The sequence below is a fragment of the Parasteatoda tepidariorum genome, chromosome 4 (assembly GCF_982258835.1).
Source record: "Parasteatoda tepidariorum strain Cologne lab strain chromosome 4, Ptep-v5.0, whole genome shotgun sequence".
NCBI lineage: Eukaryota > Metazoa > Arthropoda > Arachnida > Araneae > Theridiidae > Parasteatoda > Parasteatoda tepidariorum.
The window spans coordinates 107544909-107669352 of record NC_141758.1 but is presented as its reverse complement, the minus strand read 5'-3'; the positions used below and the strand labels follow the sequence as shown (position 1 = coordinate 107669352).

Genomic DNA, 124444 nt, shown 5'->3' with positions numbered 1-124444 from the left:
AGCTGAAAAACGGATAAATTTAGACTCCGGAGTTACGCACACGAATCACTACGTAATTCCCTTTAATATTAACTTATAAATTTCAAACTCTACCAGAAATTAGAGTTTTATATACCAAACAATCGTAATAAAGGAAATTTTTATACACTAATTAGGGGGCACATAGTGGGCCAAAATAGATTTTGTTAATTAACGCGAAGGAAGTTCTTTAAGCTATATATTCATGAAAGCGACGTGTGAGGCGTGGTGTGGTTGTTAGCGCCATGGGAAAAGAAGTTTGTTGAATCGGTGATCAGGGGTTCGGTCCTGGTCACGGATTAATTTTTAATTTTTTTTTCTACTTACTTTATTTTACTTTTTAAAATTTATTTTTCGATATTTCATCGAGAATAAAGTGTTATATATATAAAAGTAATTATTTTTCTTTGGGAAAGAGGGAATAATAGCTGAAAAACGGATAAATTTCGACTCCGGAGATACGCACACGACTCACTACGTAACACCCTTTAATATTAACTTATAATTTTCAAACTCTGCCAGGAATTCGAGTTTTATATACCAAACAATCGTTATAAAGGAAATTTTTATACACTATTTAGGGCGCACATAAAGAACCAAAATAGATTTTGTTAATTAACCGGAAGGAAGTTTTTTAAGCTATATATTCGTGGAAGCAACGTGTGAATCGTGTAGTGGTTGTTAGCGCCATGGGTAAAGAAGTGTGTAGACTCGGTGGTCAGGGGATCGTTCCTGGTCATGGATTAATTTTTTTTTCTATTTACTTTATTTTACTTTTTAAAATTTATTTTTCGAAATTTCAACGTGAATAAAGTGTTATATATATAAAAGTAATTATTTTTCTTTGGGAAAGTGGGAATAATAGCTGAAAAACGTATAAATTTAGACTCCGGAGTTACGCACATGAATCACTACGTAATTCCCTTTAATATTAACTTATAAATTTTAAACTCTACCAGAAATTAGAGTTTTATATACCAAACAATCGTAATAAAGGAAATTTTTATACACTAATTAGGGGGCACATAGTGGGTAAAAATAGATTTTGTTAATTAACGCGAAGGAAGTTCTTTAAGCTATATATTCGTGGAAGCAACGTGTGAGTCGTGGTGTGGTTGTTAGCGATATGGGAAAAGAAGTTTGTTGAATCGGTGATCAGGGGTTCGGTCCTGGTCACGGATTAATTTTTAATTTTTTTTTCTACTTACTTTATTTTACTTTTTAAAATTTATTTTTCGATATTTCATCGAGAATAAAGTGTTATATATATAAAAGTAATTATTTTTCTTTGAGAAAGAGGGAATAATAGCTGAAAAACGGATAAATTTCGACTCCGGAGATACGCACACGACTCACTACGTAACACCCTTTAATATTAACTTATAATTTTCAAACTCTGCCAGGAATTAGAGTTTTATATACCAAACAATCGATATAAAGGAAATTTTTATACACTATTTAGGGCGCACATAAAGAACCAAAATAGATTTTGTTAATTAACCGGAAGGAAGTTTTTTAAGCTATATATTCGTGGAAGCAACGTGTGAATCGTGGAGTGGTTGTTAGCGCCATGGGTAAAGAAGTGTGTAGACTCGGTGGTCAGGGGTTCGTTCCTGGTCATGGATTAATTTTTTTTTCTATTTACTTTATTTTACTTTTTAAAATTTATTTTTCGAAATTTCAACGTGAATAAAGTGTTATATATATAAAAGTAATTATTTTTCTTTGGGAAAGAGGGAATAATAGCTGAAAAACGGATAAATTTCGACTCCGGAGATACGCACACGACTCACTACGTAACACCCTTTAATATTAACTTATAATTTTCAAACTTTGCCAGAAATTAGAGTTTTATATACCAAACAATCGTAATAAAGGAAATTTTTATACACTAATTAGGGGGCACATAATGGGCCAAAATAGATTTTGTTAATTAACCGGAAGGAAGTTCTTTAAGCTATATATTCGTGGAAGCAACGTGTGAGTCGTGGTGTATTTGTTAGCGCCATGGGTAAAGAAGTTTGTTGAATCGGTGATCAGGGGTTCGATCCTGGTCACGGATTAATTTTTAATTTTTTTTTTCTACTTACTTTATTTTACTTTTTGAAATTTATTTTTCGATATTTCAACGAGAATAAAGTGTTATAGATATAAAAGTAATTATTTTTCTTTGGGAAAGAGGGAATAATAGCTGAAAAACGGATAAATTTCGACTCCGGAGATACGCACACGACTCACTACGTAACTCCCTTTAATATTAACTTATAATTTTCAAACTCTGCCAGAAATTAGAGTTTTATATACCAAACAATCGTTATAAAGGAAATTTTTATACACTAATTAGGGGGCACATAATGGGCCAAAATAGATTTTGTTAATTAACCGGAAGGAAGTTCTTTAAGCTATATATTCGTGGAAGCAACGGGTAAGTCGTGGTGTGGTTGTTAGCGCTATGGGTAAAGAAGTTTGTTGACTCGGAGGTCAGGGGTTCGGTCCTGGTCACGGATTAATTTTTAATTTTTTTTTTCTAATTACTTTATTTTACTTTTTAAATTTTATTTTTCGTTATTTCAACGAGAATAAAGTGTTATATATATAAAAGTAATTATTTTTCTTTGGAAAAGAGGGAATAATAGCTGAAAAACGGATAAATTCCGACTCCGGAGCTGCGCACACGACTCACTACGTAACTCCCTTTAATATTAACTTATAATTTTCAAACTCTGCCAGAAATTAGACTTTTATATACCAAACAATCGTAATAAAGGAAATTTTTATACACTAATTAGGGGGCACATAATGGGCCAAAATAGATTTTGTTAATTAACCGGAAGGAAGTTCTTTAAGCTATATATTCGTGGAAGCAACGTGTGAGTCGTGGTGTGGTTGTTAGCGCCATGGGTAAAGAAGTTTGTTGAATTGGTGATCAGGGGTTCGATCCTGGTCACGGGTTAATTTTTAATTTTTTTTTCTATTTACTTTATTTTGCTTTTTAAAATTTATTTTTCGAAATTTCAACGTGAATAAAGTGTTATATATATAAAAGTAATTATTTTTCTTTGGGAAAGTGGGAATAATAGCTGAAAAACGGATAAATTTAGACTCCGGAGTTACGCACATGAATCACTACGAAATTCCCTTTAATATTAACTTATAAATTTTAAACTCTACCAGAAATTAGAGTTTTATATACCAAACAATCGTAATAAAGGAAATTTTTATACACTAATTAGGGGGCACATAGTGGGCCAAAATAGATTTTGTTAATTAACGCGAAGGAAGTTCTTTAAGCTATATATTCGTGGAAACAACGTGTGAGTCGTGGTGTGGTTGTTAGCGATATGGGAAAAGAAGTTTGTTGAATCGGTGATCAGGGGTTCGGTCCTGGTCACGGATTAATTTTTAATTTTTTTTTCTACTTACTTTATTTTACTTTTTAAAATTTATTTTTCGATATTTCATCGAGAATAAAGTGTTATATATATAAAAGTAATTATTTTTCTTTGAGAAAGAGGGAATAATAGCTGAAAAACGGATAAATTTCGACTCCGGAGATACGCAGACGACTCACTACGTAACACCCTTTAATATTAACTTATAATTTTCAAACTCTGCCAGGAATTAGAGTTTTATATACCAAACAATCGATATAAAGGAAATTTTTATACACTATTTAGGGCGCACATAAAGAACCAAAATAGATTTTGTTAATTAACCGGAAGGAAGTTTTTTAAGCTATATATTCGTGGAAGCAACGTGTGAATCGTGGAGTGGTTGTTAGCGCCATGGGTAAAGAAGTGTGTAGACTCGGTGGTCAGGGGTTCGTTCCTGGTCATGGATTAATTTTTTTTTCTATTTACTTTATTTTACTTTTTAAAATTTATTTTTCGAAATTTCAACGTGAATAAAGTGTTATATATATAAAAGTAATTATTTTTCTTTGGGAAAGAGGGAATAATAGCTGAAAAACGGATAAATTTCGACTCCGGAGATACGCACACGACTCACTACGTAACACCCTTTAATATTAACTTATAATTTTCAAACTTTGCCAGAAATTAGAGTTTTATATACCAAACAATCGTAATAAAGGAAATTTTTATACACTAATTAGGGGGCACATAATGGGCCAAAATAGATTTTGTTAATTAACCGGAAGGAAGTTCTTTAAGCTATATATTCGTGGAAGCAACGTGTGAGTCGTGGTGTGGTTGTTAGCGCCATGGGTAAAGAAGTTTGTTGAATCGGTGATCAGGGGTTCGATCCTGGTCACGGATTAATTTTTAATTTTTTTTTTCTACTTACTTTATTTTACTTTTTGAAATTTATTTTTCGATATTTCAACGAGAATAAAGTGTTATATATATAAAAGTAATTATTTTTCTTTGGGAAAGTGGGAAAAATAGCTGAAAAACGGATAAATTTAGACTCCGGAGTTACGTTCACGAATCACTACGTAACTCTTTTTAATATTAACTTATAATTTTCAAACTCGGAAAGAAATTAGAGTTTTATATACCAAACAATCGTAATAAAGGAAATTTTTATACACTAATTAGGGGGCACTTAGTGGGCCAAAATAGATTTTGTTAATTAACGGGAAGGAAGTTCTTTAAGCTATATATTCGTGGCAGCAACATGTGAGTCGTGGTGTGGTTGTTAGCGCCATGGGTAAAGACTTTTGTTGAATCGGTGATCAGGGGTTCGGTCCGGGTCACGGATTAATTTTTAATTTTTTTTTCTATTTACTTTATTTTACTTTTTAAAATTTATTTTTCGAAATTTCAACGTGAATAAAGTGTTATATATATAAAAGTAATTATTTTTCTTTGGGAAAGTGGGAATAATAGCTGAAAAACGGATAAATTTAGACTCCGGAGTTACGCACACGAATCACTACGTAATTCCCTTTAATATTAACTTATAAATTTCAAACTCTACCAGAAATTAGAGTTTTATATACCAAACAATCGTAATAAAGGAAATTTTTATACACTAATAAGGGGGCACATAGTGGGCCAAAATAGATTTTGTTAATTAACGCGAAGGAAGTTCTTTAAGCTATATATTCGTGGAAGCAACGTGTGAGTCGTGGTGTGGTTGTTAGCGCCATGGGAAAAGAAGTTTGTTGAATCGGTGATCAGGGGTTCGGTCCTGGGCATGGATTAATTTTTAATTTTTTTTTTTCTACTTACTTTATTTTACTTTTTAAAATTTATTTTTCGATATTTCATCGAGAATAAAGTGTTATATATATAAAAGTAATTATTTTTCTTTGGGAAAGAGGGAATAATAGCTGAAAAACGGATAAATTTCGACTCCGGAGATACGCACACGACTCACTACGTAACACCCTTTAATATTAACTTATAATTTTCAAACTCTGCCAGGAATTAGAGTTTTATATACCAAACAAACGTTATAAAGGAAATTTTTATACACTATTTAGGGCACACATAAAGAACCAAAATAGATTTTGTTAATTAACCGGAAGGAAGTTTTTTAAGCTATATATTCGTGGAAGCAACGTGTGAATCGTGGAGTGGTTGTTAGCGCCATGGGTAAAGAAGTGTGTAGACTCGGTGGTCAGGGGTTCGTTCCTGGTCATGGATTAATTTTTTTTTCTATTTACTTTATTTTACTTTTTAAAATTTATTTTTTGATATTTCAACGTGAATAAAGTGTTATATATATATAAAAATAATTATTTTTCTTTGGAAAAGAGAGAATAATAGCTGAAAAACGGATAAATTTAGACTCCGGAGTTACGCACACGAATCACTACGTAATTCCCTTTAATATTAACTTATAAATTTCAAACTCTACCAGAAATTAGAGTTTTATATACCAAACAATCGTAATAAAGGAAATTTTTATACACTAATTAGGGGGCACATAGTGGGCCAAAATAGATTTTGTTAATTAACGCGAAGGAAGTTCTTTAAGCTATATATTCATGAAAGCGACGTGTGAGTCGTGGTGTGGTTGTTAGCGCCATGGGAAAAGAAGTTTGTTGAATCGGTGATCAGGGGTTCGGTCCTGGTCACGGATTAATTTTTAATTTTTTTTTCTACTTACTTTATTTTACTTTTTAAAATTTATTTTTCGATATTTCATCGAGAATAAAGTGTTATATATATAAAAGTAATTATTTTTCTTTGGGAAAGAGGGAATAATAGCTGAAAAACGGATAAATTTCGACTCCGGAGATACGCACACGACTCACTACGTAACACCCTTTAATATTAACTTATAATTTTCAAACTCTGCCAGGAATTCGAGTTTTATATACCAAACAATCGTTATAAAGGAAATTTTTATACACTATTTAGGGCGCACATAAAGAACCAAAATAGATTTTGTTAATTAACCGGAAGGAAGTTTTTTAAGCTATATATTCGTGGAAGCAACGTGTGAATCGTGTAGTGGTTGTTAGCGCCATGGGTAAAGAAGTGTGTAGACTCGGTGGTCAGGGGATCGTTCCTGGTCATGGATTAATTTTTTTTTCTATTTACTTTATTTTACTTTTTAAAATTTATTTTTCGAAATTTCAACGTGAATAAAGTGTTATATATATAAAAGTAATTATTTTTCTTTGGGAAAGTGGGAATAATAGCTGAAAAACGGATAAATTTAGACTCCGGAGTTACGCACACGAATCACTACGTAATTCCCTTTAATATTAACTTATAAATTTCAAACTCTACCAGAAATTAGAGTTTTATATACCAAACAATCGTAATAAAGGAAATTTTTATACACTAATAAGGGGGCACATAGTGGGCCAAAATAGATTTTGTTAATTAACGCGAAGGAAGTTCTTTAAGCTATATATTCGTGGAAGCAACGTGTGAGTCGTGGTGTGGTTGTTAGCGCCATGGGAAAAGAAGTTTGTTGAATCGGTGATCAGGGGTTCGGTCCTGGGCACGGATTAATTTTTAATTTTTTTTTTCTACTTACTTTATTTTACTTTTTAAAATTTATTTTTCGATATTTCATCGAGAATAAAGTGTTATATATATAAAAGTAATTATTTTTCTTTGGGAAAGAGGGAATAATAGCTGAAAAACGGATAAATTTCGACTCCGGAGATACGCACACGACTCACTACGTAACACCCTTTAATATTAACTTATAATTTTCAAACTCTGCCAGGAATTAGAGTTTTATATACCAAACAAACGTTATAAAGGAAATTTTTATACACTATTTAGGGCACACATAAAGAACCAAAATAGATTTTGTTAATTAACCGGAAGGAAGTTTTTTAAGCTATATATTCGTGGAAGCAACGCGTGAATCGTGGAGTGGTTGTTAGCGCCATGGGTAAAGAAGTGTGTAGACTCGGTGGTCAGGGGTTCGTTCCTGGTCATGGATTAATTTTTTTTTCTATTTACTTTATTTTACTTTTTAAAATTTATTTTTTGATATTTCAACGTGAATAAAGTGTTATATATATATAAAAATAATTATTTTTCTTTGGAAAAGAGAGAATAATAGCTGAAAAACGGATAAATTTAGACTCCGGAGTTACGCACACGAATCACTACGTAATTCCCTTTAATATTAACTTATAAATTTCAAACTCTACCAGAAATTAGAGTTTTATATACCAAACAATCGTAATAAAGGAAATTTTTATACACTAATTAGGGGGCACATAGTGGGCCAAAATAGATTTTGTTAATTAACGCGAAGGAAGTTCTTTAAGCTATATATTCATGAAAGCGACGTGTGAGTCGTGGTGTGGTTGTTAGCGCCATGGGAAAAGAAGTTTGTTGAATCGGTGATCAGGGGTTCGGTCCTGGTCACGGATTAATTTTTAATTTTTTTTTCTACTTACTTTATTTTACTTTTTAAAATTTATTTTTCGATATTTCATCGAGAATAAAGTGTTATATATATAAAAGTAATTATTTTTCTTTGGGAAAGAGGGAATAATAGCTGAAAAACGGATAAATTTCGACTCCGGAGATACGCACACGACTCACTACGTAACACCCTTTAATATTAACTTATAATTTTCAAACTCTGCCAGGAATTCGAGTTTTATATACCAAACAATCGTTATAAAGGAAATTTTTATACACTATTTAGGGCGCACATAAAGAACCAAAATAGATTTTGTTAATTAACCGGAAGGAAGTTTTTTAAGCTATATATTCGTGGAAGCAACGTGTGAATCGTGTAGTGGTTGTTAGCGCCATGGGTAAAGAAGTGTGTAGACTCGGTGGTCAGGGGATCGTTCCTGGTCATGGATTAATTTTTTTTTCTATTTACTTTATTTTACTTTTTAAAATTTATTTTTCGAAATTTCAACGTGAATAAAGTGTTATATATATAAAAGTAATTATTTTTCTTTGGGAAAGTGGGAATAATAGCTGAAAAACGGATAAATTTAGACTCCGGAGTTACGCACATGAATCACTACGTAATTCCCTTTAATATTAACTTATAAATTTTAAACTCTACCAGAAATTAGAGTTTTATATACCAAACAATCGTAATAAAGGAAATTTTTATACACTAATTAGGGGGCACATAGTGGGCCAAAATAGATTTTGTTAATTAACGCGAAGGAAGTTCTTTAAGCTATATATTCGTGGAAGCAACGTGTGAGTCGTGGTGTGGTTGTTAGCGATATGGGAAAAGAAGTTTGTTGAATCGGTGATCAGGGGTTCGGTCCTGGTCACGGATTAATTTTTAATTTTTTTTTCTACTTACTTTATTTTACTTTTTAAAATTTATTTTTCGATATTTCATCGAGAATAAAGTGTTATATATATAAAAGTAATTATTTTTCTTTGAGAAAGAGGGAATAATAGCTGAAAAACGGATAAATTTCGACTCCGGAGATACGCACACGACTCACTACGTAACACCCTTTAATATTAACTTATAATTTTCAAACTCTGCCAGGAATTAGAGTTTTATATACCAAACAATCGATATAAAGGAAATTTTTATACACTATTTAGGGCGCACATAAAGAACCAAAATAGATTTTGTTAATTAACCGGAAGGAAGTTTTTTAAGCTATATATTCGTGGAAGCAACGTGTGAATCGTGGAGTGGTTGTTAGCGCCATGGGTAAAGAAGTGTGTAGACTCGGTGGTCAGGGGTTCGTTCCTGGTCATGGATTAATTTTTTTTTCTATTTACTTTATTTTACTTTTTAAAATTTATTTTTCGAAATTTCAACGTGAATAAAGTGTTATATATATAAAAGTAATTATTTTTCTTTGGGAAAGAGGGAATAATAGCTGAAAAACGGATAAATTTCGACTCCGGAGATACGCACACGACTCACTACGTAACACCCTTTAATATTAACTTATAATTTTCAAACTTTGCCAGAAATTAGAGTTTTATATACCAAACAATCGTAATAAAGGAAATTTTTATACACTAATTAGGGGGCACATAATGGGCCAAAATAGATTTTGTTAATTAACCGGAAGGAAGTTCTTTAAGCTATATATTCGTGGAAGCAACGTGTGAGTCGTGGTGTATTTGTTAGCGCCATGGGTAAAGAAGTTTGTTGAATCGGTGATCAGGGGTTCGATCCTGGTCACGGATTAATTTTTAATTTTTTTTTTCTACTTACTTTATTTTACTTTTTGAAATTTATTTTTCGATATTTCAACGAGAATAAAGTGTTATAGATATAAAAGTAATTATTTTTCTTTGGGAAAGAGGGAATAATAGCTGAAAAACGGATAAATTTCGACTCCGGAGATACGCACACGACTCACTACGTAACTCCCTTTAATATTAACTTATAATTTTCAAACTCTGCCAGAAATTAGAGTTTTATATACCAAACAATCGTTATAAAGGAAATTTTTATACACTAATTAGGGGGCACATAATGGGCCAAAATAGATTTTGTTAATTAACCGGAAGGAAGTTCTTTAAGCTATATATTCGTGGAAGCAACGGGTAAGTCGTGGTGTGGTTGTTAGCGCTATGGGTAAAGAAGTTTGTTGACTCGGAGGTCAGGGGTTCGGTCCTGGTCACGGATTAATTTTTAATTTTTTTTTTCTAATTACTTTATTTTACTTTTTAAATTTTATTTTTCGTTATTTCAACGAGAATAAAGTGTTATATATATAAAAGTAATTATTTTTCTTTGGAAAAGAGGGAATAATAGCTGAAAAACGGATAAATTCCGACTCCGGAGCTGCGCACACGACTCACTACGTAACTCCCTTTAATATTAACTTATAATTTTCAAACTCTGCCAGAAATTAGACTTTTATATACCAAACAATCGTAATAAAGGAAATTTTTATACACTAATTAGGGGGCACATAATGGGCCAAAATAGATTTTGTTAATTAACCGGAAGGAAGTTCTTTAAGCTATATATTCGTGGAAGCAACGTGTGAGTCGTGGTGTGGTTGTTAGCGCCATGGGTAAAGAAGTTTGTTGAATTGGTGATCAGGGGTTCGATCCTGGTCACGGGTTAATTTTTAATTTTTTTTTCTATTTACTTTATTTTGCTTTTTAAAATTTATTTTTCGAAATTTCAACGTGAATAAAGTGTTATATATATAAAAGTAATTATTTTTCTTTGGGAAAGTGGGAATAATAGCTGAAAAACGGATAAATTTAGACTCCGGAGTTACGCACATGAATCACTACGAAATTCCCTTTAATATTAACTTATAAATTTTAAACTCTACCAGAAATTAGAGTTTTATATACCAAACAATCGTAATAAAGGAAATTTTTATACACTAATTAGGGGGCACATAGTGGGCCAAAATAGATTTTGTTAATTAACGCGAAGGAAGTTCTTTAAGCTATATATTCGTGGAAACAACGTGTGAGTCGTGGTGTGGTTGTTAGCGATATGGGAAAAGAAGTTTGTTGAATCGGTGATCAGGGGTTCGGTCCTGGTCACGGATTAATTTTTAATTTTTTTTTCTACTTACTTTATTTTACTTTTTAAAATTTATTTTTCGATATTTCATCGAGAATAAAGTGTTATATATATAAAAGTAATTATTTTTCTTTGAGAAAGAGGGAATAATAGCTGAAAAACGGATAAATTTCGACTCCGGAGATACGCAGACGACTCACTACGTAACACCCTTTAATATTAACTTATAATTTTCAAACTCTGCCAGGAATTAGAGTTTTATATACCAAACAATCGATATAAAGGAAATTTTTATACACTATTTAGGGCGCACATAAAGAACCAAAATAGATTTTGTTAATTAACCGGAAGGAAGTTTTTTAAGCTATATATTCGTGGAAGCAACGTGTGAATCGTGGAGTGGTTGTTAGCGCCATGGGTAAAGAAGTGTGTAGACTCGGTGGTCAGGGGTTCGTTCCTGGTCATGGATTAATTTTTTTTTCTATTTACTTTATTTTACTTTTTAAAATTTATTTTTCGAAATTTCAACGTGAATAAAGTGTTATATATATAAAAGTAATTATTTTTCTTTGGGAAAGAGGGAATAATAGCTGAAAAACGGATAAATTTCGACTCCGGAGATACGCACACGACTCACTACGTAACACCCTTTAATATTAACTTATAATTTTCAAACTTTGCCAGAAATTAGAGTTTTATATACCAAACAATCGTAATAAAGGAAATTTTTATACACTAATTAGGGGGCACATAATGGGCCAAAATAGATTTTGTTAATTAACCGGAAGGAAGTTCTTTAAGCTATATATTCGTGGAAGCAACGTGTGAGTCGTGGTGTGGTTGTTAGCGCCATGGGTAAAGAAGTTTGTTGAATCGGTGATCAGGGGTTCGATCCTGGTCACGGATTAATTTTTAATTTTTTTTTTCTACTTACTTTATTTTACTTTTTGAAATTTATTTTTCGATATTTCAACGAGAATAAAGTGTTATAGATATAAAAGTAATTATTTTTCTTTGGGAAAGAGGGAATAATAGCTGAAAAACGGATAAATTTCGACTCCGGAGATACGCACACGACTCACTACGTAACTCCCTTTAATATTAACTTATAATTTTCAAACTCTGCCAGAAATTAGAGTTTTACATACCAAACAATCGTTATAAAGGAAATTTTTATACACTAATTAGGGGGCACATAATGGGCCAAAATAGATTTTGTTAATTAACCGGAAGGAAGTTCTTTAAGCTATATATTCGTGGAAGCAACGGGTAAGTCGTGGTGTGGTTGTTAGCGCTATGGGTAAAGAAGTTTGTTGACTCGGAGGTCAGGGGTTCGGTCCTGGTCACGGATTAATTTTTAATTTTTTTTTTCTAAATACTTTATTTTACTTTTTAAAATTTATTTTTCGTTATTTCAACGAGAATAAAGTGTTATATATATAAAAGTAATTATTTTTCTTTGGAAAAGTGGGAATAATAGCTGAAAAACGGATAAATTCCGACTCCGGAGCTGCGCACACGACTCACTACGTAACTCCCTTTAATATTAACTTATAATTTTCAAACTCAGCCAGAAATTAGAGTTTTATATACCAAACAATCGTAATAAAGGAAATTTTTATACACTAATTAGGGGGCACTTAGTGGGCCAAAATAGATTTTGTTAATTAACGGGAAGGAAGTTCTTTAAGCTATATATTCGTGGCAGCAACATGTGAGTCGTGGTGTGGTTGTTAGCGCCATGGGTAAAGAATTTTGTTGAATCGGTGATCAGGGGTTCGGTCAGGGTCACGGATTAATTTTTAATTTTTTTTTCTATTTACTTTATTTTACTTTTTAAAATTTATTTTTCGAAATTTCAACGTGAATAAAGTGTTATATATATAAAAGTAATTATTTTTCTTTGGGAAAGTGGGAATAATAGCTGAAAAACGGATAAATTTAGACTCCGGAGTTACGCTCACGAATCACTACGTAATTCCCTTTAATTTAACTTATAAATTTCAAACTCTACCAGTAATTAGACTTTTATATACCAAACAATCGTAATAAAGGAAATTTTTATACACTAATTAGGGGGCACATAGTAGGCCAAAATAGATTTTGTTAATTAACGCGAAGGAAGTTCTTTAAGCTATATATTCGTGGAAGAAACGTGTGAGGCGTGGTGTGGTTGTTAGCGCCATGGGAAAAGAAGTTTGTTGAATCGGTGATCAGGGGTTCGGTCCTGGACCCGGATTAATTTTTAATTTTTTTTTCTACTTACTTTATATTACTTTTTAAAATTTATTTTTCGATATTTCATCGAGAATAAAGTGTTATATATATAAAAGTAATTATTTTTCTTTGGGAAAGAGGGAATAATAGCTGAAAAACGGATAAATTTCGACTCCGGAGATACGCACACGACTCACTACGTAACTCCCTTTAATATTAACTTATAATTTTCAAACTCTGCCAGAAATTAGAGTTTTATATACCAAACAATCTTTATAAAGGAAATTTTTATACACTATTTAGGGGGCACATAATGGGCCAAAATAGATTTTGTTAATTAACCGGAAGGAGGTTCTTTAAGCTATATATTCGTGGAAGCAACGTGTGAGTCGTGCTGTGGTTGTTAGCGCCATGGGTAAAGAAGTTTGTTGAATCGGTGATCAGGGGTTCGGTCCTGGTCACGGATTATTTTGTAATTTTTTTTCTATTTACTTTATTTTACTTTTTAAAATTTATTTTTCGATATTTCAACGAGAATAAAGTGTTATATATATAAAAGTAATTATTTTTCTTTGGAAAAGTGGGAATAATAGCTGAAAAACGGATAAATTCCGACTCCGAAGCTGCGCACACGACTCACTACGTAACTCCCTTTAATATTAGCTTATAATTTTCAAACTCTGCCAGAAATTAGAGTTTTATATACCAAACAATCGTAATAAAGGAAATTTTTATACACTAATTAGGGGGCACTTAGTGGGCCAAAATAGATTTTGTTAATTAACGGGAAGGAAGTTCTTTAAGCTATATATTCGTGGCAGCAACATGTGAGTCGTGGTGTGGTTGTTAGCGCCATGGGTAAAGAATTTTGTTGAATCGGTGATCAGGGGTTCGGTCAGGGTCACGGATTAATTTTTAATTTTTTTTTCTATTTACTTTATTTTACTTTTTAAAATTTATTTTTCGAAATTTCAACGTGAATAAAGTGTTATATATATAAAAGTAATTATTTTTCTTTGGGAAAGTGGGAATAATAGCTGAAAAACGGATAAATTTAGACTCCGGAGTTACGCTCACGAATCACTACGTAATTCCCTTTAATTTAACTTATAAATTTCAAACTCTACCAGAAATTAGACTTTTATATACCAAACAATCGTAATAAAGGAAATTTTTATACACTAATTAGGGGGCACATAGTAGGCCAAAATAGATTTTGTTAATTAACGCGAAGGAAGTTCTTTAAGCTATATATTCGTGGAAGAAACGTGTGAGGCGTGGTGTGGTTGTTAGCGCCATGGGAAAAGAAGTTTGTTGAATCGGTGATCAGGGGTTCGGTCCTGGACCCGGATTAATTTTTAATTTTTTTTTCTACTTACTTTATATTACTTTTTAAAATTTATTTTTCGATATTTCATCGAGAATAAAGTGTTATATATATAAAAGTAATTATTTTTCTTTGGGAAAGAGGGAATAATAGCTGAAAAACGGATAAATTTCGACTCCGGAGATACGCACACGACTCACTACGTAACTCCCTTTAATATTAACTTATAATTTTCAAACTCTGCCAGAAATTAGAGTTTTATATACAAAACAATCTTTATAAAGGAAATTTTTATACACTATTTAGGGGGCACATAATGGGCCGAAATAGATTTTGTTAATTAACCGGAAGGATGTTCTTTAAGCTATATATTCGTGGAAGCAACGTGTGAGTCGTGCTGTGGTTGTTAGCGCCATGGGTAAAGAAGTTTGTTGAATCGGTGATCAGGGGTTCGGTCCTGGTCACGGATTATTTTGTAATTTTTTTTCTATTTACTTTATTTTACTTTTTAAAATTTATTTTTCGTTATTTCAACGAGAATAAAGTGTTATATATATAAAAGTAATTATTTTTCTTTGGAAAAGTGGGAATAATAGCTGAAAAACGGATAAATTCCGACTCCGGAGCTGCGCACACGACTCACTACGTAACTCCCTTTAATATTAACTTATAATTTTCAAACTCAGCCAGAAATCAGAGTTTTATATACCAAACAATCGTAATAAAGGAAATTTTTATACACTAATTAGGGGGCACTTAGTGGGCCAAAATAGATTTTGTTAATTAACGGGAAGGAAGTTCTTTAAGCTATATATTCGTGGCAGCAACATGTGAGTCGTGGTGTGGTTGTTAGCGCCATGGGTAAAGAATTTTGTTGAATCGGTGATCAGGGGTTCGGTCCGGGTCACGGATTAATTTTTAATTTTTTTTTCTATTTACTTTATTTTACTTTTTAAAATTTATTTTTCGAAATTTCAACGTGAATAAAGTGTTATATATATAAAAGTAATTATTTTTCTTTGGGAAAGTGGGAATAATAGCTGAAAAACGGATAAATTTAGACTCCGGAGTTATGCTCACGAATCACTACGTAATTCCCTTTAATTTAACTTATAAATTTCAAACTCTACCAGAAATTAGAGTTTTATATACCAAACAATCGTAATAAAGGAAATTTTTATACACTAATTAGGGGGCACATAGTAGGCCAAAATAGATTTTGTTAATTAACGCGAAGGAAGTTCTTTAAGCTATATATTCGTGGAAGAAACGTGTGAGGCGTGGTGTGGTTGTTAGCGCCATGGGAAAAGAAGTTTGTTGAATCGGTGATCAGGGGTTCGGTCCTGCACCCGGATTAATTTTTAATTTTTTTTTCTACTTACTTTATATTACTTTTTAAAATTTATTTTTCGATATTTCATCGAGAATAAAGTGTTATATATATAAAAGTAATTATTTTTCTTTGGGAAAGAGGGAATAATAGCTGAAAAACGGATAAATTTCGACTCCGGAGATACGCACACGACTCACTACGTAACTCCCTTTAATATTAACTTATAATTTTCAAACTCTGCCAGAAATTAGAGTTTTATATACCAAACAATCTTTATAAAGGAAATTTTTATACACTATTTAGGGGGCACATAATGGGCCAAAATAGATTTTGTTAATTAACCGGAAGGAGGTTCTTTAAGCTATATATTCGTGGAAGCAACGTGTGAGTCGTGCTGTGGTTGTTAGCGCCATGGGTAAAGAAGTTTGTTGAATCGGTGATCAGGGGTTCGGTCCTGGTCACGGATTATTTTGTAATTTTTTTTCTATTTACTTTATTTTACTTTTTAAAATTTATTTTTCGATATTTCAACGAGAATAAAGTGTTATATATATAAAAGTAATTATTTTTCTTTGGAAAAGTGGGAATAATAGCTGAAAAACGGATAAATTCCGACTCCGAAGCTGCGCACACGACTCACTACGTAACTCCCTTTAATATTAGCTTATAATTTTCAAACTCTGCCAGAAATTAGAGTTTTATATACCAAACAATCGTAATAAAGGAAATTTTTATACACTAATTAGGGGGCACATAGTGGGCCAATATAGATTTTGTTAATTAACGCGAAGGAAGTTCTTTAAGCTATATATTCGTGGAAGCAACGTGTGAGTCGTGGTGTGGTTGTTAGCGCCATGGGAAAGGAAGTTTGTTGAATCGGTGATCAGGGGTTCGGTCCTGGTCACGGATTAATTTTTAATTTTTTTTTCTAATTACTTTATTTTATTTTTAAAATTTATTTTTCGTTATTTCAACGAGAATAAAGTGTTATATATATAAAAGTAATTATTTTTCTTTGGGAAAGTGGGAATAATAGCTGAAAAACGGATAAATTTAGACTCCGGAGTTACGCACACGAATCACTACGTAACTCTCTTTAATATTAACTTATAATTTTCAAACTCTGCCAGAAATTAGAGTTTTATATACCAAACAATTGTAATAAAGGAAATTTTTATACACTAATTAGGGGGCACATAATGGGCCAAAATAGATTTTGTTAATTAACCGGAAGGAAGTTCTTTAAGCTATATATTCGGGAAGCAACGTGTGAGTCGTGGTGTGGTTGTTAGTGCCATTGGTAAAGAAGTTTGTTGAATCGGTGATCAGGGGTACGGGCTTGTTCACGGAATATTTTTTAATTTTTTTTTTCTATTTACTTTATTTTATTTTTAAAATTTATTTTTCGTTATTTCAACGAGAATAAAGTGTTATATATATAAAAGTAATTATTTTTCTTTGGGAAAGTGGGAATAATAGCTGAAAAACGGATAAATTTAGACTCCGGAGTTACGCACACGAATCACTACGTAACTCTCTTTAATATTAACTTATAATTTTCAAACTCTGCCAGAAATTAGAGTTTTATATACCAAACAATCGTAATAAAGGAAATTTTTATACACTAATTAGGGGGCACATAGTAGGCCAAAATAGATTTTGTTAATTAACCGGAAGGAAGTTCTTTAAGCTATATATTCGTGGAAACAACGTATGAGTCGTGGTGAGGTTGTTAGCGCCATGGGTAAAGAAGTTTGTTGAATCGATGATCAGGTGTTCGGTCCTGGTCACGGATTAATTTTTAATTTTTTTCTCTACTAATTTTATTTTACTTTTTAAAATTTATTTTTCGATATTTCAACGAGAATAAAGTGTTATATATATAAAAGTAATTATTTTTCTTTGGGAAAGTGGGAATAATAGCTAAAAAACGGATAAATTCCGACTCCGGAGCTGCGCTCACGACTCACTACGTAACTCCCTTTAATATTAACTTATAATTTTCAAACTCTGCCAGAAATTAGAGTTTTATATACCAAACAATCGTAATAAAGGAAATTTTTATGCACTAATTAGGGGGCGCATAATGGCCCAAAATAGATTTTGCTAATTAACCAGAAGGCAGTTCTTTAAGCTATATATTCGTGGAAGCAACGTGTGAGTCGTGGTGTGGTTGTTAACGCTTTGGGTAAAGAAGTTTGTTAAATCGGTGATCAGGTGTTCGGTCCTGGTCACGGATTATTTTTTAATTTTTTTTTCTATTTACTTTATTTTACATTTTAAAATTTATTTTTCGATATTTCAACTAGAATAAAGTGTTATATATATAAAAGTAATTATTTTTCTTTGGGAAAGTGGGAATAATAGCTGAAAAACGGATAAATTCCGACTCTGGAGCTGCACACACGACTCACTACGTAACTCCCTTTAATATTAACTTATAATTTTCAAACTCTGCCAGAAATTAGAGTTTTATATACCAAACAATCGTAATAAAGGAAATTTTTATACACTAATTAGGGGGCACATAATGGGCAAAAATAGATTTTGTTAATTAACCAGAAGGAAGTTCTTTAAGCTATATATTCGTGGAAACAACGTGTGAGTCGTGGTGTGGTTGTTTGCGCCATGGGTAAAGAAGTTTGTTGAATCGGTGATCAGGGGTTCGGTCCTGGTCACTGACTATTTTTTAATTTTTTTTTTCTATTTACTTTATTTTACTTTTTAAAATTTATTTTTCGATATTTCAACGAGAATAAAGTGTTATATATATAAAAGTAATTATTTTTCTTTGGAAAAGTGGGAATAATAGCTAAAAAACGGATAAATTCCGACTCCGGAGCTGCGCACACGGCTCACTACGTAACTCCCTTTAATATTAACTTATAATTTTCAAACTCTGCCAGAAATTAGAGTTTTATATACAAAACAATCGTAATAAAGGAAATTTTTATACACTAATTAGGGGGCACTTAGTGGGCCAAAATAGATTTTGTTAATTAACGGGAAGGAAGTTCTTTAAGCTATATATTCGTGGAAGCAACGTGTGAGTCGTGGTGTGGTTGTTAGCGCTTTGGGTAAAGAAGTTTGTTAAATCGGTGATCAGGTGTTCGGTCCTGGTCACGGATTATTTTTCAATTTTTTTTTCTATTTACTTTATTTTACTTTTTAAAATTTATTTTTCGATATTTCAACTAGAATAAAGTGTTATATATATAAAAGTAATTATTTTTCTTTGGGAAAGAGGGAATAATAGCTGAAAAACGGATAAATTTCGACTCCGGAGTTACGCACACGACTCACTACGTAACTCCCTTTAATATTAACTTATAATTTTCAAACTCTGCCAGAAATTAGAGTTTTATATACCAAACAATCGTAATGAAGGAAATTTTTATACACTAATTAGGGGGCACTTAGTGGGCCAAAATAGATTTTGTTAATTAACGGGAAGGAAGTTCTTTAAGCTATATATTCGTGGAAGCAACGTGTGAGTCGTGGTGTGATTGTTAGCGCCATGGATAAAGAATTTTGTTGAATCGGTGATCAGGGGTTCGGTCCTGGTCACGAATTAATTTTTAATTATTTTTTCTATTTACTTTATCTTAGTTTTTAAAATTTATTTTTCGAAATTTCAACGTGAATAAAGTGTTATATATATAAAAGTAATTATTTTTCTTTGGGAAAGTGGGAATAATAGCTGAAAAACGGATAAATTTAGACTCCGGAGTTACGCTCACGAATCACTACGTAATTCCCTTTAATTTAACTTATAAATTTCAAACTCTACCAGAAATTAGAGTTTTATATACCAAACAATCGTAATAAAGGAAATTTTTATACACTAATTAGGGGGCACATAGTAGGCCAAAATAGATTTTGTTAATTAACGCGAAGGAAGTTCTTTAAGCTATATATTCGTGGAAGAAACGTGTGAGGCGTGGTGTGGTTGTTAGCGCCACGGGAAAAGAAGTTTGTTGAATCGGTGATCAGGGGTTCGGTCCTGGACCCGGATTAATTTTTAATTTTTTTTTCTACTTACTTTATATTACTTTTTAAAATTTATTTTTCGATATTTCATCGAGAATAAAGTGTTATATATATAAAAGTAATTATTTTTCTTTGGGAAAGAGGGAATAATAGCTGAAAAACGGATAAATTTCGACTCCGGAGATACGCACACGACTCACTACGTAACTCCCTTTAATATTAACTTATAATTTTCAAACTCTGCCAGAAATTAGAGTTTTATATACCAAACAATCTTTATAAAGGAAATTTTTATACACTATTTAGGGGGCACATAATGGGCCAAAATAGATTTTGTTAATTAACCGGAAGGAGGTTCTTAAGCTATATATTCGTGGAAGCAACGTGTGAGTCGTGCTGTGGTTGTTAGCGCCATGGGTAAAGAAGTTTGTTGAATCGGTGATCAGGGGTTCGGTCCTGGTCACGGATTATTTTGTAATTTTTTTTCTATTTACTTTATTTTACTTTTTAAAATTTATTTTTCGATATTTCAACGAGAATAAAGTGTTATATATATAAAAGTAATTATTTTTCTTTGGAAAAGTGGGAATAATAGCTGAAAAACGGATAAATTCCGACTCCGAAGCTGCGCACACGACTCACTACGTAACTCCCTTTAATATTAGCTTATAATTTTCAAACTCTGCCAGAAATTAGAGTTTTATATACCAAACAATCGTAATAAAGGAAATTTTTATACACTAATTAGGGGGCACATAGTGGGCCAATATAGATTTTGTTAATTAACGCGAAGGAAGTTCTTTAAGCTATATATTCGTGGAAGCAACGTGTGAGTCGTGGTGTGGTTGTTAGCGCCATGGGAAAGGAAGTTTGTTGAATCGGTGATCAGGGGTTCGGTCCTGGTCACGGATTAATTTTTAATTTTTTTTTCTAATTACTTTATTTTATTTTTAAAATTTATTTTTCGTTATTTCAACGAGAATAAAGTGTTATATATATAAAAGTAATTATTTTTCTTTGGGAAAGTGGGAATAATAGCTGAAAAACGGATAAATTTAGACTCCGGAGTTACGCACACGAATCACTACGTAACTCTCTTTAATATTAACTTATAATTTTCAAACTCTGCCAGATATTAGAGTTTTATATACCAAACAATCGTAATAAAGGAAATTTTTATACACTAATTAGGGGGCACATAATGGGCCAAAATAGATTTTGTTAATTAACGGGAAGGAAGTTCTTTAAGCTATATATTCGTGAAAGCAACGTGTGAGTCGTGGTGTGGTTGTTAGCGCTTTGGGTAAAGAAGTTTGTTAAATCGGTGATCAGGTGTTCGGTCCTGGTCACGGATTATTTTTTAATTTTTTTTTCTATTTACTTTATTTTACTTTTTAAAATTTATTTTTCGATATTTCAACTAGAATAATGTGTTATATATATAAAAGTAATTATTTTTCTTTGGGAAAGTGGGAATAATAGCTGAAAAACGGATAAATTCCGACTCTGGAGCTGCACACACGACTCACTACGTAACTCCCTTTAATATTAACTTATAATTTTCAAACTGTGCCAGAAATTAGAGTTTTATATACCAAACAATCGTAATAAAGGAAATTTTTATACACTAATTAGGGGGCACATAATGGGCCAAAATAGATTTTGTTAATTAACCGGAAGGAAGTTCTTTAAGCTATATATTCGTGGAAACAACGTATGAGTCGTGGTGAGGTTGTTAGCGCCATGGGTAAAGAAGTTTGTTGAATCGATGATCAGGTGTTCGGTCCTGGTCACGGATTAATTTTTAATTTTTTTCTCTACTAACTTTATTTTACTTTTTAAAATTTATTTTTCGATATTTCAACGAGAATAAAGTGTTATATATATAAAAGTAATTATTTTTCTTTGGGAAAGTGGGAATAATAGCTAAAAAACGGATAAATTCCGACTCCGGAGCTGCGCTCACGACTCACTACGTAACTCCCTTTAATATTAACTTATAATTTTCAAACTCTGCCAGAAATTAGAGTTTTATATACCAAACAATCGTAATAAAGGAAATTTTTATGCACTAATTAGGGGGCGCATAATGGGCCAAAATAGATTTTGCTAATTAACCAGAAGGCAGTTCTTTAAGCTATATATTCGTGGAAGCAACGTGTGAGTCGTGGTGTGGTTGTTAACGCTTTGGGTAAAGAAGTTTGTTAAATCGGTGATCAGGTGTTCGGTCCTGGTCACGGATTATTTTTTAATTTTTTTTTCTATTTACTTTATTTTACATTTTAAAATTTATTTTTCGATATTTCAACTAGAATAAAGTGTTATATATATATAAAAGTAATTATTTTTCTTTGGGAAAGTGGGAATAATAGCTGAAAAACGGATAAATTCCGACTCTGGAGCTGCACACACGACTCACTACGTAACTCCCTTTAATATTAACTTATAATTTTCAAACTCTGCCAGAAATTAGAGTTTTATATACCAAACAATCGTAATAAAGGAAATTTTTATACACTAATTAGGGGGCACATAATGGGCAAAAATAGATTTTGTTAATTAACCAGAAGGAAGTTCTTTAAGCTATATATTCGTGGAAACAACGTGTGAGTCGTGGTGTGGTTGTTTGCGCCATGGGTAAAGAAGTTTGTTGAATCGGTGATCAGGGGTTCGGTCCTGGTCACTGACTATTTTTTAATTTTTTTTTTCTATTTACTTTATTTTACTTTTTAAAATTTATTTTTCGATATTTCAACGAGAATAAAGTGTTATATATATAAAAGTAATTATTTTTCTTTGGAAAAGTGGGAATAATAGCTAAAAAACGGATAAATTCCGACTCCGGAGCTGCGCACACGGCTCACTACGTAACTCCCTTTAATATTAACTTATAATTTTCAAACTCTGCCAGAAATTAGAGTTTTATATACAAAACAATCGTAATAAAGGAAATTTTTATACACTAATTAGGGGGCACTTAGTGGGCCAAAATAGATTTTGTTAATTAACGGGAAGGAAGTTCTTTAAGCTATATATTCGTGGAAGCAACGTGTGAGTCGTGGTGTGGTTGTTAGCGCTTTGGGTAAAGAAGTTTGTTAAATCGGTGATCAGGTGTTCGGTCCTGGTCACGGATTATTTTTCAATTTTTTTTTCTATTTACTTTATTTTACTTTTTAAAATTTATTTTTCGATATTTCAACTAGAATAAAGTGTTATATATATAAAAGTAATTATTTTTCTTTGGGAAAGAGGGAATAATAGCTGAAAAACGGATAAATTTCGACTCCGGAGTTACGCACACGACTCACTACGTAACTCCCTTTAATATTAACTTATAATTTTCAAACTCTGCCAGAAATTAGAGTTTTATATACCAAACAATCGTAATGAAGGAAATTTTTATACACTAATTAGGGGGCACTTAGTGGGCCAAAATAGATTTTGTTAATTAACGGGAAGGAAGTTCTTTAAGCTATATATTCGTGGAAGCAACGTGTGAGTCGTGGTGTGATTGTTAGCGCCATGGATAAAGAATTTTGTTGAATCGGTGATCAGGGGTTCGGTCCTGGTCACGAATTAATTTTTAATTATTTTTTCTATTTACTTTATCTTAGTTTTTAAAATTTATTTTTCGAAATTTCAACGTGAATAAAGTGTTATATATATAAAAGTAATTATTTTTCTTTGGGAAAGTGGGAATAATAGCTGAAAAACGGATAAATTTAGACTCCGGAGTTACGCTCACGAATCACTACGTAATTCCCTTTAATTTAACTTATAAATTTCAAACTCTACCAGAAATTAGAGTTTTATATACCAAACAATCGTAATAAAGGAAATTTTTATACACTAATTAGGGGGCACATAGTAGGCCAAAATAGATTTTGTTAATTAACGCGAAGGAAGTTCTTTAAGCTATATATTCGTGGAAGAAACGTGTGAGGCGTGGTGTGGTTGTTAGCGCCACGGGAAAAGAAGTTTGTTGAATCGGTGATCAGGGGTTCGGTCCTGGACCCGGATTAATTTTTAATTTTTTTTTCTACTTACTTTATATTACTTTTTAAAATTTATTTTTCGATATTTCATCGAGAATAAAGTGTTATATATATAAAAGTAATTATTTTTCTTTGGGAAAGAGGGAATAATAGCTGAAAAACGGATAAATTTCGACTCCGGAGATACGCACACGACTCACTACGTAACTCCCTTTAATATTAACTTATAATTTTCAAACTCTGCCAGAAATTAGAGTTTTATATACCAAACAATCTTTATAAAGGAAATTTTTATACACTATTTAGGGGGCACATAATGGGCCAAAATAGATTTTGTTAATTAACCGGAAGGAGGTTCTTAAGCTATATATTCGTGGAAGCAACGTGTGAGTCGTGCTGTGGTTGTTAGCGCCATGGGTAAAGAAGTTTGTTGAATCGGTGATCAGGGGTTCGGTCCTGGTCACGGATTATTTTGTAATTTTTTTTCTATTTACTTTATTTTACTTTTTAAAATTTATTTTTCGATATTTCAACGAGAATAAAGTGTTATATATATAAAAGTAATTATTTTTCTTTGGAAAAGTGGGAATAATAGCTGAAAAACGGATAAATTCCGACTCCGAAGCTGCGCACACGACTCACTACGTAACTCCCTTTAATATTAGCTTATAATTTTCAAACTCTGCCAGAAATTAGAGTTTTATATACCAAACAATCGTAATAAAGGAAATTTTTATACACTAATTAGGGGGCACATAGTGGGCCAATATAGATTTTGTTAATTAACGCGAAGGAAGTTCTTTAAGCTATATATTCGTGGAAGCAACGTGTGAGTCGTGGTGTGGTTGTTAGCGCCATGGGAAAGGAAGTTTGTTGAATCGGTGATCAGGGGTTCGGTCCTGGTCACGGATTAATTTTTAATTTTTTTTTCTAATTACTTTATTTTATTTTTAAAATTTATTTTTCGTTATTTCAACGAGAATAAAGTGTTATATATATAAAAGTAATTATTTTTCTTTGGGAAAGTGGGAATAATAGCTGAAAAACGGATAAATTTAGACTCCGGAGTTACGCACACGAATCACTACGTAACTCTCTTTAATATTAACTTATAATTTTCAAACTCTGCCAGAAATTAGAGTTTTATATACCAAACAATTGTAATAAAGGAAATTTTTATACACTAATTAGGGGGCACATAATGGGCCAAAATAGATTTTGTTAATTAACCGGAAGGAAGTTCTTTAAGCTATATATTCGGAAAGCAACGTGTGAGTCGTGGTGTGGTTGTTAGTGCCATTGGTAAAGAAGTTTGTTGAATCGGTGATCAGGGGTACGGTCTTGGTCACGGATTATTTTTTAATTTTTTTTTTCTATTTACTTTATTTTACTTTTTAAAATTTATTTTTCGAAATTTCAAGGTGAATAAAGTGTTATATATATAAAAATAATTATTTTTCTTTGGGAAAGAGGGAATAATAGCTGAAAAACGGATAAATTTCGACTCCGGAGTTACGCACACGAATCACTACGTAACTCTCTTTAATATTAACTTATAATTTTCAAACTCTGCCAGAAATTAGAGTTTTATATACCAAACAATTGTAATAAAGGAAATTTTTATACACTAATTAGGGGGCACATAATGGGCCAAAATAGATTTTGTTAATTAACCGGAAGGAAGTTCTTTAAGCTATATATTCGGGAAGCAACGTGTGAGTCGTGGTGTGGTTGTTAGTGCCATTGGTAAAGAAGTTTGTTGAATCGGTGATCAGGGGTACGGGCTTGGTCACGGAATATTTTTTAATTTTTTTTTTCTATTTACTTTATTTTATTTTTAAAATTTATTTTTCGTTATTTCAACGAGAATAAAGTGTTATATATATAAAAGTAATTATTTTTCTTTGGGAAAGTGGGAATAATAGCTGAAAAACGGATAAATTTAGACTCCGGAGTTACGCACACGAATCACTACGTAACTCTCTTTAATATTAACTTATAATTTTCAAACTCTGCCAGAAATTAGAGTTTTATATACCAAACAATCGTAATAAAGGAAATTTTTATACACTAATTAGGGGGCACTTAGTGGGCCAAAATAGATTTTGTTAATTAACGGGAAGGAAGTTACTTAAGCTATATATTCGTGGAAGCAACGTGTGAGTCGTGGTGTGGTTGTTATCGTCATGGGTAAAGAAGTTTGTTGAATCGGTGATCAGGGTTCCGTCCTGGTCACGGATTATTTTTTAATTTTTTTTTCTATTTACTTTATTTTACTTTTTAAAATTTATTTTTCGATATTTCAAATAGAATAAAGTGTTATATATATAAAAGTTATTATTTTTCTTTGGGAAAGTGGGAATAATAGCTGAAAAACGGATAAATTCCGACTCTGGAGCTGCACACACGACTCACTACGTAACTCCCTTTAATATTAACTTATAATTTTCAAACTCTGCCAGATATTAGAGTTTTATATACCAAACAATCGTAATAAAGGAAATTTTTATACACTAATTAGGGGGCACATATTGGGCAAAAATAGATTTTGTTAATTAACCAGAAGGAAGTTCTTTAAGCTATATATTCGTGGAAACAACGTGTGAGTCGTGGTGTGGTTGTTTGCGCCATGGGTAAAGAAGTTTGTTGAATCGGTGATCAGGGGTTCGGTCGTGGTCACGGAATATTTTTTAATTTTTTTTTTCTATTTACTTTATTTTACTTTTTAAAATTTATTTTTCGATATTTCAACGAGAATAAAGTGTTATATATATAAAAGTAATTATTTTTCTTTGGAAAAGTGGGAATAATAGCTAAAAAACGGATAAATTCCGACTCCGGAGCTGCGCACACGGCTCACTACGTAACTCCCTTTAATATTAACTTATAATTTTCAAACTCTGCCAGAAATTAGAGTTTTATATACCAAACAATCGTAATAAAAGAAATTTTTATACACTAATTAGGGGGCACTTTGTGGGCCAAAATAGATTTTGTTAATTAACGGGAAGGAAGTTCTTTAAGCTATATATTCGTGGAAACAACGTATGAGTCGTGGTGAGGTTGTTAGCGCCATGGGTAAAGAAGTTTGTTGAATCGATGATCAGGTGTTCGGTCCTGGTCACGGATTAATTTTTAATTTTTTTCTCTACTAACTTTATTTTACTTTTTAAAATTTATTTTTCGATATTTCAACGAGAATAAAGTGTTATATATATAAAAGTAATTATTTTTCTTTGGGAAAGTGGGAATAATAGCTAAAAAACGGATAAATTCCGACTCCGGAGCTGCGCTCACGACTCACTACGTAACTCCCTTTAATATTAACTTATAATTTTCAAACTCTGCCAGAAATTAGAGTTTTATATACCAAACAATCGTAATAAAGGAAATTTTTATGCACTAATTAGGGGGCGCATAATGGGCCAAAATAGATTTTGCTAATTAACCAGAAGGCAGTTCTTTAAGCTATATATTCGTGGAAGCAACGTGTGAGTCGTGGTGTGGTTGTTAACGCTTTGGGTAAAGAAGTTTGTTAAATCGGTGATCAGGTGTTCGGTCCTGGTCACGGATTATTTTTTAATTTTTTTTTCTATTTACTTTATTTTACATTTTAAAATTTATTTTTCGATATTTCAACTAGAATAAAGTGTTATATATATAAAAGTAATTATTTTTCTTTGGGAAAGTGGGAATAATAGCTGAAAAACGGATAAATTCCGACTCTGGAGCTGCACACACGACTCACTACGTAACTCCCTTTAATATTAACTTATAATTTTCAAACTCTGCCAGAAATTAGAGTTTTATATACCAAACAATCGTAATAAAGGAAATTTTTATACACTAATTAGGGGGCACATAATGGGCAAAAATAGATTTTGTTAATTAACCAGAAGGAAGTTCTTTAAGCTATATATTCGTGGAAACAACGTGTGAGTCGTGGTGTGGTTGTTTGCGCCATGGGTAAAGAAGTTTGTTGAATCGGTGATCAGGGGTTCGGTCCTGGTCACTGACTATTTTTTAATTTTTTTTTCCTATTTACTTTATTTTACTTTTTAAAATTTATTTTTCGATATTTCAACGAGAATAAAGTGTTATATATATATAAAAGTAATTATTTTTCTTTGGAAAAGTGGGAATAATAGCTAAAAAACGGATAAATTCCGACTCCGGAGCTGCGCACACGGCTCACTACGTAACTCCCTTTAATATTAACTTATAATTTTCAAACTCTGCCAGAAATTAGAGTTTTATATACAAAACAATCGTAATAAAGGAAATTTTTATACACTAATTAGGGGGCACTTAGTGGGCCAAAATAGATTTTGTTAATTAACGGGAAGGAAGTTCTTTAAGCTATATATTCGTGGAAGCAACGTGTGAGTCGTGGTGTGGTTGTTAGCGCTTTGGGTAAAGAAGTTTGTTAAATCGGTGATCAGGTGTTCGGTCCTGGTCACGGATTATTTTTCAATTTTTTTTTCTATTTACTTTATTTTACTTTTTAAAATTTATTTTTCGATATTTCAACTAGAATAAAGTGTTATATATATAAAAGTAATTATTTTTCTTTGGGAAAGAGGGAATAATAGCTGAAAAACGGATAAATTTCGACTCCGGAGTTACGCACACGACTCACTACGTAACTCCCTTTAATATTAACTTATAATTTTCAAACTCTGCCAGAAATTAGAGTTTTATATACCAAACAATCGTAATGAAGGAAATTTTTATACACTAATTAGGGGGCACTTAGTGGGCCAAAATAGATTTTGTTAATTAACGGGAAGGAAGTTCTTTAAGCTATATATTCGTGGAAGCAACGTGTGAGTCGTGGTGTGATTGTTAGCGCCATGGATAAAGAATTTTGTTGAATCGGTGATCAGGGGTTCGGTCCTGGTCACGAATTAATTTTTAATTATTTTTTCTATTTACTTTATCTTAGTTTTTAAAATTTATTTTTCGAAATTTCAACGTGAATAAAGTGTTATATATATAAAAGTAATTATTTTTCTTTGGGAAAGTGGGAATAATGGCTGAAAAACGGATAAATTTAGACTCCGGAGTTACGCACACGAATCACTACGTAACTACCTTTAATATTAACTTATAATTTTCAAACTCGGCCTGAAATTAGAGTTTTATATACCAAACAATCGTAATAAAGGAAATTTTTGTACACTAATTAGGGGGCACTAAGTGGGCCAAAATAGATTTTGTTAATTAACGGGAAGGAAGTTCTTTAAGCTATATATTCGTGGAAGCAACGTGTGAGTCGTGGTGTGGTTGTTAGCGCCATGGATAAAGAAGTTTGTTGAATCGGTGATCAGAGGTTCGGTCCTGGTCACGGATTAATTTTTAATTTTTTTTCCTACTTACTTTATTTTACTTTTTAAAATTTATTTTTCGATATTTCAACGAGAATGAAGTGTTATAGACATAAAAGTAATTATTTTTCTTTCGGAAAGAGGGAATAATAGCTGAAAAACGGATAAACTTCGACTCCGGAGTTACGCACACGAATCACTACGTAACTCTCTTTAATATTAACTTATAATTTTCAAACTCTGCCAGATATTAGAGTTTTATATACCAAACAATCGTAATAAAGGAATGTTTTATACACTAATTAGGGGGCACTTAGTGGGCCAAAATAGATTTTGTTAATTAACGGGATGGAAGTTTTTTAAGCTATATATTCGTGGAAGCAACGTGTGAGTCGTGGTGTGGTTGTTAGCGCCATGGGTAAAGAATTTCGTTGAATCGGTGATCAGGGGTTCGGTCCTGGTCACGGACTATTTTTTAATTTTTTTTTCTATTTACTTTATTTTGCTTTTTAAAATTTATTTTTCAATATTTCAACGAGAATAAAGTGTTACATATATAAAAGTAATTAGTTTTCTTTGGGAAAGTGGGAATAATAGCTGAAAAACGGATAAATTTCGACTCCGGAGTTACGCACACGAATCACTACGTAACTCTCTTTAATATTAACTTATAATTTTCAAACTCGGCCTAAAATTAGAGTTTTATATACCAAACAATCGTAATAAAGGAATGTTTTATACACTAATTAGGGGGCACTTAGTGGGCCAAAATAGATTTTGTTAATTAACGGGATGGAAGTTCTTTAAGCTTAGCAGGATTCGTGGAAGCAACGTGTGAGTCGTGGTGTGGTTGTTAGCGCCATGGGAAAAGACGTTTGTGGACTCGGTGGTCACGAGTTCGGTCCTGATCGCGGTTTAAGTTTTAATTTAGTGACTCAAATATGTGATCTCAAATATGCTAATTAGTTAGTGCTGGTGATTTTTTAATTTACGAAATTAAACACAAAAATGTGTTTTCTCTGAATAAACATACCTTTTTTCCGACGGATTCAGATTTTGAACCCCCAAAATATAGGGGGTAGCCACAATCTGGGGAATTTTGTCCCTATAGGTTGATCATGAGGGGGATCCAAAGTTTGGAATCCTCTATCTTAATTTTACATTTTGCTTACTTCACCATACATAGAGACCTTTTTAAGCGAGTTAAAAAAAATTTGAACATAATTTTAAAATTCGTTTATCCAAAGATAATGGCATGCAGAAAATAAACTTCAGTAAATATTTATTATTTTTTATTACGCTGTTAAATAATAGCTGGAAAATTTTTGAATTATAAGGCAGACAACTTTTTATACAATTTTTATGTACGTAATTTTACATGGCAAAATACGAAATCGAGCTAAATCTATCGAATTGTTCCTGTGTATATTTAAAATTCGATTTCTCAGAAACTATTCTACCGATTATGCTCAAATTTTGCATTTTGTCATGTGAAATTACACATTTTAAAAGGATGTTAAAATTTTATACCTCTCAATTTAAATTTTGTCACTGCTGTAATAGATTTTCTCGAAAAAGTTCATAAGTAAGCAGGTATGTTAATGTTCAACCATTCCTGAAATTTTGCAGTAGTTTTTTCGTGTCACGAATTTTTTCTATACATTATCGGCAAAACATTGTTGAAAAAAAAAAATTAAAAAAAAAAAAAAAAATGTAAAATCAGCTAATAAAAAGAAAAACAAGTTTTTCTAAAGGTCTGTTTAATATACGTGTTTAATATTCGTCTGTTTAATATAAGCCTGTTTACGTCTAAAATACATAAAATTAAAATTGAAATGCGATAAATAAAATTTTAAACGAAGTTCTTTTAAAAACTAGAAAAACTTCTATTAGCCTTATTGTACCGAAGCTTTGAGGCAATGCTTAATGTTCAAACTTCAATATTCTTATTATATTAAAAATAATAATAAAAATAAAAGAAAATAAAAAAAATAAAAGAAAATAAAATAATAAAAGAAAATAAAAAAATAATCTCACTAAATTTAACTTTTGAAAATTATTGTAAACCCCAGATTCTCCTCTCTCTCAAAATACTGTCTTAAAAACTGCTGCTTACGTCATGCGCAACTTTGCACTAATATTACGGCTTCTGATCATTTACACTTTTAGAGTTTACTTGCTTGATAATAGTTTAAAATAGAAATTTCTTAATGATATTCTGTTTTATTGTTCCACGTTTAAGATATTTCCTTGTTTTGATATAGAAAGTAGGTGCACGGTTTAATTGCATTTCATTTGCCTTATTAAGTATTTAATTTACGCATTGTTATTTGTTTTTTTAAGATTATCAATTAATATTAACTCAATTTAAAACTTAAATTTATGCTTGGAACGGCCTTACCCAAAGGACATTAAACGGTTATTATGCTCCCTTCTTAATTTCAGTAAGTTTCAAGTAAACACTGAAACTATAATTTAAATTTAATTATCAATATTTTAATTTATTACTGTTATTACTATTTTATCTTAATTATTATTATTATTATATTTTTGGATGTATGAGTTGCCGATAGATTCAAGTAAATAGCTTTACAATACATTTATAGTTATTATAAAAAAAGGAAATTAGCACTAACGTTAGTTAGATTTACATTAATACCAAAATATAGCTCAACAAATAAAAATAATATTTCAGAAATTGAAGATTTTTCCATATTAAAAAGTTTTATGAGGCTCCAGACTACTTATCAAGATTTTAAAATAGAAACTGCGTATTACTATAATTTGATTCTGATTTTTGCCAAACGTAGCATTTATAATATTTTCTTAACCCACTTTCGAGTGTATCTATGGCTAGAAGATTGTACTTGTAATTTCGGTAACTTTCCGACTAGCTTAAGCAATTTTGATTTCAAGACAGGATAATATATGCTTTATTCGTTTTTTAATCACCATAAGTAGAATTGATTGCTTATAGGAATAATTGTGATTCATTTTGAAATTGGAATTCATTTGAGAAATTTAATCTCTATAATTGATCAAAAATCGTCGAATACTGTCAAGTTTCGAATAATGTCCATAAAAATTTTTGTGACCAGTTCTAAGGCACCCTAGTTCAGTTTGTTTTAGGCGATAGTTCGGGTTCAACATGGAAGATAACGTGATCGATTGCAGCGGCTCATGGGTACTAATTGATGGATTGCTTCTACGACAAAATTTTCGGAACTTGAATGTAGTTTATCTATTGATTCGACTTCATATTTATGTATAGTGCGAAGCAAAATTACTCGGCTTAAATAACTTTCAATCTAATATGTAAAATTTACGTCTTGAGTCTCAGTTTAATTTTGTTCGAGGACATAATCTTGTACATGCTAATTAATTTATACAAACGATATTTTAAGTTACAAAACCAGAAAAAAAAGATTTTTTTTTCTCCGATGGATTTGAATTTTTGATCCTCAACATATGGAAGGTAGTCAATATTTTAAAAGTTTTCCAGCCTGAAAATATTGCCAAAGTTGTTGAGGCAGGAGAGCGATTGAATGTTTGGATCTCTTAATGTTAACAAAACTTTTTGAGCATTTCGCTAGATTTGAAAAACTTTTTTAAGCGAATCATGAAGTTTTTACACACTATTATAAGATTCGTTCATCCAAAGATAATTCTATGCAAAAAATAACCTTAAATAAATATTATTTTTTATTTTATTTGCTAATTGTCAAAAACACTTTTCATTGCAAAATATAGAAAAAAATTTTCATAATTTTTAAGAAAGTAATTTTAAAGGCAAAATGAGAAATTTGAATGAAATCGGACTACTAGTTTCCAATTAGTCCAATTTTAAAAAAAAGTTCTTTATGTAAAATTCGATTTCTGAAGAACTCTTCGATCGATTTCATTCAAATTTTAAATTTTCTTTAAAAGTTATACAAGGCGAGCTTTGCAAAAAGGAATTTTAACATTAAGTGATTCAAACTTTCTACCGTTCTCCTTCATAAACTGTTGATACCATATTTTGCAGATGGCAGGTGCTTCTCCTGTTTTAAGGGTCTAGGAGCTGAATTCCTCATAAAGTTAGACAGTCAAACAACTAAGATCGAGTTGTAGTGTATACATTGAAGTCCGATCAATAGATAAAATATTTTCAGGGGTTTCCCTTTCTTGCGCCCTGTTTATACATAAATGCATACATCGTTATTACATAGCACATGAATACATGCGTACATATATTGAACATAAATTGTGTATATACGTACAAACATACGGGAGTACAAATGTACCCACATTTACATAGATACATATATACATTATATATGTATATTCATATAAAGTATGTGTGTCCCGCAGTGGACTGATGGTTAAGACACGGTTCCCAGCAGATCACCGAAGTCAAGCATCACTGGCTACGGTCAGTGTGCGGATGGGTGACCACTTGGATCAGACTGCGTAGGGCCCGAGAGTATGCGGTATTGGTCCTCGTTATACTGTTCTACCGTAAAGGGCTCGACTTCGAGTGCAGGACGTCGGGTTACCGAAGCGGGGGTGCCATCCCCTCTGCAGAGGATTAAAATTGTGATGGCATGTCTTCGGATCATCCTCAGGGGTGTTTCCCAGACCGTCTCCAATAGCCCATCTTGCAGCTCTAGTGCGACGTTAATTAACTACAACTACAACAACAACAATAAAGTATGTGTGTATCTACATATATGTGAATTAACGTACATAAGATTATACATACTTATATGTACTACTTAAAGTATATATACGTATGTACGATACGCATAAAATAAATGGTCCATTCTAAATAATTTTTCATCTAATGATCGTATCTTCACATTTAAGGACTCAATCTTAAAGGTTCGAATGGATGACATATATGCTAATTGATTTGTGCCCATGATATTTTAAGTTATGAAATCAGACACAAAAACATACTTTCTCTGAACAGACATACCTGTTTTATGGTGTTACTTGGGTTTTTGTCTCTCAAATTATAGAGATGGCCGCAATCTGGAAAAATATAATCCCAATAGTTGTAGTCAGAAGAGCGGTTAAAAGTTTGTACCCCTTAATGTTAATATTTTTTACGTATGAGACCACATCTTGAGAGCATCTTATGTGAATTGAAAAAATTTTTGCACTCAATTAAAAAATTCGTTTGTCAAAAGCTAATTCCATGCAAAATATAAATTTTAGTCAAAATAATCATTTTTTATCATTTATTCAATGATAGTCTAAAAAATTTTGAATTTAAGTTAAAGAATTTTAAATGGCAAAGCGCAAAATTTGAACGAAATCAATCGATTAGCTCTTAAAAATGCGACTTTTTCAAAATTCAATTTTTCAGGAACTATTCGATCCATTTTACTCAAATGTTGTATTTTGCCATTTAAAATTTCCTTCCTTAAAATTTTATAAAAAATTATATACTTAATAATCAAAAAATTTCGGCTATTACAAAATAAAATTTAAAAACAGTAAATATTTACTGAAAGTTATATTTTGCAAAGAATTATCTTTGGATAAACAAAATTTATATTTGTATGCAAAATTACTTTAATTCGTTTTAAAAGTTCTCAGGACATGGTGAAATACGCAAAAAGTAAAATTAACATTAAGGAGTCTAAGCTTTGGACTCAGACCTCACTATTGGGACGATTTATTTCGGATTGCGAATACCCGTCGGACGGCTCTTTTGACCAACCTATTATTATGACCATATTTCCCAGAGTGCGGCTATCCCCTATATTTTGTGGGTCAGAAATGTGCATCCGTCGAGAAAAGGTATGTTTTTCAGAGAAAGTACGTTTTATTTTTGTCTAATTTCATAACTGAAAATATGGTTTGCATTAATTAATTAACATATTTGAGGTCCTTTTAACCCTTAAGATTGAGTTCAAAAACGTAAATATCCGATCATTAGATCAACTCGCAGTAGAGTGAACTTCAAGACACGGTTCCCAGTAGAACACCGAAGTCAGGGATCACTGGCTACGGTCAGTGTGTGGATGGGTGATCAGTTTGATCAACCTACAAAGGAACCAAAGGTGTGCGGTATCTATCCTAATTAAGCTTTTCCACCATTAAGAGCTCGACTTCACGCGCAGGTCGTCAAGGAGAAGATCCATCCCCTCTGCAGAGGATCAAAATTGTGTTGACATGTCTTCGGATCATCCTCAAGAATGTTTCCCAACTCTACACCAATAGCCCATTGTTCATCGTTAGTACGACTTAGACCAACAAAAACAACCGATCATTAGATCAAAAAATTTTCAGAGTAGTCTGCTTTTTGTTTTCAACAAGTAATTTATTCATTCTACGTCCATATGACATACAATGTACTCACGTGTGCAAGTACTATATGCATGTACTGTCTAATAACAATGTTATTCATACAACGATAGTTAAAGTAACCATAGATATATAATTATATACTGCCTGTGTATTCATGTATTTTTATTTATACGTGTGCATGCACCTGTATACATATAATGTAGGTATGTATTCCTGTACGTACAATATGTATGTACATACAATTCATATGTATATGCATAAAATTTCATTCAATATACGCAAGTACGCACACAAAAATTTCCTCTTATTTTTCAGAGAAAGGAGCATATCTGACGAGGAAGTCATTTATTTGAATGAAGATTGTTTCGCTAATTCCTTCATGTTAAATATGTTACGTATTCACTGATGGTTATTATACCTATAATATCATTTGTTTATGTATTGACGAAATAGTTGATTTAATTATGGTACATCTGTTTTGTATTATTCACTAATGGTTATTATACAGATAATATTTTTATATATTAACAAAATACCTAATATAATTATGGCATATCTGATTTGTACAAATGCACTTGTCATATACTAATTGTTACGATAATCATAATATTTATTTGTTGTTGTGCATTAAAAAATATGTTTGGAATTTCTACATTCATTAAACGATTTTTTTAAAAAAAAATATTTTGTTATCATTAAATTTCCTACATTTATCATATCATGCATATTAAGTAAGATATAATTAATCAGTTGCATTTTATTTATTTTGACAAAAGAAGATATTTCATGTTAATTTTCTTTGATATACAAAAAACTGGACACTTTTGACTCATCAAAATTTCTCACACCGCATAAATTTCTGAATAAGAAAGAAGAAAATGCGCAGACCCTCTTTGAGTATTACATTGTTTGTTTGTTTGTTTTGTTCATTTACGTCGAATTAGAGCTGCGCAATGGGCTATTGGCGACGGTCCGAGAAACATCCCTGAGGATGATCCGAAGACATACCATAACAATTTTGATCCTCTGCAGAGGGGATGGCACCCCCGCTTCGGTAGACTAACGACCTGCACGCGAAGTCGAGCACTGTTACGGTAGCACAGTTTAACGAGGACCAATACCGCACACCCTCTGTCCCTACGCAGACTGATCCAAGTGGGTCACCCATCCGCACACTGACCGCAGCCAGTGATGCTTGACTTCCGTGATCTGCTGGGAACCGTGTCTTAACGATCAGTCCACTGCGCGACTTGAGTATTACATATGTTCTATTTATTTTGTGTTTTTATCAATCAAATCGTTAAATAAAATAAAAAATTTCATATTAAACGATATTTTAACTTGTAAATCATTAAGTTCCTTCATCAAAGTAAGTCAGACTGATAAAAAACGACTATTTTCCCCAAAATAATCAAGCAGAACTGATGGAAAGGAGAATTTTCCTCGGACTGGGAAAGCTATAAGAAGTAAAATATAAAACAAACAATGAAACGCGCCGTCATGCAATCGTGGGAGAGATGACATCAAAGATGACATCAGAATGACGTTTTAGCCGACGTACACTAGCAATAGCATTAAATTGCATTGTCAATGAAAATCTTATGACAGGGTAGATTTTAGCTGAGCATACGAAAACGCTGCAAACGGAAACCTTATAATTATGTAGATTTAAGATGATTTTCATCTTAGAACTAGCTTTATTCAAGGTTTTTTTTCCCGCTTGAAAACCCTAAGACAACCTCGTTTTAAGGTTGTTTTGTTGAAGGTTGTTTTCCAAGGTTTTGGATTAGGGTAATGTGCGTAGAATAGAGCAGATTGTCGCAGACCTCGTTTTAAGGTTAGAAGGTTTACACGTAAACCGTGTAAAAAACCCTTTTTAGGTTTGCATGAAAAGATTTTTGTTGTGTTGAAAAAACCTTATATTGCTATCTGGGAAGAGATAATCACAATCTTGTCAACTAAGGTGGTCTTTCTACACTTAGGGAGGGTAATTACCTTCCTGAAGTCAGTAAGAGTACAAAAGAAATTGGAATCACAACAGAAGGAAAATGTTATAAATCAAATCTTTGACAGAAAAATTGTTATACATGCTATTGCACTGGGCAATGAAATTTCTACTGCCTTTCTACATATCCAGTTAATTTTTCCTAGGCGGCTTCTTGTGATTTCTTAAATATGGATCAGTTTCTTAGATGAAAGGGCGGGGGGACTAGTAGTTAGTAGGGGCTTGTAACTAATAGTTTGAATGTAGAATATTTGAGTTTTCACTGCAATTACTTCTTACAAAGCAACGGCCAAGGAATTGCGTGTTGGTGAAGGAAAATTGATCGAGTTTTGGAAATCTAAGACCGAACGCTCCAAAATTGACAAAAGTGGCAATTCGAAGTTACCAAAATTCTGTTCATTTAAATAAAAATATTAATTCGCGATCGCAACACTCGAATACGCTAGGCTCTCTAGAATACGCCATCTGGGGAGAGACCGGTTTCATGCCTTTAGCCCTTCTCCCTTCCCTCTCCTCCTCTTTTCAGTTGTATAGGAATGTACTACGATATTTTCCCTTTTCATTTAATAAGAATATTTTTTAAAATTTCCATAATACTTTTCTTTAGAACTATGTTTAATGTAGTTTTCAGTTCCATATAGTTTTTCAAGTTAAAAGATTTCAATCTATATGAAAATCAAGAGAGAAACTAACGTGCTTCCTTCCTCTATGACTTTCCACACGCTAATGGGGAAAGCATGTGAAGTGTTGCCATAGGAAAAGAGTTCTGCTCTACGCCACCTGCAGCCCATTTCGATCGCCAATATTGCTTGAAATTCAAGGAAATACTTTTGTTGTGTATTTTTAAGCTTTTTTTTTATTATTTGCGCAATTTCTGTCTTTTGCTTCATTTATGTAATAAATTTTTTTATGTTTAGAATTTGTGTAATTTTCAAAATTTCCCGCGATTTTTCCCCGAATTTGGGGGTCCCGCAGTGGACTGATCGTTAAGACACGGTTCCCAGCAGATCACCTTAACCAGCAGATCAGTCAAGCATCACTGGCTGCTGTCAGTGTGCGGGTGGGTGACCCACTTGGATCAGTCTGCGCAGGGACCGAGGGTGTGCGGTATGGGTCCTCGTTAAACTGTGCTACCGTAAAGTGCTCGACTTCGCGTGCAGGTCGTTGGGCTACCGAAGCGGGGGTGCCATCCCCTCCGCAGGGGATCAAAATTGTGATGGCATGTCTTCGGATCATCCTCAGGGATGTTTCCCAGACCGTCGCCAATAGCCCATTGTGCAGCTCTAGTGCGACGTAAATGAACTACAACAACAACAACAACCGAATTTGGGGTCTTTTTTCCCGCAACAAACTTGCAGCCCTACCAATAGCCCATTGTGCAGCTCTAGTGCGACGTAAATTAACAACAGCAACAACCGCCACCTTGGACATAAGCGAGCTATAAGCTGGAAATTGCAAAAAGCTCCAAAACAGATCGTCGATAATCATCATCAACAATTTGGTCATTTTTAAACTGTTGAATATGTTCTTTCCTTGTTTAAAAATTAATAATTTTTATTTACTAGCTGTTCTCTTAACATGCCGAAACGAAAAGATCCAGTTACAGAAGATGAGATTTCAACTGGTTTGTTTGGTTTAAATTTTTGTTTTGAATTCAATTTTATTATGCTAGTGTGTTTCTTGGAGATATTTCCGTATCGTGATCTGTCGCGACAGCTACAATCGCCAAGGTGCCTAATAAATTTAAACTTGCGAAATAAAAAACAAACAAAAAAAAAGCGTCGATGTCGGGGTAGCTAGAAGAGTTGGTCCCTTTCTGTGATGTTTTTTTTTTAGTTACTCGCTTGCATCTACCTGGAAGTTACCAAGTCTTGGCCATTATCCTGCGATATGCGATACGGAAATCTCCCCCTTTTTGATTATTAAAAAAAGAGAAATTAAATTATTACAAATTTATTAAGAAAGTAAAAATAAACATAAGCTGTGTTTCAGTTTAAAAAAAAATGATTTCATATTTATTAGTTTAAAAAAATGTTTAAAATTCTATTCAAATATTTAAGGAACAGTATTAAAAGAAAGTTTACAAATTGAAAAAAAAAAGATCCAGTAAAACAAATTAATAAGACAGTTAAAACATAAAATTAATTGCCTGCTTTTTAAAAATCAAAGCACTTCTTAACTTTATTTAAAAATTTAAATCAGAGTTGGATTGACAATTGGCCAAATTCAAAAAAGAAAACAAACATAAGTTTTTTTTAAAACAATTTTTTTGAAAATGCAGATAATTTAAGATTAATAGGTTTAAAAACAAAAAGATTCTTCACGAAAACCTAACTTTATTGCCTTGAAAAAAGTTTTTAAGAACAGAAAAAAAACTAACCAATTGCATACTGAAAAAAGCAGCATGGATTAATGGATAAAACGCTTTTGGAACATCAAATTTTTTATTTTTTTTACTATTATTATTTCACAAAAGTAATAATAATTAAGTTCATTTGAATAGTGCAATGTTCGAATATTAAAGTAAAAAGTAAACATCATCAGCATTGGCACGACAGCCCTTTGTGGGCCTGGGCCTTCCTCAGAAGCTTTTCCCATTCTGCCCTTCTCCCAGCAATTGTTTTCCAGTTCTTTACTTTTAGGATGGCAAAATCTTCATCTACACAGTCCTTCCATCTCTTTTTGGGCCTTTTATTGGAGAGGGTTGCATTAGAGACTTTCAATGCTGTTTGTTCTGGGCTCATTCTCACTACATGCCCGGCCCATCTCATTCTACTTAATTTAATAGATTTAATGATATCATCGCCATCAAAGAGCCTATATATTTCAAAATTATATCTTTTCCTCTAGTTGTCTTTATCGAGTATAGGGCCAAAGATGGTTCGTAGGACCTTCCTTTCGAAGGTTGATAATAACTTTTCTTCCCTTTTTGTTAAAGTCCATGTCTCTGAAGCATAAGTCAAAACTGACTTGATTAATACCTTATAAAGTAAGATCTTAGTCTTTCTTTTTATTAAGTGAGATTTCAATAATGATCTTAAACCATAGAAGCAGGGATTGGCTGCGATTATTCTTTTTCTAATTTCAGGATTGATGTCATTTTGATAGTTTATTTCTGATCCTAGATAAGTAAAATTTTTTACAGATTCAAATTTAAAAGAATCTATTTTAAACAATTTAGGGATGGTTTCCTTTGTACCACAATACATATATTTTGTTTTCTCTACATTCACTCTTAAGTTAATTTTTCTAGCTGATTTTTCCAGTGCCAAAAAATTTTCACTCAGTGCTGTCCTAGATCTTGCGATGATATCTACATCATCGGCATATGCCAAAATCTGCACTGATTTATTAAATTAAATACCTGTAGTATTTATGCCAGCATCTCTAATAACTTTTTCTAAGGCTATGTTGAACAGAAGACATGCTAATGCATCTCCCTGTCTAACTCCATTATGAATTTCAAAAGAAGTGGATAGTTCCCCTTGAATTCGTACTGTTGAAATGGTTTCAGTGAGTGTGAGCATTACAAGTCTGATTAATTTTGATGGAATATTAAAATCATATAGGGTCCTTAATAGCTCAGTCCTATTAATACTATCATATGCCGCCTTAAAATCCACAAATAAATGATGGGTCTCTATTCCAAATTCTCTACATTTCTCCAAAGTTTGTCGTAGGGTGAAGATTTGGTCAACTGTGGACCTTCCTTTGCGGAAGCCACACTGATAGTCACCTATGACGCTGTCTACAATGGGAGACAGACGTTCAAATAGGATATTTGAGAAGACCTTATAGGCAACGCATAACAGACTTATTCCTCTATAGTTGTGACAGTCCAATACATCCCCTTTTTTATGTATTGGACATAAAATACTCAACTTCCATTCAGTAGGTAATATCTCTCTCTCCCAACTAGATAGAATAATTTTCCAGATGTTGTTTACAATTGTTCCACCATATTTTAGAATTTCAGCTGGGATATCATCTGGTCCTGCCGCTTTATTACATTTCAGCTTGTTGATAGCGTGTTGTACCTCTTCCAGGGTCGGAGTGTCAACCAGTGTATTATTGATATTGTTGACCGTAAAATTTAATTCACTTGACTCATTGGAGTTAAGTAAATGGTCAAAGTGTTCAACCCATCTGTCCATAATTTTATTTCTCTTATTAACAATAGTTCCATTTTCATCTTTACAAAGAGAGATCCTAGGTTTAAAGTCTCTTCTTCCCTCATTGATGACCCGATAAAAAGCTCTGCTTTCATGGTTGGTCCTGAGAGATTCGACTTCTTTAAATTGGTTCTCCCTGTAAGCTTTTTTTTCTCCTTTGTGTGCTTTCTTTTCCTCTCTACGTGCACTCCTATATTCATCAATTGATCCTCTGGTGAATTTTCTGTTAAGCATATTTTTATAAGCTTTATTTTTTCTTTCATTGACCATTCTACACTCTTCATCAAACCAGTCAGTTCTTATTGATCTTTTTTTCCTGCCCAGCAGCTCATGTGCTGTTAAGAGTATAGAATCTTTTACTTGTTGCCATTCCCTATTTAATTCATCGCAATCCTCTTTCGCATTAAGCTCAGTTGAGAGTTGAGTTTGAAATTCACTGCGAACCTCAGGATTGCTCAACTTATCACAATTAAATCTTACAGAATTGACCCTTCTTGCTTTTCTCACCATTGAGATTCTTTCCCTTAGCTTACAGATCACTAAATAGTGATCAGAGTCTAAGTTAGCTCCTCTGTGAGTTTTTACATCTAAAAGATTTGTACGATATCTAGAGCTAATTAGTATATGGTCAATCTGATTTCTGTATGATCCATCAGGGGATCTCCACGTTACCTTATGAATGTTCTTATGTTGAAAGAAAGTACTTCCAATTATCATATCATGAGATGCAGCGAAACTAATAAGCCTGACTCCATTATCATTTGAGACATCGTGTAAACTATAGTTTCCCAAAACTGGTCTAAATTCTTCCTCATGACCAACTTTAGAGTTGAAATCACCCATGATGATCTTCACGTCATGTCTTGGGCATAAGCCCCAGAGGCGATCTAACTCGTCATAAAAATTATCTTTTTCCTCATCATCTCCTTCTTCAGTTGGTGCATATACATTAATGATGGAATAGTTGGCAAAACTTCCTTTTAAGCGTAATAGACATAGTCTAGGGGAGATAGCTTGAAAATCAATAACCAGATGGCTGAGTCTTTTATTTAAGATGAAGCCAGTTCCATATAAATGTTTTGTTTTATGACAACTGTAAAAAAGCGTGTGTTTTCTCTTTTCCAAGACTCCACTACCAGTCCAGCGCATTTCTTGTATAGCCAACAAGTCCAATCTATATGAGTCCATTTGCTCGATCAGTAGTTGCAGATTTTTACTCTGATAGAGAGTGTGTATATTCCAGTACCCAAATCTCATTTCCATTGAACGTTTCCTGGTCAAATTACATGAAGGCAGTCCGGCATTTACTTCTTTGGATTTCGAAACATGTTGGTTTTTACGAGGTGGAGTTGTTAGTCCCACGCCCAACCCCCAACCTGGAGGACCAGGGGGTTCCTCTTTGTCTGGTGTCTCCCCTCCGACCTGTCCGGCTTGGGTGACCCTACCAGGAGCCGAAACTCCCGCTGGCATAGCTATCGGGATCGACAACACACACAAACCACAACACCACGTTAAGGTGGGAACACCATCGCTGTGGGAAAAAAAAACAACATAAGTTTTGTTATAATTTCTTAAAATTTTCACTCCTTGAAAGATTTCTCAGTTTAAAAATAAAAAGGGAATTTTATAAATATATCTATCTAAAATTATTGAAAGAAAATAAAAAAAAAGGTTTGTTAAGAAATTCATCATACGCTTAAAATTAAGTGTTAAAAACTTTGTTTTTATTTTTAAAGAAGCGTTTTTTACAAATCAATATTTTCTTGTACTGTGATGCATAAATAATTATATAAATATTAAGTTCAATAGTAATGTTCAAATTCTAAATGAAAAAGTAAACGCAAGTTTTTTTATGTTTTCTAAAAATGATCACGCAAATAACGAAAGATTTCTTAATTTAAAAGTAAATCATAAAAAAATAAATAAAATTGAAATTCATCAATATATTTACCTAACAGTATAGGAAGAAAATTTAAAAAATAAGTTTGTTAAAAATTATTTGTATGTTTAAAACTATGCTAAATAAATTTTAGAAAAAGAAACGCTATTTTTTATTAGCTATTATTATTTCACATAAATAATTAAATTAAATTGAATTCTGAACGAAAAACAAAGTAACGTTTAATTTAAAAAAATAAAAACAAAAGAATTGTGATATTCGATAATATATTTAGCTAATTAACTAATAATATTAAAAGAAAATTAAAAAGAATGATTATACTTTCTTATAAAACGAAGTGCTAAATGATTAAAGGACCAAAAAATTAATAACATTCGCAAACCTTTCAATTTTATTTGAATGAACAAAGTTGATTGACTTATGTCCAAATCCAAATGTCAAAAAATAAGTTTTGTTTTAACTTTAGTCTAAAAATAAAAACAACTTAAGATTTACAAATTTAAGTAATAAAAACCCATTAAATTATTCGAAGTTTTATCCAAAAAGTTTTTAATAAAATAGAAGAAAGTAAAAAAATATCCTAACATATTTAATTACTTTGTAATTAATTTTTTTAGAGGCTCCTTAAATTAGATTTTCGATAATTTTCACATTTGAAAATAAAAAAAAGTTTTATTAAAAAAAAAAATTACCTAATTAATGAAGAAACTCTTCTTTATATATTCTGTTCAATAATACATTGCGTTCAGAACATGGTAACGACGGCGATCACGAAGTTAGTCCCACTGAAAATAATCTACAAGAAACGATATCAAGTCGCGACAAAGAAAAAAAACTAAGAGGTGCGATATAAATAACAATCACTTGTCCATTCGTTTGCCATTTTCAACCAGTATGGCACACAAAAAAAATGAAATAATGATGGTAATAAATTAAATAACAGTTGAAAAATGAAATAATCTAAGCCTAATGAAATAAACTACATCAAGAAAAATGTAAGTATGAATGCTGTCTTAAAAATATACCAGGAAACTATTCAAATCTTTCCCAAAAGGGAAGAAAGTTTTTGAACATAAAAGTATGATTTATAAATTATATATTTTTTTGAATTGTCTGATGTTATTACATGATTCTGTAAGTCTTTCTTGAGAAATATTAAAAAAGAAAATGTGTTAATATATAAGTTTCCATTTTTTCCACCCCCTGTATGTATATATATATAGGGATTTTAAAGACTATGTAGAATCCATGACAGTCACAGTATAAAAAAGAAGAAAAATTGATCAGAGCTTTTGAATTTACAATGAATGCATTAAAACAGAGCGAAATAAGGTGGTACTCAAATGTGCATTTTGAAATCACAACATCCTGTTGGAAAACCTTGTGGGGAAAGTAGTTATAGACAATGTCAACCTTCATCTATAATTAGGTACCCCAACATAGAATCGAGTTGACATGTCTTATTAGTGAATTGGAATTGTATTTTTAGATACACTACAACCTCTATGAAAAATTTATATTTTTTAAGCTTTGCATACTTCCTTATCCTACTTACTTTTGAATATGTTGTGTTTTTCTTCATGCAGAATGAAACTTTTTTCTTTATCAGATTTGTTAGGATTGACTCACAAAAAACATAAGAAACATAAGCATAAGAAGCACAAAAAGAAGAAAGGAGGACTTGAAGAAGGAGATGAAGGATCGGGTCAAGGAAGTCCAGAAACAACAAATGAAAACCTCAAACATGGGTTGAAGCTCAAAATTAAGATTGGCGGACAAACATTTGGAGAAACAAGGTAAAATATTTTAGTTTCATATGGAGATTAGACTCAAATATTACAATGATAATTAATTGTTTTAATGTTTTGTGATTTTTAAGATGTGAATAAAAAAAAAAGCTAAGAAAAGAATTATTTTTGAACTTAATGTGTAATTTATTAAATTTTCATAAAAAAAATAAATTTGATTGTTTTCTAGTACAATTTTAAAATGAAATTCTGAATCTGATTTCTAAAATTTTATATCTCATCATCATTATCATAGTTAGACAGACAGCCCAATGTGAGCCAATGCCTTTCTCTGAAAATTTCTCCATGACGACTCCTGATTCACCTTTCATCTCCAATTCTTATCATTAATTGCAAGAAAATCAGACTCCACTGAGTCAGCCCATCTATTTTTATTTAAATTTTTTTTTTATATATGTTATTTTGAAATTTTTTTTCTCCTTCTCTTTTCATTAATCATTTTTCTTCTTCATTTTCCCCCTCATTTCTTCATTTTATTTTTCTCCTTTTATATGTGTATATATATATATATATATATATATGGTTGTATAAATTAAGGAAAGAAAAATAAAGAAAAGAAACTGTAGAGCTTATAAAATGAAAGTGCACAGTAAGTATATGCATTTTATAGGGTAATATAAATTTGAATTAAGTATTTTTATTAAAGAATATTTATTATGTTTAAGCAAAAAAGTTTAAACAAATCCAACAAATAGTACAAAATAAAATTCAATATTTATTTAGTATTATTTTTCAGATATTATTTCTATATTTCTTGAATTATAACAGGTTTTCAGAATTTTAAAAATAAAACGTTTTCTTTTAATTTTTTTTCTAACTAAATTACCTAAGCTAAAAAAAAATTTAAAACAAAATAAATAGCAAACAATAAGCAGTTTAAAAACTCACATTTTCCTTGAGTTTTCCAATTTTCATGGTGCAATAACATTGCATTCAAATATCGGGATTTTAAATAGCATGTACAAATGTATGATGCCAACTATCAAAATGACGAAAAAAGAAGTTATATTTATGGTGAAATATGCACAAATAAATTGTATCAAATAGTGATTATTTAAATTGGCGATTTGTCTTAACACAGCAGTTAAATTAACAGGGATGTAAAAATTACGAAGAAAAACATCGCAACAATTGCAAAAAACAAATGAATAAATTTACATTAAAATTAGCACAAGTAAAGTGGGCCAATAAGTGTTCATTGAAATACGTGATTTGAAATTCGCATGTCGTAATAAAATCAGAATTTTTAAAGTTACCTGAGAATGTATTGCAGGAACTGCCAAAAAAAAAAGATTGAAAAACAACTTGGATTTATAATGAAATCAGCAAAAATTAAGTACAATAAGACCACGCTTAATGCGTAGGATACATTCCATCAAAGTAGAGCGCAATGCGAAACGCGCTAAACGAGACTATCTTAACATGGAAATAATGGGGTTAGGGGAAAATGGATAGAAAATTGGTTAGGTATTAAATTTAATAATTGTTTTTTTTTAATTAAAATAAAACCAAAAATTTATTTTTTACAAAAATAAAAACAATATAAACAAATATGTACTTACAGTAATGTGAACAAATGTTTCAAATGAAAAAATGCCTTCGTACAGCAACACACCAAACAAAAAACAGAATTACACTGTCTCGGATATGTTATGTACATATGTGGGCGAGTCCCTGCTCACAATTTCAGGGAATCCCCGGGTTGAAATAAAAGAGCGCTAAACCGAAACAGCATTAAGCGGGATCTTAAAATTGATTAGTTAAATGCTCGATTTATAACTCACTCGTCCTAATATTGTAACAAATGTATAGGGAATTTATTAACCAGATTGAAATTAGTAGTTATAAATGTCAAAAACGATCTAAATGTCACTTGGATTTATGATGAAATTAGAAAAACAGAGCATGTAGAAAAGTAATCATTTAAATGAGCTATTTGAAATTTGTATGGCATAATAACATCATAATAAAAATCTATCATTTTCAAAATCACGTGGAAAAATGTACTAATAACTTCCTTTGAAAAAAGATGAAATTGGCACAAATAATATGTCAATAAGTGATGAGTTAGATACGTGATTTATAACTCTTAACTCGTAGTATTGTATTAAATGTATCAAGAATTTATAAACCACATGGAAATTAGTGGTTATAAATGCTACTAAATGATCTAAATGTCACTTGAATTTATGATGAAATGGGTAAAAACTAAGCGTGTCAAAAGGTGATTATTTAAATGCGCGATTTGGAACTTGCACGTCATAATAATAAATATAATAAAAATTCTGAATTTCTGAAATCGTTACAAATGAAGAACGTAAAAAAAGTGATAAATAAGATGTGCAATTTAAAACTCACAAATTGTATTATCATAAAATATGTATCAGACTCTTTAAAAACACATGGAATTTGGTAATTATACATGACAAAAAACGATCGAAAAGACTCTTAGATTTATGATGAAATCGGCAAAAATTACTCAAATTGACATTATTTTTATATGGTATTAAAAATAGTTGAAATGTGAAATTTCATAGCAATAAGCAATGAAAAGGAGATCGAGAAGCAACATAGATTTAGAATAGAATAAATTGAGTGCATTTATGACTCAAATGTTTGATTCAAAATTTTTTTATATCTCATTTATATGAATTTTTTTATACACAAGAAGCTCTGACAACACTCGGTTGGCCGCTGGCTGTGCACCCTTATACTAGGCATACGAATTGCTGAATGCCTACCACCATCTCAAACCATGGTGCATAGCATTTTTGCAAAGTGCTTGAAGGAATTTATGTTCAATTTTTGTTTTTTAAAAGCCTTTAAAGGTGCTTTTTTCATTGGGTGTTTTTAAAAAGTGCTTATTTTCCCTTTTCGAAAATGAGATTTTTTCCTTTACTGTCTCGATTTTCGCCAGGTATTGTGCAAAAGCATGCTTTTTATATTGTTCTGTCTAGTACTGGGCTATAAATCGATGCATTGAGACATATCGATTTAACGCATATATCTGCAAGACGATACAGCGACTTTCATTCAAGGCGATGCATCAGAAATCTGATTTAAGCCGTCGAGTAAAGTCAATGAGCGCAAAACGGTATAGCGATATAAGACACGCAAGGATATAAGATAGCGATATAAGACTCTTCTCTTATGTTCTGATGTCGACTCGCGCTGTGGAAGACAATGTTCGTTTCCTTATGTTGAAATGGCCTTGATCGGTGAGCTGTAGAATCTGAATCAGTTTGAGAACACATAACGTTATATCGCATGTTCCTTTTCGTACCTCTTAGCTTTTATTTTCTTTGGCGCGACTTTTCTTGTAGATTATTATTATAGTAAAAAACGCTTGAATTTTTTTTTTTAACACTTTGTTTTACGCGTATTATGAATTTCTAAACAAACATTTCAATAAATATTTTAAGTAAGATCTGTACATTGTAGTCAATTTATTTAATATCTTTCTTAAGCAAACCATATATATTTTCAAATTTGTAAATTGATTTAAATCAATCTGAGTATGAAGTTTTGATAGAAATCTGACTTTCTGTGCTTTACAAGTAAATGAAATTAAAAAATACTATATCGTGATACATCGCTATATCTCGATGCAAAACTGACGATGCATTACAATCTATAATTTCTAATATCGCCCAGTCCTAGTTCTGTCCAACATTTTCCCATATCATTCAACAATAATCCAGTTCGGCGTTCCGTTGGTCCGTAACGCATGAAAGCTTCAATCATTATGCATGTTTAATTACTTGCGAGTCTGCATGTGTGTCTACTGAGCTGGGTTCAGTGAGATTCTTGCACTCTCATGTGCAACTCTGCTGCATTTTGCAAGATACTCTCCATTTCAGGCTTCATTTTCCACCCTCTGATCTCGAACTGAAAAATCTCGTGATCATTTTATAATGGCTAGTATAATCAAGAAAACAGCTCTTTGTCAGAAACTAGTTATTTTATCATGATCATGTAAAGTCTTTGAAAATTATTTTGCATTCAGTTAACATACACAGTCTTTAAAAATATTTTTTGAGTGCTTAAAAGGTGCTTATTTTTTGTTGTGATAGTTGGCTACGCACGCTGTCAATGAAATGCATTTTTTTTTTACCAAACAAGTGTCATTTTTATCTTATAGTCTACTACGTCTGTCGATAATGTATCAATCATTCAAACAATTCTCCAGGTACAACCTTAATACCCTTTCATTGTTTTGAGCAGTGATTCTTTTTATGCTTTATTTTTCAGTTCATTCTATGTAAATTAAATGTTTAATAATGATTTACATTCTCGAGGATTTGTTTCACTTGGGAGGAAATTCTTAATTTTTGTTCACTTTCAATTTTATTACCTGTTTTTATTTTGGTGTAAATCATTTTATAAAGCTTTTTATTAATTCAAACTGAGAGTACAAAAATTATTTTGGAGGTTGCAGAGGAGGCATTGGAACGAGAATAGCCACCTAGTGTGATTATATTTAAAGTTATTCCGTAGTGGTCAAAAGCAACTGAACCAAATATATTATAAATGAAAATAACTTATTGCATTCAATTTTTACTTTTTTAGAGTCCCTAAACCAGAATTAAATGAAGCATCTAGTGATGAATCAGAAAATATTGGTAAGATGTTCTTTTTTTTTAGTTTGCCTTAGTATTTAATTTTTATTTAAATTTCTTAAATTTGATTAAACATTTATTTTACTTTCTTTGAAGTAAAATACCATTTTTATTGCAGGATATTTTCATAAAATGAACACATTTTTATATTGATTTTTTTAAAATTAAATTATTTTATTTATTGCTTTGCTCTCAGTTATTTTTGAATTTTTTTTTAAATTCTTACTTTTTTTCCTCATGGCATGTAGAAAGATTTTGTGAATTTACACAGCATAGTGGGAGAAAGTACATTAATTTTTATATAAACATTATTGAGTGCTTATAAGATAGTATATAATTTTTATATATTATAAATACTCAATTTTTTTAAAATCAGAAATACCCTAGCAACAATTTTACATTTGCGTCAGTTTGACTCAAAATTGGCTAATATGGGTTCAATAAGAACATGCACTGAGGAATCTATATTGGGATGTCCAGATTTCCTAGAATGACTTTCAATGTTTGAACAAGATTAATCTCTGCCTCTAGAACCTGTATTTAAAATCTAGACACTCCAATGTTTACCCAACATTATAAGTCTATAAGGGTCCTACTTAGAAAATGATATTGGTTCATTATTGAAAGTCATTCTAGGACCAATATTGAAAAATCTGGACATCCCAATGTTTACCCAAGATTATAACGGTTCCTACATAGAAAATAATATTGGTCCATTATTGAAAGCCATTCTAGAACTAATATCACAAAATGTAGGGACTCTTAATATTGGCTTGTAGATTGTTGATTGAGGCAAGCGTGTTCACGCCCGCGAGTCACCTATGTGGGGCTAAGCTAAAGGACTCCAATGTGTCTAATCTAGACTGAGTAGAAACAGCACAAGATCAGAGTTGTAAGTCATTGTTCATTGTATTCATATTGTTTTGATCGGTGTATTCAGATCAAGTACGAAAGTCACCTATTTGGAGTGTATGGTGGGGCCTGCCTTGTGCGACTAAACTACCGACAGTGGCATCCTGCATGTACCCCAACGTAATAAACAAGTTAACTTGTCTTATACAGTAGTGAACTAGAATTTAATAGTTGTAGTGCTAGCTGCGCTACAGGTTCGGTATCGTAAGCCTACAAGGGTCCTATGTAGAAATTAATATTGATCCTATATTTAAAACCATTCAAGGACCAATATTAAGAAATCTAGTAACCTCAATAGTGCCCCTATGTTGTAAACCTATAAAGGCCCTACTTCGAACAGACACAGGCTGAATAATGGCTATAAAATATTGGGTCAACTTAACAAATCTGTGTAGGTAGGTTCAATGTTGGGAAATAAGAGGAATAAATTATTGGGTGAATTTGAAAGTTCTTTATAGGGTAAACATTGGCTGAATAGTGGCTATAAAATATCAGGTTAATTGGACATTTCTATATCGGTTCAATATTGGCAAAATAATAGCCCTTTGAAACCTTATTGAGCCAATATTGGTGAATATTGGACCAATGAGTTCCGAAGTTGTTTTGTAATTAGGGTATGATTAATATTATGGAAAATTAAATTCTTTTAATTATTTGACTTCATTCAAAAAGTGAAGAAACTGATACTTTTTTTTAAAAAAAAATGTTTATTTTTTTATCAATAATTTATATATAAATATTGGGAAAAAATATTATTCTACTGGAAAAAAAACTATAATGCTCTCAGATTGAAACTGTTAAAAAAATACATATTTTAAATAGAAAAAACCTATCGAGGTTAAACAAAAACATTATAGTGCAAAATTAGATTCTATATTTATTTTGTATTATATTTCAGATATTTTTTTTCTCTTTCTTGAGTTAGTAGAAGTTTTATGAATTTTAAATAGGAAAATTTTTTTTTCTTCATTATTTCCTAAAAAAATCATCTGAGCTACAAAAAGTTTAAAATAAAATCAATTACAAGCAGTTTAAAAATTAGTGCTTTTTTAAATTTTTAAGGTTGCAGTAGCATTGCATTGAAATATCAAGATTCTAAATATAAAGTACAAATGTCTGGCGCTAACTACCGAAAAAAAAAAAAAACTGAAAATGACTTATTTGCAATGAAATCTGCCTATATATGTATGTAAAAAAATTATTATTTAATTGAACAATTAAAAATTTGTCTGTTGTTATAATGACATAGTAACATCAAAATTGTTGGAAATAGTTTGACTAATTATCTTCCCTTGTTTTACGCTTTTTCCTAACTCATCATCAGGTCTGTAACTATGTCGGGGCCCTAGCGGTTATGGAGACCCCATATGAAGGGGTGACATCACATTTTTTCAAAATTAAGTTTCTCTTTTTTTGTAGGAAAGAAATTGTGTTTGTGTCTTTTTTGTAATTGCAAATCTACTTTAAGATAAAGGATGGAGTAAAAAAATGGTAAAAGGACTTTTTTCGAAAATTATTTCCCTCCCTCAAAAGAACAAAAATGCTTCTCAGAAGGGAAGCTACAACTGCATGTAGTTAATTGTCAGGGTTGTCACTCCACAGGGTGAACAGGGAAAGCCTGGAAAATACAGGGAATTTAAAAATCACCTAAGTAACAGGGAATTTTAAGTTTTTCTATAAAAACTGGGAAATTGTTTTTTGTTTCCTCTTAATATATTGTGTTTCCTCTTAATATACTGTGTATAATATGTACAGTGAAAACACAGGGAATTTTTTTCACATTTGAGTGGCAACCCTAATTGTTAGCGCATTCTGTATATTGTACTTCTGTCTAATGTAGTGGTTTCATCTACTATCTTGTCATTCTGTGGCGTGCTAACCTAGAGGGGGGGGGCAACCGCCCCTCTTGAAGTTTATACTCTCGCAGAAATAAAGTCAAATGAAATTAATAATTAAAAAAAAATTCTTTTCAAGTTTGAATCTACATGCATTTTTCAAATAGAAAACTTTATATTCCTCTAAAATTCAAGTGTGGTGGTGAATTATGTGCTTCACCCCTTCTGTTATTTCGACATTTGCCAAGGCAAAGTCAAGTACAATTGGTAATTTTAGAGAGAAAAAAGTTATTATTTCTCAACTATGAAGCTTTACACCAAATAGAAAATTTTATTTTGTTTTGCAATTAAATTGAAAAATCGAATAATGTGCCTTGACATTTGGGAAAGTAAAGTGAAACTAGGAAGAAGTTCAAATTTTCACTCTATTTTCTAGGTAGGAAACTTTATTTTATTCCGAAATTGTAATGAGGGGGCAAACAAAGTGACTTCATCCCTTTCTGAAATATCAGCGTGTGGGAAAATAAAATCAAGAAAAATTGTTAATTAAAAAACAAATATTTTAACTGGGAAAATGAGCCATGGTGACTGAGTGAATAGAATGCTATGTGAATTCTATCTTCTATAACAATATTTTATTTTCAATAACTTTTTATGTAGTTGATCAAAATAAGATGATGTGACTCAGAATTAATAATGATTTTCAAATGTGATTGTTTTTGCCAATAACTTTTTGCCCTGTGTTTGAGTTGGCTACTTGTTTTCAGAGAAAGCCTAGGTTTAAATAACTGAGTTTATATGTCCTAAATTTACTTATTTTGATTAAACCAATTTTCAATTTCTATATTTAGTTGATGAAAAAATATTCAAAATAAAATCTAAATAAAACACATGCAATTCAAAATAAATTATTTATTTTCTTTTTGTACCCATAGCATGTCTTGTTAGTGTTTCAATTTTAAGATATTGATTTGACTTCTTTTCAGTAAAAGCAATACTTTTTTTAAGTAATATAAATGCAGAATTTATTTTTTCAGCTTGGGCATTACTCAAAATATTACAAAAAAAGTTTTTTTTTCAGTGTTAAATAGAGCTGATTAACATAATTACATAAAATTGTATATGATTATTTGTATCTGGTAACTTCATTTGCTATCAGTCTCTTAAAAGGTTTTTATTTTTTCTTATACAAAATCTAAGAATTTTTTTTATTGCTGCTAGGACTGTTAATGGTTTGAGGTATTCAATTTTAAAAAGGTTTTTATTTTATTTTACCAATTTAATTCATATTTAGTATTTTAGCATTTACAATACTGCAAAGATTTATGCTAAAACTTTAGGGACTTGAGTTAACTCTTTTCCAGATTATAGCTATCCTCATATTTTGAATATCAAGATTTTAAGTACATTAAGAAAAAAATTGGGTTTGCTTTCCTACCTGTTTTAAAATATTGGCTGTACTTATTAATCAGCATATTTAAGCATATTATGCCATTGAACCATTGAAGTTGAGTTCTGGTACGTGTGAATCCAATCATTAGATTAAAAGCTATTCAGGGTTCTGTTTTCTTCAAACTGTGCATTTTTCAATTGTCTAGTTAAGCCTGCCTCACTATTAACATGGCATATAATTAATACCAAGCTATTTTTAAATTTATTTTGACTGTTTCTAAGCTAACTGATAATTTTTGTTGGTGCCAGATGTTTTAAGTGCTTCACCATCAATTGCTTCAGACTCTTTCATAATCAACTCATCCAAGAAGTCCAAAAAGGTAGATGATGAAGATGCTTGGTTGGAGGCTCTTGAAGAGGGACGACTTGAAGAAGTGGACGAAGAGTTAAGGCGAATGAAAGATCCAAACTTAATGACTGCTCGGCAGGTAGAATTTGTTTTCATTTCAAACTGCATGCAGTGCAACTGCTGCATATTGAGCCATATTAGTTTGATTTGTGATATCAGTAATTTGTAACTTTCGCAAAGCTAATTGCTGATATTTAGGGCTAGCGTAAAGCCTTTGCTACCTCGCCAAGTATGCCAAAAATTTATTTTTGTTAACGATTTCATAGTGTTAACCAACACCAAAATTTCATCACCAAAATTTCCAAAGAATTTTCCAAAATTGTACAATCTCTGTGGCAGAAATTTTTGGGCTTTCTGCGTGAAACCTCTTTAGTTCTAATATATGTTTGAAAGATATTTTGAATAATAGCAAATATGCATGTTACTTATTTTAAGTAATAGAAGCGTTGTATTTACAAAGCAAAAAGAAATATTCTGATAAAATAAAATTGTATATAATTTTTTTTAATTGAATATGTAATATTTTTTTTAAAAATTTTATTATCATGGAAGACATTCACACATTTTGTAGGGGGAATATTCATATTTTGTAAATCATTATGACATTGAAGAAAATAGTTAAAATTCGTAATAGTAAGTACCAGAAAAAAGATAGGCGGCGAAATCACATGAATCCGACTTCTCATAAAGAACTTATTAAATGCTTGTTTTGTTTTGAAATTCTGTTGTTATATATTTTAAATTTATTTTGTTGTAGTGTATTGCATATTTTTAATCTAGGATTAAAATAATCGGATTTTAAAAACAGTGGAAATCAATTGCAATGAATGCCAAAAAAAAAAATCGATTGTGTTAAAAATTAAATATGCCTACTGACAGTCAAATTTTATTGAAAAGTAAAATATAGTAATTTTTGATTTTTCTAAAAACAGAAGGGAAAAGTCATGAGCATTTCTTTCCCCTTCAAACGCTAAAAGGGTATCTCCTGTATCTCCCTTACGCTAAAAATCCCCTTACTCATAAAGGTATCTCCCTTAGGTTAAAAAGGTATCTTTTAATAATGACTCTGGAGAGAAAAAAAATCACATTTCTGCAGAAAAGAAAGTAAAAATTTTTTACTTCTCTAAGGAAAAGTCTTTTTGTAAGAACTCTGTAACGTTATGTGAGTATGAGAGTGTTGCAGCAATTCTGCCATTGAACTCCACAAAAACATTAGTTTCCAGAAAATAAACCCGAAGACAATGCCACATAGTGATATTTCTACATTTAAAAATCTTTTGTAAGTGCTCGATTTTGTGCCCAGTTTTTTCGGCCGTGCACTTTGTTGTTACATACCGTAATTTCGAGGAGAAACGCCGTCCTGGTATATACGCCACGTCCTACCTCAAAAATCGGCTGAAAAGAAAAAGTTTTTCACCGGATATGCCGCGCCATCTTACACGCCGCGTCAAATTTTATTATACTGACTTTGGTATTGATTAAAGACTTAACACATACTCTAAATATGCATATGTGTATAATTTAAATAGTTAAATAAAAACCAATAAAAGGATATTGAATTTACAAAAAAATAGTAACAATCCTAGTACTATATAAAATAGATTTCAATAACTTTCTAAGTAAAATTAAGCATTTTCTAATTTTAATTTGAAGTAACCATTAAAATATGAATAAAATGATTAATACATCAAAAACTATTACAATAAGTATTAAAATTGTTAAAAATAAAATGATCTTACATTTAAATCAGCATTCCAAAATCCTGTTTTAGAAATAAACGATAAATCCAAAAAAATTTTGTTCAAAGAAAAAAGAATCATTTATTTAGATATCACCTATCACTATATTTTCATATCACTGCACTTAAAAATCCCTCAAAATCAGAACTCTCTGCATCAGAGCAAATTAGGTTTGCTAGTTCATTGTTTATTTCGGGTTCATCTCCGTCACTCACACTTTCAGCCTTACTTTCGGTTTCGTTTTGTCACGGGATAGTTTCCACTTTTTTGAGGCCATTTATCACAGTTTCTTTAATTGCTGACAGCTTAAACACAGCGGTATTATTTTTCCTCTTAATGGGAGGCATTTAAAACGGATAACTTAAATTCAAGTTGTGTTAAAACAAAACGAAAATAGTAAAAACGAAACAAAAATATTAATGAAAGAAAAATATTAACAGAACAAAAAAGCATCAGAATTGAAGATTAAATGATAAAAAAATAAATAAATAATAAGCTGAGGAAGATAATCGAAATATGAGCAATGAAGAAAAAAACAGTAAAAAGCGCTCTCCCGAGCAATTAAAAAAAAGGTTCTATATTTAGCATTTCATCTCCCTATTTTCTTTTATCAAATCAGGTTTCTTTTTTAACTGACTTCCCCTAGGATGGTCTTTCTTTTATCCCTGTCTAAAATTCTCACACATTGCTTTTCCCCTCTTCACTGATCCTCAGTTGGAAGTTTGAAATTCTTCTTGAGCAATTTTAATTGTAAGATTATTCAAGGTTAACTCAAGCTCATCAGCACTCTTTATTCATCAAGCATTCACATGTTTTTAACAACCAGCTGAAGAAAAAGGAGGACTGGAGCAAGGCATTCATGACAAGTGAAAGAGTCACATTTCCTGGAAAAAAGGGCTGGAGGGGGATCATTTGTTTTACAGCTGAGGTCATCACTGGCCCCCCTCTGATTTCCTTCATTCATTCCTTTTTGATTTATGCTTCTCCACTCCACGCCCATTTCCTACATTCAACAGCTGCTCTTATGGCAGAAAGGAAAGAGAGACCTAGTACTATTGTTGATAGTGGTGTCCAGAAAGTGATTCCAAGAAAGGATTGAGGAGTGTGGGAGAGAGGAAATTTCCAGGTGTGCTGACCATTCTTTGGAGTAACATTAAACATGAAGAAATAAATAAAAAGCACTAGTAACAGGTGGAAAAAATGATGATGAAATTTCCAATGGGATTTTTAAAAAGCAAAATTTTATAAGGGAGGAAAAAATAAGCTATATTAGCCGCCTCATTGGATACAACTTCTTACTAAATTTTCAAGTTTTTAATCAATAATGCGGTTTAATTACGGTATATTATGTTGAAATAGGCTACAGGTGGTACATAGCAAAACTTTTTACCAATAGCAACCAGGGGAGTATAAGCAGACCATACCTCGGATTGGAAACTCGGCCATTGCAGTTGGAATTGGCGATGATAGCGCGTAAATGTGGTGGGAGAACGAATTTACATTAACCTAAACCACAATTAAATATTCTCTTTCTCCTCGTCGACTAGCCATGATGAATTAAATAATGTAAATGAATTGATGAACGCTTCTGAAGGTGTTTTTTGTTAAAATTTCATTTTTTCAAAATAAGTTATTTGTCCTATCTCTTTTAGAAATTAATTTGAATTATAGTTTTTTGAAGAATATATATATATATATATATATATATATATATATATATATATATATATATATATATATATATATATGTAATATTTTTACCTGAATGAAAGAAAACTATTTTCATGCAACTTGCATTATTCTGTTAGCTCATGTTGTTCATCTGGAAATTAATTTGTAAGTGTGTGAGGAATAAATTGTTGTAAAAATAACTCATTAATTCCTTTTTGTAGAGAATTAAAAAAGAAAAAAACCTTTTATTGTTAGGATCACTTTACAAATACACTGTATTTACATTTAATTAAACACAATAATTTATATTTTATAAAACAGTCTTGTTTTTAGATATAACAGATTTAATTTTTCAAAGTTTTCTTTACTGAAATTGTATTTGCAAAGAAATAAAAATATTTTATTGCTAAACCAATCACAAAAAATAATGTAACATTTTATTACCATGTTTTATTGGAATGCTATTTTAAAGAATTAATTCTATTTAACTTTTATCATAAGAAAACATAAGCTGTTTTATATTAGTGATATTATTAAATCAATTAATTATTATTACTATTAAATCAATCTTGATAAAAGAATCATGTAAACTTTTCTATGAAGATTTTTTTTAGAAATTAACAAAGACATATTATTTACTAGAAAACAAATTAGTGTATTCAAAAATCTTATCACGCTTTAAAGTAGGTAGAAATATATGTGTGTATATACGCTCAAAAGAAATATATGTGCAATTGATTCTTGCAAATGAAATAATCAATATTTTTAAAATTTTAAAGTAATCGGAAATTTGCTGGTGCCAAAAGAAATATATGTGCAATTGATTTCAATAGGGGAAAAATGTACAGATGAAGGGATTTTTCTTTAATGACCTATGTCACTAGTTTTAAACTCTAAATGATATATATTCATCTTAAACTTAATCTGAATCTATCAAAATATCTGATTTCATATAAATGATATCTAGTTTTATATGATTTAATGATAATTGATTAAAAGTAAATTAAGAAAGAAATTGTAAGTTATTATGTGAGTTTTGACTGTGTTTTTTATTTTACCAGTTCAGACTGAAAACCTGGAGTTAACCTGAGTCTTAAAACAAGTTTGAGTTAAATTATATAAAAAATTATGCTTGAAAGCGTTTGTTTCATTACTAGAAGCATTTATTATAAAAAAAAAATTATTAAATTACTTTTTTTGCAATGAGATTAGATCTTAAACTTTGCGAAAACTGGATTCAATTCCTTAATGTATATAAAAGCCCTTAAATACTTAATTTATTACTATGGTCATAGATACCTTGATGCTGTCTCAATATTAGAATAATAAATGCAATTAATAGATATTTTAAAAATTTTAAAAACAATTTTAAAAATATTTTTTATTTACATATATTGCATACAGGTTATTCTGCAACGATCACGCGTAACATATATTTATAGATTCCTAAATTCTGTTAAATGTCTTAAGTAATTAAAAGCATAAGTAATTAAAAGCATAAGTAAAAAAATAACATAAGTAAAAAAATAACATAAGTAAAAAAATAACATAATTAAAAAAATAAAATATAGTGAAAGATAATGAAAATTTACTAATGCGATGCTGATTTTTTCCTTGTTTCACTACCTTGATTTTTTCTCACATTTTCAGCTTTTTCTTTTTTTCCTTGAGTGTTTCTCATGATGCCCAGAGGGTATTCCCTTGCTGCCCCTGGTAACTCCAACTCTTCTTCGGCTTATTGAAGAAGGTTTAATTTTGCCTCTGGAGGTTATATAAATGTGGGCACCAGCTGTGCTTTGAAAGAAGTCCCATGCGCTCAGAACTCCATCAATCCTTTTTTTTTTTATCCTGCTTAAAATTGTTCTTGATGTGCCAAATTTCTGATGGCATCTTTGTAGAGCCTAAAATATTAAAAAAATTCTCTAAGAATTTCCAATGTTAAATACCTTTAGAATTTGCAGTAAATTATTAAAATCAGACAAACGAGTAAATAATCTTTATGTTTTTTGTTTCAAGTTTCTCATTACCTGTAAATTAGAAAAATAGTCAAAGATATGAAGAACAAAAAAGAGATGATTTTCGTCTTGAAATATTTATAACAGAAATTCGAAATATTTTAAATTTGCTATCATAGAATTTTGCTCTCATAGAAACAGTATTGTTACAAAATTTCTTATTAAAAATAAGTTGAAAATATGAATATCTTATTAAAACTCACTATACTTATAGTTTAAATGATTTGATAAAAACGCAGGCTAGAAACAAATACGCAGGCTCTTATAGGTTATAAGAAAATGAAAAACTACTGTATTTAACTGTTATATCCATTTTTAATTCTAAATATTCTTATTTTTATTTGTCCAAGCAACATTTCAATCTTAAAACTTTTTCATTTAACAGTAATAGCAAACCTTCCTGTTGTCAAATATTAATAATAATTATAATTTTTAACAACTTTTTTAAACACAAATTTTTAGTTCTAGAACTTTATACTATTCTTCATATGAAAATGTCAGACAATTTATTTTAAAAAAAACTATATTTTAAATTTGAGCTATTGGCGACAACAGAGGCTAGATTAGTACAATTAGTACAATAGTTATTTAATTATTGATATTATTCAATAATTATTTCTAAAAGCATTTTCTAATTGAAATAAAAACTGTTAAGACACTTCTGCCTTTGAAAACAAAAAAGTCGGTCTGCACGTTTTGCAATTTTTTATACATTATCAATAGGAAATAAAATCCTTAAAAGCTGTTTACTAAAAAATCAATCTTGGGCAGGGTTTGAAAAAAGCCCGGGTATTTTAGAAAAAAATCCAACCAGCCTGGGTTTTATTTGAAAAAACCCGGGGAAAATTGTTTTTTTTTTTCATTTGCTGCTCATGAACTTTAAGTTTTATTGTGTAAATATCTTTATTTATTAAAAAGTGTTGTATAAGCTTAAAAATAGAAATAAATCCAAAAAGTTATTTTAATTTTGTTACATATACTTTATATTAAGTTTAAATAACTCATTATCACTAATACATATTTGAATCTTCCTTATTATTAAGTACATAACGTTTCACAATTTTTAACTCCAGCATTATAAATATTACCTATCATAAAATAATAATCAGTAAATATTTATAATCAGTAAAAACTAAAATTTCATCTGACTTTTTACTTTAATAAAAATGTGAAATAAATATTTAATGTTTTCCATGTTTCCAAACTTCCATGTTTTTATAATAAGATTAAAAGAAATTGAAATTATGTATAATTATAAAGAGTATCAGTTACTTGTCCCATTTTTTTCAACTAATTAACCCTAGGAAAATGTTTTCATTTTTAGATGAATAATTTTAAAAAGTTCTCTTATAAAAAGTTTTAGGTTATTTTTTTAAAGCCAGAAAATGAAACTGTTTAAATGCATTAATGTATCACTTAGTAAAAAAAAAAAAAAAAAAATTGTTTCTTTTCAATTTGTTTAAACATATGAATTAATAATAATATTAATATATAAAGCATGCAACTATATTTGAAAAATTGATCTTTTCAGACTATATTATTTAAATTTCTATTTGATTTAATTTCATTAAAATATATCTTTTTGAAAAAACCCACTTAAAGTTTTCAATAGTACTATAAAATTATAGATTCGAGTTTCTTTTACTTTTACAAATATTAAAAACTTAATCACATAAATCATGCAACTCTATTTGACAAGTTCATGCTGCACAATAAATTACATAAAATTAAACGTGCACCAATAAGTTTTATTAAAAACATTTTTTTGTTGAAAGAACCCACTTATCGTTCCAAGTGGGTTTTTTCAAGGCGGGCGCACCCAATAAAACCCGGGCGGGTTTTTTCAAAGTGGGCCCACTAGGCGAACCCTGATCTTAGGGCATATAATAATGGAAATATTACACTTGCTCATAAATACTTAAAATTAAAGCATACAAAAATTTTGAATAATGACAATAAAAGATATACAGTGCCCGCCATTTATTAAAATCACCTTCGTTTTATGCTCTTTTGATTTTGACCATGAATGTAATCAAGCATGAATCATAATGTAATGAATTGTAACGTTTATAATAAACTATACAAATCAATGCTATTTAAATGTTTATCTCATTATCGCACGAGTATATCTGTATGATTTACATTTTTCTAATATTGATTAAAGTAGGCTCTGCATATTCCAAAACTTTAATTTATGCGGGGGAAAAAATGATGGCACACACTCTATAATGAGATATATGGGATGTTAGATAAACAGTCAACAAGTAACTGAAAACAGAAAATATATTAAAAATTATATCAGTTGCAATCTCGTTTTTTGCAATCCCAATCAAAAGTTTAGAGAAAATGATAAATTACTTACTTCACTGCATTATCAATCCGCAATTCAAATTCAAAATAACGAAAATGGATGAAAAGTTTTACTGAGACAGCACAGGACATTACATGGCATAATGTGGGCTTACGATTCATGTCTGATGTCATTGCACAGAATCTTGTTTTCCCGAGAATGAGGGGAAAAGTCAAATATTCTCTGCCATAAGGCTGGGGCTGTAGGCGATTGCGATTATGCAGCCGAGGCAGGCGATCGCCCAGAGCGCCGAGCAAGACTTCACTTTAATACCGGAATAGTTGAGTGTTTAGTGGAAAATGCTAAGCAAGCATAAATTGAAAACTCATATTTGTGCTTACAAAGAACTTTAACTAAGCAAGAAAAAAATATAACTTAAAATAAACATCATACAGTATGGGACCCTTAATCAGGCATGACCCGAATTTTGGCACTTAATCTGATCTAATTTTTTTTTAAAAGAAATTTTTATTAATAAGAGAAAAAAATCAGCTCTATTATCTTTTTATTTGGAATTTTATTCTGTTGAAGTAAGTAACTTTATTTAATCTTTTAAAAATAAAAAAAGCATGAAAAAAAATCTGCATCAAATGAAACATCTGTTCGTAAAGCAGTTTAAAAAAAAGTAAAAACACCTGCATTTCCAATGAACGAAATAACAAAATGCAAGTTGGGAGAAACTGATCAATGAATCTTGACAGCTGTGCAAGTGCTCTACTGGTTTGTCCCCACATTTCCCTCCTGTTTGATCATAAATTGGCCACACCCAGTTGACAATGAAACTATCACTTGGGGTACAAAATGAATCCCTTTTGCAACTTTTTTTTTATTTGATGTAAGTTATATTCTTTTGTTTTTTTATTAGTTATTAACTGTTAATTCTTTTTGTTTTTTGTTAATTGATAGCTTGTTTTTTTATCGTTATTAGTTGTTTGCTTGCTCTTTTTTTATTTATCGTTATTAGTAGACAGCCGATTATATGCACTAAAAAACGGACAAAATATGCACTAAAAAACTTGAATATATGCTCTTAAAACTAGAAATATGCATTTAAAATAGAAATTAAAAGTTCAACTTATTTAAATACTACTACTTACTTTTTCCAACAAACACAGCTAAAGCATTTTTTTGTTAAAAGGAAGAAAATCAAAATATTTCTTACTTGAATCTACACATTTCTGAAGAAAAAGCCTAAAACTGAAATATGATAAATGAGAGAAGAAAAATCATCGCATTTTCCGGAAAGATTTTATTAATCTGAATAATTTTTGTTGCAATACACAACTAAGTGTTTTTCCAAATTTTCAAGGGTGAATTGATGTCGTCGGTCATCAAAGATCATTTTGAAAGCAGAAAATGACCTCTCCACGTCAACCGATGTTATTGGACAAAACTTGTACAATTTCGTACTCATTGGCTTTACTTTCTCTGGAAGTTCAGTTCCGTTACCATTAAGAAAATCATTTATCTTATTCACTGCTGCAAAACCCGAATTTTTGTTTTGAACGAAACACCACTTTTCTTCTACTTTCTTCCCAACTGAGTCTGGAAGAGCATTGATGCACTGTTGAATTTTTTCAATTTCGGATATGGCCTCAGCCAGGGGAAGACCTCGTGTTTCGAGCTTTGTTATTGCTCCACTTAAGAAAGAAAAGTGAGTGTCAATTATGGCCTTCTGCAAAGAGATATCCTGTAGTAATTCTTTTGTGACATAAACTGAAGAAGCACAGGAACTGTCAATTGCATATACAACTGACTTTATTGCATCAAAATTATTAGCGTAAAAACGTGCAGCTTCAATCCATGTACCCCACCTAGTTATCACAGGCTGTGGAGGTGTAAGGGTAAATCAGGATACAATTCTTTATGCGCACAGGTGCCTTGAGAAAAACTTTCTTGAAATTAAATCATTCACAGAGGAGAATACTTTTCGAACAGCCCGTCTGTGAACAGCATGAACCAAACATGTAATATGAAGCATTCTGGGATAAAAAATTTCCAGTGCTGCTACAGATTTGACCATATACGGAGCGGCATCACTGATAAAAATCTTCAGAACCATCTCTATCAGGCCATAAAAATCTGATAGAATCATTGACAAACCTTGCTATCGTTGAATGATTGACTTTTTCAAGGGCTTTGCTTGCTAGAAGATGTGGTCGAGTAGGAATATTATCCATTTTTCCACAAATAAAATGAGCAATATAGAGACCGCACTTATCTGTCGTCTCATCGACTTCAATCCATATAGGGCCATCTCATCTCCAATATCTCGTCGAATATCATCCAGTACTTCGTTATATATCGGTTGAAGGTAGTTCTTTCTTAAAGTCGATTCATCGGGAATGATCTGATAGGTACAATATTTTTTTAAAAACTGTCTTAAGTTTGGATTATTTAACTTTTTTAAAGGAATATTGCTGCTTACTAAGGCTTTGCATAAATCACTAGAAAAATCACTTTCCTTTTTAGCTGCTTGAACAGGAATAGTTATTAAACTTTGAACAAATCCTTTTGTATTCTGCTTTTTCTTCGCGGAGTGAGCATTAGTCTTTATATGGTGATCGATTTGGTACTTTTTTTTCCACAGGAAATGTGTTTTTGACAAAATACTATTTCCCCATCGGTCGTAAAGTCCTTCCCATAGTCCGAAATCCATGTCTTCATTAAATTTGATTTAGTCGACTTAATTTTTGGCATATTATAAAATTCAGCAGTCAAAAATCACGTTCGAAGCTTCACTAATTACTTATTCAACTGATGGATGTCGAAACTATCTATCTATCGGATGGACTATCGAAATATGTTAGAATAGCAGCTCTCTCCGAAAATGTATTCACTCCACCTTTTAACTAATCAATCACAGGAAAGGGAGGCCATTTTCTACCTACCACAGAAGCCTTATTTTTCCCACACAGATTGACAATTATTTATTCCAGGAAAATACATCCCTTCATAGAATATCTGACCATCCCTTTCTGAGGTTTCTATGACGAATGTCTGTTTGGGTGGGCCCTTTGTACCCCCCTTCCCGACACACATCTCATTTCTACATCTTTTTCACGTGATTGCAATCACCCCCAGCAACATCAATCCAGCTGACCCTTTCAGGTGATAAAGAACGACAAAACAAAATTTAAAGCGTTCCTTATGCTAACATAAAAAGAATAGTGATATGGTTTTTGGAGGGAAAAGCCATAAAATGCTAAAAATATGCATTTATAAGAGCAAATATACCTTTTTATGCATTTATATGCACAAATGGCAAAAAGTGCTAAAATACGCAATTGCATGTTATCCGCTGTCTAGTTATTAGCTTGTTCTTTTTTATCGTTATTAGTTGTTAGCTTATAAAAATATCTACTGTTATTTCTATTATATATAGATTATTATTTTAATTAATGAAATTTCTTAAGACGGATAAAAAAGTTAAATTTATTGGAATTAGTTAATTTTCTAAAATTAACAGTATAATTGAATTATCGTAATTGGCGATCGAAATGGGCTGCAGGTGGCGTAGAGCAGAACTCTTTTCCTATGGCAACACTTCACATGCTTTCCCCATTAGCGTGTGGAAAGTCATAGGGGAAGGAAGTACGTTAGTTTCTCTCTTGATTTTCATATAGATTAAAATCTTACAACTTGAAAAACTATATGGAACTGAAAACTACATTAAACATAGTTCTAAAGAAAAGTATCATGGAAATTTTAGAAAATATTTTTATTAAGTAAAAAGGAAAAATATTTAGAAAAGGGAAAATATCGTAGTACATTCCTATATAACTGAAAAGAGGAGGAGAGGGAAGGGAGAAGGGCTAAAGGCATGAACCCGGTCTCTCCCCAGATGGCGTATTCGAGTGTTGCGATCGCGAATAGAATTTTGAAGAAAGCGGAAATGGTGGAAAAGTTTGAGCAGGATCGATGAAATAAAATTACAAAGAAGTATATATATTTTCTTGAAAAGAGATGCCATATTCGAATTTCCAAAAGAGATCCGAAATTTGGCGAATTTCAAAGTACGGAATTTCGTCGGTCCTGTGAGTGCCAGATTTGGGGTCCTATACTGTATAAATTGAAAAAAAAAATCCGCAAGAGTATTTACAACATTACACAGCTATAGTCGCTTTATGTATTCATGTATACAAATCTAATCTCTCTTTTATATCTGTAATGTCACAATTATCATTACATATTTATTTCCTATCTTTTAAAATATCTTTCATTACTTAAGCTTATTTTTATTAATAGAATTATATTTAAAATAAATCAAAGACTTAATCTTTTAAAACGAACATAAAATATTTATTTCTTCTCTTCTAGATCAATGTAACGGATACTTTTTATTTCATTACTTGGCAGACTTATTAATTCACTGTCGCCTCTAATCGAAAACAAAAATCTTTTTATTCTAAATTTCCAACCGCTAAATGTTTCAGTTGCATGGTTGTAATAATGCTCATAAATTTGTTGCCGACTCGTGATCGCCAAGGTATTCTTTTAAACCCATATTGATATGCTAGTTGGCTTTCTTTTGGCTATGATATATTATGATAAATCGCCAATTTTGGATCTCCTATCCATATTTTCTATGTCCGTTGGGAATAATTATATTCACTTGGAATTCAAAATTTGTGGCGACCAGGAGTCCCCTTTGGGGCGCTCCTTTCCCAGTCATCCTAACGGTTTAAAAATAATGCAATCATAACGAAATGCTAACAAAAACTTTTTAATGTGGTAGTTATATTTCCTTGATCCCTTCAAGGGATTTATTTTTGATAATTGCAGGGGTGCTACGCCTGCGCCATTTGCGACAAACTGAGACAAAACGGCATAACTGCGCCATTTTGCGACATTCAGCTCAGTTTCTGCCAAAACTGCGCCATTCTGAGACAAAACGTCCAAAATTTGACAAACCTGAATTCAGTTTCAAATATTATTCCGCATCGCCGTGAGTCATTGGAGAGCATTTTGCCGTTCACGCCTCCTAAATACGTCATTTAAATGTCAGAAATTCCGTTTGGCAAATCAGCTATTGGAATGCATGTAGAATATGCGTTTTGTGTCTAAAATTGGATTACGTACAGCAGTGAGTAGCAATCAGTATCGTATGCACGTGATCTTGTAAAAAAGAAGGTATTCTTCCCTTATACTATTGGTTATTATCTTGCTTTTTTTTCTTAGGAAACTGTACAGTGCACATAATTATTCAGGGATGAAAGACTTCCGCAAAAAAAGAGGAAATTCGCTTTGTTCTCCCAATTTTTAAAATTTCCGACCATGTTCCAAAAACTGAAATTTTTAGGGAGTCCAATTAGAGAAACTCAAGCCGCCGGACAATAGTCGGATTACCGCGACTTCCGCTATAGAGTGGAAAGGAGTCTAAGCGTTTCGTTTCGACCGCCGATATTTGATTTTTTTTTGTTTGGCTAATTTTCGGAATTTTAAATATTAGGAACTGCGCTGGAATATGCTAAAATCGCGATTTTTAATCAGACGATTTTAATATCAATCATCGATTTTCGTATTTAACTGATTTAAAACTTAACGTGTTGCGATTTTTTTACGCTATTTCAAAATCGTACTAGCAGTTCCTATTCACTCAATTTAAAAATTCAATATCGCGATCCTAAATACGTCTTCTCGCGAGTTTAAAATCCAACGTCGCGATTCGTATTCACGCATTTTTAAATCCAATATTGCGATTCGTTATCACGCAGTTGTAATATCAGATCTCGTTTTTCGTATTTGTACGCTATTTAAAAATTACTCTTTGCGATTCATATTCACGTGATCTAAAAATTATGCATCGTGATTCTTATTTACGCGATTTAAAAATTCAATATCGCTATTTGTATTTTCGCGTTTTTAAAATCCAACAGCGCGATTCTTATTCACGTGATTTTAAAATTCAAAATCGTGATTCATATTCACGCGATTTTAAAATCCAACCTCACGATTAATATTCACGCGATTTTGAAATCCAAAATAGGTGATTCATATTCATGCGATTTTAAAATCCACTATCGTGATTTGTGTTTTTAAAATCCAGCAGCGCGATTCATATTCACGTGATTTTATAATCCAAAATCGTGATTCATATTCACGCAATTTTAAAATTCAATATCGTGATTTGTATTTTTAAAATCCAACAGCGCGATTCATATTCACATGATTTTATAATCCAAAATCGCGATTCATATTCACGTGATTTTAAAATCCGATATCGTGATTCATATTCACTTGATTCTAAAATCAAAAATCGCGATTCATATTCACGCGTTTTTAAAATCCAACAGCGCGATTCTTATTCACGTGATTTTAAAATTCAAAATCGTGATTCATATTCACGCGACTTTAAAATCCAACCTCACGATTCATATTCACGCGATTTTAAAATCCAAAATAGTGATTCATATTCATGCGATTTTAAAATCCAATATCGTGATTTGTGTTTTTAAAATCCAGCAGCGCGATTCATATTCACGTGATTTTATAATCCAAAATAGTGATTCATATTCATGCGATTTTAAAATCCAATATCGTGATTTGTGTTTTTAAAATCCAGCAGCGCGATTCATATTCACGTGATTTTATAATCCAAAATCGTGATTCATATTCACGCGATTTTAAAATTCAATATCGCGATTTGTATTTTTAAAATCCAACAGCGCGTTTCATATTCACATGATTTTATAATCCAAAATCGCGATTCATATTCACGCGATTTTAAAATCCAACCGCACGATTCATATTCACGTGATTTTAAAATCCGATATCGTGATTCATATTCACTTGATTTTAAAATCAAAAATCGCGATTCATATTCACGCAATTTTAAATCCAACAGCGCGTTTCATATTCACATGATTTTATAATCCAAAATCGCGATTCATATTCACGCGATTTTAAAATCCAACCGCACGATTCATATTCACGTGATTTTAAAATCCGATATCGTGATTCATATTCACTTGATTTTAAAATCAAAAATCGCGATTCATATTCACGCAATTTTAAAATCCAATATCGTGATTCATATTCACGCGATTTTGAAATCCAATATCGCGATTCATATTCACGCGATTTTAAAATCCAAAATCGCGATTCATATTCATGCGATTTTTAAACCCAATATCGCAATTCATATTCTCGCGATTTTAAAATCCAGTATCACGATTCTAGAAAGAAGTAGAATTAAGTTTTTTCTTGAATTAGTTACTGTAAAGATGTGATATATTTTTCTACAGTTGTTGCATTTAAGCAATTACTAAGTGCATTCATAATTACATTTTATGATTGTATATTTAGCTACATAAATTAAAAGAACATAGTCAACTAACTGATCTTGTGAATGCAAGAAAGTACAATCTACTAGTCAATGCCAATTAACTAAAAAAATTACTTTTATACTTAATAAAGGATGCAAGTCATTTTAGAAAGAAAAGTATATTTATATGTGTCTTTTTAAATTATTTATAATGGTTTTTATATATTTCTGTTTTGATATAAAAATGTATATATGCTAATTTTTGACTATTAAGTGCTCTCTAAACTTTTCTTGAAAAATTCCTACCTAAAATATTTCAAAATTTCACTGCACCTCCTGAATTCTATCAAAGAGTGGTTTTTTTTTGTGTTATTTACATTTTCTTAAACTCTCATTATTTAATTACTTAATTTCTCTTTTAATTATTGAAATCTGTAGACCTTCCATTGTAACTGCATAGTTATATATTTTGAGATGAAATTTGAGCTCAAAATAAAATGGGTATTTTCCTTTTGAATTACCAAAACTAAATAGATATTTCTTTTTAGAAAGGTTACACCATTATATTTTAAAAAATAAGAAAGTTAAAATTTACTTTGTAAAATTCTGGAACAGATACAATTCATTGGCATAAATGATAAATGCAATATATATGAAAACAACAGAGTCCACAAAACAATTTCGTGGACTCTTATAATCAATCATATGCAGGTTTTTTAAAATCCTAGGAATAGTGAATGAATGTATAATTGTAGTGTGCTATAATTGGTTTTATGGATCCTGAAAATTATCTTTATATTGTTATCAAACTGATTAATAGTCATTTTAGCTGAGGTAAACTCAGTCAAAATATAATTTTAGCTGAGACAAACTGAGCCAAAAAGAGATTTTAACTGAGACGAAATGCAATTTCTGGTGAGACAATTTGATATTTTGCGAGTAGCACCCCTGTAATTGGTAATTATTATGATGATTTGTATTGATGGCCATTCTCTATAATCTTCAAGAAATATTGCTTAATAAATTGGATTTTCACGATTCATATTAATTTCCTGGAGACTTTGTTTCATCCATTTTCTTTTATTAACGGCCAATACGAACAATAATGAATTTCACTATTAAATTAGTTGAACTATTTGTTTGTTTAATTCACCTGAAATTTAATTTTATGCTTTTAATTGGTTACTTACCATTATAAAAAGAACAGCATAGATTCGTTTTATATTTCTGTGTTTATTGCTTTTCTTTCTTATTCAGCTGAAACAATTAATAATTTCTTTATTATATTTTAGCGTTCACTCTTAGAAAGTAAAGCACAAAAGGAAAAAGAAGAAGCTCTCCCTGTTGGTACGCATCTTTTTTATTTATTTGTTTTTCAATATTTTTGTCATATAAAAAACATTAACTTGCACTAAGTAAAACTTAGGAATTTTTACTTTTGCTTTCTTAATGTTCTGATTCAAACTGAAAAAAAAAACATTTTTTATATTAAATAACTAGCTTATAAACATTTTTCATATTAAATAACTAGTTTTTGTTACCTCTTAAAATTATCTCATACTACGCATAAACTTTAATAGTTACCAAGCTGAGTGCACAACACAGCTGTGTTTAAATTTTCTAATTTTTTAACCCCATCCTTACACCTTAATTAGCTTTAAACAATATTTTGATATTATTTTTTGCACCATCTACTTGTTGCCTGCAGGTCCTGTTGGCACAAAGTATTTTGATTTCAATTTTCAAGAGATATTTGTGCTATTGCCTAAGTTCTTTATATATTGAATTGTTGTAATAATTGAAAATCTGTCATTAAATCACACAAACACTCCCATATCAGCATAGTAGGCAGCAGAAGTGTTAAAATCTGTGTCTTGGGCTAAAAATAATCTCAATGCTCCATTATGTTCTTCAAGCCTCTCTCTAGCCATACTTCAGTATCATATAATATCTTTATGTTATTGCTCTGTCCTGTGGTAGAATCGTGGCAACATTGTTGCAGAACTATATAGAGTTCTTGCGGAAAGACTTTTCCTTTGAGAAGTAAAAAAGTTTGATTTTTCTTTCTTTCAGAAATTTTCAAAAGATTTTTTTTTTCAAAGCTATATTCAAACGATGCCGTTCTCTTGATCATATAATATTTTTATGCTATTCCTCTGTCCTGTGGTAGAATCGTGGCGCAACATTGTTGCAGAACTATATAGAGTTCTTGCGGAAAGACTTTTCCTTTGAGAAGTAAAAAGTTTTGGTTTTTCTTCCTTATAGAAATTTTCAAAAGATTTTTTTTTCTTCTTCAAAGCTATATTCAAACGATGCATCTGAGTAGGGGAAAAATGCTTTTTTATTCTCATTTCAGAATAATGAGAAATGAAGGGGTAAAAAAATTTGGTTTTCTTTTTCTTCCCTTTTTTTTGCAGTTATTACTTGAATTTCCACATAGCTTTTAAAATATTATATTTTTAATACGATATTATTTATTACAACAACTGAATCTCGAAATGAAAACACATGTTTAGTAACCTCTTTTTGAAGAGTCTGTTTTGCGTGACTTCGCCGTTGTTTTTTTTCTTCAGTAGTTACTACTACAGATTTCACTATTTTTTAATTTTTTAATTTGATGATGATTTACAAAACGCAAAAAAGACATAGAGCGCTTTCTTTCCCTACAAAATGCGAGTATATTACCCATAATATTTTAATAAAAAACCAATATGTATTCAAATAAAAAATAATAATTTTATTCATAAAGTTTTTTTTTAATTTGATGCTTTGGTTACTTTAAATCAGTAACATGTATATTTGTTATTATTAAAAGTACCTTGCAAAAAGATATTAGTATTAGTACTAGAGAGGTATGCCAATGAAATCCCGAAAAAATTTTGTCACAGGGGTGCTCTGAAAAAGCTAACTTTGTCGCAAATAGTAGATATGACAGCACTGTTTATGTTTAAAATTTCTACAGTAATTTTAGACCTAAATAAATAGTTGATGTTAATCTACATTCCTAAACTCTAAAAAATGATAACCTAACAAAAGGAATCTAAATAAATACTTAACGTATCAGCCAGTTTTTAACATTACTTAAATAATTACTTACGGCAGCTTGCGAAAATGACTAGTGTGGCCAATAGATTAAGAAATACCAGTGTTTATCATAAAACAAGAAAAATATATATTTAGATTAGTTTCTGTAGGTATGCAAAAACTTTAGAATAAGTTAAAATAGTTTTTTTATAATTAATTTTTACCCTTTTTGAGTCTTGTTTTGTAATTTTTTTGTCAGTACTTTAAATCTGTTTATTTGATTAGATTCTATATCATTTCAGGTTTCTTCAATTTTTTTGTTTTTTTGTTTAAAGTTACAGTTTTAAAATATTTACAGGGTTCTTAAAAACTGCTTAATTTTTATTTTGGAAAATAAGGGCCCTTAAAAGTACTTAATTGTGGTAAAAGGTTTTTAAATGTCCTTAATTTTTTAACATCACTATAGTTGATCGGAACAACTTTTCAGTTCAATTTTTTAAAACGAAATGTTGTTCTTTTATCACTTGAAATTTAACCATGCAGAGAGACAAATGTATGTAGGAGAGCTATAGGTAAGGGGAAGAAAGCATGCCCAGTCATTAATATATTGGTTCTTTCATTAATATAATTCTGCCTTTTGCCTAGAATGATACTCTAGGCAAAAGGATATGAGGAGAGTGAAGCATTCTAAAAAGGATATAGTGCTTTAGGTTTTTCTTTTTTTTGGGGGGGGGGGTGGGTTGCAGTTTTAAGGTCCCTAAGTACAAGACTCACACTAACCTTCAGAATAGACAGAATTCAAGAAATTCAGTTCTCAGCCGGCAGAGATTAAACCGACGAACTCTTGGGCATGGGACCAGCGCCCTACCGACCAGGCTATTCCAGCCTTTAACCCTTGTTTAGCTCTTTTCAGATCTCTTCTCTCATTCATTTCAGCTTTGCCACATTCATCATCTGAGCTTTTGTAATATTAGTGTCCCGAAAACTGTATTGATAACCTCTTAGAATGTTCCATAAATAATTCTCTAAATTTCATTATTATTTTTTTTTCATTCTAATAGTTTTTGCATTATCAGAATGAGTAGCACAATTTTCTGAAAAAGCGGCAGTAACTTTTTCTTTAATAAATCAACAGATATTAGACAGCCACAATTCAAGCAAAATGAACTCTGATTTGTCGGGTCTGCAAGAGAGCCTTTAATTTGTTTATAGAATTTACTATTGAATTAAGAATCAGTTTCTTCTACCCAGCTAATTACAAGGGTTTCTTCATCACCTCTTCTTGATCCTCTTCTTTTATTCTTATGAATGATCTAACTAAATTCCATACCAAATTTATCCTGTCTCTTTTGGCCATTATTACTTTCCCTCAACGACAGCGGTTTATAGTTCTTTGTTTTTCTTCTTGGGTCTCTTGAGAATAGAGCGCTCAAAACAATTGAACCCCTTAATATTTTCAGGTTGAGAAGTTTTTCATTTAAAAAGTGATTAATTGAAGAATTTTTACTTTAGTTACAGAGACAATAGTTTTAAGTGAAGAAATGATACAGAAAAAGATTATAAAAGCTAAAAAGCGAAAAGAACAAGCAGAAGAAAAACTTTTGAAGGATAAGGTAAAAATTATATGATTTTCATTTTTGCTATTATGGAATTCTTTTTGGACAGGCATATTATCAAATATGAGCCTCTACAGACCTTTTGTGCAAATTCATGCATATAAATCTCTATAGTAAAAATGGATGAATATGCATAAATTAAAAAACAATTTAGTTTTTATCTCACAATGATGAAAATATGTTTAAAAAAGCTGTTATTCATATAAAGTAGTGCCTGATTGTATAGCTTGTACTAATTATACATTGTCACAAATTTTCCTGACAATTCAGTATATTGCATGGGTGTTTTATCAAGCGCCTTGCTGACGATTGTTTGCCATCAGGACAGACCACCCTTTTCACAAGCAGAGTTATTTCAGAGTGGCCACCCACCTGGAAAACCAGGAATTATCAGGGAATTTTCTTATACTGGAAAAAAACTGGAAAAGTCAGGGAAATTTGGATAAAAACCTGAAAAAATCAAATTTTAAAGAAAAGCTGGAATTTTCCTTTTAATTTAAATTATTTTACCATCCTTTATGTCCACTTTTATTTAGACGTAAATTTATCGTAAAAAAGTTGAAATATCATCAACTCAGCAATACTTTTCTTGCATTAAAATTCTCTTCATTATTCCCTTGCTAAACTAGAATGCCATTTCAAACTCTTTTATGTTGGGAAATGAATGGAGAAATCTTTGACTTCTTTGGAGATTATGGGACTATGCAGTTTAAGAAAGGCAAAAATGTGGAAGAAAGGATTAGGATATTTGCTTCTGTTTATAAAAGTATCGTTTTTTTTTTTTTTGGTGTTTAAATCTTCTTTTAGTCTGTGCGCTGAATTCATTAATTGTTCAAGTTTGTTTCAATGGTTCGGGGGTATTTTTTTCTTTTAACAAAATTATTCAAAATGTTTTAGTATTTTTAACTTTATAAAATTCTCCAAAAAAGATTAGTTATAATTTAATTAGAGATCTTATCTTGCACTCTTTTTCTGAAAGCTTTTGTCCAATGAATTATTTTTCTCACCAAAGCTAACCAAACGCTAATAGCAAAATTGTTACAGTTGTTGTATTGATGCTGATTTTCTGGATTTCATGATTTCAACTTTTCCATAAAAAGCTGAAAAAAACCAAGGAATGTATGAAAAGCATGTTAAATGATATATAAACTTAGAATCAAAATTTTTTTTTTTTGTATTTATATTTGTTTATTAGAGAGAAGGAAAACAAAACTTTTTCTGTTCTGCACTGTACAGGGACAGGTTTCAAGTTGGGCAACCTGATGACCAAAATTTGAAACTTAATATTTAGTAAACTAGGTATCATTTCCAAGGTAAGAAATTGAAAATTTAGACATAATGATTTTTAACTTATAAATATCAGTTTTCAATAAGTCATAGGCTGTTAAAGGAAGGGCAACATCATTTGTAATTTTCAACTGGGGTAAGGGAATTAGTAACAAAGTACAGTTTTTTTTTTAAAATTAACACTAATGTAAAATGGAACGAGTAATCATTTAAATAAACTATAACAAAACAAGTTATCTTGCACAAATATGCAGAGACATTTCTCATTTTGGTTTTTAAAAAAATTCTCAAAATAAACTTTTGATGTTTTACGTGCAACACCAAAATACTTAATTAATTGTTCTGTAGCACTGGGATTTAATATAATCAAATAATTTTTTCTGTTTAAAGAAAGATTTTGATAATAGTAAATATTTTTATTTTAAATTAATAATTAATTATTTTTACACACCACTCAGTCAGACACCACTACTTTTCTTTTCATTACATTTGTTTTTATTTATTTTTATCTCTTATTTCTCCTTTTCTTCATGAAATGAAGTAAAATATGAAGAGAAGCAATATAAATATTCCTTAAGGTTAATTTACAATAATATATTTCACCTCATTAACCTAATAAAATATTTGAAACTATGCTGTACTTTAAGTTATTTACATTATAACTTAAAATTGATCAATGAAGTTTTAATATATTTTTTTTAATTTAATTTATTTATTTGAGGTAAGCATCTCAGTTTTAATTTTTTTAGTAACGATTTAATTTCATTTGGAACATTTTACATCAATCATTTTGCTTAGAGCTTGAAAAGTGTATGTATTTAGAGAAAAAATAATTTCAGATTATTCTGTAGTTATTTATTTCTTGAGTAAAGAAAAAAAAATTTTTGCCAGGAAGATATTAAACCTACTTGCATAGCAAATTACAACAATAATTCACATCCTATTTAATTTTTAGGTAAATGGGATAAAAATTATAAGTTATTTATTGGGCCTGTAATTGCTCAATGAAACTGGAGGAATGATGAAACAATTTAATCTAGAATTCATATAAAATTTTTTTCAAAAAATTTGACCCATCTTTTTTGCTACAACTGGACATATGCTCTTTCTTGTTCGCTGCTAGCTATGCCACGAAATAGATATAAAAGGCATGTCGATAAATATTGTCTGCTACAAAAAGATTATTTAATTTTATGCAGGCAATAAATAAAGCTATTATTATTTTTCCTATGCTCAGAAAAATAAATTTTTCCCAGAAAAATTTGTTATAGGCTAATAATACAGTAAAAAATTGTTTTGTTTTTTTTCCTTTTAATGTACAGTGATTTTTTTTTCAATAGATTTTGTTTTATTGTAAATAAAAATGGTTAATTTTTTCAAAATTTTTTCCCACATTTAAAAAAAAACAGCTTTTTATTCCATTATTTTTAAAATGATTAAATTTAAGAATATATTGCTTAAATGTGAGTTTTATTTGTATTGTTGTTAATATGTTACATTGATGTTAATATATTACATTGTTGTTAATATATGTTGCATAGTTAAAATGAGCGATTTCTCAACTAACTTTTATAAGATGGAAAATGTTATAAAACATATTAATTCAACCATTCCAACAGGAAATAGACTATTTAAATTTAAAGAATTTATTTAATTAAAAAATAATATTTATAGCATTAAGATTTGGAATTAATGTAATTTTCAGTCATTATAATGGTTATCACTATCTTAAATTTCTATCCAATTTGAAAAATTTACTTCTGATCCTGAAGTAAAAAATTTCAACTTAATAATGTATCATATTTCACAAACAACTGCATAGAATTTTTTATTCAAATGTCAGCTTCGAAATTCAGTCAAGTTTGCATTTAAATTACAAACAAATTCACAGAGTTTAGACAGTTTGTAAATTAGTAATCATTTTTTGCTTTCGCACGATTCACATCCAACAGCAACAATTTAATTAATTTAATTTGAACTTATAATAATCAGTTTTTATAAAATAAATTGTTTTTTGATAGGTTATGATTTACTAAATACTTAATGCAAAAATTTTATGATTATAAACTTTTGTTTTATAAGATAGTTTTTCTAAGAAATTAATGTTAATTTTTTCGCGAAACCATGGCATTGCTCAGATGTAATAACAAAACAAATTAATTCATCTGACCTAGAAAATCATATTAGATTGGATTTCTTAATATATTCTAATCTCTGTTAAAAAAGAATAAAATTTAATTAATTTTACATTTTTTTCCATGGAATATGCAACAAGAAATTTAAAATTTTTCCTTTACTCCTTACTCCTTTTTACAAATACTGAATATGTCTTAAAATAATAGTGCTAATTTGAAACAAACAACATTATTTAAGCATTTGATTTATGATATTATTGGTTTAAAGAAAATTCTTTCAATAAATTTTAGTATAAAATGGCTCTATATTGAAATGCAAATAAATATAAAAATTTATTGGCTTCTAATCGCCTGGAATTATTTTCTTTTGCTTAATAAAAATATATTAAACAGTACTTATTCAAGGTTTTTTTGGGTCATTGCTATTTGGTACATTTTGTGCAAAAACTATTTAACACTTAAAAATTTTTTTTATTCATTAAAAGCGTTTTTTTCTGCAAGCTAACATATTGTTTCCTCCACATCTATTCAAGATGAGATATTAAAAAAATAACTTTTTAAATGAAATACTAGACTATTATATTGACTAATACACTAATATTGGCACTTCTCTTGTACCTAAACTACACTTTAGCAGGGAAAAAAAAGCAAGCTGACCTGGTAATTTTAAGATTTGTACTGGAAAACCTGGAAAAATCAGGGAAATTTGTAACCTGAGTTGAGTGGCCACCCTGTATTTACTCCTTAATTGACTGCATGCTTAAATTTGAATTCATGTTAACCCACCAATGTTAATCCTTTGAATGATACAACAAAACAGCATTTTTCTCATTATATTTACCACTCATAAGCAGCTTCTTGGATTTCACTGTCTTATGTTACCACAAAGAGTTGTGAAAGTAGTAGACTGTACTTTTCAGTAATCAATTTATTATTTTTACTCTTTTAGATTGCATTTTAAGAATTAAATCTTGACACTATAGATTACCAGTGAAATTACCTTCCAAAAAACTGTCTTTAAATAACTTAAAGAACAATTATGAGATATTCTCAACAACAAACATTGGATTTTTTTTTAAACAAGATTTATTTATTTCTACTGGCTGCTGATATAAATATTTTTTATATTTTAATTTTTCAACTTGATTTTATTCTTTAGAAACAAACTTTGGAAAGACTTTTGAAGAAATCTGATACAAAGCCAAGAGGTATTAAGGTAATAATTTCTTCTTTATCTTGTTTGTCTTTTTTGTTCAATACATAACCTTTTAATATCTTAAATTATACCTCTTTTCATTCAAGCTACACACAGGGTTGATCAATTGCTCAAATTGTTCCAAAGTAAAATTTTGACTCTATCTTGCTTGAAAGTGCCAACTTTTCCCAAAATTGTTCCAAGTTCTCAAAACCTCCAATAATATTCATTAAGCAAAAAATGAGACTTGGGGCCCAACTTGCTGCCAAATTTGTGCGCTGAAATAAATTTGTTACACCAAAGCAGCAAGGAATTTTCACCTATATGTTAGTTATCAGGAGATAGACAATTAAGTATTCTTTTAAACAAATTAAAGACACTTTTGGTTCTAAACCCGAAATCTCACTTGATTGGCTTACAGTTGTTTCAAAAACTGTTCATGATGTATCCACTGTCTTATCACAAAATGAACAAAAAGTGCCAAAATCAAAATTTTAATAGTATAGACAACAAAATCAAAATTTTCAAGGCTGGGCACCGAGGCTGCAAATTATTATAATAATCCACAAAGAAATCAAAATGTTTCTCTGCCAAGTCAAAATTTCAACCAACAATTGAAAAATAAACTTAGATTTCATGAAGAAAATGACAGATTTAATGTAAATTAACAAAGACATTTTGCCCAGATGTGGATCTACCTCCTAAGTCATGTAAATATTGTGCTAATCTAGAAATTACTAATGCTTATTATTGTAGCCAAAATTGTATAAACAAATCAAATTTCTTTAGCTGTGAATCAACTAGATGAATAAGAAAATGACCAACTACAAAATTGACAATTAATGATAGTTGGATGCATTGAAGATGAAAATAATTATTTTAAAAATGGAAAATGACCGATTTTGACTGATCAAACTGTATTTTTAAGCACTCTAAAATATAATTCCAACTAGATTACTTGAAAAATCCAGAAAGAGAGGGAAAATTTTATAAATGTAGAACACACAATAGGTAATATGTAATTTAACTAAACTTCCCCTTTAAATTTAAAAATAACTAGGTCAGTTAAATACTGTTTCAAATACTGATTTACTCTATTGAGTTTGTATTGAGTCCCGCAGTGGACTGATCGTTAAGACACGGTTCCCAGCAGATCACCGAAGTCAAGCATCACTGGCTACGGTCAGTGTGGGGGTGGGTGACCACTTGGATCAGTCTGCGTAGGGACCGAGGGTGTGCGGTATGGGTCCTCGTTAAACTGTGCTACCGTAAAGTGCTCGACTTCGCGCGCAGGTTGTCAGGTTACCGAAGCGGGGGTGCCATCCCTTCCGCAGAGGATCAAAATTGTGATGGCATGTCTTCGGATCATCCTCCGGGATGTTTCCCAGACCGTCGCCAATAGCCCATTGTGCAGCTCTAGTGCGACGTAAAGTAACAACAACAACAACAGTTTGTATTGAATTGTGATTGATTGTGGGAAACATGTTGTAATACAAAATCAAAGTAAACTGATCTGATTATTAAAGTATGGACATTTCTCCGGAATTCCAGATTCCAATAGTAGTATCGAATTTGAAAATAAAAGAAAGAATGGTAAATTAAAATCAAGTTACACTAATGCTAAACAAAATAATTTTTCTGGAATATCCTGATGACACAGAAACATTTACATTTGTCACTAACAATGTAGCGGTATATAATAACAGTTTATAAGAATGGTTAAGAGTAGGAGAATGTATCTTACAAAGAACAATATGCCAAATTCTCACTGAACATAAAATTTCATTTGGTTATATTTTTAGCTCCTTTTTTGAAAAACGTCGTTGTGAAAACCTAAAATTAAAAGCTTCTAAATGTTTTTTTAAACTAAAATTAAATGTTATTAAATATGTAATAGTCTAGTGATTACAAGAGCATTGAAAATTTCAAACCTAATGTTTAATCTTATCAACGCTTTTTAGGTTCACTAAATGTGTATTTGCTGAAATTAGAGAATCTCTTGAAGAAAGTTCCAAATGCCACGAAACATTCAAAACCTTTATAAAAAATATTTAGTCCTAAATTACGCATATTTTTGTTAATGCCAGTCAAAGTGGAATTGGAGCAGCCAGTTGTTTCATATCCAATTGCATCCCATTCTTTACAAAACTATAAAAGAATTATGTCATCACCAAATGTCTTGTCATTGAATGTCAGAATCCTGATAATAATAGTAATAATATTGATATAAAAAATTTAAATAATTTTTCGCATCTTTCGTGAAGCCGAACAAAATGATAATTTAATTGGACATTTCATTGAAAGTCATAATGTTTATTTAAAAAGGGTTTTACCAAAATTGTCTTTAAACTGGGTTCCCACCGTTCTTATAAACTGCTTAATTTTTATTTTGGAAAATTAAGGCCCTTTAAAGTACTTAATTTTGGTACAAGGCTTTTAAAATTCCTTAATTTTTGAGCATCCCTGTAGTTGATAAGAATGATATTTTAAAACAAAGAGTCTCTTTTATCATCTAGAGCAGGGGTCGACGATAACCTGCAAGGGGTTCATGTCAAGTGAAAAAAAAATTAGGGTACCTAAGGGTTTAGGTACTACTTTAGGCTAACGTTTTAGGGTACCTAAGTCGACGTCAGAAACGTCAACTTTCAAAACCCTCAGAATTCTTGAAATACAGTTCGACTGGTAACGCATCTGCTTTTAGAAATGATGTAAAGCCCCACGAAAGGAAGTATCAGAAATGTTTTTTTAACTAGAGTCTATTGAAAACTATTTCCAATAAAGAATTAAATAAATTTGTATAATATTTCAATGTGTGACAAGTAGCTGTAAAAAGTGATCTGTAATAAACAGGGTTTGAAAAATCCTAGCCCACCTAGGTAGGAACCTTACCAATTTTCTGGCCATAGAAATGTATTGATACCTTTGAAAAGTCATTTTAGACCCTTTTATTTACATGTTTCACTGTGAACTAAAAAAAAAAACATTAGTTAGAAAGTTATAAATTTCCTCAAACATAATTATATTTTTATTTTACAAAAATTTTCATTAAAATATTTATTGTAATGAATTTTTTTTTATTTAAAAATGTATTATTTTAAGCCTAATGAAAAAAGTGAATGATTTAAGGTGTTTGGATATTAGTATGGCATGTTTTTACTTAAAAAAGGACTTAATTTAAAATGACAGTTAAGAAAACTCTCATGCATAATTCTTATTTCAAGTTTTTAGTATTAATTCTTTTACTATATACCCATATGAATGAAACAATTTATTAATAGAAAAGAAAGAACTTTTTTTGGCCTTACTAAATGTGTAGCTAGATTGGCTCACAACTCAATCTGTGATCTGTGTCTAGTACACGGCTGATTGTGCTCCGGAAAAAATCTGGATTTTTCGCTAACAGTGATCCGGAACTTTCCGGAGATCGAAGGGCCACATGTTTCAAAAAATCATTGATCACAGAAGTTTCAGGAAATCAAATTTTCATAGGTGGAACTAAAAAACCCAGTTTATTTTATTTGTTTGTAAGGGAGAGCCAGAGAGATACTTTATAAGCTTATATTCATGATTAATATTCATTTTTTATCAGTAAATAGTTGTTATAATCATAAACTGAAGAATGAAAGACATTTTTGTAAATTTTAATTACTTCTCCAGGTCATCATAGGCATGTGTAAATGGTGTAGGTATGTGTAAAATTTTAAATATATTTTAAGTAAACTAAAAAATATTGAGAAAAAGGAAAAAAACCTTGTTTAAATTTTTTTGTTCTAATTTTTCAATTTAAACTGGTTTTTTTTTTTCCAACTCAAATTTCCAGAATTTTGATTTGGGCTCACAGTCACCCCTGCTAGTAGCAAAATATAAAAAAATTGTTGTAATAATCTTTTCACTGTTTCTCCTAAATTTTTAAATTTACATTTTTCTTTTTAATATATGAAAAAAATTGCAAATCTTAATTTCTGCACTTAATTTTACAATTCAATTTTAAAAATGGAATGATTAATACAATTATATCAGTATGTTAATTAATACAATTATATCAGTACATTAATTAATACAATTATATCAGCCCTGTTAATTAATACAATTATATCAGTACGTACATTATAATAAGAAATTTTTTTTATTTATTTTTATTTATTAAATTTCTTTTTTTAAGGAAGGTTAAAAATTGGCCTTGTCACTGGTGGTATATGTATATTCGATAATGAACAATAATACTATTTTTAAGGTTTTCAAAAAATAAGTCCTTAAAAGTGCTTAATTTTTGCTTTGTTAAATGAGTGGGAATCATGTGAAAACATGAATTATTTGAAGAATATATTTGGTCACCCAGAGATTCGAAAAACAATTAACTCCTGTTTATTATTCAGAAAATATTACTTTAGATATAACAAATTTTATTAAACATTGTCGAATAAATAAAAAAAACTAGATAAAAATGGTTTTCTTCAGTCACAGTTTATAAACCTTTTCAAATAGTTACAATAGATAGTGTTTTTAATTATTATAATTCAATTTTAATATATTTAATTGGACACCACATTCGATATATGTGGTCTTTTACATCTAAATCAGACACTTATATTAACTTTTTGCACCGAATTTTTCAAATTTAAACTCCTAAATGCGGGTGACCCAAATGCAGCATTTACTTCGTTCCATTTTAGAAAATTTCTTAAGCATTGCAAAATTAAACAATTATTAACTACAGCCCATAGACCCGAAACTAATGGAAATGATCAATATTTAGTTCGAACAATTGTAACACATTTAAAATGTAAAATGAATGGTTCTTCAAAAAAAAAAAATTCCTTTTCATAAATTATTAAAAGAAGTAACGGAAGAATATAATTTATCTCCACATTCGGTAACTAAATTTCCACCATCTTATTAAATGCTTGGCACTGTCCCATTTAATCAACCTTTATCAGAAGAAATTTACCCACCAACAAGAAAAATTGCTGCTGAAAGAACAAAGCAATATCGTGAAAAAAAATTATGACTCACTCATATCGAATTTTCTTCTAATGATACCATTGTGTATAAACATTTTAAATGCTTACCTCAATATTCATACTTAATTCTTGAAAAATTTTAATTACAAAATAAACAGAATATTCATTACAAAGAAAATACAGTTCATGTATCAAAATTGCGAAGATACCACCCACCTGACGTGTCACTAGTATTTTCAATGAGAGTAGATTTTTTTTATTAATGTCAATGAGTAATTTCAAATTTTCCTAGAGTTCATAGTTTGCCCTTATCTGACAGAAAGGTATGAGGTGATCTTTCCTTTCTCCTGTTGGTGGTCAATACCACAAATAGATGAATTTTTTATGATACATTTGAAACTAGGATTTTCCAACACCTGGGGAAAATACCCGTACTAAAAATAATGAAGTTCTATACTTCAGAATAACGACTTATCTGTCATTTTTTTTTTAAAGAAACAAAAAGAACAATACTGAACTTCAGATTCAATTTTGTCTTCTTATAACAAAATATGTCAATTGTTTTTTATATTTAATTTTTTTGAAACGTTTATAAATTTTTAAAAAATTCTGATCGAAAAATTTAGAAGTGCTATAATAAAGAATAATATTTTTTATCACAAATTTCTAACAAATAATTTTGAATTTAAAAAAGTGTTAAGTAGTAACTGTTAAAAATGAAGATTAAATTCTTCAATTTGCTAGTAGCATAAAAAGTTTTTTCCTAATATCTTTTAAATTTTTAAATTTAATGTTAAATTTTTATCATGTTTACAAAAGTGTTTTTTTTTTTACATATTGGTTGTATGTTAATATTACAAATAAGAATTTACCTACAAGCAACAATATTTACTTAAACACTGGACTACAAGTTAGTATAGTTTCTTAAAGCGATGGGATTTATTTAGTTTATAAACGATTTGAGATTTCAAAGAAAATAAATTTCTAAAAAAATCTTGTTAAACTCAAAGTTTTACTCGCATATAAAGTTTCATAAATCAGTTGAAGAAATTGCACTGCTTTTGATTTTTTAGCGAAACATTAAAATTATTTTTAAATGAATTACTTTATATGACTGCATACTAAAAAGTTTTTTAAATTTACATACTTAGTAATAGATGAATTTACTTTTCTACTATATAGTAAAGTTTAACAAATTTGCATACTTAAATTATTATTTTTTCAAATTTGATTTTTCAAAATAATTAGCATTTCAAGTTCTAGTTAGAAGAAGAGCATGTTAAATAGAATGATAAAACCATTAACACATTGAGCCTCTTTTTATTTTAATCTATTTTTTTTATAAAATGTAGATTTTGAAAAATTGATTAAAAATTTTTTTTTTTGAGTGGTTATTTTTGTATTGAAATTTTTAATTAATGAAGTAATAGTTTTTTAAAACGTTGGTTCCAATCAATTCCTATAATTGGTAATTCAATTATAAGGGGACGCAAATCTTAAATGTATGTTTTTACAAAATTTTAAAATTTCATTCTATCTTGTGAAAAGTTTCTTAAAAATAACTTTTTCTTATCTTCTTCATGCAATTTAGCGAGGATTGGCAACCATAAATAATCATTTAAATGAGGAAATTTAATACTGGTTTCATATAAAATTATGGGTACCACTAAATTTTATTTGTATCAATAGGCTATTACCTAATATGCAGTTAAATGAAGGCTTTTGTGAGTAAATAAATTAAAAATTAAAAAAAAAGAAAAAAAGATGAAATTTGTAGCTTTTTCCCTTCTTGAAAAACAAACAACACCTTCAAAATAGCTTCTCATGCATTTAATAAAGTTATGATTTAAATTGGTTTAGAAAAAAAATCCTGTATCTTCTAGTTTAAATCCAAAGGTTAATTGTGTCATACAACAGAAAAATTAATTAAAGCAATTTATTTAATAGTATTTCAATATTAATATTTATTTCTAATAATGATTAAAGAACAGCAATAAATGTAAAGAACCATGTGGAGAAGCAACTTTAGTATTCAAAAGGCATTGTGATTCACGAGAGGTCGTCACCTTTCCCAGATTACAAAGACTGCAGATGCGGCATTGGTGCAAATGTTTCGCGAGACAATTCTTCAGTCTTACAAGAATTTTTAAAACAAAAATCTTTCTTTTATCGCCTAGAATGAGACTATGCATCGAGGGTAGGAAATTTTAGAGAAACAAGGGTGACTGTTAGAGGGCTATCGGCAAGTTGAAGAAAAGTCCTTTTTATCATTTATATATTCTTCCTTTTTCCTAGAAGGATACTCCACGAGGAGTGTAAAGTATTCTAAAAGAAAAGAATAGTGTGTGGACATGGGAACGCTGCACATGGAAAAGAATAGATCAAGCTTTTTTTTTGGGGGGGGGGGTGATAAAAAATAATACTCAATTGTTTGATTACAAAGAAAAAAGGTTACTAAGGAGTTCACATCTTTTTTAACTCAAGAAAGTTTGTCTTTAACTGGCTGTGAAAATGGGATTGTTCAATTAGAAAATGAACATGAAGAAACAAAATGATAAATTGAGATCTTTGTAATTGATTTTTGAAGTTATTATACTTTATTCTAATCATTTTTTTGTCAATGCAGAAAATGGTAAAAAAGTCTGATGTTTTGAAAATGAAATACATTGATAGCATCACAAAAGATCGATCATTATCATTTCCTCTTGGTTTTCAATATCCACTAAAAAGTCAAATTGCCAAAGAGTAAGTTATTTCATCTATCAAAGTAGTTTCTAAGAATTTTCCTTTTTTTACAATCTTGAAAATTTTGTTTGATTTATTTCTATTATTATTGCCATCGAATTTTTCATATTATTTCTATCTTGGTATATTAGGTACCTATTTAAAGAAGACCAGCAATGCTTATTATCACAATTAATTAGACTGATTTCAAAAGTAGTTTGATTTTTTTTTTACTGCCTCCTGAAAGTGATAAATGTTTTTTATCTTGTATGGTGTGCATTCTACCAAAAAGATAAATGTATCTTGTTAATGAAAACATTTCGCTAAAAAAACGAAAATTAGGTTGTTTATAAAATTCCGAAATGATGCGGTTTTCTATATCTTTGCACAATTTAAGTTGCAATAAATAATCTTTAATTACATCCCACAGATGTCGTGATAAACATTAGTAAAATAAGTGAAAGAAAAGTGAGCTTTTTAAAATACTGTTCCTTAACTTAGCAACAATTCTGTTTTTGGCAGGGCAACACTTTTGAAAACACACTTAATGTATAGACCGTGTATCATCAAGATTGTTCTTTTGAAAAATGTTAGTTTTCTTTTCTACAGAAATTTATTCATAAAATTTGAATCAAGCATTTAGATTATCAATTTTTGGCACGCTCAATTTACACCAATAGTATTGTAAATCGACGTAATGTTAAGACTCTATTATCGGCAGTTATTGATATTGATTTTCATGTGGTTTTTTAAATATCTTGATATATTTCAAACAATATGGAAAATTCTAATCCTGCATTTGAGTATTTACTTTTTAAGACACTGGTTCTATTGATTTTTGGCTTTTATTGCTATTGATTTCTGCTTAGTTTTTAAATCGGATATTACTATACAATATTATTTATTACAACCTAATCTCGAAACACGTATTTAAATAACCCCTTTTTGATGAGTCTAATTTACTTGCTTTTGTCAATCTTTTTTTTCCGGCAATTACTACTACGGATTTCATGATTTTTAATCATTTTTTTTACTGTTATGATTATTTACAAGATGAGAAGGAGGAATAATTTGTACATTTCCCCCCCAACACAATAAAATAATTGATTGAATTTAGGGTTTAGTGTCACAAGGTTCAAATGAGGACATGCTGCTCCAAACGATACAGTAAAATAATTTAAAAGCCTAAGAGGACACGAAATTTAATTGTAGCACAATTATAATTGATAAAACAGTACTAGTAAGTGAACAAGACTGGATAAATGATCTAAATAAGATCAGATAAAAGGTATGAATAAAATCAGATTAAAAGTATGAATACAGTATAAAATACACGAAGTGAGTAAAATGTACTAAAGTGGTAGATATTTACAAAAGTTAATAAAACAGTAGACATGTTAAAACTGTTATATGCAGTTAAAAATACCAATGACACGCAAAAATGTAAGAATGGTGAATGTCATACAACAAATCTTGTATGCATAAAATAGAACTCTCAAAAAACTTTAAACTATGTTGATTAAAACTTGGACACGTTATTAAAATATGATGAATTGTGAGAGGAATGTTACAAGTACTGCATTCAGGAGGAGGTTCTCAGAACAGTAAATGACGATGCGTTAACCGGGTGTAACCGATTAACAGTCAAGTAGGTTTAGCGCCTGCACTACGCAGGTGCAGCACAGGCAAATGGTCCAAATTGGTTTTAATACTATGTAGCTTATTGGGAGTTTGGATATCCCACCTTTGATGCCATAAAGATGTTATACATTTTCAAATGTGCAGCTTAGCATCCATGAAAGGCACAAATAATGGGAAGAGATCAGTGGCAGACCGGGCAACCGAATCAGCCAGGTCATTTCTCACATCTGAGATTGTCGCAGAATATCATTGCATCTGTTAGTCAACAAAACAAATAAGAAAACGAAGTTTCTAAGGCAATAAATTTATTTTAAAAACATTGTCAAACAAACTGTCACAAACAGAGTGACTAATGAATACAAAATAATCTGCTTCGACGGAAGCTTAAATACTCTTTGCATAGATAACAGATGATGTCATGATCCACACAAGAACGACCAACAGAAAATTAAAAGGCCAAACTGGCTGATCTCCGCAGACCATGACGTCACTGACGCAAGTTGAATGCATAAGATTGTCCTCTGGGGACTAACAAAGATCAAACCTTATACCTTTTAACCTTTATTTGTCTGACATGCTGTCCCTTTTCATGCCTTCAACTGTTACAAAAAAATATACACATACAGTTTATCAAAATCTTTAATAAACTAAAAAAATATTAAAGAAATTTTTAATTTCTTTAAACCAACACTTAAGTTGTTTCTTTCCTGAAACTAACCAGAAGATTAAACCTTCACAAATACTTTTGTACAAAATTTCACAATTTCTAATTTAGTTAAGGGCTTTTTAAAAATGTCCGCTAAGTTGAACTTACTCCTAACATGTTAAATTTCTTAAAAAATGATACCTGACATCGATGTGTTTGGTTTGACTATTTTCAATAGGTGAATGTGAAAAATCAATCGCTGATTGATTGTCACTAAATATAATACAATCACTTAAATTTGTCTTTTAAATCTAATTCTCCACACACCTATTATATGTTTAATCTACATTACCTCTTTGACAGCATCAGTTAAAATCACATACTCTGATTCCATTGTAGATAGACTTACACATTTTTGTTTAATGGTTTTGTAGAAATCTGAGTTTTATCTAATAACAATATTATTCCACCTACTGATATTCTGTCATCCCTGTTAGCAGCGAAATCTGAGTAACAGTAACAATTAACATTTAATTCTTCAATATTTGACAATATTAAGAAATAATCTTGATCATAATCAATAAAGTATTACAGTGTTTTAAACCTGCATTTTCTTGAAATTGCGATAATATATTTACCCATAGCAAATATCCGGTCTTGTGCTATTAGCTGTATAAGACAAACAACCCAAAATGTTCCGAAACAGCAATTTTGCCGTTCCATCCACTTTGCTTTTAGAAGATAGACAATCAGCTTTTAATAATAAGTTACCCTTAGTAATCGGCAACAACGACAAAGGACATTTAAAGCTGGAAAGCATGTTACAAACTCTTTTGATGTATTAGCATCTCACCATCCTTTTGGACAAATTCAACACCTAACAACTTACGAATTTTACCCAAACTTTTTGCATCAAAATTATCACTTAAAAGTTTAATAACACTGTCTACTTCATCTTTTGTTTTAGAAAAAATTATTATGTCGTCTACATAAATTATAAGAATTATATTTTTATTTACATCTGTACAATTACACCACTTTTATCTTACAAACTTTAAATTTTCAAGTGTATTATCCCATTCAAAAAACCACTCTCGACCACTTTGCTTTAGTCCATAAATAGTTTTCTTTAAATGACAAACGTGGTCTTGCTTATTTGAATCAACAAAATCTTGAGGTTGATGCATTTATACATCCTCATTCAAACTGGCGTAAAGATAAGTACACTTGATATCTAATTGAGAATAATACCATCATAGCATATAAACTAGGATTGTGAAAACATTCTTACAAAAACAAAATTAACCATGGGACTAAATGCTTGATCACAATTTTCACCTCGTATTTGTTTAAATCCCTGGGCAACTAAACGTGCTTTGTATCTTACAGTTTCATCCGTTTCATTTACTTTAGTTGTATAAGCCCAAGGGCTTCCCAAAATTCTTTTATTTTTAGGAGTTGGAACCAAATCTCAAACTTTTCTTTCTGTTCAGACATGGCTAATTTCTAATCTGTTTTCTTATCAGACATGGCTAATTTCTAATTTTTAACTTGAAGAGATTTTAAACAGTCTTTATAATTTTTAGGATTTTTTATTTCAATATGATTTGCTTCATGTTTTTATGATTTACTTGAAAATTTGAAACTTTACCAGAAATATTTTCCCCCACTGAAATCAAATTAACCCTCATCATATTTTATGTTGTTAATATTACAGTAATTTTCAACATCATTATAGGATCTTAATCTCATATTTAGTCTTTCAATATTATAATAAATATCTGTTCTATTATCTGGACGTGGTACAGCTTTTCTAATCCACGAAATGTTTTTACATGGTATTAAATCAGGTTTTACTTCTCTTATACTTGAATTATCTATATCTTCTTCTGAATCACTTTTGTCCAAATCAGGATGCTCTGGTTTAAAACTAGTAAAATTACATTTAATAGGTTTGGTGCTCAGTATGGCTTCTCTCATTTGAAGTTTATTTCTCAACTGTTTGGTTGGCCAACGAATGCTAAACAACCAAATGCTTTCAAATGAGTGACTGGTGGGTTTCTACCACTATGCAATTCAAAGGGAGTTTTAATTTGGTTTTTATGACAAACTCTATTTAAAGTATAAGTACTTTCCTTGAAAAATTGTCAGTGATAGAAAGAAAGTACCGACTTCCACCATGTGAAATGACAGACATCGGACCACATACGTCCATATGTAAAAGTTCTAAAGGCTTCTTAGACCTTTTACTTAAATTTGGTTTAAACGAAATTCTTTTAGATTTAGCTAATCTATATTCTTTGCGATTATTATCTGAAAAATTGAGATTAGGTAGTCCTTTCACACTAGAATTTTTACTTGTTTGAGTTATATAATCACAATTTGTGGCAGTACCTTAAATGCCAGATATCTAAATCATTTGTCTGAACAGATATGTTAAACAACTGCTCATTCGCATCACTAGCAGTTTTGTCAATAATTAAATCTTTGTCAGGTTTAGTATAAGCATTAGGTTTAAAACAATATAAGCCATTAATTCTTTTACAATAGAAAATCTTTTCATTAACCTGTCATTAACTTGTACAGAAATACAATTTTTAGCACCCACAAAATAACCTCAAGCTTCATCTATTACAGAACCAGAAATAAGATTTCTTCTAAGTTTAGGAGAATGCATAACATTTTGTAAAGTTACTCTGTTCATTTTACCATTTACCTTATTAAAAAATTACACTTTTCCAATACCTAAGATTGGGCTTTCAATGTCACCTATGGCTAAAGACATAGAAGTATTTTCTACAGTTTCATATTCAAAGAATAAATCCAAATTATTACAAAAATGTGTTAAAGCGGCTTTGTCAAAAAGCCAAATTTCTTTCTCAATTTCATGACGCACATTGCCAACATTTGCTTCAATGCTATAAAGACTATTATATTAAACCTTTGTAGTTACATTACAATCAGAATTATCATTTGGATTTTGTTTAAATTTTCTCTATATTCTTTGAATTACACTTTAATTTTTACTTACAATCTGATATTAAATGACCATATTTGTTACAACGATAACGAGGTCCTATCTTAGATTTTTCATAACTAGTTTTGGATTTAAACTTAATATTAACAGATTCTAAATTTCCTGTTAGAAGAACCTTACTGTTAGAAGAACCAGATTTAAACTTATTAGTTATACTTAACTTTTCATTAAAACTTGAATTAACATTATAAGCAATATCACTAACATTGTTTAAGTAATTTGTCTAAAATATGTCCTCCCATCTATAAATAATTTGAACAATACCTTGAAAGTAATTGGGTAAGTAGCTTATTAGTTGAAATCCTTGGTATAGGTCGTCAACAGGATGCCCTGCTTCTTTCAGCTGAAAAACCAGATTCTTTAATCTAGCAGCAAATATTCCACTTTCTTGTTCTGAGATGTATTTCAGGTCGAAGAATTGGTCTGGAAGTTGAATCACTCTTGCTCTCGTAGTCGGCTCAAAATGTTGCTTTAGAATTTCTCAAGCTTCAGTATCATTAATTGTCGCTGAGATCAGTATTCAGGTTCGACACTGAGAAATATTGATGTGTACGCTTTGTCCCGCCTCCAGAGGTATTCTTGACTTTCTTTTCGACTTGCTTCTGAAGGTAGGGCAGGCTCAGTTTTGGAGATAAAACTCCACACTCCTCGATCCATGAGGATTACTTTCATATTTTCTTTCCATGTAGAGAGAAGAGTTCAGGAACTCTATAGGCTGGTTCGAAGATTCCATGTCGAACAATTGTAACTCAAAAGATTCTAAAAACAAGAGGATTATCATTGCTCGTTCCATAATAGATACAAAACTTCGTAATCTTTAGCAGTAGCCATCAAATTTGGATGTGTTGACTTATATTCCGTACAAAAGTTCTTTTAAAAATGCTTATTACTGTTAATTTTGTCAACTGGAGAATTATTCCTTAGAAGCGTCATATTATGAAAGTGTTCTATTATTTTTCGATTTCACAGCATCTTGAAGTACACCATAACAAACTTGAGATTTAAGCTGTCGATTCACTTAGAAAGTATGACGGGTGGGAACGGCCCCCATCTTTAAGCTTCTCCGACTTGACTTAATACAGGCTAATGCAAATCTGATATTCAGGATGGTAGAAAATGAATCCCAGTTATGCCTAAAACTCGGCCCATAACCATGACATTCGAGATTGTCGCAGAATATCATTGCATCTGTTAGTCAACAAAACAAATAAGAAAACGAAGTTTCTAAAGCTATAAATTTATTTTAAAAACATTGGCAAACAAACTGTCACAAACAGAGTGACTAACGAAAAGAATGAATACAAAATAATCTGCTTGAACGGAAGCTTAAATACTCTTTGCATAGATAAGAGATGATGTCATGATCCACGCACAGATCCAACAGCAAATGAAAAGAAACTGGCCAATCCCCACAGACCATGGCGTCACCGACGCAAGTTGAATACATGAGATCATCCTCTTCGACGAAGATCGAACCTTATACCTTTTAGCCTTTATTTGTCTAACAGTTTCCTGGTATGCTAACGTGACTCGGCACAAAAGAAAACATTACACAAAGCCCATTTTTGTGTAATCAGCTAATGAATAATAAAACCTAAAATTGAATGATTTTCACTGCAAAGATTATCTTATCTGACTGGCTCAAAACGCTCATACTATCGGAGTAAATACAATACCTCGGTGTAGAGCACAAGGAAATCAGTCATAGTGCCAAAAGGATGGCAAAAGCTTCAGCAGTAAAGATGGAGCAAATATCTAGTATTTAATAGCTATAAGTTTCATCAGCAATGACGAAACCACAGCCAACATATCCAGCAGTTTTTGAACTGTCTGTAAAAATTGACACGTATTCAGAATATTGATTACGATGTTCAGTGAAGAGTTGTTGGAAGATGCAGAGTGCAACATTGGCTTTATTGTAACAATCAGACGTGCCAACTCTCCCGCATTTTGCGGGAGTCTCCCGAATTTTGAGTTATTCTCCCGCCCTCCGGAATTGATTTGAAAAACTCCCGAATTTTACTGCGATCGACGGCCAAACTCAAAATTACCTAATTTTTCCGCGAGTGCGAAGGTAAGTTTTTCTTTCAGCTTGAATTCCATCCCCTCTTATCAAACTACCATCTGCCTGAAGCGTAGCTGAACATGCCTTATTTTCCCCCCTCTTCAACGTTACCTCTAAAAACACTCCTATTTCACCCGCCCCCTTACACTGGGGGCGGGTGAAATCTTATTCTTCTTTCGTGTGGAGTTGAATGCAATGACGTCACATGTCGTTATCGAGTGACGTCCGTTCAGGAGTGGGGAAACTCGTACTCTCAATAGTTGGAATTGATATTGTATCTTGCTGTTTTTATAGTTTTTAATGCGTATTTTTCCACGGTTAGCAACAAGCTCGTAAACTAGCAACGTGATATCAATTATTCGTTTAGTCTTCGTATATTTAAAAAAAAAAAAAAATTCAAGGATGTCTTAAGTCGAAACGGAAGTATGGATCAATTTCAACAAATCATGTACCAATGACTTTAGCAAGACTTAATTGCGGAGAGCTAAGTCTGCAACTCTTTTTTTCATGCATACAGTAGAGAACCATTTATCTGGTATCCAGATAATCCGGAAAAAAAATTTGCTCGGTTCTCCCGCCATTTTGAACTAAAACGATATGAAAAAAAAAGCGGAAACTGGACTAATCCTTGAAGTTGAGTAGAGGAAAATGTGAGGAAGGGAAGAATTTTTTTCCCCGTTTACCCAGAGAAACGTCATTTCTTCCGCGACCTTGAAGATTTTAGATCTTTATTCTCTTTTAGGTCGTTAAACTCAAAGGAGTGGCATGATGATTTCGTTTGCTAGTTTGATTTACGAGGGGGTGGGGAAAATGCATTGCACATGCATATCAGTGAACAGAAGATGAAAGAGAAAAATATATTTATCTATTTGACATCGATTAATAAAAATAAAATGTTTTTCTTTTGAATAAATTCTGATTCTTTGGAAGTGCGGTATCATTCGCAAGTTTTTCTTGATGTGGAATCACACCTGCTTTAATTAAAAATCGCGTTTTTATAAAAAAAAAAAAAAAAAAAAAAAGGAGAATTGTTTATTAATTTAAGCATACAATTATTTTATGAAGCAGATTGCAGTTTCGTTTTTCTGATTCCACTACGTTTTTTTTTTCTTTTTCATGATAAATTTTGCACTCAATAAAATTATTTGTATTACCAAATTTTTTCATTAGTTTTTTTTTTTTTTTTTTTTTTTTTAAGTCCGTTGATCTTGCCTTGTTCTAGGTTTTAATATTTATGCTAGTGCCGTTTTTTAACTATCGTTTCGGTTCGATAATTTTCAAGTGTTGTTTTTATTTAGATTAATAGGTTTTCCTTTTATTTTCGCCCCCCCCATGAAATATATTGCGTTATTTAATCATTGGTTTTGTTTATTAGTTGATTTAGGAATCGTAATTATTTTTTAAACTTGTTTTTCTTGTCTAAACTTGAAAATTTTTTTATTCTTTTAAATTTTATTTTTCTACAATTTTTTTCCTTTTTAGATTTAGGAGTGCTTTTCTTCTTTCTCTTACTTTAAAATGTGTCTACATTTGTTCCTTGTAATTTGGGTTTGATAAAACATCGATTAACGACACTTTTTTGTCGATCCAGGAAACCGGGAAATTAAGACATCCGGGATAGCGATGGTCCCGAACATCCCGGATAATTGGTTCTTTATTGTACAGACATTAGTATTGAATTGGTTTTTTAAAATAAAATACTTATTCAATTTGTTTATTTTTTAAAAGTTTTTGTGTATTTTTATTACAGTATCGGGTTTTTGAATAATGTTTTATTAAGGAAATGGTATTTAAAGAGTATCTACCTAATATAGTTTTGTGTTGCTAAATCTGTGTTTAATTATTTTATTTCCATTTAATATTTTTAAACAATTATTGCTCTATTAGTGTGTAAAATTTCTTGCATTCTTATATTTAATAAATTTTATACTTAAAATTCCTTAGAAGTGCCAAATGTTGCATACCATGCACCTTTTTTTACCCCTCCTGAAATCTCCTGAATTCTTGTTAGGGAAACTCCTGAATGTTAATTTTGCTAGGTTGGCACGTCTGATTGTATAACATAAATGGGCAGGGTGCATAGCGTTTTTTAAAAAGTACTTAAAGGTGCTTTTTTCAATGGTGTTTTTAAAAAAGTGCTTAATTTTCCCTTTTTCAAAATAAGATTTTTCCTTTACCATGTTGATTTTCACTACGAATTATGCAAAAAGATACAGTTCATATTGTTCTATTCAACGTTTTCACAATTAATTCAATTCCAAATCTATTTCGGCGTATTGCCAGTTCGAAGCATATGAAATTCGTTTTCCATGATTCAAAATTTCATGACAGTGGTTTTGACAATTGTCAAAAACAAGCCCAAAAGTTTTTTTTGTTGACATGACTGTTAAAACAATATAAAACCGTCAAGTGTCAAAAACTTTCCAACCCTGCCTAATTAAGAATTTTTTTTTGAAGTGCTTAAAAATATTTTTTGAGTGCTTGAAAAGTACTTATTTTTTGTTGAATAATTTGGCTATACTACCTGATAGGGTAATAAATTGATATGTTGAGATGACCCATGGCAGTATAAGAAGAAGATTTACTGATTGCGAAGGCAAATCACTAATGTCTATATGAGTGAGCGAGTGTGCAAATAAAATGGACGAATGTGTGAAGGTCTATTTACGTACAATTGCTCTAAATCTGAGATGCAGTAGTTTTTGGTATGCTGGTTTCAGCAGCAAGCATAATTACCGAAGTTATTTTTTCAACCGCAGTGTCAATATTGTTGTCAGTCACCATATCTTCAGTAATGCCAGCAAGTTGCAAGAATAGACTCCAATCCGCACAATGATAAAAACTGTGGGTCTGGTAGTGATCGTAACACTAGATGAATGCGAATTAATGATAATTGGGAAATGATCTCTGTTATGAAGATCGTCATGAACAGTAAATTGGGAGAACGGTAGTAGTGTGGGTGAACAAAAGGCCAAATAATGCAATGGAAGGTTCGTGTGGGTGCATGAAAATGTGTGTCTTCGCCTTGGTTCAGAAAACATAGATTATTGTCCCGGATAAGTCTTTCTATTTGTCGCCCTCAAGCATTAGAGTTAGAACTACCCCATAGCTCACTATGGCCATTAAAATCCCCAACTAAAATGAATGGAACAGGCAGCTGATGAAGAAGTGAATTTAAATCGACTTGAGCAATAGAAGTATGTGGAGGTAAATAAACTGAGCAGGCTGTAATAAAAATATTAAAGTGAACTTGAACAGCAGTAGCCTGTAATGAAGTTGACAGTGAAAAGCGAGATGAGGGGAAATATGTGGAGTTTAAGATTGTGATGCCACCGGTAGGTCGATTGCCATCAACGAAATCATTTTGATGACAAACATAATTTCGAATGTTAAAACTGTGAGATGGAGATAAATGGGTTTCTTGTAGCATAAAACATGTAGGATGATATTTAAAAATGATGTCTCTGATATCAGACATCTTATTGCACAAACTGCGACAATTCCAAGATGTAAAGGAAATTGACATGTTTTGGATGTTGAAGCTATAGCAATCAGAGGGTCATTGAATAGTGACTCATCCTCTGATGAATGCAAACTTATTTCATCTTCCATGTGTTGAAAATTGTTGGTAGCAGTTTTTTTTTAATATGGAGTAAATTTTGAATCTCTTTTCTTACGAGATACTCCTGGTTTTTGACTGGGTGGGAATTTTGAGTTCGAACACTGATTATGAGCAGTCCGAGATCTTCTTCAGACGAAGTTGTTCTGGGTGCTTTTTGTGGTGGTGGAGATATGGGTATGGATGAAGTGGTAGGTGAAGTGAAATTAAACAGTGGTTTGCTGTGGAGTATCTGTTTGTGTGCTGACTGTACGTTGGGAAGTCTTCACAGCCAGGGGATAGGACATGCCCCGACTTATAGTACGGGCAGTGACCATTCTGCAAGCTTCATCAAAACTTAAGTTTTGATAAACTTTTACAGATTGTATCTGCTTTTCCTGGGAACATTAGGGCCAACTCTTGGAGTATGCAGCATTAGCTCCCCTGCAGTTGATGCATAGGGGTGGCAACTGACAGACGTTGTCTTCATGGTCAGTACCAGAACAATGATCACAGAAAGATCGACCTCGCCAAGATGTTTTGGAATGCCCAAAAATTTGACATTGGAAGCACCTCAAAGGGTTTGGAGTATAAGGTGAAACCGGGCAGTTGTTATAAGCCATTTTGATGGAATATGGTAAGTTTTGCTTGCTGATTTTTGAGAATAAGATGTTTCCTAGAGATACGTTTACCATCCCTATGAATCCTTATTCTATGGACAGCAATAACATTCTGATCTTGCAAATTTTCTGTTATCTCTTTTAAATCATTAATATATTCATATTCAGATATAACACCGCAACATGTGTTCAGTGATTTATGGGATGTAAAGGGACTTCAAATGAGTACATGGTTGCGCACATTTTTAAAACAGTTCCTTGTTTTTTGAACTTGAAACTTGAACTTTTGAACTTTGAAACTTGAATTAGAAGGTCATCGGAACGAAACTTTTCATGGAAGCTATCTCTCCTAATGCGTGCATGAGGGCTTTGTGAATTTATAAAAAGTGACATTTTTGAAAGTGAAGTGTTTGATGTTTCAGAACTTGTAAGTTTTATGATATAAAGCGAGTGTTATCAAGTGGTGGAGGGGTTGTTCCGCTGTTTTTGTTATAGTGTGCGGCACTGAACACCTTAGTATTTTCAGCCATAGAGAATATTACTCATTCCAACTATCAGCGGCACCAGCCACCACATAGTCCAACTAAGGGGGTGCGAGTAATAGATTGGTTCTGACACCAATCCGCTACTTAAACGCTAATGCTGACTGATAATTAAATGCCTGCGAGTCACCCCTGAAGCAGCCTCCACCCTCAACGAGGTGCCCAGTAAGTGACCCCTTTCAAGGGACATGGGTCTCAATGAACGACAAACATGCCGGTGGTCTCTTTCCATCAGGGTGATAATTGAACACAGGTGAAAAGCCCTCACCAGTAAATTGGTAACCACGACAAAGGGGGGGAGGAATAAAGGGAGAGGAAAACGAAGGGAGGACAGATCACTAGGGTACCCCGTGGTGTGACCTCCTGTTTTTACCTAAAGAAGGTAAGCCCCCTGAAGGGCTAGGGCCTAGCAGAATTTATCAGTATCTCTTATTTTATCAGGTATTTACTCAGCAGGAAGCAAACAAAAAAAATATTATAATAATAAATGTAATAATCTGCTGTGATTGGAGGTTTGCCAAGTTTTGTTTATGAGTTTCATTGTTGGATTGTGGGAATTGAATGTAGGGTTTTGTGGCGCAAGGTCCAAAAGAGGACATGCTGTGGCAAACAATACGTCTAAAACAGTTCAAAAGACAAAGTACGTGCAACATTTTGTCTTACAATTATAACTGATAAAATGGTATAAGTTACTAAATAGAATCAGATAAAAGGTATGAATAAAATTAGATAAATGGGTAGGAATGAAATCAAATAAAAAGTTCTGAATACATATAAAATACACGGCGTAAGTAAAATAAGTTGTTTGTTAAAGTAAATTAATAAAATTGCAGATGCATTAAAACATTTATCTACAGTTAAAAATACCAATCTACGCAAAAATGTTAGGATGATGAATATCATCTAACAAATCCTGCATGCATAAGATCTAGCTATTTGTAGTCCATCTCAACTTCCATACTGGTCACTTCATGTGCATGATGTTATTGTTGTCTTGTCCAGTAGTGCAAGGAAAATTAAATTTGTTCAAAAGTATCTAAAACAGCTTTGGCCATATCAATAATCTCTATAGAATAGAGGAGTTGCTGCGGGGGATCCAGATGGATCCTGAAGAGCTTTGCCAATATGGCTTGGCAATCAAAGATATGGTCGGGAGAGAGTTCGGTGTCGATGCAGTGAGGACAACTTCTGTAGCTTCGATGACCATCGGGAGACATTTTCATTCCCTTGATGTGTTTAGTCCTCAATCTAGCTATGGTTGTGGAAATGGCTCAAGCACAGTTTAGGGCAGGAGTGCTTCTGAGAGGTAGCAGAGAGTAGTCTGCCAGGATATCAGTTTTCTCATTACCATCGATATCGACGTGTGCTGGTATCCATTGAAGGATACAAGTACTTTGGACCGTGGTTATTTCGTTTAAGATCAAGATGATATCTTGGATGAGTTGGGAGTCTCCTCTTAAAATGCCTTGGAGGGCAGAGTGAGAGTCCGAGAATACCAAAAATCCATTATCACGTGCATGATCATCTCTTTAATAGTGACCACTTTCCATTAATACTTACTCATACCGCCTTCAATAATTACCAAATTTCCAGAACTCCTGGACTTAAGAAGAAGAAAGTTAAATTGATGCCTAAGAACTCAAACAGTGATTATAATAAACCTTTCACACTTAATGAAATTCGATATGTTTTAAAAAATACTCATTCAACAACGCCTGGTCTTGATGGAATTCGTTACTCTATGCTACAGAATCTACCAAATACAGTTTTAAACCAGTTTCTGTAATTATATAATCGCATATGAGACAGAGAGAATTTTCCACCAAAACTGGTCAGCAGCATTTGTGATTCCCATTCTTAAGCCTGGAAAAATTCCAGAAGAGACCTCAAGATATAGGCCTATCGCATAAACAAGTTGCCTTTGTAAGATATTTGAAAGTATGGTCAATTGAAGTTTAATCTATTTCCTTGAAACCTGACACTGCCTTACTCAATATCAAAGTGGCTTCCGCACAGGGCGAAGCACTATTGATAATTTAATAAAATTAGATACTGATATTCACCCTGCCTTTTTAAAAAATCAACATTTGGTTTCAGTTTTCTTTGACATGGAAAAGGCCTATGGCAGAACTTGGAGCTACGGAATACTTCGGGATCTTATCAATTGCAGTATTGGTGGAAATATGTTTCATTTTATTGAAATTTTTTTATCTAACAGAACTTTTAGAGTAAAAATAAATTCAATTTTATCTAATATCTATCCTCAGGAACAGGGATTTCCCTAGGGAAGTGTTTTAAATATCACGCTTTTCATTTTGAAAATAAACAGCATTTTAAATAAACTTTCTGGTTCAGTTTATGGTGAATTATTTGTGGATGACTTCCGAATTGCATACCGATCAACAAATATGTCACTCATTGAACGACAGATGCAACTAGCAGTAAATAAAATTTTAAAATGGGTAAATGAAAATTGTTTTACTTTCTTACCTCAGAAAACTGCACGCATTTTTGCTGCAAACGTGGTCTTTATCCTCATCCCGAAATCACTCTAAATAGCATTGTCATTCTGGTTTTCGAAGAAACAAAATACCTTTGACTGGTTTTTGATTCGAAATTAATCTTCAAGCCACATATTAATTACATCAGAAGAAATGGTCTCAATCACTAAATATTCTAAAAGTCCTCACAGATTGCTCTTGGGGTGCTGATATGTACACAATGATTAAAATTTATAGTGCAGTTATACGCTCGAAACTAGACTATGGCATTCCTGTATATTCATCAGCTCGTCAATCTGTTTTAAAATATCTCAATACCCTCCATCATCAAGGTCTTAGAATCTCATCAGGTGCATTTAAAACCTCGCCAGTTGAAAGTCTGTATACGTTGTGTTCTGAACCATCTCTTCAGTTGCGAAATCTTTAGATTTCATTCGATTATTATTTTAAAATTAAATCGAGTCCAAATCATCCACTTTATTCAAGTATTACTGACCCACAGTATATCACTCACTTCTCTTCACGGCCTTCTTACCTTCCTTCATTTGGAATTAGAATTATCCGCATTTTAAGTGACTTTAACGTTTTAAATTTTAATTTTTTTTACTAATACAGTGACAATCCCACCTTGGTTTGTTCTTTCAATTTGTATCTTAGATGTTTTTAATAATTTTAAAAAATCTGACAGGAGCACAAGTGTTTTTATTCAAAAATTTTATGAATATCATAATGATTATATTGATTTTAAACCAATTTTTACAGATGGATCTAAGCACGATAATCATGTTGGTTGTGGTGTAGTCATAGAAAATTGACTATATCTGAACAGTTACATCATGACTCGTCAGTTTTCACTGCTGAATGTTGTGCTATTTTGTTATCACTTAATTTTATTTCTGACCAAACTTACTGCAAGTGGATTATTAATACAGACTCTTATAGTTTTATTTCAAGCTTTTCCCACAGCCCCGTATTGCAGAAAATTCCAAGTTGCTTCGCAGAATTATGTGGTGAAGAATAAAGTATTTACTTTTGCTGGATACAATCTCATTTTGGCTTACACGGGAATGACTGCCCTGAAACTGCTGCTAAAACCACTCAAAATGTATGCAGGAATCTCTTTACACATTTGGATTTGAAACGAATATGTACATTTGAAATACAGCTGTCTTGGAAAGAACACTGGAGCAAACAAATAGACAATAAAATGCATGAGATTTTTCCCTCCCCAGAAAACCACAAATTAGTTGATCGCAAAACCCAAGTTGTAATTAATAGGCTGCTTATTGGTCACTCCCGTTTCACCCATAAACATTTAGTAACTGCTGATCCTGACTTTGTTGTTCTCGTTTGCAATTTGACATTAAGCATGTTTTAACCAACAGCAAACTCTTTGGCAGCCCTGATCTTAAATCAATAATCGGTGACCCAATGCGTTTGTTAAAAAAAATAGTTCTGCTCTAAAAAGAAAGTTTTTTTTTTTTTTAATCTAGTGGCTGGTGCAGTATAGCCATGCCAATAAATTTTAATCAACCAACCTTGCTTTGAAAACTATCATACAAGGACTGTTATTTAAGTTTTTTCCCCTTGATAACTCTGGATAGTAAACTGATAGTAAATTAAATGATTTTTATACATTAAAAAAAAAGAAAATTCAACTTAAAACTTGTGTATTAGGTTTAATTTTAGTTCCCTGTATTATTAATGAAATAATAAAATTATGTTGATTTTTAGCATTTTTTGTTCTTCAGAAAAGGGAAGTGGTTAATTTCACTAAAATGCTGATAGTGAGATTCAAAGCTAACAAAAAAAGCTTCTGAGACTCTCTCTGGGGAGAGAAACCAGATTGGTAGAGGAGTGTGTATTTATTTTATTAAATTTGTTGTGTTACTAAAAAGGTATCGTCAATGATTCGTTTTAATCGCATCAAAATTCTTATTTTTAAAGTAAATAGTGTCAATAAAAAAGCTAGATTTCAAAGTTTTTTTTAATTGGTAGAAAAAAATCTAACAAAAAGCATTCTCAATATTTAATTGAAGAAAAAAGAGCGATACAAACACCTTGTAAAGCAGATTAAGACATTTTTTTCGACGTTAATGAAATTTGTTTTTTTTTTAACTTATAAACTTGCAAAAATGTGTACATGTTATAAATATCTCTTTTATAAACTATACAAAATGCTCTAGGTGCTATGATCTAGGTAAAAAAAAAAAAAGAAGATTTTTTTAGGACACCCCGTTGCAGAATCGCGGCGACGCAGAACTCTACAGAGTTCTTGCAGGATGATTTTTCTTTTGGAAAGTAAATAATTTTGGTTTTCTTTTCTACAGAAATTTACATGTAAAATAAAATCAAGCATTTAAATAATTATTGTTTGAAGCTCAATTTATGCCGATATCATAATATCAATTTATGCCGATATCACGTGGCTTTTAGAAATCCCGATATATTTCAGGCGATATGGGAAATTTGAATTTTGCATTTGATTATTTACTTTTTATATCAATGATTCTATCTGTTTTTTCTTTGCTGTTATTGCATTTGATTTCCGCATAGTTTTTAAAACCCGATATTTTTTTATATGATATTATTTATTACAACAATCAAATCTTGAAACGAAACATCCATTTGAGCAACCCATTTCTGAAAAATCCGATTCGTGTGAATTTGTCGTCGATCTGATTTTTGGTAAATACTACTACAGATTTAATATTTAATTTTTGTAATTTGATGATTTGCAAATTTTTCTTCTTCTTCCTAATGCCCACCTGTGTTAACATCTGTCAATTCAGGCAATTTTGTTGACCTCTCTTACAGGGGCACCATATTAGGTGGGCCAATGTCCCTCCCACAGTAAAGACAGATAGTACAGAGAAGGAAAGAACATCCATACCTTGCCCGGGATTGGAACGCAGAACCTTTCTGATGCAAGGACAGTTCCCTGCCCCCTACACTCGGCGGATTTGTAAAATGCGATGAAGGAAATAATTAGTATGTTCCCCTTCCAACAAAAATGCGAGAATATAGCCCATAATATTAGAATAAAAAATTATTCAATTTGATTTTTTTAAAAATTGTTTTTCTTACACTAAATTAGTAACATACATCTGTTATTATTGAAAGTATCTTGCAGAAGTGTTTTGAGCACTGCCACAGGGGTTATACGTAAGAATCTGAAATATTTAATCTTTTTTTTCCCCACTCTATTTGAATCTTTGCCTATGAAGATGCCGGAATCGATACTCATTTAGCGTTACCCAGTGGGCACCTGTGAACCACATTCGCGTTTATTGGGTGGGCCACATTCACACATCACACACAACAGAGGACAGCACAAAGAGGGAGAGAAACATCCATGCCCAGAGCGGGATTCGAACCCGCAGCCAATGGCTTCGCAGGCAGGTGCTCTAACCGCTCGGCCACCTGGCCGGCCCATATTTAATCTTTCCTTATTTTAAATTAATGTTTCCTTTTTTAAAAGAATGTTTATTTTAATGCAAATTGACATAAAAGGCTTTAAGTTTTTATTTTGTTTAATGCAAATTAAAACTGTATGAGATAATTCTTTTTATTTTCAGGCCACCTCAACCAATATACTGTTCTGTAGACAACTGCAAAAATAGAAAAAAATACTCTTGTTCTAAAACAGGTGTTCCCTTATGCAGTTTGGCATGCTATGAAAAGAATATGCTGAAGTTAATTATTGATGGTTCCCCACTAAAAGCTTCTTCCTTCTAATGCTACAATACTCATTATGTTGAGAAAAGACTTTTATGTAAATAAACTTATTTACATAATTAGTATGTTCCCCTTTGTATCTTTTTATTTTGCTCTTATGTTTGTATTATCTGATAGTAATTGTTGTTTTGTCGACATAATTGAGTTACATTAATTTATTTTTAATATGGCAAAGAATCTTATAAACATTATATAAATTGAATGTTATTAGCTTTCCGAAATGGCGTTATTTACATGACAATCACATGCGTTTGAATTCTAATTTTTATGACGAACACTGCCTGTTTGTTATATTGTTTATTCACTGTAAATTTAAACAAATTTTTAAGATTAGTGAGAAATTATTTAAAATTTTTTATAGTAGATTTACTCAAACTCTTATAAGACTGTACAATATATTGGCTTCAAATTTCTTCATTTTAACGCTTTTCAACACACTATTGTATATATATGTTACGGCGAATGACCGAAATACGTGGTTGTTGACAAACACCAAGTACGTAGGTGAAAGATCGAATATTTCATTACATTCTTGTACATTCGGACCCTCGCCGGTGTATGTCAACAATCACATAGTCGCTTTGGTGAATGTCCGAAATATTTGTTATATCCAATTTTATATTAATTTATTCGTTGATATTATTATATTTATTTGATATATTTATTCTGTATTTTAATACTTACTGACGATAGAGTAGAGGAAACATCAGTGTTTGGATTATTGGGCAAATATATACCGGTCAATGGCACTTGACCTTAAAAAAACATCAGTGTAGGGTATACCGGGCAGTGGCACTTAACCTTAAAAAAACATCAGTGTAGGATATACCGAGCCACTTAAGGTTAAGTGCCACTGCCCGGTATACCTTACACTGATGTTTTTTTAAGGTTAAGTGCCACTGCCCGGTATACATTTGGCCGGTATGAATAGTGTACCCTACCAAAGGAAATAATTATAGACCCACTAAGGGGTACACAATGTGGCCCTGTATTTTACTATGTATGTATATCTAAAATAAGTGTTCTGAAAAGCTTAAAATGAGGAAATTCGCCTTCTTAAGCGCTTTAAAAATTCAAAGACATTTTTCAATGTTAACTAATGCAAGGCGCGATATCAGACCTTAATATTGACCCATAATATTTTAATTGGACCACGTATTATATTACCGGGTAATAGTGTACCCTATCAGTGGAAATAATTATAGGTCAATTAGGGGGTACACAATGAGGATCTGTATTTTACTATGTATGCGTATCTAAAACAAGTGTTCGGAAGAGCTTAAAATGAGGAAATTCGCCTTCTAAAACCATTTAAAATTATGTAGCGAAGTCATTTTTCAATGTTAACGTAAAGCCCGATATCGGACCTTAATATTGACAAATAATATTTTAATTGGTCCACGTATTAAATTACAGGGTAATAGTGTACCCTACCACAGGAAATAGTTATAGACCCCATAGGGGGTACACTATGTATATTTAAAATAGTGCATTAAAACAAGTAAATTCGCAATTATTAATAGCATTAAAACAGGGTACACAATGTGGCCCTGTATTTTACTACGTTTGTATATCTAAAATAAGTGTTCTCAAAAGCTTAAAATGAGGAAATTCACCTTCTAAAGAGCTTTAAAAATTAAAAAACATTTTTCAATGTTATCTAATGCAAGGCGCGATATGAGTCTTTAATATTGACCCATAATATTTTAATTGGACCACGTATTATACACTCATGGACAAAAAAATTAGCGCACCAAGAAATAATTGCGGTATCGTAACGAAACTTGCAATGAAGGTACATGTCGGGGAGTTATGCAAATGATTAGAAAAGCAGCGTGATTGCGCAATACATATAGCCGGTAGAGGGCGTTGAACGTCGTACTCTGTGGAGTATAAAACAGGTAACGAAAGCTTATTTGAATGTGCTGAATCATTTACAAAGGAAGAGCTGAGGTAGATGTGCCATTACACCGTGTTCGAAGACAATATGAGCAGTTGTCGCAGTTTGAGAGGGGGAGAATCGTCGGGATGATGGAAGCTGAGTGGTCAGCTAGGCGAGTAGCTCGTCAATTAGGCCGCTCTGATTGTGTTGTGAGGAAGTGTTGGGACCAGTGGACCCGAGTGATGAGCTTGTCAATTAGGCCGCTCTGATTGTGTTGTGAGGAAGTGTTGGGACCAGTGGACCCGAGTGAAGAGCTTAAAATGAGGAAGTTCGCATTCTAAAACCCTTTAAAATTAGGAAGCACGATGTCATTTTTCAATGTTAACGTAAAGATAATCGCGATATGGAACCTTAATATTGACACATCATAATTTAATTGCACCACGTATTATATTCACATGGAATAGTGTACCCTTCCAAAGGAATTAATTTCAGATCCCAAAGGGGTACACAATGTGGACCTACAGTTTACTATGCAATTATACCTAAAATAGTGTTCTTAGAAGCTTAAAATGAAGAAATTCGTCGTCACTTTGTATTTTTAAATCATGTCCCAATATCACACTTTAATATTAACCTATAATAATGTAATTGGACCAGGTGTTATATTCACATGGAATAGTGTACCCTTCCAAAGGAATTGATTTCAGATCCCAAAGGGGTACACAATGTGGACCTACAGTTTACTATGCAATTATACCTAAAATAGTGTTCTTAGAAGCTTAAAATGAAGAAATTTGTCGTCACTTTGTATTTTTAAATCATGTCCCAATATCACACTTTAATATTAACCTATAATAATGTAATTGGACCAGGTGTTATATTCACATGAAATAGTGTACCCTACCAAAGGAATTAATTTTTGGTTCCAAAGGGGGTACACAATGTGGACCTACAGTTTACTATGCAATTATACCTAAAATAGTGTTCTTAGAAGCTTAAAATGAAGAAATTCGTCGTCACTTTGTATTTTTAAATCATGTCCCAATATCACACTTTAATATTAACCTATAATAATGTAATTGGACCAGGTGTTATATTCATATGGAATAGTGTACCCTTCCAAAGGAATTAATTTCAGATCCCAAAGGGGTACACAATGTGGACCTACAGTTTACTATGCAATTATACCTAAAATAGTGTTCTTAGAAGCTTAAAATGAAGAAATTTATCGTCACTTTGTATTTTTAAATCATGTCCCAATATAACACTTTAATATTAACCTATAATAATGTAATTGGACCAGGTGTTATATTCACATGAAATAGTGTACCCTACCAAAGGAATTAATTTTAGGTTCCAAAGGGGGTACACAATGTGGACCTACAGTTTACTATGCAATTATACCTAAAATAGTGTTCTTAGAAGCTTAAAATGAAGAAATTCGTCGTCACTTTGTATTTTTAAATCATGTCCCAATATCACACTTTAATATTAACCTATAATAATGTAATTGGACCAGGTGTTATATTCACATGGAATAGTGTACCCTTCCAAAGGAATTAATTTCAGATCCCAAAGGGGTACATAATGTGGACCTACAGTTTACTATGCAATTATACCTAAAATAGTGTTCTTAGAAGCTTAAAATGAAGAAATTCGTCGTCACTTTGTATTTTTAAATCATGTCCCAATATCACACTTTAATATTAACCTATAATAATGTAATTGGACCAGGTGTTATATTCACATGAAATAGTGTACCCTACCAAAGGAATTAATTTTAGGTTCCAAAGGAGGTACACAATGTGGACCTACAGTTTACTATGCAATTATACCTAAAATAGTGTTCTTAGAAGCTTAAAATGAAGAAATTCGTCGTCACTTTGTATTTTCAATTCATGTCCCAATATCACACTTTAATATTGACCTATAATAATGTAATTGGACCAGGTGTTATATTCACATGAAATAGTGTACCCTACCAAAGGAATTAATTTCAGATCCCAAAGGGGTACACAATGTGGACCTACAGTTTACTATGCAATTATACCTAAAATAGTGTTCTTAGAAGCTTAAAATGAAGAAATTACAACAAAGTTACTCAGAGGACTTTAGCAGTGATTTGAGGTACTGGGAGGAAGTTTTAAGCAAAAGAAAGTTACTCCGAGGACTTAAGCAGTGATTTAGAGGAGAAGGGTTCCAGTACTCAATTGGAGTGTTACTTAGATGATTTAAGCGGTGACTTGAGGTGCTGGGGTCAAGTTTTAAGCAAAACAAAGTTACTCCGAGGACTTAAGCAGTGATTTAGGGGAGAAGGGTTCCAGTACTCAATTGGAGTGTTACTTAGATGATTTAAGCGGTGACTTGAGGTACAGGGTTCAAGATATAAGCGAAAGTCAGTTACTCCGCGGATTTAAGGTCCTTTCAGAGGATATTTGTTCTAGTACCCAATTGAAGCGTCATTCTGAAGATTCAAGTAGAATTTTGAGGATCAGAGGTACTGGGATCAAGTTATTAAGAAAAACAGAATTACTTCGATGATTTAAGCGGTGTTTGGAGGTACTGGGGTCAAGTTTGAATGAAAAATCAGTCTTCCCACGGCTAGAAGCCGCGATTTGAGGTACTGGGATCAAGTTTTAATGAAAAATCAGTTATTCCCAGCTATAATTAGAGAATTGGAGGTACTGGGATCAAGTTTTTAAGCAAAACAATGTTACTCCGAGGACTTAAGCAGTGATTTAGAGGAGAAGGGTTCCAGTACTCAATTGGAGTGTTACTTAGATGATTTAAGCGGTGACTTGAGGTACTGGAGTCAAGTTTTAAGCAAAACAAAGTTACTCCGAGGACTTAAGCAGTGATTTAGATTAGAAGGGTTCAAGTACTCCATTGAAGAGTTACTCCGATGATTTAAGCGGTGATCTGAGGTACAGGGTTCAAGATATAAGCGAAAATCAGTTACTCTTCGGATTTAAGGTCTTTTTAGAGGATATTGGTTCTAGTAACCAATTGAAGCGTCATTCCGAAGATTCAAGTAGAATTTTGAGGATCGGAGGAACTGGGTTCACGTTATTAAGAAAAACAGAATTACTCCGATGATTTAAGCGGTGTTTGGAGGTACTGGGGTCAAGTTAGAATGAAAAATCAGTCTTCCCACGGCTTCAAGTCGCGATTTGAGGTACTGGGATCAAGTTTTAATGAAAAATCAGTGATTCCCAGCTATAATTAGAGAAATGGAGATACTGGGATCAAGTTTTTAAGCAAAACAAAGTTACTCCGAAGACTTAAGCAGTGATTTGAGGTACTGGAATCAAGTTTTAAGCAAAAGAAAGTTACTCCGAGGACTTAAGCAGTGATTTAGAGGAGAAGGGTTCCAGTACTCAATTGGAGTGTTACTTAGATGATTTAAACGGTGACTTGAGGTACTGGGGTCAAGTTTTAAGCAGAACAAAGTTACTCCGAGGACTTAAGCAGTGATTTAGAGGAGAAGGGTTCCAGTACTCAATTGGGGTGTTACTTAGATGATTTAAGCGGTGACTTGAGGTACAGCAAAACAAAGTTACTCCGAGGACTTAAGAGGACGCGATACCCAGATAAAAAACCGGAATTGGCAAAATCAGAGTTGTAATAGTCACACTTTGGGGGCGTCGCTTTGAGGAAGGAGTGAATTGGTACAGTGACAGTGATATATAATAGAGGGTCAGTTAAACTATCCCATCCTTCCTTAGAAAAACTGAACAATATAAGCATTAGTTTCGAAAAGTGATTCTGGGTACGCGGTCTTTTATTTTTAAACCCATTCTTAGTTTCGTTGTGAAATATCCAGAATAGACATTCTAACTATTTATTTGTATGTAAATAGGTGTTTACAAGATAATGGGGAATTCTTATATCTTACAATTAATTCGTTTCAAATTAAAACACCAAGAAGAATATAAATTTTTATTAATGTGTGTGGAATTAATGGAATTAATTAAAGTAACTTAGTTTTAATAATCGGAGCTAGAACTGCTAGTTATATTGAGCTGTAAATATATGAAGAAATATAATTATAAAAATTTCTGAAAAATACATAATTTATTAAAACGTAGGCAATTTATCAAGTCATAATACAGAATTAAAAAAATTATTAAAACTTATACTAATATAATAAAAAGTTATATATAAAAAAAAGAATTAATTATAAAATATGATAAAAGAAAAATCAAACGCTTTTTAGGTTGCATCAAAGAAAATTTTTGTTTTGATGTATCTTTTTCAAACTTACATTCACCATCCGGAAAAATTTTATTTTTTGTAAATAAGTATAATAATTTCTCAATAAATTTTATAATTTATTTATATTGCTTTGTAATTTTGCTGAAGTTTATGTTTTGTATTTGTCTGAGAATTTTTCTCCTATCATTTTTAATAGTTTAAGACACATACGCATATTAGAATATGGGTGTGTGTTTGTGCAAAGGAAAAAGAAAATTTAAAAAAAAATATTTTTACACAAAAATAATTTTTTTTTTTCCGTTTCAATAATTTTATATTCTTTTCTGTTTCATACATTTCAATCTCCATTTGAATTATTAAAATTTCTGTTAGAGTATTATTTATTTTTGTATTATTTATTTACTCTCCTTTTCTAAAGTGAATTTTCACCACATGTTCCATATTACTTCAGCCTCAAAAAGATGGAATTCAGATGAAAAATCTGTTAGCGTGTAGTTTGATAATCAACGAATTAAAAAAAAATTTCCCCTCGATTTTTTTTTCTTTCTGTTATTCTACTTTGTTCTCTACAGTTTTAAAATTTTGTTTTGATCACATCTTGAATTCTTTACCTTCATTTTAATTGTGTATCTATGAGCACACACCTGTTCATACAGATACATATAAAAGCTAAGAGACCCTATATTTAAAAAAAAAAAAATGGTCATTGTGTTATTTTGGGGGTTTAAATTTAGTGAAAAAAATTTTCTCGAACTATTTTTTTGATGTATTTCTTATTTACGTAATGAAATATAAACTTATTTATAACGCAGATAAGTTTGTAGACATATGTCGGAACTTCGCAAACACAAAAATAAATAATAAATCAAAAATAGAGAAAATGACTGTAATATTACAAAAAATTCCAATTTTGTGGGAAAAGCATGCAGTTAAAAAAACTCTCTAATTGAAAGCATAAAAAATCTTTATTTATAACCATCCTGATCTTTTACTTCCGTATAATCAAGATAAAAACATAAAAAGGAAAAAATGAAAAATATAAATTACAAAATAGAGCAAATATAAATAGTTTACATGTGTATGTGCATTACAAACAGTGTAACTTGAGTCACAAGAAATGTATAATTGCAATATATTTATTATGTTTACATATGGTGACAAAATGAGGGCTAAAAACAAGAGCACAACTCTTACTTTATCACAGATGGAAAAAAGGAATGTAATATCAAAAAGTTAATTAAAGGTAAAATTGGCATAGTAAATAATACAATGCTAATTATGGGCATTTTGTAGTAGTTAAAGTGAACATTTTCCTGTCAATTTTAAATAGCCATCGAAATATCCTGCAAGATATAAAAACGTGTTTCTCAACAAAAGATTTTTAATATAATTTTCTATAAAAAAAATTTTAAAGATAAAAGCTATTTTGCAATAAAATACTAAAAATTGGTGATATATTTTTTTTCTAAAAATTTTAATGCAACTCGCTAATATCACCAACATACTCCCCTATCCCCATTGTCTCATGTCATGATTAAATTAATCTGAATACATTGTATGTTATTAAATTTATTGTATGTCTTAATGGATTAAAATAAATTAATGGTGACATAAATTAAAAATTGATTTATTTAAAATGTAGTTTTAGCGATGATTATTTGAATACATATAAAGTAACGACTTTTAATAGCAAGTCTGTCTAATTGCTATAACTACTTATTTTAGAGAATAATAATTCTGATTCAATAATTGCAAATAATGCTGACAAAAAAACAAAAGAAAAGAAAATAATACTAAAATATAGAATTAAAATATAAAGTCAGGCAAGAATAAATAAAGCAAATAGGCATTATGATGAACAGGCAATAAAAATTTTAAGAAATGTTAAAATATAATATTCATGTTTAAATCTAGCATTACTATATAAAACAAAATAAATAAAAATCTGAGCAACAACATGTGTTGCTGAGAAATAAAGAACATTTGCGAGAAAGAAAATTATAATATACTATCGTTGACACTGTGAAAGCAAAATTTTACTGAGAAAACTTATGATACTAGGCAATTCTGTAAACTAGCACAAGTATTTTTTCGGGCAAACTCATGGTGCTAAATAGTTGTGGAAATTTTGAAGATAAAATATGAGTAACTAAAACAAATAATAGTGGGAAAAAAATTTCTTTTCAAGAATATACACTATGCTGTACAGTTGCAAACATTAAGGATTTGCCCGAAATGGATTTGCACACGGTAAAAATTGTATAAATTAACGAAAAAGTTTTTTAGTAAATTTATTCACAATAACATACAATTAACTTAATGTTTTTATATAGAATTTAATTACTTTATTTGGGTAACCATTGTTTTTTTTAATCAAATTTTGTCTATTTGTTTTTTGGATCACTAGACATTACTACATAATCTTTTAATTCTACACATTTGATTAAAAATGGTATTAAAATAGATATTTTTAAGAACATTAGAATTCCAAATAATTTATTTGCCTTAAAATAAAAATAATTTCTTTTATAAAATAGACCAACAAAGCAGATATTTTCTTCTTTTATAATACCCAAATCCAAAAAATTAAAGCTATCATTATGAATACGAAGCGAGGTTAATTCCTAGGGGTAAATATTATTAAATAAAAAAGTATATTCATGAAAATTGAAGATAATTAAATCATCAATAAATCTAAAAACAAATTTAATATTAAGAGTACAATTTCATTTTTTTTTAGTGCAAAAAAAAAAATTAGCTAAGAGAGATGAAACATTAGATCCTTCCGGTATTTCATCAATTAGGAAAAAAAATATCTTTTCCATTTTAAAGATAATTATTGAAAAGACAAAAATTATTTGGAATTTCCCAATAATCAAAATCGCAATTAAAGATTTTTTCAAAACATAGTAATAATTCAAAAGAACATCTTTTAGTTTAGAAAGGGGAATGCTATTGAAAAGATCTTGGAAATCATAAGTGGCAATAGAATTAATTTTATTATGCTTAATAAATTCTAAAATCAGTGGATTATTAGTGATAATCCAAGAAAAATCCTCTTTAATAATATTGTTGATAATTTTATTTAAGTAGTTAAAGAAAAAGGTGCCAAGTTTAATTAGGAAAGTATTAGACCCACATGTGACTGTTCTGAAATTTATAGTAATTTTATGAAATTGCTAATTGAAGGTGCCAAGTTTAATTAGGAAAGTATTAGACCCACATGTGACTGTTTTGAAATTTATAGTAATTTTATGAAATTGCCAATTGAAGGTGCCAAGTTTAATTAGGAAAGTATTAGACCCACATGTGACTGTTTTGAAATTTATAGTAATTTTATGAAATTTAGGACTGATATTTAAGTAAAGAAATTTCATATTGCTAGTTTCAATTTTTAACCTCTTATATAAAGCTAAAAAAAATTTTATGACAATATTATTATTTAAATTACGAAGTTTAAAATTTTTACTATTTCTAACTCTGTATTTAAAAGTGCTACATAAAATTTTTTACAGAAGATTGCATAGTTATTGTTAGCTTAATTAATATATAATTAACTAATTAAATATATTTATCCTACAATGCTTTGATAAGTTGTTATTGCCAAAATTAAGAAGAAAAAAAAATAATAAAAAACATAAGAAAATTCGAAAGAAAGTCTTCCATCCTAACTCATTTTAAAGAAATAGAATGAAATAAAAACTATTTTCAACCACAACCGAAGACCCCAAGGCTATTTAACCCCTCAACTATTCAAAGAAAGTAAAGAGGCTTTTCTCCTAACCCCCCAAAAGATCCCCCCCCACTAGAACTTTTACTGGTATTGGTAAATGAAGGGAGGACAGATGGGAGGCGTGGTTTAGGCTCTTTTCCCAATTTTTTAAACGGATTTCTAGAAGATATCTCTATTACCGATACTTAAACTCCATTAATAATTTAAAATTTATGGTAAAACAAAAAGTGATTTCATAAAACCTTAGAGTAAAATATGAAGTTTCAAATGCTGAAAGAATTTTTCCAAAATATCAAAATGCAAAAAAGTTATTAGCAAATGAAGCTCCCATAGAAAAAGCATTAGCAGCTGGCATTGAGAGGGTAGGTATTGCGTCCTCTCAAGCAGTGATTTAGACGAGAAGGGTTCCAGTACTCAATTGGAGTGTTACTTAGATGATTTAAGCGGTGACTTGAGGTACTGGGGTCAAGTTTTAAGCAAAACAAAGTTACTCCGAGGACTTAAGCAGTGATTTAGAGGAGAAGGGTTCCAGTACTCAATTGGAGTGCTACTTAGATGATTTAAGCTGTGACTTGAGGTACTGGGGTCAAGTTTTAAGCAAAGCAAAGTTACTCCGAGGACTTAAGCAGTGATTTAGAGGAGAAGGGTTCCAGTACTCAATTGGAGTGTTACTTAGATGATTTAAGCGGTGACTTGAGGTACTGGGGTCAAGCTTTAAACAAAACAAAGTTACTCCGAGGACTTAAGCAGTGACTTAAGGTACTGGGGTCAAGTTTTAAGCAAAACAAAGTTACTCCGAGGACTTAAGCAGTGATTTAGAGGAGAAGGGTTCCAGTACTCAATTGGAGTGTTACTTAGATGATTTAAGCGGTGACTTGAGGTACTGGGGTCAAGTTTTAAGCAAAAGAAAGTTACTCCGAGGACTTAAGCAGTGATTTAGAGGAGAGGGGTTCCAGTACTCAATTGGAGTGTTACTTAGATGATTTAAGCGGTGACTTGAGGTACTGGGGTCAAGTTTTAAGCAAAACAAAGTTACTCCGAGGACTTAAGCAGTGATTTAGAGGAGAAGGGTTCCAGTACTCAATTGGAGTGCTACTTAGATGATTTAAGCTGTGACTTGAGGTACTGGGGTCAAGTTTTAAGCAAAACAAAGTTACTCCGAGGACTTAAGCAGTGATTTAGAGGAGAAGGGTTCCAGTACTCAATTGGAGTGTTACTTAGATGATTTAAGCGGTGACTTGAGGTACTGGGGTCAAGTTTTAAACAAAACAAAGTTACTCCGAGGACTTAAGCAGTGACTTAAGGTACTGGGGTCAAGTTTTAAGCAAAACAAAGTTACTCCGAGGACTTAAGCAGTGATTTAGAGGAGAAGGGTTCCAGTACTCAATTGGAGTGTTACTTAGATGATTTAAGCGGTGACTTGAGGTACTGGGGTCAAGTTTTAAGCAAAAGAAAGTTACTCCGAGGACTTAAGCAGTGATTTAGAGGAGAGGGGTTCCAGTACTCAATTGGAGTGTTACTTAGATGATTTAAGCGGTGACTTGAGGTACTGGGGTCAAGTTTTAAGCAAAACAAAGTTACTCCGAGGACTTAAGCAGTGATTTAGAGGAGAAGGGTTCCAGTACTCAATTGGAGTGTTAATTAGATGATTTAAGCGGTGACTTGAGGTACTGGGGTCAAGTTTTAAGCAAAACAAAGTAACTCCGAGAACTTTAGCAGTGATTTAGAGGAGAAGGGTTCCAGTACTCAATTGGAGTGTTACTTAGATGATTTAAGCGGTGACTTGAGGTACAGGGGTCAAGTTTTATGCAAAACAAAGTTACTCCGAGGACTTTAGCAGTGATTTGGAGGAGAAGGGTTCCAGTACTCAATTGGAGTGTTACTTAGATGGTTTAAACGGCGACTTGAGGTACTGGGGTCAAGTTTTAAGCAAAACAAAGCTACTCCGAGGACTTAAGCAGTGATTTAGAGGAGAAGGGTTCCAGTACTCAATTGGAGTGTTACTTAGATGATTTAAGCGGTGACTTGAGGTACTGGGGTCAAGTTTTAAGTAAAACAAAGTTACTCCGAGGACTTAAGCAGTGACTTGAGGTACTGGGGTCAAGTTTTACGCAAAACAAAGTTACTCCGAGGACTTAAGCAGTGATTTAGAGGAGAAGGGTTCCAGTATTCAATTGGAGTGTTACTTAGATGATTTAAGCCGTGACTTGAGGTACTGGGGTCAAGTTTTAAGCAAAACAAAGTTACTCCGAGGACTTAAGCAGTGATTTAGAGGAGAAGGGTTCCAGTACTCAATTGGTTGTTACTTAGATGATTTAAGCGGTGACTTGAGGTACTGGGGTCAAGTTTTAAGTAAAACAAAGTTACTCCGAAGACTTAAGCAGTGACTTAAGGTACTGGGGTCAATCAAGTTTTAAGCAAAACAAAGTTACTCCGAGGACTTAAGCAGTGATTTAGAGGAGAAGGGTTCCAGTACTCAATTGGAGTGCTACTTAGATGATTTAAGCTGTGACTTGAGGTACTGGGGTCAAGTTTTAAGCAAAACAAAGTTACTCCGAGGACTTAAGCAGTGATTTAGAGGAGAAGGGTTCCAGTACTCAATTGGAGTGTTACTTAGATGATTTAAGCGGTGACTTGAGGTACTGGGGTCAAGTTTTAAGCAAAACAAAGTTACTCCGAGGACTTAAGCAGTGATTTAGAGGAGAAGGGTTCCAGTACTCAATTGGAGTGTTACTTAGATGATTTAAGCGGTGACTTGAGGTACTGGGGTCAAGCTTTAAACAAAACAAAGTTACTCCGAGGACTTAAGCAGTGACTTAAGGTACTGGGGTCAAGTTTTAAGCAAAACAAAGTTACTCCGAGGACTTAAGCAGTGATTTAGAGGAGAAGGGTTCCAGTACTCAATTGGAGTGTTACTTAGATGATTTAAGCGGTGACTTGAGGTACTGGGGTCAAGTTTTAAGCAAAAGAAAGTTACTCCGAGGACTTAAGCAGTGATTTAGAGGAGAGGGGTTCCAGTACTCAATTGGAGTGTTACTTAGATGATTTAAGCGGTGACTTGAGGTACTGGGGTCAAATTTTAAGCAAAACAAAGTTACTCCGAGGACTTAAGCAGTGATTTAGAGGAGAAGGGTTCCAGTACTCAATTGGAGTGCTACTTAGATGATTTAAGCTGTGACTTGAGGTACTGGGGTCAAGTTTTAAGCAAAACAAAGTTACTCCGAGGACTTAAGCAGTGATTTAGAGGAGAAGGGTTCCAGTACTCAATTGGAGTGTTACTTAGATGATTTAAGCGGTGACTTGAGGTACTGGGGTCAAGTTTTAAACAAAACAAAGTTACTCCGAGGACTTAAGCAGTGACTTAAGGTACTGGGGTCAAGTTTTAAGCAAAACAAAGTTACTCCGAGGACTTAAGCAGTGATTTAGAGGAGAAGGGTTCCAGTACTCAATTGGAGTGTTACTTAGATGATTTAAGCGGTGACTTGAGGTACTGGGGTCAAGTTTTAAGCAAAAGAAAGTTACTCCGAGGACTTAAGCAGTGATTTAGAGGAGAGGGGTTCCAGTACTCAATTGGAGTGTTACTTAGATGATTTAAGCGGTGACTTGAGGTACTGGGGTCAAGTTTTAAGCAAAACAAAGTTACTCCGAGGACTTAAGCAGTGATTTAGAGGAGAAGGGTTCCAGTACTCAATTGGAGTGTTAATTAGATGATTTAAGCGGTGACTTGAGGTACTGGGGTCAAGTTTTAAGCAAAACAAAGTAACTCCGAGAACTTTAGCAGTGATTTAGAGGAGAAGGGTTCCAGTACTCAATTGGAGTGTTACTTAGATGATTTAAGCGGTGACTTGAGGTACAGGGATCAAGTTTTATGCAAAACAAAGTTACTCCGAGGACTTTAGCAGTGATTTGGAGGAGAAGGGTTCCAGTACTCAATTGGAGTGTTACTTAGATGGTTTAAACGGCGACTTGAGGTACTGGGGTAAAGTGACCACACGTCCCGATTGCGGCGGGACAGTCCCGCTTTTTGGTGGACTGTCCCGCGTCCCGCCGATTTTTTGAAATGTCCCGCTTTTTAGAAAATATCTGTATTTCTTATTTTAAATGTACTGTAAAAATATATTACCTATTATTTATTAAGTATTATGGTGAATATAAAGAATTAAAAAATAGATAAAAAAAACACATAAAGTGCATGCAGAGTAAACTAAATTAGGCAATGTACCGCGTTAGATTTATTCGGTGGTGTTCGATCATTGTCGTTACGTCTCGGCTTAATTCATATAAGTGCAGACAGGCGGACTGCCGATAGACAGTGCGGTTTGTTGTTTTCAATTTGACTTTCGGTTTGACTCGATTCGATTGACGAAGATAGTGGTAGAGCAATAGTCGCTACAACGTAATGGCCAATAAGGTAAAATTTAATACTCTTTTTTAGCCTTTGTAGTAAATTTTTTTATTTATTTCTAGTATTTACCCACAGAATAAAAGATGAGTAAAAAAAGAGAATGCAAATTTAATGAAGAGCTAAGCAGGGAATTTCCATTTATTAAAAAAACTAAAATAGACTATATGGTACTGTGTGATAAATGCAATGCTGAATTTTCGGTCTCACATGGTGGAAAAAACGATATTACTAAACATCTAGCGACAAAGAGGCACAAAAGATTTTTGAATAATGCCGCTTCTTCGTCTAAAATGGAACAGTTTTTTCGCAGTGCTAACTTTGGCAACACGGAAAAACAGCTAGCATTAGCGGAAGGGCTATTTGCTTTCCACACCATAAACCACAATCAAAGTTTCAGATCAATGGATTGTACGTCGCAAATGATCAAAACATTATTCGACAAAAAATTTGCATGTGCAAGGACCAAAACCGAAGCAATTATTTGTAATATTTTTTCACCATATTCGTTTTCCCAATTGCAGAAAGAATTAGAAAAATGCTCATTTATATCCATATATTCTGATACTTCCAACCACAAAGATTTAAAATTATTTCCCACAATTGTTAGATTTTTTGATCCAGAAACAGGAATTAAAATTAGAATATTAGATTTTGTTTCATTGCCGGGTGAAACTTCACAAATAATTTTTGACTCAATAAGTACTATTTTGAAAAATAATAATTTGAACGATAAAATTATTGCCTTTTGTGCGGATAACACTAACGCAAATTTTGGTGGAAAAGCTGGAAGAGGCATCAATAACGTTTTTACGAAACTTAACGAACATTTGAACCAAAAAATTATTGGAGTAGGTTGTGCAGCTCACATTCTACATAATGCTATTCAAACAGCATCTGACTTACTTCCAGTTGATGTTGAAAATATTATTGCAAAAATTTATTCGTATTTTTATATATATACTGTGCGTGTTAAAAGTTTGAAGGATTTTTGTGAAAGCGCAGAAATCGAATATAAAAGAATTCTTGGTTACAGCAAAACACGATAACTAGCTCTTTTACCAGCTGTAGAAAATATTTTAAAAATATACGAACCATTAAAATTATACTTTTTATCACAAGATAAATGTCTAAGAATATTGCAGCTCTTTTTTGAAAATGACACATCACAAATTTGGCTTCAGTTCATTCACAACCAAGCTACATTATTTCACAATGCTGTGAAAATTATTGAAGGGGACAAAATTTCAATTACGGAAGTGTCAAATGAAATCAATATTTTAAAAATAAAATTACGAAAAAGAATTGATAACGATTACATTCCTTTAATTTTTCGAAAAGACATCACTAGGTTGGAAGAACAAGGTGCCATTAAAGGACCTGATTTTTTGAACCAAGTCAAAAATTTCTATAATTCCTGCTTGGAATATCTTGAAGAATAGACAGTTCAATTCGAAGATGTTAAAAATTTTCATTGGGTGACATTAAAAAAGGAGATTTTATGGGAATATGTGGAAAAATCTTTTGAATATATTAGTAACCATTTTCCGAAAAATAATATTTGCGAAAATGATCTTTTTGATGAGGTGTCATTGGTTAAAAGATATGTTACAGATGAAAAAATTAAATGTTGGTTGTCTGCAAATGTGGAAACAGACAAAAAATGGACGGAGTTATTCCTTCATTTTAAACAGAATAATATTCTTTATCAAAATATTTTGAAAATTGTAGAATTCGCGCTCTCCCTTCCTGGAACAAATGCAGCAACAGAACGTGTTTTTTCTAGTATCAATAAAATATGGACAACTGAAAAAACGCAGTTGAACATTAAAACTTTAAAATCCATATTAAGTGTAAAATATAATTTGACCAATTCATGTGAAATATTTCACGACATTTTAATAAATGACCCGAATCTATTGCAAAGTATTCACTCGGATCAAAAATATGACCGTGAAAGAAAGTCATAATTTTTTTTAAATAAAAAATTTAATTTGATTAAAAATCATAATGTTCAAATTATTATTTTTTACAAATATTTTTATAGTCACCGATAATTAATAATAAATACATTTTTGTACAAGTATATGAATGTATACAATAAAATATATATAACTAAATAGTAATTCTCATTTCATCCCATTTGTCCCGCTTTGTCTCAGTGAAAATGTGGTCACTTTATACTGGGGTCAAGTTTTAAGCAAAACAAAGCTACTCCGAGGACTTAAGCAGTGATTTAGAGGAGAAGGGTTCCAGTACTCAATTGGAGTGTTACTTAGATGATTTAAGCGGTGACTTGAGGTACTGGGGTCAAGTTTTAAGTAAAACAAAGTTACTCCGAGGACTTAAGCAGTGACTTGAGGTACTGGGGTCAAGTTTTACGCAAAACAAAGTTACTCCGAGGACTTAAGCAGTGATTTAGAGGAGAAGGGTTCCAGTATTCAATTGGAGTGTTACTTAGATGATTTAAGCCGTGACTTGAGGTACTGGGTTCAAGTTTTAAGCAAAACAAAGTTACTCCGAGGACTTAAGCAGTGATTTAGAGGAGAAGGGTTCCAGTACTCAATTGGTTGTTACTTAGATGATTTAAGCGGTGACTTGAGGTACTGGGGTCAAGTTTTAAGTAAAACAAAGTTACTCCGAAGACTTAAGCAGTGACTTAAGGTACTGGGGTCAATCAAGTTTTAAGCAAAACAAAGTTACTCCGAGGACTTAAGCAGTGATTTAGAGGAGAAGGGTTCCAGTACTCAATTGGAGTGCTACTTAGATGATTTAAGCTGTGACTTGAGGTACTGGGGTCAAGTTTTAAGCAAAACAAAGTTACTCCGAGGACTTAAGCAGTGATTTAGAGGAGAAGGGTTCCAGTACTCAATTGGAGTGTTACTTAGATGATTTAAGCGGTGACTTGAGGTACTGGGGTCAAGCTTTAAACAAAACAAAGTTACTCCGAGGACTTAAGCAGTGACTTAAGGTACTGGGGTCAAGTTTTAAGCAAAACAAAGTTACTCCGAGGACTTAAGCAGTGATTTAGAGGAGAAGGGTTCCAGTACTCAATTGGAGTGTTACTTAGATGATTTAAGCGGTGACTTGAGGTACTGGGGTCAAGTTTTAAGAAAAAGAAAGTTACTCCGAGGACTTAAGCAGTGATTTAGAGGAGAGGGGTTCCAGTACTCAATTGGAGTGTTACTTAGATGATTTAAGCGGTGACTTGAGGTACTGGGGTCAAGTTTTAAGCAAAACAAAGTTACTCCGAGGACTTAAGCAGTGATTTAGAGGAGAAGGGTTCCAGTACTCAATTGGAGTGCTACTTAGATGATTTAAGCTGTGACTTGAGGTACTGGGGTCAAGTTTTAAGCAAAACAAAGTTACTCCGAGGACTTAAGCAGTGATTTAGAGGAGAAGGGTTCCAGTACTCAATTGGAGTGTTACTTAGATGATTTAAGCGGTGACTTGAGGTACTGGGGTCAAGTTTTAAACAAAACAAAGTTACTCCGAGGACTTAAGCAGTGACTTAAGGTACTGGGGTCAAGTTTTAAGCAAAACAAAGTTACTCCGAGGACTTAAGCAGTGATTTAGAGGAGAAGGGTTCCAGTACTCAATTGGAGTGTTACTTAGATGATTTAAGCGGTGACTTGAGGTACTGGGGTCAAGTTTTAAGCAAAAGAAAGTTACTCCGAGGACTTAAGCAGTGATTTAGAGGAGAGGGGTTCCAGTACTCAATTGGAGTGTTACTTAGATGATTTAAGCGGTGACTTGAGGTACTGGGGTCAAGTTTTAAGCAAAACAAAGTTACTCCGAGGACTTAAGCAGTGATTTAGAGGAGAAGGGTTCCAGTACTCAATTGGAGTGTTAATTAGATGATTTAAGCGGTGACTTGAGGTACTGGGGTCAAGTTTTAAGCAAAACAAAGTAACTCCGAGAACTTTAGCAGTGATTTAGAGGAGAAGGGTTCCAGTATTCAATTGGAGTGTTACTTAGATGATTTAAGCGGTGACTTGAGGTACAGGGGTCAAGTTTTATGCAAAACAAAGTTACTCCGAGGACTTTAGCAGTGATTTGGAGGAGAAGGGTTCCAGTACTCAATTGGAGTGTTACTTAGATGGTTTAAACGGCGACTTGAGGTACTGGGGTCAAGTTTTAAGCAAAACAAAGCTACTCCGAGGACTTAAGCAGTGATTTAGAGGAGAAGGGTTCCAGTACACAATTGGAGTGTTACTTAGATGATTTAAGCGGTGACTTGAGGTACTGGGGTCAAGTTTTAAGTAAAACAAAGTTACTCCGAGGACTTAAGCAGTGACTTGAGGTACTGGGGTCAAGTTTTACGCAAAACAAAGTTACTCCGAGGACTTAAGCAGTGATTTAGAGGAGAAGGGTTCCAGTATTCAATTGGAGTGTTACTTAGATGATTTAAGCCGTGACTTGAGGTACTGGGGTCAAGTTTTAAGTAAAACAAAGTTACTCCGAGGACTTAAGCAGTGATTTAGAGGAGAAGGGTTCCAGTACTCAATTGGTTGTTACTTAGATGATTTAAGCGGTGACTTGAGGTACTGGGGTCAAGTTTTAAGTAAAACAAAGTTACTCCGAAGACTTAAGCAGTGACTTAAGGTACTGGGGTCAATCAAATTTTAAGCAAAACAAAGTTACTCCGAGGACTTAAGCAGTGATTTAGAGCAGAAGGGTTCCAGTACTCCATTGAAGAGTTACTCCGATGATTTAAGCGGTGATCTGAGGAACAGGGTTCAAGATATAAGCGAAAATCAGTTACTCCGCGGATTTAAGGTCTTTTTTAGAGGATATTGGTTCTAGTTCCCAATTGAAGCGTCATTCCGAAGATTCAAGTAGAATTTTGAGGATCGGAGGTACTGGGATCAAGTTATTAAGAAAAACAGAATTACTCCGATGATTTAAGCGGTGTTTGAAGGTACTGGGGACAAGTTTGAATGAAAAATCAGTCTTCCCACGGCTTCAACCCGCGATTTGAGGTACTGGGATCAAGTTTTAATGAAAAATCAGTTATTCCCAGCTATAATTAGAGAATTGGAGGTACTGGAATTAAGTTTTTAAGCAAAAGAAAGTTACTCCGAGGACTTAAGCAGTGATTTAGAGGAGAAGGGTTCCAGTACTCAATTGGAGTGTTACTTAGATGATTTAAGCGGTGACTTGCGGTGCTGGGGTCAAGTTTTAAGCAAAACAAAGTTACTCCGAGGACTTAAGCAGTGATTTAGAGGAGAAGGGTTCCAGTACTCAATTGGAGTGTTACTTAGATGATTTAAGCGGTGACTTGAGGTACTGGGGTCAAGTTTTAAGCAAAACAAAGTAACTCCGAGAACTTTAGCAGTGATTTAGAGGAGAAGGGTTCCAGTACTCAATTGGAGTGTTACTTAGATGATTTAA

The 124444-nt window shown here is 31.5% G+C and overlaps 1 protein-coding gene across 1 annotated transcript; it reads left to right on the top strand.

The window, feature by feature from the left end:
- The first annotated feature begins 38772 nt into the window (after positions 1-38772).
- LOC107441061 (INO80 complex subunit B) lies at positions 38773-105036 on the top strand. Its single transcript, XM_087161884.1, has 9 exons — positions 38773-39020; positions 45078-45264; positions 49846-49898; positions 54344-54522; positions 70778-70832; positions 74022-74122; positions 78707-78763; positions 86330-86448; positions 104656-105036. Exons 1-9 carry the CDS (start codon positions 38975-38977, stop codon positions 104813-104815), a joined length of 957 nt encoding a protein of 318 aa, XP_087018010.1. The 5' UTR covers positions 38773-38974; the 3' UTR covers positions 104816-105036.
- The last annotated feature ends 19408 nt before the right edge of the window (positions 105037-124444 follow it).

What these genes read in the sequence shown, in the direction of transcription:
- LOC107441061 (XM_087161884.1), top strand. Translation starts at nt 38,975, where the DNA reads ATGCCGAAACGAAAAGATCCAGTTACAGAAGATGAGATTTCAACTG. An exon ending in AGAAGAAGCTCTCCCTGTTG is followed by an intron (nt 70,833 to 74,021) that starts GTACGCATCTTT and finishes TTTTTACTTTAG; the next exon opens with TTACAGAGACAATAGTTTTA. An exon ending in AAAAGTCAAATTGCCAAAGA is followed by an intron (nt 86,449 to 104,655) that starts GTAAGTTATTTC and finishes TTTTATTTTCAG; the next exon opens with GCCACCTCAACCAATATACT.